The 116,388-nt window shown below is 39.9% G+C and overlaps 12 protein-coding genes across 16 annotated transcripts; 2 read left to right on the top strand and 10 right to left on the bottom strand.

The window, feature by feature from the left end:
- Nucleotides 1–3,004: 3,004 nt before the first annotated feature.
- angptl5 (angiopoietin-like 5) lies at nt 3,005–8,039 on the bottom strand. Its single transcript, XM_029448297.1, has 8 exons — nt 7,839–8,039; nt 6,669–6,837; nt 6,400–6,503; nt 6,221–6,314; nt 5,295–5,398; nt 5,104–5,224; nt 3,785–3,970; nt 3,005–3,663 (listed from the first exon to the last, which is right to left on the bottom strand). The coding sequence occupies exons 1-8, from the start codon at nt 7,893–7,895 to the stop codon at nt 3,344–3,346; spliced, it is 1,155 nt and encodes a 384-aa protein (XP_029304157.1). The 5' UTR covers nt 7,896–8,039; the 3' UTR covers nt 3,005–3,343.
- Nucleotides 8,040–12,993: 4,954 nt separating this feature from the next.
- Nucleotides 12,994–24,543, top strand: LOC115019058 (transcriptional coactivator YAP1-like). Of its 2 annotated transcripts, XM_029448386.1 has the most exons (9): nt 12,994–13,074; nt 13,385–13,617; nt 15,414–15,613; nt 16,389–16,543; nt 18,356–18,457; nt 18,664–18,764; nt 20,308–20,426; nt 20,603–20,703; nt 21,205–24,543. In XM_029448386.1, exons 2-9 carry the CDS (start codon nt 13,414–13,416, stop codon nt 21,384–21,386), a joined length of 1,164 nt encoding a protein of 387 aa, XP_029304246.1. In that variant the 5' UTR covers nt 12,994–13,074; nt 13,385–13,413; the 3' UTR covers nt 21,387–24,543. The 2 variants fall into 2 exon arrangements, with proteins under 2 accessions (XP_029304246.1, XP_029304247.1); XM_029448387.1 differs by lacking the exon at nt 18,356–18,457.
- Nucleotides 24,544–29,577: 5,034 nt separating this feature from the next.
- On the top strand, nt 29,578–36,375 carry birc2 (baculoviral IAP repeat containing 2). The gene is made up of 12 exons (XM_029448447.1): nt 29,578–29,949; nt 30,071–30,351; nt 30,532–30,834; nt 31,594–31,873; nt 32,840–32,939; nt 33,057–33,135; nt 33,239–33,284; nt 33,455–33,697; nt 33,835–33,933; nt 34,484–34,639; nt 34,973–35,014; nt 35,440–36,375. Exons 1-12 carry the CDS (start codon nt 29,856–29,858, stop codon nt 35,631–35,633), a joined length of 1,917 nt encoding a protein of 638 aa, XP_029304307.1. The 5' UTR covers nt 29,578–29,855; the 3' UTR covers nt 35,634–36,375.
- Nucleotides 36,376–37,681: 1,306 nt separating this feature from the next.
- Nucleotides 37,682–40,173, bottom strand: rpl23a (ribosomal protein L23a). Its single transcript, XM_029448165.1, has 5 exons — nt 40,050–40,173; nt 38,825–39,005; nt 38,425–38,601; nt 37,983–38,052; nt 37,682–37,746 (listed from the first exon to the last, which is right to left on the bottom strand). The coding sequence occupies exons 1-5, from the start codon at nt 40,117–40,119 to the stop codon at nt 37,732–37,734; spliced, it is 513 nt and encodes a 170-aa protein (XP_029304025.1). The 5' UTR covers nt 40,120–40,173; the 3' UTR covers nt 37,682–37,731.
- A 715-nt stretch (nt 40,174–40,888) lies between these two features.
- On the bottom strand, nt 40,889–46,784 carry ddx52 (DEAD (Asp-Glu-Ala-Asp) box polypeptide 52). The gene is made up of 15 exons (XM_029448170.1): nt 46,598–46,784; nt 46,095–46,350; nt 44,896–45,035; nt 44,617–44,802; nt 44,339–44,482; nt 43,855–43,966; nt 43,692–43,764; nt 43,135–43,338; nt 42,964–43,054; nt 42,723–42,845; nt 42,475–42,625; nt 42,069–42,144; nt 41,708–41,779; nt 41,269–41,577; nt 40,889–41,092 (listed from the first exon to the last, which is right to left on the bottom strand). Exons 1-15 carry the CDS (start codon nt 46,739–46,741, stop codon nt 41,056–41,058), a joined length of 2,118 nt encoding a protein of 705 aa, XP_029304030.1. The 5' UTR covers nt 46,742–46,784; the 3' UTR covers nt 40,889–41,055.
- Nucleotides 46,785–47,385: 601 nt separating this feature from the next.
- heatr6 (HEAT repeat containing 6) lies at nt 47,386–58,215 on the bottom strand. The gene is made up of 20 exons (XM_029448944.1): nt 57,906–58,215; nt 56,051–56,158; nt 55,791–55,931; nt 55,589–55,704; nt 54,818–54,932; nt 54,445–54,543; nt 54,173–54,337; nt 53,856–54,091; nt 53,073–53,247; nt 52,787–52,993; nt 52,439–52,538; nt 51,926–52,337; nt 51,726–51,849; nt 51,471–51,557; nt 51,121–51,255; nt 50,423–50,545; nt 50,187–50,311; nt 49,778–49,874; nt 49,321–49,525; nt 47,386–48,628 (listed from the first exon to the last, which is right to left on the bottom strand). Exons 1-20 carry the CDS (start codon nt 58,200–58,202, stop codon nt 48,051–48,053), a joined length of 3,645 nt encoding a protein of 1,214 aa, XP_029304804.1. The 5' UTR covers nt 58,203–58,215; the 3' UTR covers nt 47,386–48,050.
- A 4,644-nt stretch (nt 58,216–62,859) lies between these two features.
- dynll2b (dynein, light chain, LC8-type 2b) lies at nt 62,860–64,762 on the bottom strand. 2 transcript variants are annotated; one of them, XM_029447815.1, is made up of 3 exons: nt 64,604–64,762; nt 63,745–63,889; nt 62,860–63,650 (listed from the first exon to the last, which is right to left on the bottom strand). In XM_029447815.1, the coding sequence occupies exons 2-3, from the start codon at nt 63,874–63,876 to the stop codon at nt 63,513–63,515; spliced, it is 270 nt and encodes an 89-aa protein (XP_029303675.1). In that variant the 5' UTR covers nt 63,877–63,889; nt 64,604–64,762; the 3' UTR covers nt 62,860–63,512. The 2 variants fall into 2 exon arrangements, with proteins under 2 accessions (XP_029303675.1, XP_029303676.1); XM_029447816.1 differs by having other exon boundaries at nt 64,526–64,644.
- A 1,357-nt stretch (nt 64,763–66,119) lies between these two features.
- srsf1b (serine and arginine rich splicing factor 1b) lies at nt 66,120–70,913 on the bottom strand. 2 transcript variants are annotated; one of them, XR_003833410.1, is made up of 5 exons: nt 70,433–70,913; nt 68,994–69,205; nt 68,726–68,898; nt 67,052–67,658; nt 66,120–66,706 (listed from the first exon to the last, which is right to left on the bottom strand). XR_003833410.1 is itself a non-coding variant. In XM_029447814.1 (4 exons), exons 1-4 carry the CDS (start codon nt 70,624–70,626, stop codon nt 67,497–67,499), a joined length of 741 nt encoding a protein of 246 aa, XP_029303674.1. In that variant the 5' UTR covers nt 70,627–70,913; the 3' UTR covers nt 66,120–67,496. The 2 variants fall into 2 exon arrangements, 1 of the variants encoding a protein (XP_029303674.1); XM_029447814.1 differs by having other exon boundaries at nt 66,120–67,658.
- A 1,882-nt stretch (nt 70,914–72,795) lies between these two features.
- On the bottom strand, nt 72,796–79,450 carry pigs (phosphatidylinositol glycan anchor biosynthesis, class S). 2 transcript variants are annotated; one of them, XM_029447372.1, is made up of 12 exons: nt 79,150–79,450; nt 76,989–77,128; nt 76,781–76,892; nt 76,601–76,690; nt 76,389–76,480; nt 75,773–76,013; nt 75,515–75,657; nt 75,318–75,432; nt 75,072–75,217; nt 74,804–74,904; nt 74,511–74,721; nt 72,796–73,394 (listed from the first exon to the last, which is right to left on the bottom strand). In XM_029447372.1, the coding sequence occupies exons 1-12, from the start codon at nt 79,166–79,168 to the stop codon at nt 73,116–73,118; spliced, it is 1,689 nt and encodes a 562-aa protein (XP_029303232.1). In that variant the 5' UTR covers nt 79,169–79,450; the 3' UTR covers nt 72,796–73,115. The 2 variants fall into 2 exon arrangements, with proteins under 2 accessions (XP_029303232.1, XP_029303233.1); XM_029447373.1 differs by lacking the exon at nt 79,150–79,450 and adding an exon at nt 78,964–79,005.
- A 1,440-nt stretch (nt 79,451–80,890) lies between these two features.
- On the bottom strand, nt 80,891–90,460 carry aldocb (aldolase C, fructose-bisphosphate, b). The gene is made up of 9 exons (XM_029448102.1): nt 90,322–90,460; nt 84,688–84,804; nt 84,301–84,512; nt 83,547–83,601; nt 83,296–83,456; nt 83,069–83,152; nt 82,803–82,977; nt 82,110–82,309; nt 80,891–82,019 (listed from the first exon to the last, which is right to left on the bottom strand). Exons 2-9 carry the CDS (start codon nt 84,797–84,799, stop codon nt 81,927–81,929), a joined length of 1,092 nt encoding a protein of 363 aa, XP_029303962.1. The 5' UTR covers nt 84,800–84,804; nt 90,322–90,460; the 3' UTR covers nt 80,891–81,926.
- A 1,771-nt stretch (nt 90,461–92,231) lies between these two features.
- rskrb (ribosomal protein S6 kinase related b) lies at nt 92,232–102,204 on the bottom strand. The gene is made up of 13 exons (XM_029447809.1): nt 101,895–102,204; nt 99,719–100,009; nt 99,516–99,599; nt 99,042–99,110; nt 97,342–97,411; nt 96,373–96,480; nt 96,065–96,105; nt 95,123–95,150; nt 94,753–94,842; nt 94,498–94,586; nt 94,114–94,224; nt 93,718–93,831; nt 92,232–93,611 (listed from the first exon to the last, which is right to left on the bottom strand). The coding sequence occupies exons 1-13, from the start codon at nt 101,922–101,924 to the stop codon at nt 93,375–93,377; spliced, it is 1,362 nt and encodes a 453-aa protein (XP_029303669.1). The 5' UTR covers nt 101,925–102,204; the 3' UTR covers nt 92,232–93,374.
- Nucleotides 102,205–102,595: 391 nt separating this feature from the next.
- LOC115018745 (T-complex protein 1 subunit theta-like) lies at nt 102,596–107,386 on the bottom strand. The gene is given in 10 exon segments (XM_029447947.1): nt 102,596–102,883; nt 105,205–105,324; nt 105,459–105,557; nt 105,559–105,624; nt 105,755–105,826; nt 106,169–106,284; nt 106,382–106,469; nt 106,564–106,630; nt 107,094–107,272; nt 107,372–107,386. Coding segments are annotated over 10 exon segments (897 nt in total). The 3' UTR covers nt 102,596–102,808.
- Between the last annotated feature and the right edge of the window lie 9,002 nt (nt 107,387–116,388).

Below are 116,388 nucleotides of genomic sequence, written 5' to 3'. Positions count from 1 at the left end.
ATATTATATTATATATTATATATATTATATATATTTTTATTTGCATTGAGTTATTTTACTTTAGATACTTAAAGTATATTTTAGGAGAGCAAGTGGCCGTCTTCCTCTGCTTCCTCTTCCTCCACCACCGCAGCAATCACTGAAATAGTAAAAATGCTCCCCCCAGCCAGCAAGATATTGTTCAAAAACATGAAGTCAGCGTGGCTTTGGCAAAAAGCGACGTAAAAAGGTTACAAAAGTGTCATGAGGGACAGAAAGAGCAGGACGAGGCTCCAGCTAAGCATCAAAGTTGTTTTGGTGTACAGCTAATATTTGCTGAGCCCCTTGAAGTGAGACCTGCAGAGGCTGACGTCGACCTGGTCATAAATACATATTTACCTGCAGGACCCCCACAAGAAGATGGACATACTTTCATATTTTCCCAGGGGGGAAATGAAGCAGCAGCAGACTGGCAACTAGTCCTAAATTATTCCACAATTTCTGCTATGATAAGAAGATTCCTCCAGAGTCTCAGTGAAGAGCAGGTTAATCCTTCCTACTGAAACCAAACTTATGACATTTGTGTGCATTGTTTCTGTGTGTAACCTTTTGTTTCTGTTCTTTTTTTAGGCAATGGAGGAAAGTAAGTGAAGGTGTTTACAATAAAGATGTGAAGGAGCAGCTGATTGACATGTGCACAGATGTGCTGAAATTCATCTCAGACTCGATCATTAAAATTGCCTTACAGTCAATCCGTCAGTTATCCGCCACATCTGGCACCTTCACCCTGAGCATTGAGTACTTCCACTACAACATCCAGAACAGTTTGAAAAGGATTCGGACAGAGACAGACGTTAAAAAAGGAGACAGCAACCAGAGTTCATAACACCAAGAAGTCACTGTTGAAGAGGTGTGTCAGTGGCAGGCAGAGAAAAAGGATCCAGCCAGTTGTAGTGGTAGATTTGACTGGAGCCGTCAGGTCCGCCTGCACTGACTTGACACACTCAAGAGAAGCTCTCTTGTTCATCTCGAGAGACGTCCTCCACCACCACTTCCAGGTCCGCCCTGAAAACAGACCTGAGGACCACTCCGTTGGAGTTGGTTGACTACATAGAGGTTGAGGACATGACACCAGAAGCGACAGATTATTGATTCATCTCTGTCTTCTATCAACTCAATTCGAGCAGATCATCAGCCCAAACTTCCTCTGGCTGAAGCTACGACTGATGAGCTCCAGGACGAGTTGAGCGCTTCTTCGTGTCTCAGTCGAATGACTCTGGTGACGATGAAGCCTTCAGTCAAATCTCTGCCAGCCTGTGTCACAGTGACGGTGAGGCCGAGGCTAAGAAGAGAAACGACTTCCTTCGCACCATCTTCTCAAGCGTAAGGATGCATTTACATGGAAATTATAATCAGTGAGACCACATTGAAAGAAGAATCCAGCAGATCCAGATGTCACATAGAATAGACCAGCGTAGATACTATGAAGGCTTCATGATGACCTATCCTTGTCATAAGTCTAAGGATGCTGGACTTCTTGTTTGTTCTTGGAGTTGTTTCATCCCTCGACCAAGAGGCCTCAGTTTTAATTTCTCCTGCTTTCTTTCCATCATTTACTTCTTTAACTGATCTGAAAGCATAGTCCAGGTATTTCAAAGTTTGTTCTTCTTCATCCAGAAGCTTTGTGAGTTGTGAAGTGATAAAGCCCCTTCAAGACCAAACAACAAGTCTAGTCTTCAACTATGCATACTGCCGACTGTGTTGCGTTTCTTCTTCAATTAAATAATTACCGTTTATTACAACGTAGATTTGTCCATAGTTTCTATTTTCAAATTGCAATATCACAAATTCCTGCACAGATTATAATGCATAGAGCTGCTGCAGATGAAATAACACCCAGATGTGTGTGCAGTATTATGTAGGTCTCAAATAACACACTATGTTGAGAGACATTCTCAGCACCACCTACTGGAACGGCTTGGTAGTTCAAGAGTGTCACTTTCACCTGCTGCTGCCAGTCAAATCATAACTCCTTAGTACAGATTTACTCGGCTTGAGATGCATTCAAAGTTGCTGCTTTTCATTCTTACCCTTTATGATTTGTATAACAAGAATATGGGGTGGGCCTACACTCGAGGAATAAGCATGTGTTCATCCTTATCTTGCATATTTCTGACACTCATCAGATGCACAAGTCAGCACAGGCCTGACCACCTGTCCTGATCAGTCCTGACAGCAGCACATTATATTGCCTGAGGATATTTACTGTAATTGTTTCTAGGAATATGAGCTGCATACATTTACCAGCTGCTCCTAAAACTCTCAGCTTGGGTTTCTCCTGCTTTGATAAAAGCAGTGGCCTTCCCACTCATCCAGTGGACTTTGTGGACTTATCCTCTATCCTAACCCGCCTTTAACATTTTTGGATGTGGTGGCATCAACAAATGACTTCCTGGTTATTAAATGGGTAACATGGTACCACAGCTTCATCCTAGCAAAATTGAATCTTAAGCATGGTATCTTAAATTATTGCCTAAGGTTCAAAGTAATAGTTGCCATATTGCTATATCCTCATTATTAGGATAGACACAACTACATAAACACTTATATACAGTTTTTGGTACCACTTTCAAATAAACTATTTTTTTACATGTTTTGTAAACTGTAAGTAATGGTAATTTATTAATTAAGGGTTAATAAATTATTCAAGGTGACCTGCGACTTATAAAGCACAACTTGGCAACCCAAAAGTTGCCACGTTGTGTCAATAGAGTAGGGCTGCAACTAATGATTATTTTTGATAATCGTTTTATCTATTATTTTCTAACTTAATCATACAATCCATTCGTCAACTTATCGTTGCAGCTCTACAATAAAGCATCAGTAAATGATTTATCAACCATTAATAAAGCCATTAAATACAATTTACAAACATTTTCTGAAAGGTGCCTTAAAAGAAAATAGTACACTTTTCTTTCTTGTTGTCCTCTACTCCTTCCAGAAGACAACAGAAATGTTTGGTGTATTTGCATTATAAATAAAAAGGTTTTTATTAAAATAGTTTACAATAAGGGGTAAGACTGTGTGAGAGAGATGTTTAATTGACTCAGTGTTCATTTTGTGTGCTACTTTTCTGATAATGTTGGCATTGTTGTAATATATTGCATGATAATTTCAGACATATTAGTCCACATTAGTCCATATTAACCCTAACTCAAAGCAAAATCACCTTAATATTTCCAGAACATGAGGGGAAACAATCCTTTCATACTTCCATCCTGTTTTATTAAAACATCAGGTTGTACAAAAATGCAGTGCAACTTATATAATATGTGCTTTCTCCCTCTGTTTCTTCTCCTCTCTGTCAATTATTAGTTGCAATCCTCCTGATCTTCATTGTGACAGATTTGATGACGTGAAGGACTCCGTTCTGTCTCCAGGTGTCCCACAGGATGTGCGTCCTCTGCTCCCGGTTCTGCTCAGCATCTTCGGGAGAGCCGTTGAGGTTTGCCAGGCCGCACTGGTTGAACCACCATCCTGTCTGGTTGTGCTGAGTGCTGCAGCTCTCCACTGTGCGGTTGTCGATGGAGCAGGAAGGATTACAGCCGTCGTTGTCTACATCTGAGGCGCTGAATGGAGCCGTGTCCTGGTTCTGATCCTGGTCGTAGCCACGCAATGCATCACCTGTACAAAATCACACAGAAATGCAGACGTGTTGAGTGCAAAACAAATAGTGCATTTATCATTATTTTGAATTTGCACAACATTTGTTACTTTTTGTAAGTCTTGAATTATAAAGTCTTACCTGCACTGCCTGCATATCTGCCCAGGTGTATACTGAAGAATTGGGTTTCATTGTCCAGGTGAAAATCATCATATGATGCATAAGAAGTGACGTCATCCTGGGACACCAGAGCAACGTGAAGCTGGAACCGAGTTTCTTTCTGGTTTACTATATGAAATAACTTCTTCAGACCCAACCAGTGTTCTCCTAAACACACACACACACACACACACACACACACACACACACACACACACACACACACACACACACACACACACAAGAGAGAATATGCCGTTACTATTATCATTGGCAAGAGGTTTGTTCAGAGAGAGTGTTAAATCTGAGTCTATATAGGCAGGCCTTTTGTTCAGCTGTCCCCACCCTGCAGTAAACATTTCTCCTGGTATTGTGTCATAATAACACAACACGACTTGGATCTAAACCTAGTCCTTTAGTTTCTGGAGTTAGTGAGGAGTATGTGTAGCTACATAAAGTAGTTTGTTTAACTTGCCCAGTTGAGTGAAACCAACACCACTTTCTTATTTGTGTGTGATTAGCCTGGGGTGGCCCGTGGCGTAAAGTAAGATAATGTAGTAATCCTGCAGATTAATAGGGAACTGGGTGAGTTCTAGTGTTTCTTTACAGTTTTTGTAACCTGTTTGCAAGCGTTGATGTGCTTGGATTTTTGGTTTGGGGGAATTTGGGGTTGATGAAACATGACATTGCATGATCTAGTTGCAGGCTAGTGTTGTAAAGTACATCTTAAAAACACTTAGATTAAAGGTGATTCTAAATCATACAACATTTTTGATTAGGATCCCTTAAACTATTTTGTTATGAATTTATTGTGACCAAGTAAGTGTACTGAGCAGGACACTTTACAGTTGAACAATAAACTTCTAGCACTAAACAAACATTTATCATTGTATTAGAAATTTAAATATGTAATTGGTAATATAAAACTTTCTAAGGAGTTGGACTTAACTTGCAGTAAACTCATTTACATTAGACAATTTTCTCACAATATATAGCAATAGCCATCTGCTATTGGAAAGCGTAATATTACGCATACAGTGTTATTTTAGACGATAATGTGCTTCAAATGTTCTGTGTATACTTCAGCATACTCAGGCGTAATACTTTTGGCAATGTGGTGTATGTGTATACGTGTTATCTTGTCTAGGTCTGCATTACCTAACGTTCTTGAGCAGTCAGCTTGCACACCTGGTATACATTAGCTGTTGTTCCTAACACTTCAACCTCCTCTTTAAGTTGTTTTTATATATCTTAAAACAGGAAACATGCTTCTGTCACAGTCTTTAGTAACTTTATACAACCTGCAAGGTTTCCAAAGCCATCAGCGTAATCAGCCCAGGGTCGTTTGAAGTCCGTTAATCCATCTGTCCTGCGCTGCATCACCGTCCAGCCGCCTCCCATGTAGTCCATCTCACAGAAAACCTGCAGCACATGTTGCGTTATGAGTCGTGACTGACGGACTGTGAATGACTGAAGTATAAGCCACATCTACCTCAAATGAAGAGTCTGTATTCTCAGGGTGGACGATGTAAATACCGCTGGGGATCTTGGGGACGACTGACAAAAGATTGTCCTTGATGTCGCTGCAGTCTCGTCCTAATCAAAGCAAACACACCCTTTTGTCACCAGGAATAAACATTTACATTCACTAAAGAATGCATGCCTAAGGATTTATTTGGTATTTTTGAAACACATTTTACATTATTATCCAGTCAAAACCTTGTATTTGGTGATTTAATCGTTCAGATTTACTGAAAAATGAAATGTGTCTTAAAGGGTCGAGAACTTTCTCTTACTTCTTAGGGCTGTAAAACCCTCAAAACACCTTGTTGTGTTGTCATGAAAAGTTGAAATTTTGGAGAGTTTTAAAGGACAATTTCATGCATTAAGTTCAGTGTACTCATCATGAGGATGTGCTACAAAACTGAAGGTTCATCTAAAAAGCAATTCTATTGAGTTGCATTATGGGACTTGTAGGATCCAGTGTTTTTGGATTCTTTTTTGGACCCACACTCTGGGCTAAAAGTCAGCATATTTCAGCCTCAAATATCTCTTACAATTCCCAAAGCTTTATGGAAGTGAAATACTACATTTCTAGACTGTTAGTTTAGAGGTCCAGGTACCTTAAACAAATTGATCCTACACTTCAGTAATGCAACTTGGTAGTATCTTTTGCTTTCTTTTACCTTCTGCTGTGACAGCCATATCTTTCAAACTCCACGGCCCATGTGTAATGCAGGCTTTTTGTTGTCAATTTCAAGTCTGAAAATAACCCGAATGGGTCATTTTGTCTCACTTTAGAAAGCTCCTCCAGAGTGACTTCTCATGACTATTAATTGATATTCATTCATTACTAAAATTGGTGGAATTTGTATGTATGAATGTTGTGTCCTTGCCTGTGTTTGTGTGTGATTTTACCATGGGATTGCACAGGTTTGATAGAGTACATCTCAGTGTTGCTTCTCTCAACCTCGGAGCTGAGCGTCTGCACTTTGGCCATTAGCTCTGTGACCTGGAAAAGTGACACTACTGTACATGCTGCCAGCCAATCAGACGCTTAGAAACTCTGTTACTAAGAGAGAAAAAGAAGACTTTACCTGACTGCTGAGGATGTCCTGGGCTCTCTGCTGCTCATCCAATACATCCCTGATCAGTTTCCGGGTGCTGCGTCCAAACGCCAACAGAGACTGCTGCAATTGGCCTACACACACACACACACACACACACACACACACACACACACACGCGCACACACACACACACACACACACACACACACACACACACAGAGACACACACTCAGGTTCTGAACAACAAATTATGATGATAGACGAAACAATAACATTAGGAAAGACATTTCTTTCACCACAGATTGAATGTTTTTCATCTCGTAGCAGCTTGACAGTGATTTCACACGGGATGGAGCAGGTGTCCCGACCTTTGACCCCTCCAGGCTTCTGGCCTTTCACAGGAGCATCAGAGAAGTCCTCATTGACTATTTCTGATTCGTTAAAATTAGCGTTGTTTCCTGTGTCCTGGCAATCAAGAGAGAACAGTGAGAGTTTAAACTACAGGAGTAAATCTGTTGTTATATCATGTGTCATGTGTAACTAGCCTGGGATGCTTGACTTCAGGCACAAAGTCCTGACCAGCTTCTGTATCTGATTCTGACCTTGAATATGCATGACAATATTAAATCTCTTCTGGAGATCAACAAAGTTTTAGCACACACACACACACACACACACACACACACACACACACACACACACACTGTAACAACAATATCCTGTCTTTAAATCCAGCAAAAAACATTTGTAACCAGCGGTAGAAGTAAACTGCAGTTTTGAGGTACTTTGCTTTACTTGACAGCTTTCCATTGATGCTACTTTATACTTCTACTCAACTACGTTTAATAGAGTTTTTACTAAACTACATTTATCTGACATCTGTAGTTACTAATTATTATTATTATTATTATTATTATTATTATTATTATTATTATTATTATTATTATTATTTTAACAAAACACATAGGATGAGCTTCTGAAACATGTCAAGTACTTTTTTTATCTGGAATCAAGTTCTCAAAATGTTATATTTATGTAAATGTAATTATTATTATTAAGGTTTTTGCATATCAAACAATCTCTCATATCAAACTATTTTTAAGTGTAGTATAATTAAAATCATCTCCACCTTAACCAACCACAACAAAAAGGCTGCTCACACATTAATGCTTTTACTTGAGTGCAGGACTTTTACTCATAATGCAGTATTTTTACATTGAGGTATTGATCTGAATACTTATTCTAACCCTGTTTACAATCTGTATTTACACAAACACACACATAAACATTACAATAACTAATACAATTAAATAAAGACTCACGATTAATGATCCATCTATGATGCATAACCCTAAACCCTTTGATCTCCTTGATTGTATCAACGCTTCTTAAAGCAGTTTAAAGTCATCTGCAAAGGAAAGTACAATAATTCCTGAAAACATTTATGACACGCATATCATACATACTGTGGAGGAAAGCAGTTGAGGCACAAGCAGCAGGAGGACAGTTGTTGTCCACATCATGTCTGTATCGTCTGACTGTGCTTATTCCCACTTCGTCACCAGCAGCCACTCCTTCATTTATGCTTTAATTTTCCACAGAGTCTGCTCTTTTCCCTCACATGTCCACCCTTCTACCAAGTCGTGTCTGCATCTGCTCCTTCCTCTCAGTTGTCAAACGTCTGCCTCCCTCTCTCCACCTCCATCAGTCACTCCCACTTTTTCTTGTAAATGACAACATCCCCTGTAAAAGCAGGTCATATTTGTAAATAGGTTGGTGATAAAAGACTGGATATGTTTCTGACAAGTAGCTGAATGTGCTGATTCCAGATTTGTGGTAAAGAGTTATTACCTTCCCCCTTAGTGTTGTTATTTTACAGGTTATATATCCTGTCACCAGCATGAGAAACAGATGTGAGGAAATGGAAATGGGCAGCTTGTTTTATTATAGGAACACTTTCTCTCTGCTTGTGTCTTTGCGTGGGAGCTGAAGGTAGGGTGCAGTGACGGCAGGGTGCCTCTTGTGCTCATATTTCCTCCCTCTTCTCTGTGACCACTGACTCATACATCTGAAAACAGCCTCCCAGAGGGTCAGACCAATTACTTCTGTTAACCAGGCAGTTAAGCAGCGAGGAAAGTGAAAAGAGCAACAGCACATTCCAGTCAGAGTCCAGCTGGAGCCGGCCGTCCTGTCGCTTCCCTGGAAATCTTTTCTTTGAGAGCCAAAGAAAAGATTTGCTGTTGTTCTAAACCTGTGTTAGTTTACAGCCATGGTCAGCGAGAGGAATGTGAAAAGCCCGGTGCCGCAGCCTCAGGGCCCCCCACATCTGTCCTATGTTACATACTCTTGTAAAGCTATGCATGTGAATGACGCAGACGAGATAATAAGATCATATACTGTATTTACTCTTCTTGTGTCCTTAGCTATAATGCATTCAAATCATTTGGATAGTTGAAAGAAATAGTTTGACATTCACTTTCTTCTGAGAGTATTGATACAACTGTCATGTCTAAACGTGAAGATGATGTTCGGAGAAAGCTTAGCTTAGCATAAAGACTTGAAGAGGGGGGAAACAGCTAGCCTGTCCTAAACTAACTAAATCTGCCTTCCAGCATCACTAAAGCTTACTAATTAACACGTTATATCTTCTTTTTTAATCAGTACAAAAAACAAAGTATAAAAACGACACATTGTGTGCTATTTCATGGTTATGCGCAGTCCTCGCTGTTCTCCCTGTTTCCAGTCTTTATGCTACGCTAAGATAACCAACCACTGGCTTCATGTTTATCAGACAGACATGAAAGTGTCAATGGAAGCAAATAAGTTTCCCAAAATGTTGAAGGGGGAAACTGCTAATTCAGCTCTGTCTGAAAGGTAACATAATCCACCAACCAGCACCTTCAAAGCTCACTAATCAACACCTTATATATGGTTTGTTCCAACACGTAAATCCCCATAAAACCTTGACGTTTTTATATTTCGGGTTTTTGTAAGTGTTAGGGAGCGGGCAGTAACACACAGGATGCTGGTCTTTTGATATCAAAAAGGTTAGGGTTTTATTTGCCACAAAAAAAGTAGAAAAAACAAAGCAACATTAACTAAATTGGGCCCTAAACGAGGTCAATGAAACAGAACTGAACTCAAAATAAAGCAAACCGAACTGCACTGACTTAACTGACCTCAACCAAGACAAACCTGACCTAACTATTGACACATGAGGGGACCATAGATACTGCCTGGTCAAACCAGACGTCCCCCGGAGCAGCAGCACGGTAACTCAAAAGAAAGAAAAGTATATCAATGCAACTTAAAGCTTTCAGAACTTAAGTGTTGACAAAACAACATTAAATAAATGGGCATGCTTCATCTAGAAAATGTTGCATGTAAAAATGCTTATAAACCTCGATGCAAAATCAAACTATGTTGGTTGTTCAATTATATCAAAGTTGTAATCTGTAACTGAATATAGATATACATATAAACCTTTGTAAAAAGGTCAATTAAGTAGAAGTGAGGTTAAGTGGAAAGTGTTTGTCTGTGTGGATATTGCCATCACAGCGTGGAATAAACCAACGAGGAATAGCGTGTTATTATTAGTGAGTTTTAGAAGTAGTTGCACAGAGCCAGGAGTTGTCTCTCCATGTGTTTTCCAGTATACTGAGCTAAGATAAACACTTGCCAGCTGTACCTGAATTCTTCACGGACATAAGCCAATAAGCGTGTTTCCCAAATTCTCAAATTATTTCTTGCAAATAACAAATGTTATTTTCTTACCTAAAGCTAGCTTCATCACTCTGTGTTTTTGTATTGGTTTTGACAGTACGCTCTTAAACAAAGAGTTCAATCCAGAGCTCCGAAATTAATACTTGAGTATAAATTATTTGTTTGTTAAATGAGACCAATTGTCGCTTCTAGCTGCTTTGTTAGGGGTGTGAATAGACACTTGATAAGTCGCCTGTGCGTCACTGACCTGGTGATGCCCTCTGATTTGGCAGTGAAAGGGCACTGATTAAAAACACAGGGTGGAGAGGATTTTGTTCAGAAATCCTGCAGATGTAAAAATCACATGACCAGAAAAAACAGTTAGATCTCCGCCATTGCAGCTGCATTGTTTTAGTGATTATAAAAAGATATGTTACAGGTGTTAAGGTATGACAGTGCCATCTGCTGCGCTTTGGTTTGTATTACAATGCTTACGTTGACCTTTTGCCTGTAGCCATGGTGCATCTGAATTTTCCACTCACAGCAACAACTGATCATTTAGATACAAATAGTGCATATTGTCACATAGACTGGACCTCACGTATAAAAAACATGTCTTACAGTGTAACATGTTTGCATGTTTAATAAGACAGTCCTCATACATATATTTAGCTAGATTCTATAATATATAGCTAAACCCATGAATAGTACTGTTGTAGTCCAATTGTCCAATGTCATTTCTTATACAGCAAAAAACAAATATCTTGAATGAAAATTAGAGTTCAGACTAAAAAACCCTTTGCTTTTCTCTTGTAAGATAAACAATTTGGAATCTGAATGTAAAGTGCTGCTAGAGACAAAGACTCCAGCTAATACGAAGTTACAATAAGGAAAGGGCTTAAATTACCGCATGCTCACACATGCTGTATACTTGGTTTTAATAGGCCCTTATAGGGAGTAAATGTGGACAGAAAATGTTAAACTAAACAGTGAATACATTCAACACTGTATAAATCTGTTTAATCATCACACAGTTTCAGAAACAATTCCTTTGTTGAATCAAGGCAATATTCAAGGTAATTTATTCCACAGTGTTTAGATTAGATTAGATTTTAAAATCAGTTTATCCAAACTCTGCATTGAAGCTTTATGATGTTTACATTAAGTGAAATATTTAAACCCAATACTTTTTATGACTGCAACAATAATCTAGACATAATGTACATCATTTTATACACATTTTTCCAAAATTCAACCTGACATATTTGTTATCATTGGAAAACTTCCCTCTTCACTCTCAATCTCCACTAGAAGTTAAAGTTAAGTTCTGTGGGTTTGAACAATGTTTGGATGCACAGAGTTAAAAATCATGCATAATGGCAGTTAGCTGTTAAGGGGTTAATTTGTATAGTTTTTGTGAATTCGGCTATTTCCCTTTAAAATGTCAAATTCCAATTATTTAGATTACTTATTTATTCAAAACTCATTTTTGAGTCAATCTCTAGTCAATTGAGTGAAATGTATTGTATGCATTGTATGTAAATATCAATCATTTATGTAACCATTTGTAGGAATCTCCCTGCCCACTATATCGAGGGGTGAGAAATAGAGGGGCATGAGTGACACCGACTTCACAGGCGAGCCAAAAAAAGAAAAGATTACCACAGTTGACTTTGTTTATTAAATTCAGATTTTAATATTAAGATTTCATAAACATGTGGGGGACAAAATATATTTTTGTAGTGTTTTGATTTCGATTTTGAAGAAGGTCACAAGCGCCTTTTTGGAACCAACATTTAACTCATATACAATATGAAAAAAGGGCGTATCTGAATAAAATATGAACAGAAAACTACACATTTATGAGTTGAAAAATAACAGTAATCCTTTGTTATGATACAAAAATATCCTCATATCATATTAGTTAATTGAATGTAATTCATTTTTGTTAAAATATTAATAATAACCTTTTGGCCAAATAACTGTTTTCACCAAATGACCAATTAAAAAAGGCTTCAAAGTCCCTTGTGATTATCTTATTGTAACTCTGGTAGATTATAAAGACTTAATAATTGAATGAGTTATTGGGTAATAACACCAGTCCAGACACACATTTTTTCATGAATTCAATCTGTTGGCCAGCTGAGCTCCGGCTCACTGTGCGCATGTCTTCCACTAGAGGGCGGGACGCTGCGGCTGCATGGACAAACAGGCTCCGGCTGGGTTGGCCTCATCAGGGGCGGATGTTTTCTCAGTGCAACTTCCCAATCACCCCTCCCCAACCCCCCAAATCCAGACCATGCCCAGGCCCGAAAAAGTCAAATTTCTCCTCTCAAGTGTTTCATCTTTGGTTGTCTGTCACCTCTGTCTACACTTGGCCCTCTTTTCTTCATCAGGAGAAACCCGCACTAACTGGAAACTGCACAGAGGGGAATTAAAGCATGGCCAAATATATCAGTTTATTCTAATATCACTGATATCCGTGCATTTTCAAGGCTTAAAGTGAATAGTTTGTTTGCAGTTGGATCTGTAAATAAAACAATAATACATAACTTATTTTCTATGCCTTGTGCTGATGGTTTATGTCTGCTCAGAGTAACATATTTCCCCTGCAACTGCGGCAGCTTTAAACCCTACAACCCCGCCCCTCAGCACTATCACATGAATCTGGACTCAACAGTGGATGTGAAAAAGGTTTGGAGGTCTCGCTGAAATAACTTTCTCCAACTAGTTTCACATATATGTGTTTCACTTGGGGAGACTTTTAAGTAAAAGTTTGCATCGGAAATCAATGTCTGTCTGATTGTTTTCCCGGCTGTGATTTCTCCAATTTATTTTTTCCCTGCAGGAATACGGAGAGAGAGATATATAGAGAGAGAGAGCGAGGTAGAGAGAGAGAGAGAGAGAGAGAGAGCGAGATAGAGAGAGCGAGAGAGAGAGAGAGAGAGAGAGAGAGCGAGCGAGAGAGAGAGAGGGGGGAAACGGTCTGGCTGCTTGAAGGTATGTGGGAGGCATGTAACGTGTTGTACGCTGCTGAGATTGATTTTTGTCAGCGATCACTGTTTTAAATTGCGCTCCTTCGACTTCGTTACCCGATCATTTAGTTTCTTTTCGCAGCTGATTAACTTCCGAGATGTTACAGTTTGAAACAGACAGACAAGGACACAAAAGTTCAAATGGGGTGGGGGTGGGGTGGGGGGGGTTAAAAGTGTAAACAAATCCGATCATAACTCCAGCTCTCAGGCGCATCTAGAATTAACGGGCCTGGCGTTTATTCTCTGTTTGTTTGTGCGATTGAACTTTTCGACAGATTTGTTTCGACACCAAAACTTTGGCGACATGGACGCGCACCGGGGCGCGCCTCCGGCCGGGCAGCAGATCGTGCACGTCCGCGGGGACTCGCAGACGGAGCTGGAGGCCCTCTTCAGCGCCGTGATGAACCCCAGCAAGTCGGTCAGACAGCCGCCCTCTCTGCCCATGAGGATGAGGAAACTTCCGGACTCCTTCTTCAGGCAGCCGGACTCGCGAGGCCACTCCAGACAAGTACTACTAGTTGCTGTTAAATGCACCACGCTGGTTTACACACACTCATGTAAACACTCATCCATCACAAACTACAGTAGCCCTGTAATATACATTGAGTGGCCAGAATAAAATAAATCCAATACTACCTGCTGCATGTCAGTAGTTAGTGTATTTATAAAAATAATAAATACATGGAAATATGTTACTTATTAACATGTTGTCCACCTCCATTCTCATATCTGAGGGTCAAAATATTAGGAACACTCAATCCAGTAAAATCAATCTAAAGATCAGTTAGTTAATCGAGAGTATTAATAGATAATCTTTTAGATTAGGGCTGTAACTAATGATATATAGTATTGCTAAATCTGCAGATTATTTTCTTGATTATTAGATTGTTTGTTTGGTATATAAAATAGTAGCCATTACAATTTCCCACAGGTGAGCTCTTCAAATGCCTTGTTTTATTTGACAAACAGGCCCAAACCCAAATATATTCAATTTACTTTCATGTATGAAAATGAAAAGCATCAGATCCACACTTTTGAGATGCTGGAACCAGCACATTTCTAGTATTATTGCTTGACAAATGACTAAAAGATAATCTGATTATCAGAAATATTTGCAGATGATCTAGATTTAGACCATTTTTGGTCCAGGCTCTCTAAATATAAGTGTTTGCTTCTTTTCTCTGCTTAAATGGTCGACTTAATGTTTTAAGGGTTTTGACTATTGGTCAGACAAATAATCAATAGTTACAGCCCTAATCTGTCTGTCCTCAGTGAACATTACAAGTTCAACAAAGGTAGCATTTACTGCAGGGCCGCTTTACATTTTACTTGTGTTTTACATTTGTTGTGGTCACTGAGTGTGTTAGTTTCCACAAATTCCATTTTTTTGTTGAGACTATGTTGTTGATATTTGAGTGAGGCTTTACCTTTGACCTGTTACTCTATTCTGATAGTTTTCCTGAATTGGGCATGTCATTTTGTATTTCTAAGACTTTCCTTTTGCATCAGTAAACACTTTTGTTGTTTTATGGACTGGCGCACCAGCATTTCTATCCAATATGCTTGATATCAAATACTCAACACCGTTTATTCTAAGCCCTTAAAAGTAAAAGCACTTAGTTGAAACTTTTTTGGGGTTCACCAAATAGGCCTTTACTATAAAGTTATTGTATTTTTAGGTGTTTCTGATGAAAACTCTTTAGAGATTATAATTATGAATTGGCATAACACGGATCTTACTAGATGCAATTAAAGTATAGATGCGATGTTTAGTCCTCAGGGAGAGTAAATTATCGTATTTATCCCAGGTCACTTTTTGGGCTCATCCTATCGAAAACCTGAAAGCAGAGTTTTACTAATAGTCCCAACTGGCTTTCAAACAAAGCTGCCTTTTCAACCACCTAAAGATAGACTGTGACGTTTATTGGTTTCATGACCAGCAAACGGACCGTGAATATATCTCTTACATTTGTAGATGTGGCTCAAACGTCATAATTCCTGAAATTTGTTTAACTCAATCAGCACTAAATATTTCACAGAAAACTACATAAAAGACTTTCAGATAATCTTGCCAACAATATTAAACTAACAGTGACAACTTCTTGGTAGAAGTAATAAAACTTTTAAAAAGTTGAAAGTAAAGCAACCAGTTTAACTGTTCTTCCTCTAAGTGTTTGTTTTTGCACCTTGGCTCTTTGGCTCTCTCTGGTTACCATTCAAACCTTCTTTTCCTGCTGGTTTATGTTTCTAATTGTGATTTGTGACTCGTCGTGGGAGTTGTTGACCCTGCTTGTTTCTCGTCAGGCCAGTTCGGATGGAGGTGTGTGCGGCTCCCTCACTCCTCATCACGTCCGCGCCCATTCCTCCCCTGCCTCCCTTCCAGTGAACTCCCTCTCCACTCAAGCAGCAGATGTAGCGGCGGCAGCGATCATACCTGATGACGTGCCACTCCCCCACGGTTGGGAAATGGCAAAAACGCCTACTGGCCAACGGTACTTCCTCAAGTAAGGTCTTACTTCTGTTTATCAATGTGTTTGATCTGTCACACTTGGATACTTGAAGTGGTTTCTATTTAGAAAGACCCAAAGAGTCAGCTCCACCTTGTTCTAAAGCATTTCTACATTAGCCCTCATTCTGTTCATGGCTTGATGATTATTTTTAGTCTATAATAAATAGTGAAAATACCCCTCACAATTTCGCAAAGCTCAAAGCGATTGCTTCAAATTGCTTGCTGATTGTCCAGAAAACAAATAAAACTGAGAAAAGATGCACATCTCTACATCTGAGAAGCTAAGAGCAGCGATTTTCCTGCATTATTGCTTCATAAATGACACTATTTGAAGGTCGAGATGATTCAAACGATCAACATGTTATCTAGATCATCAAACCATTTTAATAAACCAATCACTAATCCTACTTTAAATGCCCCAGGAGGAGTTTCTTTTGATTTTTAAACATATATATATATATTCAATATATTTAGCTAGAGAAAGAATAGAATTAAAAGTAAAGTGTAACAGAGAAAACAAACTTGCAGCAGTGCAGATATAACCTGGACTCAAACTAATTTGTTGCATGCAAACTGAAAATGTTCCAACTAGTTTTGCAACCTGTGTGGTTTCAGCCAGTTTCATTCATGAGAGCACATGGAGAGCTCACACTCCTGTCAGAAGCTACTGGTAGTACAGGTAAAGCAGGTCCGCGGTTAAAGTGTGCCTCGCGTTTCTTATCCATCAGGTTGCAGATGCAGATATGTTTAGACTTGTTGTGTGTTTGCAGTCACGTGGATAAGACAACCACTTGGCACGACCCTCGACTTTCGCAGCTTCAGTCGGCTGCAGCTCAGCATCCCATCTCTGGGACCCCGATCCACGCCCACTCCCTCAGCAACCCAGCACCCACTACGCAACCACAAAACATCAATCCAGAGACAGGTATCCCTCTGCGTTTTCCTCCCCCCTCTCACCATCTACTTTCTTTTCAAAGCACAGACCTGCTTCTCATAGCTCAACTCCATCAACAGTTGGCCAGGTCTCTGCCGGGTGTGATTTCTTCGGGATTTCCTTTTTGGTCTCTACATCCATGGCTCTGTTGACTTTGGTGGCAATAGTCATATTCGTACTATAGATTGAAGCAGAGGCTGAACTTTAATGACGTCACTCTGATGATGCAAACTATAAAAGATATAAAACGAGAGATGGGACTCTCAGGTTTGATTATATTTACTAAATTGAGAGGACTCATGATGCTCACAAAAATAGTGGTGGAAGCCATTCAAGATGTTTATTGATACGGGTGTTTTGCTTATTTAAATGCAGGTTTTATTGCTTGTTGGGCCATTGTCTTTCCACTCATGTCAAAATCTTAAAGGGTCTGTTCACGCAAATATCCTTTTCTTATTCAAATTGTTTTGAAGATTTTTACTTTTATAAAGCAAAGAAATGTGAGAAGACGAGGGATTACATGAAACAGAGTTCCCGGCCTGTATTGATGTAACCACTTGGTCAGCGTCTTAAATGATTTCTCATTATCTTAAAACAATAGTCAGGTGCCTAAATATGGACATTTAAACAGGTTTTACTTGCTGTAATAATTCCTCCTGTTGCACTTCCAATGTAATGATAAGGGTCAAAATCCACAGTCTTTTTTCAAAGGTTTAAGATGAGGCTTCAGCTGTCCAAATAAGCCAAAACAAGTGGATATCTTCCACAGTTGCAGTTGTTTTTGATACAAATGTCCCCTTTTTTGATACTTTCCATCCACTGCAGCTCAACTAGGAAACAATGTCCAGGAAAAACAAAGAGGGAATAAAAAATGTTCACAGAACGAGGATGGTGGACTTACACTGGAGGCCTGTCAGAAAGAGATCTCATTATGTCCATTATGAAAAGGACGTTCATGGCAATCGAACAACAAAAAGCCACTTGATGAATTTTGAAGCCATTTCCAACATGTGGTGGTGCAACAAGTAGATTGAAAAATACCTACAAAAACCAGGCGCACTGAATTACCCTGGGACCTGCAGGTGACATAGCAACACGCAACATATAGCACACATCAACATTGGCTACAACAGGAGGAATGATTACAGCAAGCAAAAACTGTTGCAATGTACACATGGGCCCCTGACTTATGACTAGAAACATTGTGAACCTGTCCTTAAACCTCTTGGCCACAGGGGCGCCTCAGTTAGCCAAAGTTTTTAAATATCTGTCCTTCTGCTGTCAATCCTGTACTAAGTGAAATTTAATTTATGGCGCTAATGGCTTTGAAAAGTAAAGACAATTGAAGATCATTAAAGCATCAATATCTGAATAAATGTAATCTGTGGATTGTCCAGAATAATGAGGGCAGCGGTTCTGTAAAGAGACGTTGCTGTTTAATTTTTTCTATCGTAATTATGCTGAACAGACACTTTTAAGAGCAAAACATTTTGAATCCCTCTTTTTTTCCCCACCAAGAGCAGTATTGCATACTTTATACTGATTTACTGTAGTGTTTTTACAATCTCCCACCCACTGCATTCAGGCAATATGCACATAGGTTAGCACATTTTTACTCTACAGAACGCACTATACTGTCGCTATTTACCCACTAACCTTCCCTTCTCTTAATAAAACCTCTGCAAACTAGAAGCTACACAGACTTTTAAGGACGTGGGCCACATTTATACATTCCCCCTCTCAACACTCCATGCACTCCATCCACCATTTGCCTTCTCACTGTGTACTTTCACTGCTGTTCAGGTCCACTGCCTGAAGGCTGGGAGAAGGCTGTGACTGCAGATGGAGAGGTGTACTACATCGATCACATAAATACGACCACCGCTTGGGTCGACCCGCGTCTAGGTAGCACACTATCAAACTTGTGTCTCCTGAATTGACAATTCTTGTTTGTCAATGAGAAGCATTTTGTTCCAATGTCCACCATCACAAGTTGCTGTTTGGCAACAAAAATAAGAAAGATCGCAAAGTTTTCCTGAAATGTCTAAACTCGTAGAAATGTTTACCTAATTGTCAAAAATGTTTTTTTTTCTATGACTTTTATGTTCCAGCCCAGAAGATGAACCCTGGCATTCTTGGCTTGGCACTGCAGCAAAGGCAGGAAAAGGAAAGGCTCAGATGCAAACAAGGCCTCCCTCCGCAAATCACACAGGTCAGAAGTGAAATAAAACTGTACTTGGATGTGCCGCACACAATACTATTGCATTCATTTCGAATCTGCGTTACATTGAAGTTATTTATTGTGTAATCTGGTTGTATTAGGGCAGGGGTCGGGAACCTTTTTGGCTGGGAGAGCCATAAAAGCCAAATATTTGTTTATGTATTTCCTTGAGAGCCATATATTTAATCAATTTGAACGCAACTTTATGCGTGCATTTTTTTAAAGAATAACACGTCTCCGAGTACTAATAGCGGTATCAGTGTTGCATTGAACAGGTGCTCTTTTATTAAATAAACTAAACGCTTACGTTATTTATCTCATATTTCAGTGTTTACTGCACAGGTGTCAAACTCAAGGCAATTATGACCTATTTAACCTCTTATGTATGTTGTTGTTGGTGTTGTTTTTGTTGTTGTCCTGCATTTTAGCGCCTTGAGATTGCTTTTAGCTTTGAAAGGCGCTTTACAAATACAATTTATTATTATTATTATTATTATTATTATTATTATTATTATTATTATTATTATATCCCACCCGCGAGAAAATATCATATGTCTGTCATACCTGGCCCGCCGGTTTTGGTAATTAAATCAATGCATGGCACAACCACGGGAAAAGACATTTGAGGAAGTATCTAAATGTGTGAATGAAATGAAAGTTTTTGGAAAGCAAAGGGAAACACACCACAGATCTCTGGGACGAAAGTGGCGATGTGAGCTGGACTGTTTGTGCGACATAACGAAGCATCGCACTGTTAAACCTGCAGCTTCAGGGCCGTGTGATCACGGACATGTATGATGCCAAGCTGCCTGTGGGAGACTCTGATGCAGAAGGAAACTTTGGTCACTACGTGTTTCCAAACCCTGACAAACATCTCCACCTCTGTGTTCCCGACAGCATTCTGCTGATCAACTGAGCTCATTTGCCGACTTTGAAGCTCAGATATTTAAATTGAACTGCTCAGCAATCCGTCTGCAGTTGACTTAAATATGTTCCATATCTTTTCGCACTTTATGTGTACCCTGTTCAATAAATGTGGACCGTGTTTGGCCCTCGACGTAGTCCCAGTTTTTAATGTTGGCCCTCTCTGTGAATGAGTTTGACCCCCCGGTCTACTGCTTGCTTTGCGCAGTTTCTCCTCAGCTGTTTCGCGAAGGGCAGGGCTCCGCCCCCTACACACACACACACACACACTTGTGTAAGTGTGTGAGCTGTGCAGTCAGAGACAGGGCGGAGGAAAGGAGAGGGGAGAACTAAAAACAAATCCTCTGCTAAATGTTTTACTTTAAAATGACACAGTATAATTGTTTATTACTTGTTAATCATGTTAAAAAATGTCAGCTCAGAATTGTCTGCGAGCCATATCGCGTCATCAAAAGAGCCATATATGGCTCGCGAGCCATAGGTTCCCGACCCCTGTATTAGGGTGTGTATTTAGTTCAGATTTAATGGTAATGAAATCATTATTTCATGTAAACACAATTTCAGTTTTACATGCCATTATACAGTACAAATGTGAGTGTTTGTGTTATAGGAGGCAGGAGGAAGGAACCAGATGCCCGGTGGGATGGACCATGACAGGAACGCACAGACACTTGTCCCTTCTCTGGATGTCAGGATCAGAGCTTCAAACCACGAACCCACACTCAATGGGTGCGTTCATGTTTAATTTTATTTTCATGTACTGAATTATTGTATAATTTCCGTAAAGTATACCGTCAGTTTAATGTTTCTCCTAGTCATTCCAGTTATTTTAAGAGATTGTGTGTGTGTGTGTGTGTGTGTGTGTGTGTGTGTGTGTGTGTGTGTGTGTTTGTTTTCTTGTGCAGCGCCCACTCTCGCAACGAGAGCACAGACAGCGGTCTGAGCGTCAGCAGCTTACCCCGCAATTCGGACCACATGTTGAGCTCTGTGGATCACATGGACACCGGTAATGTGCACGCACGCATGCATACACCAAAGTCAGAAAGATGGTACCCAGGTTCCCACAGTGGAAAATCATCCCTCCGAACACCCTTTATAAATATGTAAATATATAAACCGAAGTGATGATGAACACGGTGTCCAGAGGTGACATCTGTTGATTTAAATTTACATTTCAACCAATAAGAAGCAGTTTATTTTTGGATCTTTGAGTAATTTAGCACAAGTTACAAATTTAGCAAATGATATGCCATGATATTGGTTTATTTGGCTGTAATACTTTATATTATTTATCTTAGAACTAAGATTGGTTATAAAATTGGACTTCTGCACTGGCGTTTCAGGTATTACTGGTATACTGGTATACTGGTATAACTCATAGTGATTTGCGACGACACCAACTTTTCCAAAGACATTGTAAAGTAATTTGTGTTCATTTATTTTCCCAATCGGGTCAGTAATAACGCAAAGTTAAATGCAGAAAATCTTCTTCTCTGACTCCTTCCAGGTGACTCCGTCGACACCTCCTCGATGACCTTACAGGAGTCGATGCCTGTGCTGCCGATGTCTGACGGTGAGGAGCTAATGCCTTGCATCCCCGAAGGTCTCAGTTCAGACCTTTTGATGGACATGGAGACTGTTCTCTCTGGGTCGCACATGGACAGAGACAGCCTGCTCACCTGGCTATAGACACACCATCCACCGCCAGAAATCTAGTTCGACAAGAAATCTTCATAACATGACTGATAATTCTGGAGAATCTTTGGCTTCAAAAGTGGTACAGAACAAGCTTACTGAGAGAATATGCTACTGCTGTGTGATGGATCCCTAACACTACTCGCACCCTGAGGAATGAAAAAAACCCGACTCTCGCAGAAGGTGGTAAGCTGCTGGTGTTTTCCTATTTTTGGGCCTGGTTTTACAGAGATGCATGACGGAGCATCCATATTTTTACAACGCTCCTTTCTTTTTAGTCATCGGCCTCAGATGATGCTCCCCTCGTCTCTGGTAAAGTGCGTCACAGCTAATTTTAGAGTGCAGATATCTTTTATTATCCCCACTTGGGTAATAGGGTTTGCAGCAAACTTTTAAAAACACAGTGTCAAGTCAATGAAGTCTGCATGTAGCAGTTACATAAATGCAAAAAAAGACTTGTTTAACTAACATAAAAGTTGCTCAAAGTATATCATATCCACATTGCCCTCGGCTACCTCATTTAGCTTGTGGGATAAAAGAGCAACGTCTAGTTCTACTACCTCCTAAGCAGCCTGTAATTTGGGATTTTAATGCTCACACTTCTAAAGAAACGTCAGGACTAAGAGCAAGAGTTGAATCAAATAATTTTCTGGATTTACACTACATTGGTTTCATAAAAAACTAAAATCCCAGCTCAAAATAATCAAAGCTCACTCTACCACTGCTACACAGAAACATCAGGGCAAGAGGACGCACCCTTGTGGTGAAGATTATGAACACTAACAGAGTTTTTAACTCTCAAACCGTTAAAAGGCTCACAAGCAAAAAACAGTATTAAAACCTTCACCAGAGTGGCATATCTCTGAGGTTATTTCTAATTAAGTTAAGGAGGATAAGCTTTATCTTTGGTCACAGTGGAGACTTCTTTTCTAACAAATCAAAGCCTGTCAAAAGCCATCACATTTAGAGACCTAAAGGCTACAGGATATGGAGTCTTTAACTGTGGGCACTAAAACTACAGCCAAGTGTGTTTTTTAGGACCTTTCTTTACAGAAATTAATGCTGGAATGAGGATGTCTACAATAAATGAACACATTTTCAGTATAATGCAATCCAACACAATACAGGGTTTCCCCCAGGAAACTGTAATCCTGACAAATCTGGTCTGCTAATCAATTTGGTCAGTAGATGAAGGCCTAAACTATAGCCACACTAAATAAATGGCCTTTGCCACGTGAAATAGCATCTCTGCTCTTTTTCCCTAGAGTTTTATTTCATAAGTGTGTTGATTCTTCAGAACATTAGCCCATCTCTGCTCTAAAACACTGCAGAAAACCATGCAACAGCCAAAATCACCTTTTTTTTTTTTTTTAAAGTTACTTATGTTCAGATTTTGTGTTTGTTTTGTGTTGTAATGGATTGCATTTTATTGTCGAAGGTTCCAGTCATTTTGTCCACTCCAGCATTGAATATAAGCTTCACAAAGGTAGTATTTATTGGAGATTTGTTTTATTGGATTGCATGATATTGTACAGTTGTAATATTATTATGTCCACCCCTTGTTAAAGAAATGATGCCACATAGTTGCCATCAGGGCCTGGACGTTATCTCTCCTTAGTCTGCAGCAGATATATCAGCTCTCAGCGGCTCCTACGCCAGCCCTGAAACACAAATCAAAAATATTCAATGAATCCTTTTTCTCACTTTTCCCACTATTGGCTTAATACATTCCTAATAATTTCCCTTTTCACATCTTAAGCATTTATTCATCCAGTGGCATCATTTGTTTGTTTTCTCAGCCAAGTTTTTAACTTTTAAATAATCTTTTTTTTTCATTTATTCTCATAATTAATTAGCAGACTCTTGAAACTTGCGTTATGACTCAATGTGCTTTGTGTACATGGTATCAGAGAATCATCCTCCAATTTACAAAATATGATTATTCTTAGTTGCAAGAGAAATATAAATCATCATAAGTACGGTACAATATTACAATCATCTTTCTCGAGCGAATACAATCTTTCATTTTAACCCATTAATGGGTAGAAATGTTGAATATTACAAAAACGCAGTTGACTCAAATTCCCTACATCTCTTAATATTTATGAATAGCCCTGACTAATTTAAAAGTCAGTCTATTTTAAAGAATTGCACAACAGAAGAGAGTTTCAAGATTCTGCTAATACATTTCCATATTGTATGGACACGTATGGATTAGATGCCTGGAACAGTAAAGCATGCATTCAAGTTTCTAAAACAGAGCAGTATAGTTTGCTAAATACTTGGCAGTGATGTACAATCTATGTGATTTTTTTGTAAATACACTAAAACATGCAAAATCCCTGGTAGAATCTTTTTTAAATAAATGATCCTGTAATCCGTGCCATTTAACATATTAGTTTGCTACCACTGTTCTAAAGTTGTCCGGGGCTCAAGTTTCCCACTCTACACGAGCTGCTTTGTAAGTGGGAACGAATAATGTGCTTTAAAAATGGATTTCATTTGGAGAGTCATAGCATTAGTCAAGGACCCTGTTGTGCCTCCTCAGAAAAGCAACATACTAATGCGGATGCTGTGTTCTTGGTATATTTTGTTCTAACTGCAAGTGCTATCTGGTGCTGTCATACAGAAGGCAATCATCAATAAGGGGAGCTCTTTAATTCTCCTCTTTTAGTTAAACTATATAATAAGTATATAATCTGTTTCTTTATCCGCTGGGTTGTTTCTGCAGTGTGTTTTTATATTTGTATCTGAAATTGAAGCTGTTAATTATTGGTGAGAGCATTTCTTCTAACCAGCTTCCTTTTTGACATTATACAATATTTGGATGTAATTCACAACTCTCCCAAATAAAGAGCCAAGTCACCTAATCTTTTATAAATGAAAGTACCATGGGCCTGGAACGACTTACAGTTCATACACATAATGCAACACACTACCTAGCCTTTTATTTATCTTAGCATGCATGACACTTGCTATGTATGTTACATATAATGAATTTTATTATCCTATTTACAGAGAGTTTGGAGGCAATCAGACTTGTTTTGTACCTTTGTATGCATGTGCTTTATATAAATATATTTCTTCTTACTCTCACTGTAATCATTTTAAAGGAGTTTCTGTTTAATAAACTTTTAAATACACCTGGCAAGTAGTAGTTTCTAGTGTGGATTGTCCATTGCATGGTGGTAAAACTACACCTTGATGTCTTTATTGGATGACTGGCTTCTATTGTTTGTATTTTATTTTACATTCATTAATTTACAGTAACTTCATTGACGTCAGTTGGGTTTGGCAGGAAGTGGCATTTATCTAGTGCAGATTTTATGTTGTACTTTTTAGGCTTGCCACAGTATACAACCTTTCATACTGTAAATGTATGAATCCTAAACATAGCATCCTCCATCCAAGCACAATGTCATCAACAACACTTAACATTTATTTGAATATGCAAATACTTTAATAATAATAAACTTTATTGTAAACTGTACTGTTCACAACAAGCCTTTTGATGATTTGGTCAACTCACCAGGATTATCAACTCAGTGTCTGTATTGCTTTCCAGAGATCCCTGGATTTGGTACATATATTAAAATCAACAATCATCACATAATCAAGTGTCCTGACATACATATGGCATTGAAAGCTTGATTGTTCCCAGCTCTTGAACGCAACATTTTAGGCTAAAGGGATTTTGGGGTAACAATAAAACATTATCTTCATGATGGCCTGAACTCAACCCTAAAAGCTGAGTTTTACACCACTCAATGATGGCAAAGTATCTGAAACTACAGGTACTTTACATAAAGACAGGTAGGCTGAGACAATTTATGCCACCTACTTATGAAAATAGATCATGTGGTATGGTTGCATGCATCAGTACTAAGGTTTGTTGACACATCATAGGGGGTGTGGTTATTGCAGAGGAAGCTAGGGGAATTACAAAACTCTAAACCAACCCCTTTTAAAGGATTCCTTTTGATGACTCAGTGTCCAACCATCTGACTCGTCTTCAACAAGGCCTCTATGTAAGTATCTTATTGTTTTATGAGAGTATTCCTTGTACCATTATTTTAACTTTTAATATTCTTAAATAACCTAAATGACAGGTTTTTACTTTGACAGAGTATTATTGTTGTTGCTATAGTTAAGTCAATTACATATGTAGTTTATATGAAAAGCATCAGCATTGGCTCTGTTTGTAATATATCAAAAATATCTCTTTATATTTTTATTGTACATTTTTATTTGTGTATGTGCCTTTAAATACATAGTAGGTATAAACATATGTACAGTGGTGGAAGTACATTTACTCGAGTACTTTACTACAATACATTTTTGAGATAGTTTAGCCTTACTTGAGTTGTTAAATTGTATGCTACTTTATACTTCTAAATATTGTACTTTTTACCTCACTACAATTACCTGACAGCTGTAGTTACTAGTTACTTTACAGATTAAGATTATACAAACAAAATGATCCGTTTATAAAACATGATACTGTGCTATAATATTATAGAATTTAGCTGTTAATACTTTTGAAATCTTCAATGTAAGACTTTTACTGGTAACAGAGTCATTTTATAGTACGGTATTGCCACCTCACTGAAGTAAAATATATGAGTACTTCTTCCACCACTGCACATGTAGGTATGCTACATTATATGTGTATGAAATTATTATCTGTTCTCATGTAGATATTTTCACACAGGCTATAACCTTTATCCATAATATGAAGATTTATACACAGATAAATCCAGTCATCTTTACATTATATATGGGTTGGTAAATTCAAAAATAAAGTTGTTTCAGAGCAATTGGGACAAAATGAACAGTTTCAGTGTTGGTCTTTATTTTCTACGTACAGCATTTAATTTAATTAATTTATAAGAAAGCTTCCTTGGTGTTTGCGGAATGTCCCAGTTTCGCACTAGGCTAGATGATGTATTTCGGGTACCAATCATGCTGATTTGGACAGTTTGGACTGAGATTACCGGAAGGATTTAATTGAGAAGTTTCTAAAACAAATTATTTATTTTTTGTTCCTATTTGCATTTCAGCTATAACCGGAAGAAGAGGCGGCGCTGTCTGTAACTACGTCGGGAACTGGGACTTTCCATACCGACTGGATAGCGAAACTGTGAGTAGGCTATGCTATACGACTGGAAATTACATGTTACTTAGCTGTTTTATGAATTGTCTCAACCCAGACAGTTTCATTTTCCTTTCTCCGTGCTGCCGCACAGATTATTGAATAACGTTGGACAGTTATTAGCGTTAGCAGACGCTAGCATTAGCATGCTAATGTCCGTTGATCTTGTCAAACTGGTTTCTGTGGGGCGTTAAATGTCACATCATCCAAGAACTGCTAGCTAATTATGTATTTTATTAAATGATTTACTGACGAAACCAATTTAAAATTAAACCAATTCCCTCCTAAATATTAAACGACATAGTGAACGTCAGCTAAAGCAGAATTGGTCCACAACATAACCAGAGCAAAACAGGAAGTGTCTGGTGGCGAGGAAAGTACCTAAGGCCTTTACCATTTCTCAGTTTGTACATTATCGATTCCTTTCCTCGCCTCCTCTCCAAACGTCATAGTCCTGTCCACGGAAGATCCAAGGGGGCGAGGAAGCGAGTCAATGAGAGAGGAGTCAAGGATTTGCACTTGTAAACGTCATGTCACGATTATAGCAGTTGAATTAAAAACATAAGTAATATCCAGGTGAAATGTCAGTGAATGCTGTTACGAGGCGCTACACAAACTGAAGGGCAGGAAGTTTGATCGTACATTTGATCATCTTAAATAACTATAACTTATGAATACAAAAGAAACAGTTACATGTATAGAGTTCTGCTGTGGTTTGACATTATTTCAGCTGTGTGTCACGCCTCTTTTAAACATCAGGTGCCGAAAACGCTTCCGCAAAGGATGCATCAGTGTATCCTTGCTTGTATCTCCTCAGTCAAGCATTGATTATTGGTATTGTCTTCCGGCTGGGTACTGTTACGCTCTGGGCCTTTCTCATTTCTCGATTTTGTGCCTCCTCATCTCCTCCGGCTTCCTAAAATGCATCTTTAAGGATGAGGAGGCACAAAATCGAGAAATGAGAAAGGCCCTGAGCGTAACAGTACCCAGCCGGAAGACAATACCAATAATCAATCAAATATATAAGTTGTCTTTCTCATGAAAGTCTTTAGTTGAACCTTTTTTAATATAACATAAAAGTCAATTTACAGGATTAGGAGTACTACCAATGACGGTTATATATATCTTCCAAATATTCTGACACTAAAATGGCCTTTTTCAGATGGACAAATCTGGAGAAAAAGACTTTGTTCAAGATCAATTTGTCTGATTTGTCTTTATCATAAACACACTCTCGAAAAATCTGACAACACAGAGCGATTACATTTGCAAAACGGTCTCAAACTTTTTAACCAAATGTCAATTTAAGCTTGTGAATGCCCTACCAAACAAATTTCCCTAATGCTAAATATGTCTGTTAGCTGTGTGAATATCTCATGTTAACAAAATAAAATATAAATACATGAGACCGTACTCAGTTAGTAGACAGCATGTGTATACCATTAAATACCATTGGCGCTGCTTGTAATGTGTCATCTCTACTTATAGAGCATCCTTTTTGATACTCAGCCTGTGGAAATGGTTGTTAGCTAATGTCATCTGTGGCTTTGGAAAAGCTTAATAAAGTCTGATAAAATACCCTGACGATGTTATCTGGGTTATCTCGGCTTGGGCTTGGAGACTAAAGGTTTATAACAAAAAGTCTGCATTGCAAACGTGGCAGGAAATTTGAAAGACGTGGGCATTTACCAGGCACAGGAGTCAAACAAAATGATGTCTTTGGTTGCATTATAGGAAATGTAGGATGCGGTAATCAGGACATCTCTGCCTATGTCTCTTCGATTTTGACCATTCTCTTTAAAGTCTGTCTTCTGTGACTTCTACAGCTTTATGGAAATGCAATACAAAATTACGAGTAACTTTGTGTAAAGGAATCATTTAAGTTATTCGTAAAGCAAAAGTCTTAGCAGCTTATGGAATGTGAGAATTTACTGCCTTTCTCTATAACTTGAGTATCAAGTATGAAGCTTTTGGATTGGATGGATTGATTCATTGATAAATATTTGCCAGATTAATTGGTGAAATAATGTTGAAGCCCTTCTTATGTTGTAATTATTCAACAATGAAAGACTGCTCACACTCTTGTGCATCATCCTTCCCAATATTTCACCTTCATTTTTACATAATGTGGCATTGGAGTTAAATGTTTAGAGAAATACTCAAATTCTATAATCTTTACCATTATATGAAAGTGGCCATTAATGGTATTTATGATCCTTTGAAATCTTGCAATTTTGATTAGAAAATAAGGTTATATAGAATTTGACATTGTTAATTGTAATGATGGACCTGGCAAAGGGTCTTTGAGTTTATAAAATATACAGACTTAAAGTGGTTAAAATCCTTGAAGAATTTCTACATAAACACAATTTAACGTTTGCCTAACCCTAATCCTTTTTTTCTGTATTTCTACAGGTCCTGCTATCGTTAAACTAAAGAAGAACGTCCATTATCCTTATCAAAAGGAGGATTAAAACATTTTTATTGGGCTTTTAGTATTCAAATATGGCCGACTAGACGCCTACAAAAGGGATGTCCGAGATGGGGGGAGGGGTTTGAGAGAACATATCCCTTGGTCTGTGTGTGTGTGTGTGTGTGTGCGTGCTTGAGATATTTATTTAATTTCTAATGTTGGTACACATAATCACATTCTACATGTTTAACTATAAATGGTTAGACATGTCTGTGCTAAATATACAAGATAATAAAGTGTATACTGATCCTGGGTGAAGTGACTACAGTGTAATATTATGATTACTTATTTGAGGATGCATTTTAGTTATGCTTTTTAAAATAGTTCCTCTTTTTTTACTCCACGAGATTTGTTTCGTTGGATGTACATGTACTGAGACGGTAACTGAAGGAGAAATGTTGAAGTTTCAGCAGTTAAATACTCAGAGGTAGTACTCTCTACTAGGTACAGGTCAAATGGAGCCAGGTGTAAAGAATATGCTATATATATATATATATATATATATATATATATATATATATATATATATATATATATATATATATATCTATCCCCCATGGCACCTCATGCACTTGGTGTCCAATGATGGTGATTGCTGGGCTGGCAGCTTTGTTTCTTTTTTTAGTAAGTTTCACTCTTAGCCAAGTTCACTTTCTTTTTTGCTGAATTCAATGTTTCTAACTTTTGAATTGAGTAAAACCTGCTCGGCTCCCTGAACTGCTACTTTCTGTTGCAGTGTGAGTGAATGTGTGAAAGTGAGACCTTGGGTTTTCTCAAACCCCTTTCCCTTTTGTAAAGACATCTCTTTTTCTTTATAGTTCTAAACTTAAATACAAAAATGGAAACTCTTGTTCAACTAAAAAGCAACCCGTTTTTGATGGGATTGTGTCGCAACGGGCCTCCACCTGACCTGCAATATGATAACTCCTCAGGTACCAGTCTCTTTAATTGTTGAACTTTATCAGATAACATATTTAAGATTATTTGTGTATCTAACCCTTCTGATATGTTATCGAGGAAATGTGTCAATGTGATGTCGTTTTTATCCCACAGAGCTCTTCCGCATCTCTACCTTTGCTCGATTCCCAGCTTCCGGAGTCACAGAGCGAAGTTTGGCGAGGGCCGGTTGGTTCTACACCGGCGTGGGCGATCGCGTGCAGTGTTTCAGGTGTAACGTGACGGCAGAGGGCTGGCAGGCCGGAGACTGTCCAACAGAGAAACACAGACAGCTCTCTTCTTCCTGCTCCTTCATCCAGAGCCTCCCATCTACAGCCAACCTGCTCTCCTCCTCGCACTCCGCCTTCTCTCCACTCCGCATTGCCCCAGCCATACCAGTAAGTATAGATAGTTGCCCTTATATCATGGATGATCATAACTGAAAAATTGTTAATGAAATAGTTTTGATTTTGAGGACAAAACCTGTTGTTGACATATCAGAGTGCAACGAGTATACTCCTTGGTATATTTTATATAATAGTTTGTTCTTCTTAATATTTTGTGTATTTTTCTTCTAGCTTTCTGGTCCAGCCCCTGCTGCTCCTAACCCGACAGTAAGCCAAGGTGAGGAGCCTGTGGGCTACTTAAATATGGGTTTCTCTGCTCCACCACCCTCCAGCCCCCTCAGCTCTCGTGGTGTAGAGGACATGTCCCACCAGAGACCAACATGCCACAACCCCAGCATGCGCAGAGAGCAGGACCGCCTGGACTCCTTCCACCCCTGGACGCTCTCCATAATAACTCCTGCTGAGCTTGCCAAGGCAGGCTTCTACTACCTGGTCCAGGGCGACCGAGTGGCCTGCTTCAGCTGCGGAGGACAGGTGTGTATCATCCCAGAGACATGAAAACCCAGCTACTCTGTGGAAGAGTGTGTACTGTACATGTAGAAGTACACAGGGTGCAGTGTAAATATCCTTGGGCTGTAACTCAACGTGAGCTCTTACCTGATGCTTGATTCAGAGGTTTTTGAGAGACCAAGCCAACTCAGTGCCCTCTTCTCAGTCACATCAAAAAACATTTTAGAGTACCTATCAATTTTGACTGGGTTTATTTATTTTATTTTCAATACATACATGTTTTTGTTTTTGTGGCCCTGCTCTTCTTGTATGTTGCAGTACTATTTTGTATCACTAGTGTAGTATAACATGAAAACATTTATTAGTATAAAATATCATATTATAGTATGGCATAAAGAAGTTTTATTGTTATTCATATTATGCTATAAAATGTGGTAAAAATGGTAATATAGGACGCCATTAAAGTCATAGTATAGTATGTGATTAAAAATGTCATTTAAAAGTCCTGAAAATTGTCATACTACTTAGTATTTTACTTACACATTTCTATGTTTTGTGTAAGTTTGACCTCTTCTGCCTAAAGCCCCCTGTTTACAGGAGTTTCTAGGAATACACACAGAGGGTTTATTATTATAAAAATAGTTTTTAATTACTGCGTTAACTGATAGAAGTGGGCAGCAGGCTACAGTACGTCCACCACAGTCAGCACCATTCAGGTCAAGTGTGTTTCAGGGTGTTCATGTATTGAACAGTGAACATGACAGAGGTTTTTTGTGTTTGCAGTTGAGTAACTGGGAGCCAGGTGACAGAGCTGTATCCGAGCACCAGAGGCATTATCCAAACTGTCGTTTTGTGCGAGGGGACAGAGCTGACAACGTGTCGCTGGCCGCAGCTGCGTCTGGAGGAGTAACTTCTCAACTGTCTTCAGGAGCCCCCGCTCTCAGTAATGTGTCCAACCCTGCCATGCAGCAGAGCGATGAGAGGCTGCTCACTTTTGTCAACTGGCCATCTCGTATCCCTGTCAGGCCTGAACAGCTGTCTAAAGCTGGTTTCTACTATGTAGGTACGGACAATATTGAAGAGACAAGCTTATCAAAGTTTCTCATATCGGACAGTAACCTGGTAAGGAGCTGCATGTAGCAGCTAGAAGGAGGTTGAATGTTGGACTTGCATTCATCAGGTGGCCAGAACTCAAAATGAAAGCTGATGTGGGTCCATGTCTGCAATATCAACTTTGTATTGTGATAATATGTTAGTGTCAGCTTGTTGCACTCTCCCCAAGTGGCCAACAAAAGTCAGTTATTGGCGGTTTGAGGAGACTGAAACAATATGAAAATCAATTCAGCTTTGACTTTATTAAAAACTAAATAAGTTTTCCACATATATCAATTCAGAAAAACTATTTGCCTCATAAATTGTACAACGTTTTAATGCATTTTTTAGGACCAAAACATTAGCTATGCCCCCCAAAAGTTTAATTTAATTGATGTTATTTTATAGCAAACACTTGAATAGGATCAGGGTGTCTATTTTTCTAAAACAAAAATGCTCCTAAAAAATGTAATCTTAAAGCTGTCATTTAAAAGGTCCGGAAAGTCGTACACAGAACTTCCTGATAATGTGCAGTTCAAAGGTTGGAATAAAAATAAATATTTCCCCTTCCTGGAAACAATTTTAATATCAGTAACAGTGTTTCCCCCCCCTGTTTGGGGGACGTCCACTGCAGACCGGACTTTCCAGCTCAAGTAAAAACGAAACTGGACAACATCTGACAAATACCAAACAGAAATCCTATTAGGGACATCTGGTTATAAACATCTCATGTTAATACTAACTATAGAATTACAGTGTTGTGAGTTTACTACTGAATGTAACTACAAGCGGAAATGAAAGATGAGAAACAAACCTGTATTCAAATTGGTTTCAGTTCAAACATCTTTATCAGGAAAAAACATGTTTGTTTTTCTTTCTTTCTATGGAACCCCCTAAAACCACTCGTCACACTGAAAGCTCTTTGTTTGCCCTAAAGGTCGTAACGATGATGTCAAGTGTTTCTGCTGCGATGGAGGCCTGCGATGCTGGGAGTCCGGAGATGATCCTTGGGTTGAACATGCTAAATGGTTCCCTCGGTAAATGCTGTTTGAAATTTGGTTTTATGGTTGTTTGATTCGGCGTCATAATGTTTTGTCCAGAGCACTTTGTACTGTAGTAAAAATATGAACTTCTTGTTCCTCTGGTAATTGCAGATGTGAATATTTGCTCCAGGAGAAGGGACAAGAGTTTGTTAACCAGATCCAGGCTCGCTTCCCTCGGCTGTTTGAGCAGGTCAGTTGAGAGCATCATAAAAATCTGTTATTGGTTCAAACATTTGGCATAGAACAAGTTGTTAAAAAAATGCTTATTTCCCCCCCCCCCCCCCAAAAAAAAGCTCTTAACAAATGGAGACAGCAGCAGAGAGTTTGTGGATCCACCTGGTGAGTTTGAAATGGTTTGTTGTGTCCTAGTCTAAATGGAGTTTAATGAAATTGAATTATACAATATAAGAGATTTAAAGAGTCACAGACAGACACTTTTCCAAAAAGGATTTTAAAAATGTGGAGGTCCTATCACCCAGCGTGACGTTTCTACTCTCTCTTTCTCTCAGTGATTCACCTCGTGCCAGGAGAGGAGCGGTCCGAGGACGCTGTGATGATGAACACCCCGGTGATTAAGTCTGCTTTAGAGATGGGCTTTGAGCGTAGCCTAGTCAAGCAGACGGTCCAGAGCAAGATCCTGACCAGCGGAGAGAACTACAGGACAGTCCAGGAGCTGGTTTCAGACCTGCTCAGTGCCGAGGACCAGAAAAGGGAGGAGGAGCGAGAGATGGTTGCGGAGGCGATGGCATCAGGTATAGCTGACAGTGAAAAAATATGGATGTCTCTGCAATGTATGGTCCATGAAAATAAACAACTAGGAGCGTTTGTTGTCCCGATCAGCTGCTCTGGACATTTGAATAAATTCTTTTATTGTTTTCTTTTGTTTCAGATGGTTTCACCTTTGTGAAGAGACACCAGGCAGCGTTGATCCAGCGTCTGAAGAGTGTGGAGCCAGTGCTGGAGCATTTAAGAGAGCAAAATGTGTTATGTAAGTTTCTCTTTTTTTCCCATTTTTTAATGTTTTAATAACTGTTGCTACATCTTTTAAATGTTACAAGTAGAAAGGACAGTTAATTAGTTACTTTGAGGTGCATGATTTAGTTTTTTAAGAGCTGAATAACTAAGAGCTAAGAGAACTAAATAAGACAATAACTGAAAATTCCAAGTGTAGGAATATATTGAATAAAGTAGGCAGGTTAAATAAAGACCACTTTTCATAAATGATCTGACAATTTGTCACTACAATGAGATTTATAACTTATTAATGGTAAATAATAATAATAATAACAGAGTTTTCCCACGAGCCTGTTTGGGCTGCACAGTAAAGTGTGTAACTGTCAGTGTAATAATGAGTCAATAAATATACCAGATTTATGTAATTATGTTCCAAATGTACACTCAGTGGTTAAAAATATTAAGATAATATCATGACTGACGAGCAATTGTTCAGCAAAATCAAGTTTGTGATGATTATGCAGCTATAGCATCTAGAGTTCAACCTCTCGATTGTGAGTAACTCTTCCCTTTATAACCTCCAGCTCCAGAGGAGTATGGCGGTCTTAAGGCTCAGACGTCGGCTCAGCAGCAAACTGCCAGGCTGATAGAGCTCGTCCTCACCAAGGGGAACGCTGCAGCCGAGGTCTTCCGCAACTGGATCCAGAAAAACGACGTCCACCTGCTCAGAGATCTCATGGGTACGTCTTTCCCACCATAATACACTTGTCAAAGAAAGAACATGCGTGTGCTCTAACTGAGCATTACAGCTAAACACATTTGATATATTTGGCCACTAAGTGTGTATGCAGATGAACTTGTATCTCAATAACACCATGTTCAAACAGTCGTTTAGTGGTTTATTCAAGTCTAGAGTGCAGCCACAACACAAAACGTCTGTTTGTCTCAAAAGCCCAACAATTAAGCATAAGATAGCTGTTAAGAAGTGTAAAGTATGTTTCTATTTAGAGTTTGTTTCCATTGTGTATTAACCAAAGTCTAAACTAGCTACATGTTGTCTTTCATATTTTCAGCCCAATCAAACGAAGCTGCATCACCAAGCCAAGATCTTTCAGGTATTAAGACAAACATAAGAACTTAATATCCTGCCAATGTAATGTTTTGTGCGTCTTTGAGTTACAAGAAAAGCGCTATACAAGTCTAATGTATTATTATTATCATTAATTGTTTTAACGCTGAAGCACTGTGTAACTTTTATTTTAAAAAGACGTTTATCTTTACTTAATAACGGTGCCATGATGTGAAATGAAAACGTTACATGATTACTATAGGGCATGTGTCCATCTAAAGAATGAGAAACGGTAAATTTGACACTGATATTTCTGAGACTTCTTGTAGCGTTTACACAATGGATAACTTTCCTTTTTCTAAGAGGAACGGACCGAGTAGCATTAAACTCCAAGCAGGAATGTAGACCAACATGTTCGATTTTAAGATGAGAAAGAAGAAAGAAAGAAAGAAAATGTTTCTCTTTTCACAGACCTCCCCATGGAGGAGCAGCTGCGGCGCCTGCAGGAGGAGCGTACCTGCAAGGTGTGTATGGATAAAGAAGTCAACATCGTGTTCATCCCCTGTGGACACTTGGTGGTGTGCAAAGAGTGCGCCCCGTCACTGCGAAAGTGCCCAATCTGCAGAGGCCTGGTTAAGGGCACGGTCCGAACCTTCCTCTCATAACCAGAAGGAAGTGTTCTCTGTCGCACAAAGATGTTTGAATGTAAGCAATATGATAGAAATGTATGTACAGCTGAGACATAACCTTATCTGATAGAGATGTAAGAATACAGTCAGTTGTAATGTTCAGTACACGACTCAGTTTTATAACTAGACTGAGTGATATGTTTGAAACAATCATACTTTTGCTTTTAATTAATAGGCATCATCACAAATTTCAATGACTTATTCTGTGAAATGACTTAAGATTGTATTATACGAATATGATTCCTTTGAAGTTCTATAACAGCGGCCCTGCAGTAAATATCAGTTTGGTAAAGGTTTGAATCTATTTCTTTTCTTAATTGTCAGACTTATCAATAAGATGGTCAGCACTCACTGAATAAATAAAACAATCTCTAAATAATGCAACTTGATGAACTTTGGCAAGTTATATATACTGCAGGGCTTTTGACTTTACTTGTGAAATTATAACCAAATTATAGCTCATAACACATCTTTTAGCAAATTTAACTGACTTTGTAAATTACTGTGTACTTTACATCTCCAATGTAATAGCTTTTGTATTTATTTTAATTAAAACATGAATATATTCTCTGTTCTTTAGTAAAGGTAATCATGTACTGGTCGTCAATGACATCTGGCGATACTAGTCCAGCATTTTCCCTGAGCAAATGGACAACATTCAGTCAAGTGGTCTGCACTTCCTATGTGAATGCAGGAACAATAATAAACCTGGTACCAACATGTGCTTCATACTTACACTAATCTAAGGTACCTATTAGCATTACTTGTACTATAGTTTGATTCCGATTCAGTTTTTCCTTTTTTAATACCATTAGTAGGGCTTGAGTTAAATCAGCAGATAAGATGCAGCAATAACATTTTAATTGTAAGTCTAACTCCAGTACATACACTAATCGAGGTTAGTTATGCATCTGATTCTGAATGGAAGCCATTTGTTTTAGTAAACTTGCACAATGTGGCATTGTTAGAAGATGGATGCTCTGACACGCATCCAAGAGGAAACTACGGAAAAATGCATAGTATACAAGGTCATGAAATAAATCTACCATCATAAAATGACTTAAGTATTAGTATGCCATTGGTCATAAATGCATTAAAAGCCCACTGCATTAATCTATTTCCATTATAAAAATTAAGAATATTTCAAACACTGATGGCAACTGCTCACAATCTGTAAAATTGAAAATAAACTGATGCAATGGAATTTCAAATACTTAATAGAATAGAAAAATTAAAGTATATGCCAATTATTCAGTTCTAAGTGTCTAAAGCAGTGGTTCACAAACTGTGACCAAGGCACACCTGTATTCATATCCGGGCAAAATCTCTATAACACAGTATCAGTTATCACTCTGAAAATGTATTTATCCTAGTCCTTGTAAAATAGCTATTCTCCTTCACGAGCCTTTGATGTGTCACTAATATTTCCCACCAAATCTTATTTAAGTGCATGCTTTACGTATTTACATTCTCTCTACTCTGCTTCGCGAAGGGAGGAGCTCCGCTTCCGTGCGCACACACCTACAGTCAGAGACAGAGCAGAGGAAAGCTAAGGCGAGAACTTAAAAAATCTGCACCACGCCACCTGATCCAGCTTAGTAAACATAGGGGAAACACTGAAGTAAATAAAAAAATCATTCATAACCTTTTGTACAGTTAAATGCAATAGGTTTAATTGTTTCAAAATCCCACGGCACACTGGAACCACTGGTCTGAAGGCGAACCCTAAATGCAGCTTGAAACCTGCAGGGGTGTGTTGGCTGGCATTGTTTTTTAATTTAAGTATCTTTTTTTGCGCTACTGGTTACAGTAAACAGACTACGGCGGAATAAATAAATAACTTGGGAGGTCTTGCACCCTGTAATAAGCTCGCCATACTCATTTAAAAAAAATGAAACAATCAGAATTCAGTTAATAACAAAACTTATTTGTCCTGAAAAATATTGTAATGAACTCAGTGGCAAAAAAAAAGCATGCAAGCATTTAGTGTGAAGACAACTCACAAAACACAGACACTGAATCAGTTGTAGTTTATACAAATATTTATTCTTCCACAAGTCTTTGCGGCCACAGTTTAGATGATGCCAATCTGTAGAGAAGAAAAAGACATGAATTACACAATGTTCTTCAACAGAGAGAATACATCGGTACCTGCACTATCTGGCATCAGTGGTTCCTTTGAATCATCATGAACATTCAGACATGATAAAAGTTAACATCATTTGCACAGAATTGACAACTTCTGAAAGCAAATACAACCATTGTGTTGAATTTAATTAGCTTTCAAAACACCCCGTTTGCCCTGCTGAAGGATCGAGGATTTACCTTGTTTGCAACATCCAGCGCATCGTAATCTGGTGCGAGACGAACATACGCCTTCTTCTCACCGTCAGGCCTGAACAAGGGTCAGAACAAAGCGGACACGTAAGATGAAGCAATGAAAGGGAAGTGGTATATAATGTATGCTACCATGTTTATATTTATAATGATATAAGCAGCTTGAGGACCAATGTAGACCACATTTTAACCAATCTTCTACTCAAATTATTTTCAATTTGTCATAACACACATGTAATGTCAGAAAATCACTCGCCAGCCAAAAAATTAAACGTGTGATTACAGTGGGCCAACCGACTCTACTGTTATGGCTTGAATTATGAACAATATATTATAAAGGAGTGCACAATAGTTTGATCAAACCAGTAATCTAGTTTCCAACCAGACACCATGAAACTGGCATTCAGCTCAGCCTGGTTTAGATTTTTACCTGATGAGTGTGTTGACTTTGGCGACATCAATGTCGTACAGCTTCTTGACCGCGTGTTTAATCTGGTGTTTGTTTGCCTTGACATCCACAATGAACACAAGTGTGTTGTTGTCTTCAATCTTCTTCATTGCGGACTCTGTTGTCAAGGGGAACTTGATGATGGCATAGTGATCCAGCCTGCAGGGAAATATGCATGTCAGCAATCACACTTTACTGGTCCAGTCTACTAATCAGACATGTTAATATCTACAAGTACATTACGTAACATGTACCTTAGTTGGATGCATCAGTAGTTTATAAAGCTAGAATCATGCTTTTTCATACTTTGATCGCATTTACCATCATATGCACCAGGTTTAATCCATGCATTTTCCCACAGCATGCAGTTCCTGTTACTCACTTGTTCCTGCGAGGAGCACTCTTGCGGGGATACTTGGGCTGCCTGCGCAGACGAAGGGTTTTAGGGCGACGGAAGGTGGGAGAAGTCCTGATCTTCTTCTTCCTCTGGCTGTGTACACCCTTGAGCACAGCCTTTTTGGCCTTCAGAGCCTTTGACTTGGCCTCAGTCTTGACAGGGACCGCTTAAAGAGAAATAAAATGTGTTAGACTTGTTTGAAATTTGGTAATATACCACATGACATGGAAGTGTTGCAATCATCAAGTTGATCTCCATTTCATGTATTTGACATGTTGCTCATTGGTTATCTCGACTAAAAGGAGTACTTTTATTCAATTTAGCCAACAGTGATCCATTTGCCATTTTGCTTGAGGAGTGTCATCAGGTAAGGCTACATTTACAATGACAAGCTGAGCCATTAAAAAAAGATTCACTTTTGCATGAAGCTACAGATGACATCCAAGCCACTGAAGCCCACTTCTAGGACAAATTAGTGTTCAAACTTAACTTATGTACAAGTGATAAATACATTAACTCAAGAGACCGCATCTCTTAATGTTATTAGCGCATATTATTTAGAAAACGGCATTTAAGTTACTTTACCAAATATCACTTGGCAGGGAAAAACTAACGTTACTCTTTAATACTGACACACATGACTAGCACGTAAATGCCATACACCCCCCCCAGGATTTTACGTTAATGAACCAATAATGATATTATCGACAAATAACGAAATGGCCACGGTTTTAGACGTTGCACTTAGTTTTCTTGTAGCGTTAATACAACAGCATCTTAAACTGCTAGCTTTCACGTGTAGCTAATGAATCGTTTCAAACAGTGCTAACATCACAAAAACAGCTAATGAACGAACCGGTTATACAATAAGGACTATGGCTACTAAGACATTAACACTAACTAGCCAAGTTATGTCCATAATAGACTGTAGGAACAAATCAGGACGGAATAAGAGTTGTTCATAGAAATCCATTTGGTGAGCAGCGTCAACGCTAACATGCTATTATTAGCTTAGCATCACGTTCTAGGATACATGCCGGAGAAGCAGTCTGCGTTATATAACGTATTTAGACCGTTGACGGCAATATTCTGACATTATTTTAACCACTGTCAGTTCATCCTTACATTTCGGGGGTATCTAATGTACCGAAGACGCGATATAGTGAAGAAATGCACGATTTATTCCTTGAAAATCATTAGATTGACATACCTTCCTTCTTCACCTTCGGTGCCATGTTGAGAAAGGAAGATTGACCGGGGTTTCCTGCTGTATAACGCATGGGCGAGATCACGTAGCAGATATATCGCGATAGTTAGATGAGACCCAATCAGAGTTCATTACCATATGTATTGAAGATATAACGTATAAAGTATTATATGACTGTATATGTGACTATATTATCTGTTAACAATTACATTTGGAGAGATAATCTTTCGTTTTCGGTGGTAGGGTAACATTTGTATTAACTGGGATAATGCATTTTCCTTTGTTTTAAACAAGATTGCTGTGAAAGCTTAAATATCTGTTATTTGTTAAGACATGGCACTGTATGTATATTATTTGTTTGCTTTTTTCATGAAAAACTGCCAAGCTGAAGCAAATTGAGTTACAAGTTGGCTTTCATCGTTTATCAACAATTATTTTCTTGCCGATTTTTTCATTAGGCCAACATATAAAGAATTATTCCTGTCAATAGGGTCTGAATATTACTCTTATCAGGTCTAGCGGGATGTGTGATGGGTAAAATTGTGATGTTAGGTAATTGCTGGGTATTAACATTTTTAGAGAACTTGTTTCTTAAACTCTACTAGAACTGCATTTACTTAGTTTTATTTGTATTACAAAAGACTTTGAAACTTGAAATTGAACACCCTTATCTTGTTCAGTGTCAAGATGAAGGTGAATCTAGTTTGTTAGTTGAACATAATCATTCATCAATCAATAATTAATTAGTCTTCATTTCTCTTTATTAACATTTCTTAAAATGTTCAAACTGCAGATGAGTAAATGTAACCAAAATAGAAAACAATAACACACACATATATATATATATATATATATATATAAACTGTTTATTTTATACTCTGATAATACAAAGCACAAATATGAAAATTAGCAGTAAATCAGTCGGCAAGATGTATTTATAACAACAACAAAAAATAAAAAATAAAGAATCCACGTCCATCTTCCATCAGTCTGCTTGTACCAATCTCCTCTAATCCTCTTGTGGCTTATTTTTATTCCCCTTTTTCCTGGTGGACAGAGTTGAAAAACATATACAATATAAAAAGCATGTCACATGAAGCACACTGTCAGATAAAAAGTCAACTGTTATGGCATAAAACAGATCTAGTTAGACAATTACTTTCTGCATATAAACAATTGGTTGTATCTGGTTTCCAGTATAATCATACAGAGGTTTACTTACTTTTTTAACTTGGCTACAGAGGAATTTGATTCCGTCTTCTGCGACGCCTTCTTGTTCTTTTCTCTTGCCCCTTCTTTCTGGGTTTTATTTCTTCTCTTCAGTTCTATTCCTTTTGTCTTCTTTTTCCCTTTCTGCTGTTGCACTGCTGTTTGAGATACATTTTCTCCTTTCTGCTCTCCACCCGCTTCTGGCTTCTCCACATTCTGTCCTTTATTTTGGGCTTTACCTTTGTTCTTCATTAAGAAGCGAGGAGTTGTGCAAATGGTGCTTCTCTTGGGAGGTCTCTTCTCAAGTCTCCGTTTCACTTTGCTAAACACAGACAAATGCAAATGGTCTATTACAATCCTATTACCAAAATTAATTTAGCAAAAAATAAAAGAGCAAAACCAAAATGTATTGGTTATTGTGAAACTTCATTATCATCATCCATCTCCTTTACCTGTGTATCTTCTTGAAGCCAATCATGTAGTCGGGTACCGGACAGCCAGCTTGCTTGATGACATTAGCGATGCTGTTAGAAAGAGATGCAAAGAGAAATATATTCAGAAAAATGTGTAAATTGTATAACACTTCACATTTTGGGGCCTGAAAGTTGTGGTTGTAGACATACCGTGATGTCATGTTTGACCTGGTGCTAATAACCACCAAACATAACATCTGATGACCCGTCTGCCTCACCTGAAGTTTGCTGTGTTATCACCACAACTGGACTTTGATATAAAGTAATTTTCCAGATTCACACACCCAAAAACAAGCCTTACATGTTTATCTACAGAGGAAGTCGGTTTGCATCCACTTACCTGCGCAGCAGTGGCTTGTCATTTTCTGTGAAGAAGGTGATGGCCTTCCCCTGATGTCCAGCTCTACCAGTCCGACCTGCGGAGCAGCAAACACAATGTTAGAAATAGGTAACTAAAATCAAGCAATCCAATTGGTTCATAGCTGTGGCATATTAACCACATACCACGGCTATGACGTCTAATTCCTTTGTCGAATTCAGTATCCCTTTGTGTCTGATAAAAAAGGCATTTAATTCACAATGATAATTGACAATAAAATAAACAAAACAAAATCATCTTCAGGTTTGTGAAGCTGTGCTCAGAAAATGTTTGGTCTTTTTAAATATGTCTACTAACTAGTCTGTTAATGGTTTCTTCCCTCTACAAGATGATCTTATTGTGAAAGGAAAGATTATACATAACGAACCAATTCGGTGGATATACTCCACAGAGCTGGTGGGGAAGTCGTAGTTCAGCACGAGGTTGACTCCTTTGAAGTCGATTCCTCTGGCGAGCAAAGCCGTGCAGATCAACACCCAAATCTTACCGGACCGGAAACTGTTTACTACGTTGTCCCTCTGAAAGAGAAAAGCCACAGAGGAGGATAAATACAAGCTTGCACTTCAGGGACACAGAGAGGACCCATAATACAGTGTATTAAGTGTCTTTATGTACCTGCTGCTGTGTGCGGTCTGCGTGGATCACGTCTACATTGATGCCTTCGTACACTAACTCGTGGAAAAGCTCCCGTGCTCGGTCGATAGACTGCACAAACACCAGCATGGGCGGCAGGAAACCCTGGAAATGACAAGGAGGACATTTAATCTTAGGCTGTAGAGAAATAGAGCTTGTAAATTAGTTGAACAATCTCAATTATTTACAAGCTTGAAAAGTAACTTCTCTGGAGTGTCCTTACCTTTTTGATGATATCCCTCATGGCCACCAGTTTGCCGTTCTCTGTCCCAACAAACAGCAGCTTCTGTTCCACCGTCTCCACTGCCGCATTTCTGAGAAGATGATAAAGTCATTTATCATCTAATATTATATAAATTCATCAAAGTAAGGAGTTATACATGTAGATTTTTACCTGTGTCCAATGTTGACAGACACCAGGTTGTCGAGGTTCAGACGGCACCACTGCTCTACATCTGGCGTGCAGGTGGCGCTGAAGAAAGCCCTGCGCACCTTTGAACCAGAACAGGCCTGAAAAACTTCGGCGAGCTGCTCCCTGAAGCCCGTCTTACCGCCCTCAAACAGCTTGTCGGACTCATCGACAATCAGCCACTCCACACTGAACAACAACAAGAGACGATAATCAATAAGTGTTATTTGTGGCATTTCTTTACTTTATTTGACAGTTACCGTGGAGACGAAGACAAGAAACAAGAGGACAGAGCGGGGTATGGAATGAAAAAACTATCTCTTAAAGATTCTTTCATTCCTGACAGTGTTGGTTATTTTTACACTCCATACTCAGGTGTTTTTGTGAAAAGTATATACTCTATTGTCTTTTAGGATACGTGTAGTTTCTCTCGTACATGTGCACTGTTGATCCACTGATCAACAGGTGGCGGCATTGCTGTATGTCTGTGCGCCAAAGGCAGTGAAGAAAACAACTTCAGAGAGCAAACAATTCAGTGTTACCTGCTGAGGTCGAGAGCTGGAGGATCCTGATTGAGAAGGAAGACGAGTCTGTTTGGAGTACTGACCAGTATATCTGCACAGAAATGTAGGATATAAACAGTGAGATAAAGACAATTCATATTTCATATTTACATTTGTCTGTGAAAACATTTGCATTTCTTACCGTATTTTTTGTTTGACTGTGGTCCATATTTCTTGGCTGCCAGAGAGGCTTTGTCTATGATGTGAACTCTAAATCCTACTCCCTCTGAAAGGCGGAGCAGCTCTCTGTAGGTCTAAACGCAAAACAGTGTGTGATCATTTGACAAAAGGCAACTTAAGCAGTAGCTGAAACGCCCACTGTATTCAAAGAGAAATATAAGATGATAATAAAGCACCGCAGTGAAGGGAGTCCAAAATTACTCCAAAAAGCTGTCACTATAATAGAGTAGAGTATGAACTAATTAGGTATTAGTATTTAATAGAAAAATCTGTGCAAGAATAATAATTACTATGGATAATATAAAATACAAATTGAAGATAAATATATGAACAATTACAAATGCAGAAAAACTGGACTGGAAAGCTTGATAATGTAAAGTGAAACTGAAATCTTCTAATAAAAACGGGCATAATAGCGAACAGACCAGTGTGCGTGTGTTTTGTACCTGGTTGGCCAGTTCTCTGGTCGGGGCGATGATGACAGCTCTGAAGCCCAGGTTGGTTGGCTGCTGCAGGTGGGCAAGCAGTGGGAGACAGAAAGCCAAAGTCTTTCCGGATCCCGTAGGAGCGCATGCCAGGAGCTCCCGACTCTGACCGAGAAAAAACAGACACAGAAATTCTCACATAACCATGGTATGTTATTTACCAACCACTGTGTGTGTGTGTGTGTGTGTGTGTGTGTGTGTGTGTGTGTGTGTGTGTGTGTGTGTGTGTGTGTACTCACATGCATCATGAGCGGTATCGCCTGCATCTGTACTGGCGTCGGGGAACTCAGCCCCGCGTCTTTGATGTTCAGAAGGACACGCGGGTTGAGGCGATACTCGGACTGCAGTTCCTCAAACGTGCACACGGGGTCGGGTATGTCGCAGCCGTGCACATTTATACGGTGTTGAGAGCGAATACGATTCACCTAAAATTAAATATAGAGAAAACGATTTTACAAATAATGTCATAACATCTCTTCATCCTTTTCTTGTGCTGTGAGTTGGGCCTGTTTGAAGACCTTTTCCTGATGAAGATGCTTCAGCCTCTTCAGCGAGGATTTCTCCTTCACATCACTCGGCAGGTTTTGGATCTTTCTGTCCAGTGAGGATGTCCAAGCGATGCCGCTTCCCTCGGTGTCTTTCAGCGCTCTGCCACCAGCTGTAGTCAGGAAGAAGAGAGCAAACAGCAGTGAGTCTCTGACATCAAGTTCTTTTCAAATGTCATCACATGCCACTGCTGTAATGTGAAATTGCCATTATAAAAACACATTGAAAAGAGCCATTTAGGATTGGTTGAAATGGATAAAATCACAGGTCACTTTGTATTACTATATCAATAAATATTTTTGATCAAGTGCGTTTTCTGAAATTCAATTGAGAAACTGTTTATGGATAAAATAGAAAGATAGAAGAAATCTTGTATCGTTATAAACCAGTCCTGCTCAGTGCAACATTGCGCGCAATGGACAAATACCACAGATATGTTGCAGCTACCTCTGTGTAAACAGTATGGAAAACAATCTGAGAGTTTACAAAATGATGTTATCTAACATTACAACCTGGAATTGCAATATTACAAAGTCGACGTTCACAAAACAAAAAACAAGAGACTTTTATTACATATAAGGCAGGTAATTTCTATCTCTGCAACACTAACTTTGTGTTTTAATATTGCACATTATACTAGGGCCGCAACTAATCATATTTTTTGTTATTGATTCATCAACCAATTTTAATTACTCAATTAATTATTAAGTGTATATTTAAAACATTTTTTAAGTAAATAAAAAATCCTCACACTTGGGCCTAGATAATTGTGGGCATTTTTGCTTACTGACCTACGTAAATTGTTTAATGGTCTAATTTTCAGCCGTACAAATCAGATACATTTCTGCATTTCAACTGTTTTACAGGGCTAACTTTCTGTCTCTATAAGTTGCATAATAAAGACATTACACATAATTAATTATATTCTTGAACTGTTTGTACATGTATCATATAGCTCATGCATATAAAACTATCTGTAAATTCCAAAACATCTGAAAACAGCTGATAATTAATCAGTTGTTAACCCTTAACCCTATCCCACCTCAGCGAATGAAGAAAACAAAATTGATTGTTTACACTTTTTGTACGTCGCTTTGGAGAAAAGCGTCAGCTAAATGAACTGTAATGTAATGTAATAATCTAGTGTTCAGCAAACAGTCACACCCTTTACCTTCCACCTGGTCGCGTTTTGTCTTTTTCTTTTGTGTCCCCACGTCTTTCTCTTCATCCTTTTGCTTCCTTTTGCCTCCTGCACCAGACTCTTCACTTTCACTTCCCCCCTCATATTCCTCTCCATCATCATCATCATCATCATCATCATCCAGTACTACAGCACTGCTCTTGGATCCATTGGCAGGTCCTGTGCCAAAGTAGTCGATCGCAGAGAGAGCATCTGCGGACGCATCACCTCCGTGAGACCTGGCAACCTGTAAAATAAGACACGAGTACAGTCACCATTATTTAATAATACACGTGTGAGACATATTGTTCCACCACTCATCTAATTAAAAGCGACATTAAAGCCCCCCACATCCCTAAAATGTCAAAAAGAAATACCCGAAAAACAAACAGTGCAGCGCACTTTCACACTTTAACATATATTAAACTGTTGTTCGTGCTGTTACCAATCATACTTTTTTAAAGTATATCATCAGCTATTCATGTTTAGTTTACCTTAAACCGAGCGGCGTCTTGACCAAATCTCTTCAAGTCAAATTTAGCTCCAGCTCCGAGTTTCCGAAACAACTCGAAGGCGTCCATTTCTACAGCAGCGTGGTCGTTCCGCATCCAGGCATCACTAGTCAACATCCGGCTCATCGACCTGCAGCTATGAACACTGGTGCCCCCTGTGGGCTGAGGGTAACACTCCCAGTGTTAAAGTGTGAGGAAAATAACATACATGTACCAGTAATAAACAGTGTAGAGTGACAGTTGCAGTCGTTATAACATAGAATCAAACCACCAGCCACACGATTTAAGTGTAAATGTAGATGAAAAGATTTTTTATTGTATAGTATCAGTGGTGGAATGTAACAAAGTACTGAAGTACACATTTGAGGTACTATCAGCTTGAAAATGGATTGTCTCAAAGCTGAAAACATGACAGCGATTCTGCAAACATTATGATCTTATAGAATATGATCACTTTAAAAGACTATTTTCAGTCAATGGTGGCTATTTGAGTGTATATATTATTGTACTTTTTTACTCCTTAACAGATTTCTATTTTTCTATTCACAGGAGACCTGATAAAATAATTGTATCTTATTTTGTGAATTTTATCAAGAGAAATTGGCAACTTTCCAGTTTAGATAGTGACCCGTATGGGTACAAGTTCTTACTTGTACACTTTAGTAATTTAAATCCAATGTCAACTCCAGGAAAACAGCATGTTTGAAAGGCAGAGCAGGTAAAATATTTCTCTAAACATCGACACCTACTGTATATAAATAACCAGACTGTGGGAAGTCACTGTATTTATTGTTCTGAACATCTTACGTGCTGCACAGAAGTCCAGTCAACAATGTAGTGGACTTCATACATTATTGGAATGAAAAAAACTGTACCAAGAATATTTTTCATATATCAAAATATATTTAGGTATGGCAGACGTATGCAAATCACAAATAAAATAATCAAATTAATGTTCAATGGAACCATGTTCCACTGTTATGCATTATATCAGACTAAACTCTCCACTCTTGAAAACAAATATTTCTTTCTCATCTTAATCAACTTGGAAAACAGAATTCTGTTAAACAATATGTTCATCGCAATGATTCAACTGAAATTCAATAAACAATAAATGATTCATCACCCAGCCCTCCATTTGTTTTCAAAATATATATTCACTGCATTGTATGTCACATGTTGCAATTAGATACATAAAAGGATATAAAAGCAACTCCAAAATATCTTGAAATAAGAAGAAAATATTTGTGGTTCTTTGTGATGTTCTCGGATCACATAATGACAAAGCTGGTTATATAATCTTTGTCTTCAGTCACTAGTTAGTTTGTGGTTGGATGCTTCTCCTCCGACTGTCTGCCTAGTCCAACCTGAGAGCAGTCTTTGTGATCTCAGGCAGTTTTCTTAAACCCAGCACTGCAACTGGAAAACAAACTTTTCAAAGCTCTTCACAGGTCTTTAGCAAATCCTCCAGGAAATCAACCACCACCTCCTTACCCCTCTCCTCCTCTCCCTGTCTCTCCCCTTCAGCCTTCATCTCATTTAGTCTGATCAGGGTCTGCTGAAGACCCCCTACTCTCTGCTGAGGGGTGAAACTGTCCCCCACCGCATCTTTCTCCCCCTCTGCCCCCTCTCCTCCTCCTCCTTCCTCAGCTCTCAGATATTTGATCAAATAGTCTTTGATGCCCCTTCCCTCCTCCCTGTTCAGCGATTCCCCAAGGGCGGGCATGTCCTGCGACTGGCTGACGCTGAGCAGGTGTAGGAGAGCTTGGGAGAGGGTGAGTCGCAGGCTGGCACTGTAGCGGTACTCTAAGAAGTCATTTGTGTCTTCGCTGTTTTCGAGCGCTGTGGCCAGAGAACGCCACACACAGCTGAACCGCTCCGAGTCCCCGTAGCAGCCGCGGTTGGCAGGGATTGCCAGGGCAGCCGCAGACTTGATGCGCACCTTGAAGTTCTTACAGGAAGTAACAACATGGCAGAGGGAAGAGAACGCGTCACAAGACCATGGGGCTGAGTCTGAGAGGTAGAAAGAAACATACATTTACTGTTTAGGGTGACATGTGAGCATCATTGAAACTAAAACATAAATTCAGATCAAATCACTGTTGGATACATTTACCCCCCTTCAACAAACAAACCCTGCGTGTCATGCCTAATATTGAGAACATACAGATAACAATTTAGGTAAACATGTTTATTTTATTGCAAAGAGTTAGATAAGAAGATCAATACTAGTCTCAGGTCTGTACAATAAATATGAAGCCAGCAGCCAGTTAGTTTAGCTTAGAATAAAAAAGAAAGAGCTAGCCTGGCACTGTCCAAAGGCAAACCTAGCAGCACCTCTAAAGCTCACTTAACACGTTTTGTGTCTCCAGTTTGGCGTTTAATCCGTACAAAAACCAAAATGTAAAAGCAACAGTCTGTCTTGCTGTCTGAGGTTTGTGCGACACGATATCTAACATAGGATAAGATAAGATAAGATATGATATAGCCTGGCTGTAGCTTCACATTTAAAAAGGAAAAGATATGAGAGCGGTGTTCATTTTCTTCTTCAGCTTTTGGCAAGCAAATAAACATAGTTTCCAAAATATGGAACAAATTGAGTTTGGAAGCATGGTCACAGAACCAGTTGACACGTGTTGACCAGTTCATACCCAGGGGAAACACAGGTAAATGCTCTAAGAACAAGCAAATGAGTAAACACTTACCAAGCGGCAGGGCTGGGTTTCTGAAAGCATTTCCCAAGGCGTAACAGGCATTCCATCTGACCTTCATAGTGGCCTCTGATTGGATAGTTTTAACCAGAGCACGGACTGCGTCTTCAAGCGGGCATTGGAACACAGACCGGGTCAGCTGACTCTGACGCAGGAAATGAAGCAGATTCCCAAGAGCTCGCACTGCATTAGACTTCACCTGGGAGGAAGCAAGTTCAAAGAGATGAGAGCAAATTAAAAAGAAGACAAAAAAATGATGTCTTCACAGGGCAGATATTGAGGAGAATAATATATCAAAACATAACTCAGTCATAGTAATGAGTTTTACTAAGCAAGTTGCCATTAATTGACATGATTATGTTAATAGAGAGCTGCAGGAATGAGTCCTAAAAGTCGGAAATCGGAATGTTTGTGCCTTGTTCTTGTGTGTAAAAGAGGGAGCAGCTCTCACTCGGTCTTTGTCAGCCGATGCTCGGGTGGCTGCCTGCAACATCTTGAGCAGCAGCATGTCCGATAACTCTTCTTGGAAGTCCACACCTACACTCTCCCTGATAAACAGAAAGGAGATGGATAGATTACAAAAAATTCTAACCTCTAATAAACACACTAGATATCTTGAATACGATACGATACTATACTATTTTTATCCAAATCATTTAGCTAAAAAAGTCTTCTTACGCTCCTTTGTTAATAATGTTAATTAATAATATGATGAAAAATAGGCTTTTATTTAGTAAGATAAATAAGTGATCCATGTTTTAATCTTTGTCAAGATGAGACTTCTATATTTTACTTTCATAAAGATGGATTCAGTGTGTTTTAGAGCATTCAATCAGCACTTAGCATCCATATTTACTTACATATTAACAATAAGTGTGTCTGTGAGGTTGCCTAGAGACCAGGCAGCCTTGGCACGGACATTTGGAGATCGATCATCGAGGGCAGTGAGGATAGTGTTCGCTGTATCTGCCACGAACATCACATCCTGAAAAGAGAAGAAGAGAAAAGATATGACAAATTGTATAACAGATCCTTGTGGGTCAGAAACATGTTTCATGATGTGCAGTATGCTCAGTCGCTGGGTCAGTGTCCGTACCTCTCTCAGACAGGGGAACAGTATGTAGACTCCCAAAGCCCTGACGGCTGCGGTCTTCACCAGATAGTTTTCGCTGTAGGTCAGCCCCAGCAGCACGGTGATGCACATCAGCTGCGTCTTGTCCTTTAAAAACAACATCACTCATCACACCTACAGCTCCATGTAGCTCAGTATATCCCTGTGTAGCATCAGTCAAAAGGAGGAATAGAGAGGCAAACAACACACATATCTTTTGGGAATGTCATTAATTATGGGAAATGTGCATGTTAAAATTAAAAGGTATTCTGGGATACGCAATACCTAAGGAATGCAAAGTTATGTAACATGGAAATATAAATGATTATGTCACTGATAAGGATAGATATTTAACCAAGCTACTAGTTATTGATCACAAGTAAGAAGGCAATAACAAGAACTATAGAACAATGGTTAGGAATTATAAGAGATTTATACGATTGAATAAATGAGCTTAGAGTGAGAGAAAACAAATGTTGTGAACGGAAGACAGGGAAGATTAACTGATATATAAATATTAAGATACTGGATTTGTATACACCCTTCTTTGATAATAGACACTTGTAACCGTGGCTGTTTGATGTTTAGTTTGGTTTTAAAAAATGTCACAAGTTAACATACACAACATTATGAGTTGTATGCACAAACAGAAACTTAATAAATATTAAAGTTAAGTAACTCACAGGCAGCTGTGCGAAGGCCTGCGGCAGGATGGAGGAGAGGGTGTCGCAGGCGCTCGTCTGCAGTGTGGGGTGTTGTTCGCTCTGCAGCGCTCCGTTCAGTGGACCACTCAAGACTTCTGACCAAAATAGCACCACCTGCAAAATGCCCACATATATATGAAATGAAAACACTTTGATACATCACAGTTACTTCACTTCAAACTTTTAAAATCACACAGTTGAAATATTGATATTAACCGACACTTTGGGGGTTAGGCTGATTTTCTTTCCTCAGATTCACAAACTTTCAAGGATTTCAAGGACACGTGGGAACCATGTACAGTATATACAGTGTAAAGACAGTTACTTACTTGGCTCATGGGGACCCTCGAGCTCTCAGGCACTTTGTTCTCGGCTCTGTACTGCTGGATTATTCCTGTCCCCAACTCCTCTAGTAACTAATTAAAAGAAAATGACAGATATCAGCGCACCGATCTCATTCTGTTTCGATCAGTCATTTCATATATATTTTCAAAATTCTTATATACACCATCTGTATTGCTGAAGCTAGAACATAGGTGCAGATAACAGCAAAACGCAAGGGACACACAAGTGGAAGTTGTTACCTTTGTTCCATGCAGTTGTATGGAGGGGTCTGTCTCCCCGAGGCAGCGAGCGCTCACCTTCCAAATCTCACACAGACATGCTTGGACTAGAGAGAAATAGCCACGCACCAGGTAGGGACATGGTCTGAAACACACAGGACAACACCGTTAGATTTTAGAAATGTCTGTTGGGAGCTTTATTTTGTCACTCTTCGTCTCACCCATTATCTCTTACCTGTAGAGCTTCTAGTCGGACAGGGGAGGGCTCTAAAGCTGCGCCTCCTCCAGTTCCCGCTCCCTCGCTGTCTGATTGGTCCTCTCTGGGCTGAGTCACCAGAGACACACACAGCTGCAGCAGCCACGGCAAGGCGCGGTCCTCCTCGCACGGGGTGCGAGGAGCGTGGGGGGAGTGTGCGCTTGAGCTCCGCAGTGAGGATTTGACTGGTGTGCGGGAGGGCGAGGGCACTCCGTCTCTTTGTCTCCAGCTGAGAGCAGATTCCTGCGGCGTGATTGAGTCACTGTTGATGCTGCTGGCCTCCGGCAGTCGAAGGAGGAGTTGCACTTCAGGTAGAGGAGCCTGAGTCGTCACCAGAGCCCCATAAAATGTCAGGACTGACACACGAACATTCACATCTAAAGATAGAGAGCAGTTGTATTAAAAGAGGCCTGTGTTACTGACCTGTTTGCTTAAATGCTTGTGTGCAGCTATCTGAGTACACTGACAAAATACAGACCTCTGTGGCGCACATAGGGACGCATCTGCTTCCAGAGCGGGCTGAGCAAACCAGGTCTGAGACGGTGGTAGGGAGCGTTTGCCACCAGGTAGGCCAGACACTAACAGACAGGAAAGGTGAAGATAAGCAGAACCAGGTCCATTTCCAATCCCAGTACTGCCAGATATCGGTCCTAACTACATGAGTGCACATTGTCAAAATATGTTCCATGTTTAACTTGAATTATACAGTAGCTGTATATGTACAGCTCAACGCGTTTAGTTAATCAAGGTTAGAACCGCAAGCACTTGTGAATTCCTTCAATCTACAGAAATAATCACTCTTTTTAAACTGTGCATATTATCATACCTTTATGACCTGTGTGAGAGTCTGAGGGGAGGTCTCGGCCAGCAGAGCCAGACTGAGTGAGCGGTGCAATTCTCTGACGGCTGTGGCCAGTGAGAAGGAGAAAGGGGTGTAAGATGTACGAGGAGACGCCGTATCTTCAGCCACAGCCAGGAACTGACGGGAGCCATCCAGCATGGCGGACAACACCTGAAGCGCACACGCACGCACCTGAAGGAAGAGGAAAGAGACGGATGCTACAGTCATACATGTTGAGAAGAATTGTGACATGAGTGAGGGTGTGTTGTACCTTTGGAGAGGTGTCCTTCAGTATAATTGTGAAGAGAGTAAGAGGCGGCGGCCGCCCGATAGGAGAGTCAGGGATGAAGGAGGACCAGTACCCATACAGAGTCCTCTTCTCTACACCTTTCACCACTGCGAGCAGACAGTGCAGTGCTCCCTGACGCACACGACCCTGGTAGAGCCTGAGAGATAAAAAATACTGCAGGATGATTTCTCACTCGTTCATCCACTTTATAAACATGTAAACATTTAGAATGTAAATTTTCTTCCTCAAATATAACTTGTGCCTCTTGTTTAATGCAATTTTTCAACAAGGAGGTACAACACTGTGTGATATAATAAGCAACATACTACATATACGCAACAGTGTTGAAGAGTTGTAGGCTATCAGATATTTATTGGTGAAATAAGAAAATAAACACCTTGCAGGGTAGATAGAGCTGTATCGAGTGAGCGTGGCTAATTGTGACTTTTTCCCTTTTATGGAACAGCAGGTAATTGGATTTTCTTAGTAATATGGTTAAGAAAGGGATTTCCTATTTAGCTTAGCACAGGACCAATACATATGGGCATGGGTAGCAGAAGATAAATTGCAACGATAAGAGGAAATAACGTCCGGGAAGTATTCTTTGAGAGTGCTTTTTCAAGACGTATTATGCTTGTAGCAATACAATGCAATGCATATTAAAATCACATCAACTTTCAGGAAAAATGGAAGGAAAACAGGCATTCTTATACCAAAAATAAGATAGTGATGACATGGATAGATATGGGCAGTGTCTTTCAGTACCTTAATTTGCACTGTGCACTGCCTTCTGGGTCGGAGAACTCTGAGTCAGAACTGTTTTTTTTCCAGGACGGATAGAGAGATTGGCCAGAGGGTTTAGACAAGGACTGTCCTTCACCTCTGCCTCCCTCTCCTTTCTGAAGTGCAGGCACAGCCTCTCCATCTTCCTCTCCATCATCGCCCTTGCCATCCTCAATGCCCGTCTTCTTCCCCTTTCCTCTAGGTTTCCTCTTTTTATTCTGAGGATACATTACAAACATTTAATAACTGATCTGACTTTAATGTGGTCCCAACAAAAATGAAGGTGCGTCTTGTCTTACTCCTGAGGTTTTGCCTGTCACAGCGGCTTCCTTTGGTGGTTCGGGCGGTTTTGGTGTTTCAGCGGGTTTTGATGCAGAGAGGCCCTCGTACTGAGGAAGAGTTGCTGGGTAAAGCACAGCCGGCCAATCGACACTCACGCCTGGAGTTCCCTGGAACATAATCCTCTGCAGAAAACAAATACAGGTCTCAAAATGATTACTATGGAATTGTCATGTTTGTTTGTTTGTGCAGGAAAAACAAAATAATGATAAGGAATAGAAAAATCTGCAACCTTTAGTGCGGCCAGTACAGACCCAAGCTCCTCTCCAACAAATTTCCACTTCCCTCCTGAGAGACAGCACTGAAGTCCCTTCAGTGCTGCCTGGATCACCTGCACGGAGGACACAAAAGTAGGCAAGGGTCAACTGTGATTAATGTAACTGTGATTAAATGTATTTTTCCCCGATCAACATTTTCATTACAAAAAAACAATTATTATTATTATTATTTAAGATTATTTTTTGGGGCTTTTTTTACTTTAATTGATAGAACAGCTGTAGAGGGAAGGGGTGACTGTATGACTGGTCGCTGCAGTACGGACCCAGCCTTTGTACAAGGGCAGCCCGCTCCACAAGGTGAGCCCGCAACAAACAAATTATCCTTACAATGCAGAAGAAGAGCTCATCAGTGTTGGGAGGTTTGGGTGACTGCAATGTTTGCAGGAAGACTCTAAAAGATACACTTCTGTATTGATCATCCAAAGGAGGCTGACCTGGGATCCTGGAGAGAAACAAACACAGAAACAATTATAACTAACAATTTAAACCTGCAATACCAGATTTATTTGTGCAGTGGAAAGAAGTGAATGCGAATGCAACATTGACATTTCCTTATGTTTTAAATGTATATTGCAAGTGTGTTAGACGGTTTCTTATTTACACGTTCAGTAGATACGGAGCGATATTATCATTCATTTGGAGTAGTGTTTCTGGTCACCTGATGAACGCAAGCCCAATATTCACTCTTTTTATTTAGCTCTGTCTTTGACCTTTAAGGACTCCTGAGGGAAATATCTGTCCCTTTAGGGTTGCTAAATGCTCCATTATGTTCACCAGTGAGTCTCAAATTGGGTCTGTCGGCTGGTGAAAGTGGGTTTTTAAAGAGATTTTTCGCTGAAAAACAGCTGCCTATGAGAGCGGTGAGATTGAACCAAGACACAAGTTGCAGGCCTGACAGCTAAGCAATGAGATGAAATATGCTGCTGAAGTTGAAAGATGCTGTGATAAGTACCAACAAGAGCGAGAATTTAACTAGAAAAAACTACAATACAGATGCCAGTTTGTGACCTAGAATAGTCTACAAACCAGGTGCAGGTATACACAGTCAACAATTCAAAATATGGCTACTGGCTTATGTACAAGTATGCTAATGCATACCTGAGACAGATGTTGGCCATGCAGGTAAGAGCAACACGCCGTAACTCCATATTTGGCTGGGATGGAGAACTATACAGCAGGAGGACTCCATCTTTACTGAGCAGGTCACTGAGGTGCTATGAATGAGAACATTCTCAATGTAAATATTAGGCAACTTTCAGTCACTGCAATACACTTTCACAAAGCTTGTATACATATCTACCTGGGGGCATTGAGGTCCATTCCCATACACTATGGTGGAGAGTGCCAGGAGGATATCCGAGTGTGTCCACGTACTGCACACTTTCAGTGCACTGGCGGTATAGTTCACCAATACATTCAATGTCCGCTCGTCCATTATTACCTTAAGAAACAGTGAGAAGAGAAAATGTGAAAAAAAGTTATATGCAGTCATAATCAGTACACGAGTAGATATGCACAGTTGTAGGATAAGGTTGACTGTTACTAAAGGGTAGTTGTTACCTTTAGCTGATTGAGCAGATGATGTACTAGCTGGCAGAGTTTGATGACTAAATGTTCTTGACTCAGCGGCACAAGACAGCTGACATGTTTCAGCAGAGTGCACACGTCCTAAAATGGAAATTAAGAGGTTCAGCACAACCAGGAATGTCATTCAAAGCAACAAAACAATTAATTCTGGATATCACACATTTTGTTGATTAAAGAACATTTAGATGCCAGAGCAAAGTTTGTTTGTGCTTAGTGCTTTGCTAGGGTGTTGTTGAATGGTTTGTAGGACACTGCAGTACAATACTGCTAGGGTGCTGGATAAGTTGCTAACGAGTCACAAGGTGGCTGCTATTTGCTTATAATGGGGTGGTTGATAGAACAGTACTATGTAGGTCGCTATATGTTGCTAGGGCGTTAGGTGGCTGTTTTGGGCATCCAGACTTTCTATCTATATATCTCTATAGATATACAGATACATCCATACAGATATATAGATACATCCATACAGATATACAAATACATCCATACAGATATACAGATGCATCCATACAGATATACAGATATATCCATACAGATACATCCATACAGATACATCCATACAGATACATCCATACAGATATACAGATACATCCATACAGATACATCCATACAGATACATCCATACAGATACATCCATACAGATATACAGATACATCCATACAGATACATCCATACAGATATACAGATACATCCATACAGATATATCCATACAGATATACAGATACATCCATACAGATATACAAATACATCCATACAGATATACAGATACATCCATACAGATATACAGATACATCCATACAGATACATCCATACAGATACATCCATACAGATACATCCCATCCATAGATATATCTATACAGATATACAGATACATCCATACAGATACATCCATACAGATACATCCATACAGATATACAGATACATCCATACAGATATACAGATACATCCATACAGATATACAGATACATCTATACAGATATACAGATACATCCATACAGATACATCCATACAGATATACAGATACATCCATACAGATATATCCATACAGATATACAGATACATCTATACAGATATACAGATACATCCATACAGATACATCCATACAGATATACAGATACATCCATACAGATATATCCATACAGATACATCCATACAGATACATCCATACAGATATACAGATACATCCATACAGATATACAGATACATCCATACAGATATACAGATACATCTATACAGATATACAGATACATCCATACAGATACATCCATACAGATATACAGATACATCCATACAGATATATCCATACAGATATACAGATACATCTATACAGATATACAGATACATCCATACAGATACATCCATACAGATATACAGATACATCCATACAGATATACAGATACATCTATACAGATATACAGATACATCCATACAGATATATCCATACAGATATACAGATACATCTATACAGATACATCCATACAGATATACAGATACATCTATACAGATATACAGATACATCCATACAGATATACAGATATACAGATACATCTATACAGATACATCCATACAGATATACATCTATATAGATATACAGATACATCTATATAGATATATAGATATACATCTATATAGATATACAGATATATTTATATATATCATATTTTTTGCCGATGGTGTTTTGCATGGCTGCTAGGTGGTTGCTAGGGTGTAAGACGTGACTATGGTGATGCTGGAAATTACTACTGAGTTCTGATCACACAAGTTTTTCAGTTTGACAAGTAAAGTTGAATACAGCCGCTACTACAAGAGCAAAGCGAGTATGAGTTACCTCTGGTCGGATGTTGATATTAGGGTCGTAGGTTTTGTTGTAGTTTTCGGAGAGCAGCTGGTCAAACAGCAGGTTGAGCTCCTCTCTCAGCTGGCCTGAGTCTGCTCTCAGGTCTCGGAGTTTTGCTGCGCAGCGGGAAAACTGTTTCTCTATGTCCGATGGAGAGCCGAGCCGCCAACTGTCCGTCCCGAGCGGAGTGAACGGGGTGGCCTCCGCAGACAGAGCCACCGGGGGGAAATCATGGACATCACTATGGCTCATGAGGGCCGGTGCTAACAACACGGTTGGAGCCTCCATATTTTTGATTGCGGAAGCATTTTACTTGTCTGGTGGTTCTGGCCCCCCATTTCAAGCTTGACATCCAAATGTCAGGCTCATTACTGCCCCCTATAGTGTAAAACAAAAACATCATACACCATTACTAAAGTACAGACATTTAGATTAAGTATCAAAAGATTTAATTATTTTCACAACTGCCCCTTTTACATATCTATGTGATATTAGATTATTTTATACGATATTTTCTTGTTGAGTTTTGTGTATTTGTATAACAGCAAATAGGTGTGGCAATAGCTTATTCCACAGGGACCACCGCGGTTGAAAATTAGCTGTTTCATTGGTCCATACTGTATAATTATCCATCCATCCATCCATCCATCCATCGTCTACCGCTTATCCGGGGTCGGGTCGGGGGCAGCAGCTCCAGCAAGGAACCCCAATCTTCCCTTCTCCGGGCCACATCCGCCAGCTCCGACTGGGGGATCCCGAGGCGTTCCCAGGCCAGTGAGGAGATATAATCTCTCCACCAAGTCCTGGGTCTTCCCCGGGGTCTCCTCCCAGCTGGATGTGCCTGGAACACCTCCCTAGGGAGGTGCCCAGGTGGCATCCTTACTAGATGCCCGAACCACATCAACTGGCTCCTTTCAACGTAAAGGAGCAGCGGCTCCACTCCGAGTCTCTTATGGATGGCTGAGCTTCTCACCCTATCTCTAAGGGAGACGACAGTCTGAGAAAACCTATTTCGGCCACTTGTACCTGTGATCTCGTTCTTTCGGTCATGACCCAAATCAAATCAAATTTATTTGTATAGCCCAATATCACAAATTATACATTTGTCTCAGTGTGCTTTACAGACTGTACAGGTTACGACACCCTCTGTCCTTAGACCCTCGCATCGCACAAGGAAAAACTTCCTAAAAGAAACCCCATAATTAAAGGGGAAAAATGGAAGAAACCTCAGGGAGAGCAACTGAGGAGGGATCCCTCTCCCAGGACGGACAGACGTGCAATAGATGTCGTATGTACAGGATAAACAACATAGTACAAATACAACATTTGACAGAAATTATGTTGAGTTGAAAAAGAGAAAGTATGGATGTCAAAAAGGCTTCCCGGTGTCCAGCAGGACCAGGACAGCAGGCGCAGCCACGATTCCTGATCGTGACGTAAACTTTATCAGTGGCAACCTGCCACATGAGAGACAGAAACTCCAGGGATGATACCCCGGATTATGAGTTAGTAACATACATTTACATAAATGCATACAGATAGAGAGGGAGAAGAAGAGAGGGAGGGGAGGAGAGAGGAAGAGAAGGAAGAGAGCAGGGAGGTGTCCCCCGGCAGTCTGAGCCCATAGCAGCATAACTAGGGGCTGATCCAGGGCAAACCTGAGCCAGCCCTAACTATAAGCTTTATCAAAAAGGAAAGTCTTTAGCCTACTCTTAAATGTGGAGAGTGTGTCTGCCTTCCAAATACAAACTGGAAGCTGGTTCCACTGGAGAGGAGCTTGATAGCTGAAGGCTCTGGCTCCCATTGTACTCTTAGAGACTCTAGGAACCACAAGTAACCCTGCAGTCTGGGAGCGTAATGCTCTAGTTGGTTTATAAGGTACTATGAGATCTTTAAGATATGCTGGAGCCTGACCATTAATTGCTTTGTAAGTCAGGAGAAGGATTTTGAATTCTATTCTGTATTTTACCGGGAGCCAGTGCAGAGCAGCTAATACAGGAGTAATATGATCCCGTTTCCTTGTTCTTGTCAATACACGTGCCACTGCATTTTGGATCAACTGAAGAGACTTAAGCGACTTTTGGGGACAACCTGATAACAATGAGTTGCAGTAATCCAACCTTGAAGTAACACATGCATGGACTAGTTTTTCTGCATCATTTTGAGACAGGATGTGTCTTATTTTTGCAATGTTACGTAGATGAAAGAAGGCAGTCCTTGAGATTTGTTTTATGTGGGAGTTAAACGACAGATCTTGATCAAAGATGACACCAAGATTCCTTACAGTGGTGCTGGAGGCCAAATTAATGCCATCCAGAGCTTCTATGTCATTAGAAAATGCGTTTCAGAGGCGTTTAGGGCCAAGTATAATAACTTCAGTTTTGTCTGTGTTTAACATCAAAAAGTTGCTAGACATTCAAGTTTTTATGTCCTTCCATCCAGCCTTCATGACCGTAGGTGAGGGTAGGAACGAAGATCGACCGGTAGATTGAGAGCTTTGCCTTCTGGCTCAGCTCTCTTTTCGTCACAACGGTGCGGTAAAGAGACTGCAGTACCGCCCCCGCTGCTCCGATTCTCCTGCCAATCTCTCGCTCCATCATCCCCTCACTCGCGAACAAGACCCCAAGGTACTTGAACTCCTTCACTTGGGGTAAGGGCTCATTCCCTACCAGGAGTAGGCAATCCACCGGTTTCCTGCTGAGAGCCATGGCCTCAGATTTTGAGGTGCTGATCCTCATCCCAACCGCTTCACACTCGGCTGCGAACCGATCCAGTGACTGTTGAAGGTCACAGACCGATGATGCCATAAGGACCACATCATCTGCAAAGAGCAGCGATGAGATCCTCAGGCCTCCGAACTGCAACCCCTCTCCTCCACGACTACGCCTCGATATCCTTTCCATGAAAATCACAAACAGGATTTGTGATAAAGCGCAGCCCTGGCGGAGGCCAACATTCACTGTGAACGAGTCCGACTTACTGCCGAGTATCCGGACACAACTCTCGCTTTGGGCGTACAGGGATTGGATGGCCCTCAGAAGTGACCCCCTCACCCCATACTCCCACAGCACCTCCCACAGTATCACCCGGGGGACCCGGTCATATGCCTTCTCCAGATCCACAAAACACATGTAGGCCAGATGGGCGTACTCCCAGGCCCCCTCCAGGATCCTTGCGAGAGTGAAGAGTTGGTCCGTTGTTCCACGACCAGGACGGAATCCGCATTGTTCCTCTTCAATCAGAGGTTCGACTACCGGCCGAACCCTCCTTTCCAGTACCTTGGAGTACTTTACCAGGGAGGCTGAGAAGTGTGATACCCCTGTAGTTGGCACACATTCTCTGGTCCCCCTTTTAAATAGGGGAACTTCCACCCCGGTCTGCACTGTCCCAGACTTCCACGCAATGTTGCCGAGGCGTGTCAACCAAGACAGCCTCTCAACACCCAAAGCCTTCAGCATTTTTGGACAGATCTCATCAACCACTGCGGCTTTGCCACTGTGGAGTTGTTTGACTACCTCAGTGACTTCCGTCAGGGAAATTGACGATGATCCCCCATCAACTTCCAGCTCTACCTCTACCATAGAGGGCGTGTTAGTCGGATTCAGGAGTTCCTCAAAGTGCTCCTTCCACCGCCCGATAACCTTCTCAGTCAAAGTCAGCAGGGTCCCACCCTTGCTGTACACAGCTTGGATGGTTCCCCTCTTCCCCTCCTGAGGTGCCAGGATGGTTTACCAGAAGCACCTTGGTGCCGAACGGAAGCCCTTCTCCATAGCTTCTCCGAACTTCTCCCACGCCCGCTGCTTTGCCTCTGCCACGGCAGAGGCTGCCATCCTTCTAGTCCTTCAGTACCCTGCAAGTGTTTCCGGAGTCCTCCTGAATAACATAACCCGGAAGGACTCCTTCTTCAGTCAGACTTCTTCCCTGACCACCGGGGTCCACCACGGTGTTCGAGGGTTACCGGCCCTTGAGGCACCTAAGACCTTGAGAACACAGCTCATCACCGCAGCTTCAGCAATAGGTTTTCAACATCGTCCACTCAGGTTCAATGCCCCCAACCTCCACAGGAATGTCTGAAAAGCTCCGCCGGAGGTGTGAGTTGAAGATCTCCAGGACAGGGGCTTCCTCCAGACGTTCCCAGTTCACCCGCACTACCCGTTTGGGCTTACCAGGTCTGTCCAGAGTCTTCCCCCACCCCTTGATTCAACTCACCACCAGATGGTGATCAGTTGACAGCTCCGCCCCTCTCTTCACCCGAGTGTCTAAAACATGCGGCCTCAGATAAGATACGATTACGAAATCGATCATTGACCTTTGGCCTAGGTTGCTCTGGAACAACGTACACCCCTTTCTAAAATATTGATTCCAGCACCCCCCAACGTCCTCTGGACGCCCCCGTTGAGAACCCCTGATGTAGATGTAGCATTTTAATGTTGCAGCTGATCATGTTGAAGGTCCTTTTGATTCATTTGTGTAAGGTAGTTAAACCTATAACAGTGCATTGCTGGATGTCAGTTAAGCGTAGGACATACAGGAGAACACTTCCATTAAAATTTAAGGCAGTAGTATTAAGTATCTTGATATTTTAGAGTTAGGTTAATATAATCCCTCTGCTGGACATTCTTAGAGTGTTACCCTTAACACTTTACCTGATGCTTTTTTAATATAAAAAGCCTTCCACCAGTGTTGAATATTTAAATCTCAATTTTATTTTGTGCTGAGGTAGTCTTTTTAAGTACCCACATCTGCCTGTTCTAATAGAGCACTATATCCCCCAGCATTTGGAAACTGTTATTCTGGAGTGTGTGAGAACACATTTAAAAACAAAATGTGACTTGTTTGTAGCTTCCGAGAACACAAGTGTGCCTCAGTTCACAATAATGTGATCAGAATGTCAATACATTTGATCTTAGTACATGCAAGTGAGGCAAAGTCAAGGCACACAATACACATTTTGAACCAATTTACTGTGTCAAATTTGTTTTGTGCTCAACATGAAAATATCACAATACCAAACTGCACACTAAATTACATTCCAGAGATTTACAGCACTAACATTGTAAAGATTCACAACTGAAGTGGAAACAGGAATGTTCAAGCATGTACAAAACTTTAAGTTTCTTGGCATGTAATTTTCTTTATTAAGTAAGCAACAGTCTTGGAATTTATATTCAATCTCAGTCAATACTGAAAATTAAAAAGGCATTTCAACAAAAAACTCTGCTGCTTGTTTAAATTCCATGAAAAATAAGTTATTATACAACATATTCATACGAAACAATGTACAAAGGTCCATGCATCAATGCACAGCAAAAATAATATCCGGAAATTATGAATCATGATTCTGTCAGATGTGAAAATGCTTGACAGAGTGCTGGAATGGGCAGTAGTTTTAAATTGAAATTTTCTATTAGCAGTACATTACCAGTCCGGGCATGACTAAATCGCCATCCACCGATGGTGTTAGTGTTGTAGGTGGCAAACAATAACAGACTGAAGCAAGCAGGAAACCAGGAGGTAGGCATGTCTGCAAATGTACAGCGTGGCACAGAAGTATTAAGGGCTGAATTAAAAGTAGTTTTCGGAGGGCATGTTTGGATATCAGCCTGACTTGAACAGTAGTATGGCCACTTGGCCCAGGTAGAAGTAGATGAAATGCTTAGTCTCGTGCGTCACGTAGCTGCCAAAGTTCCTCCCAACAATGCAATGCCATGTGGGGTTGTACTTCTTGTCAAACTCCTGCAGGGCCGACAATGACAATTAGCATATCATTCACAATAGGTTTCAATAAATGTTATGTTTGTATTACTCATTTGATATTGATCTAATGTACCTTTTTGACATAGGCAGCGATATCCTTCTCAATGTTGTACTTTTCCATAGCCTGCATGGCACAGTCCACTGCATCCTGCTGCATTTCATCAGACATGTCTGCATTCTTGATCACTGCCTTCTTGTCGGACATTTTGGCTTTTTGACTGCAAAGGAGAAAAAGTAAGAGATATTGTGCACATAGTTCCTACTAGTTCCAATGCAAACAGTGAGCCTTGTTCAATTTTCAACCGCCAACAGTCAGTAGTTGTAGTTATGAGTCGAATTGTTTGCATTTTGAATTCATGATTAGAGTTAAATGAGACGGGCAACTATCCAATCCAATTAACTGAATGGGAGGCCTCCTGACGAGAACCAATCATTTGGATAACTTCCGAGGAAAAACCTTGATCCCCTCACATGTACACTGACGAATTCCTCTGGATCATTCTTAGTGCAGTTATATAGACACCTCAGCAATGTGGGTTAGTGAGACAAACAACGGCTCCTGTTTGCACGCATCACAGGAAGCCATAAAAGAAGGTTGCTGACATGACATACATATCTGCACCTGCACTGTACAGCTGAAAGCATTACAACTTTGATGTAATGCTGCTTGTGAAGAAACACTGATTCCCACATATATTCAAATATAAATCTATAATACAACTCAAATTATCAGATTAGCAAACAACAAATTAAAGAAAGTGGCAGGAGCATTCAAATACATCTTCTCAAAATACAAGAGGCTCTAGCGAGATTAGCATGCCAGCAACAGAAGCCTCAGTATTGTTCCCTCTCACCTGCTGACGTACGGGGCACAGGTTGTATCAGCAATACACACAGAAATGCACACTATCACACATACAGTTAAAGCTTACCGTCTTTCAACGAAGTTAAATTGTTTAGAGTTGTACGTTACGGGCAGCTGGACTGTTTTTCGTTAATTTATGATAAGAAAGCGTGCGTCTCTGCTCCGCCCTCCAAATCACATCCGCTATCTGATTGGCTAGACGGAAGCCTCCACCCTGGTGACAGCGTTTTTCACTTGCGGACAGTGCCTGCATCTTATTTCCACCCAGAATGCATTGTTTTCAATCCCCTCCCATCCTCCCCTCAGAGAAAATGATTGATCCAATAGGGTTGATCGATATTGTTCTGCATAATTTGGAGAGTTTGCAACGCTTTAAAATCAGATTAGACCCAAACAGGGAAGGTTATATCCACGACCTGAATATGCATTGTTAAGACTATTGGTCCCAGGCCAGTTGTAAATATACATATAAGAGAATAGCGTTACAAAATATTAAAAACAATGTTATCTATCACACACTGGCATTGTGGCACGTCCCACATCCCTTGATTTAGTTTCCAAATAAGAACCCAATCCCATAATGCCAAAAAAACTACTTAACCACTTTAGATATTGGCAATCTAGCTCTCAAAAGCAACGCATTAATGACAGTACGAACATCAAATTCTGCCTTCCTCCTTTGAAAAACTGATTTATGAAACTGGATTAGTCAAATCTTTCAGGAAAACCTCTAAAAATTTGGAAGAAAAGGAAGGTAACACGATCATAGATATTGTAGCTGTAATGAAAGCTCAGTTGATTTCTGAAAACATGCACAATTTAATTCCAGAATTACATTTAACATTTTATTTTGACTGAAGGTCAAATTAGTTTTATTTTTTCTGGTTTGATGGGAGTTTTGTGGCCAGGGCCAGGGTGTCAGAAAACTGCTTTCAAAATACTATGACTGTTTATATTTATTTCAGCTTCATGTTTAAATGAAAAAATACAGGAGAAACAGTAAAAAAAATAAAAAATGTAACACCTAAGAGGCATTTCAAACAAACTTTACACCAGTGAATTAGATCAAATATGAGTTAATCATATAGTGCTCTGTTTTTATTAGTTTGGTTCAAGCACACATTTCCTGTCAATAATTCCTTCAACAATTTAAAAAAAAGTTGTTAATGTGAATTGTTCTTCTACTTCATAAAGTCAATTTAGAGGCACTTCTACACAAGTTATTAAATTTATATAACTTTACCCTCACCCATTTTCAGAGGCAAATATTGCACTTCTTAATTTTAGTACATTGCGTTAAAGCTGGAGTTACTAGTTGCTTTTCACATACAAAATAAGATCTTATAAAATATGACCCATATAGATTAAATGAGGGACTTTTAAGTCAAATATAACACACCTACTTGACCTTTTACTGGTAGAAAAGTTAAACAAAATTGGCACACTAAAACCATTATCAGGAATCAAGTCCTTTAGAAACTGGTTACTACCCGGAACACAATTGGGCAACATGTGTACATTTTGTGACCAACCTTCTTCTGTGATGTTGGACATACTGGGAAAGAAAAACACAAACACTAAACTTATGTTATTGAAAGTTTTATTAAAAGAGAATAAAGCTTTAGGATACTGGAGATTTATACTTCAGAAAATCAGAAATCATCATCTGCAGCAAAACACTGACCTAAGAAAAAGATACAAACCACATTAAGGTCACATTCCCTTGTCGCGTCCTAGTCCCCCCCTCCCTCCTCCGCTGTTAATGGTCGCCCACTATTTACCACTCTCCTTAAGCGTGTGGTTCCATCCTTCACCTCCCAGCCCTCCTCCTGGTTTTGAGCTGTGCTTTGCTCTTCTTTTTTATAATTTTGAAAAACAAAAATCTGAAAAATAAATCACTCGTCACAGTGCCGTCAGTAATTGTGTCTCTGAGGTCCCCCTCAAAATGGATTTTTTTTTTTTATTATTTGAAAGCCAATTTAGTTCGAATATTTCCCTATTTCCAGTTTGATGGGGTTATGTGGACAGGGCCGGGGGTCAGGATCCTCTCCCGGTAAAATGCTCCCATGCTCCTGATCCATGTATCCATCCTGAAGCCTAATCCTAATCCTGATCTGATCCTGAATCCTGATCCGGCTCCGGAATGGGGGACAATGAGCCCAGTCCAAACCTTCAGAATACCAGCAGAACCAAAGAGAAGGAGGTAAGTTAGAATCACACCTTCAGAAAATACTAAGATAAAATGTCAATAAAAGCATCTACCAGGGAGTTTACTTTGAGAAAAACAGGGAACACCTTCTATGATCAGTCCCAAAAAAAGATTTACTTGGAGGCTATAAGATGAGCAAAAGCAATAAAACACAAGCTTTGGGTCTCCAAATACAAAGTGGTATACAGAACTTGTTACAACTGAAAACATTAGACACTATTGTCAATTGTATGTAAAAAAAAAAAAAAAAAAACTGAACAGCCTTATAATGCAGATTTCACAGTTGACAAGGCACAGCCATCATACCATTGGTGCCATATTTGACTCCTCCTCCTGTTTATCCTAATATGAACTGTTTCCTCTGTTCCCATCCTATCCTGTTCCTCTGAACTCTACAGAGAGACACACAAGAGGGTCAAAGGACAGTAGTATATGCTTAAAAAGAAGTAAAATATTTCCAAAAGGAAACAAAACAAAGTGTACGAGGACAAGTAGAAGAAATATTACAGAGGGTGAGAGATGGTTAGCAGAAAACCGATGCGAAGGGGAAAAGGAAGAACGACAGAGTGAAACGGGCCGTGTACAAAAATGAAAACTAAAAAAAGAAAACTGCAACAAAAAGTGGGGGAATAGGGAACACACGAGAAAACAGTGTATGAGATGATCCGTGGTGAGTATACAGGATTTTTTGAGTGATGTGAAGATTTCCTCTCCGGCTCCGAGGCACACCATTGCTTTAGCTAGGGTGGATCTAGGTGCGGGAGCGGGAGCGGCGAGGGGAGTAACGTGGAGACCCTCTGCTGCGACGTGACCCGCTCCTGCTTCGGCTACGGCTGCGACTACGAGAGCGAGAACGACCATAGCTGGGACTGCGAGGACCGTCCACCTTAACGCGAATGTAGGCCGTCTCTCCCTAAAAAAAACACACATACACACACACACACACATACAATTAAGTATCCGTTACCATGAGTAAGTTGCTACATGAGACTCCGGTAGACAAGGGAAGGAAGTACCTGCCGTCATAATAAATGTTTTGGGGATCATATCAGTGCTCAAAGCTGCATTTGTACATTTAATGTGCTTATAGATGCAGTTGCCGAAGTAACACATGGACCAGTGCCTTGATCCATACTCTTCAGACGTTTATCAGCCACGCCAATAGCCAAAATTGGAGGTTCCGCCTTGTGTAGCTGCTTAACTTACAAAACATCCATTTTGTGGTTCATTAGTAAAGCTTTTACTTGGACCAAAATATATCAATGTATGTTTGGCCAAAACATTCTCATAAATACAGCAATCATTGAAGCTTATTCTTAACATGCTTTAATCACTGTCATCATCACTCCACAAATTAAGTGCCTAGCCAGAATAACGATGGAAAGCTACATTACATAAACATTTTAACTTAACCGTGACTGGGCTATCTGCATATTTTTAAATACAAAATTACTTTTTTTTTTTTTTAAACCTACACTTCAGTATGCACTGTTATTGAATTTGAGTCAGAGAAATATTCAGTGCACAATAGCTAATAAAACCGTGTAGACAACTTAAATGAAAATTCTTCAGGGGGTGAAAGTTATTTATTTTTATTTAAAAAATAATAAATAATAATAAATATAAATATAAATATATATATATATATAAATAAAATCACATCACCATTATAACGGGATTCAGTCAATTTTAGAATAAAAAGTAAAAACTCTAGAATTAATGTAATCTTACTGCTACAAACTTAATAATAAATAATAATAAAAAGGGGGGAAATCAGTTTAGAACACTCAATTTAATGATGCATAACAAACCTCGCAGACCCAAACCCAAACTTAATGTTTCCCCTCCCACAATTCCAGACATTTTAAGACCTTGAATATCAAAATCTAAGTTTAAGGTGTTTTAAGATTTTTTTTAAGGATCCATGGTGTAGTCCAGCCATTTTTTATCAAGTTAACTTTAGGCTAAACCTTTACATACCTCATGAGAGCGAAACTTGGTGTTATCCAAATGACGGACAGCGTAGCTCATGTCTTCTTTGCGTACAAACTCCACTACCCCGGTGCCATCACGGTACACATCAGCATAACATACATCACCTGCCTCTCGCATGTGATCCTTCAGGTCCTGCCAGCTTCCACTGGAAGGAAGACCTGACAGGAAAAGGTGGTGTAAGATTTATACATTCATCTATACACTTCAGTAAAGAGATAAGCACAACCTGCAGAGGGAGGATCACATAACCCACCTGACACAAGAACCCTGTACTCAGAGCGTCGGGAGGGGGGGCCATGCCTTCGACTCTGGGGTCCCATTGGTCCACCATCACCACCACCACGACCACCACCCCCACCCCCTCCTCCTCCTCCTCCCCCCCGTCCACTTCTAGGAAACTCAACACGCAGGCGGTAGCCATCGTAGTCATATCCATCACGCCCGTACACAGCATCCTCAGAATCCCTGTGAAACCCAACAGTTAAGAATAATCAAACTTCAAAATCAGCTAAATAAGCACAAACAGCACTACTCGTTAAAAGAACCCCAGGTATCAGTGAGGCCGATATATTTGTTTGGGTTGCAACAAGCCATCTCACAAACTGGCCTATACTGATGAAACCTAGGAGATAAATGCATCTTGCTGAATTAGTGTACGTCCTGACAAGGGATATCCGAGTCAAGAAATGTTAATCTTATTGTGATTAATTATAATCAATAACTGTCGCTTATCGTTTCCTTTAATGGATTTAATTGCCTTTCCTTCCATAAAACCTTACATTATAGTGACCTTCAGAGTTTCCTAGAGCCCAAGGTACTTTAATGTCATCATGCATCTTGGTCCATCTGATTAAAAGATATTCAATTTACTATGCAAGACTAGAAAAGCAGCAAATGTTCACATTTGAGAATTTGGAAGCCTTGAACCAGAGAATATTTGAATTAAATGTTTTACATTACATGAATGATTAATCCATTCATTTATATTATATTATTAAATAATAATAATAATAATAATAATAATAATAATAATAATAGGAGCTTTACATTATAATATCATTCCATATTTGGTTTTACAAACTAGTTTGTCAGGTTGAAGTTAGAACAGCAAACATATTTTGAGAACATGTTTGCACGTAAGCTGGCTGTGAATCTTCTCGCATGAAACATTTCAATTAAATTGGCTAGTTAGATCAGTCTCATGCAACACAATTTTATTTAACTAAACTAGCTAGATCGATAATTATTTATCTGTAGTAATGTTTCCGTGCTAGATTATATCGAGTGGTAAGGGTTACTGCAACCACATTTGCATTTTTGTATCAAATTTCGTATCGTTGGATAATATAGATCCGGTTTATTAAACACACCCTAACGTTACCCAACTAAAACTAAATAGTCTAAAATAAGTCTAAATAAGGGTAGCGTTAATATTAGAAGCACTTCTCAGTATGGGCCAATACTACGTTATGTCATCAAATAGCACCACAAAAGACTCCCTCCAAATCTCCCAAGTAGTTTGAACATTCACGAAGGTATGATTTATTGCAGGTTGTACCTAATAAACTCTCGACTGAGTGTACGTGGTCATTTAAATGAGTTTATAGGACCAACAGCTTTCAAAACACGTTTGTATGTAAGCTAATTATATTAGGGACATAGCGTCGAACGTGGCGGGAGAATGCAGCTCACCTCGCGTCCTCGAACTGAACGAAGGCAAACGGCGGTCCTCCTCTTCGGTTTTTCAGATCGATATCACGAATGGCTCCATATTTGTAAAACAAGTCTTCAACATCCTTTGAGCGTATGTCAGGGGGGAGATTCCCAACATATATCCGACAGTCGTTGCTTCCTGCCGGTCCTCTAACGAGACCTACGCCAGACATGTTAGCACAAAACTAGCTAACAATAACAGTTAGCTAAGGAAGTTAGCAAGTAGGCTAAACAGGTATCCGTCCGCAGAACAAACGATAAAATGACGCTTTGGTGCTACACTTAATAAAATATACTGTCGGCGAATTACTCATTAGCCTTTTACTTAACGTTACAGCTGAATTCTTCAGTGTGGATGAGAATAAAATCAAATTAACATGAGCTAAAAGTTGTAAGCCACGACTCAAACCTCCTCCAACAAAGCGCTCTTCTTCTGTGGTGAAACGGGTCACAACTAACTAGCTTTAAATGTGCGCACACCGCCGTCTACCGCCCTGGAGTGCGAGTCACATCCTACAATAAATTGAGCTGAAAATCTTATCCTACAGGACGTAAGCAATCAAAGCTTTATTTATTTAGCAGATTGTACATTACATAGCTTAAAATATGTGTGTGTGTGTGTGTGTGTGTGTGTGTGTGTGTGTGTGTGTGTGTGTGTGTGTGTGTGTGTGTGTGTTTGTGAAAAGCTCATTCTTAGCTTTGGAAACAGAATTTGCCAAAACAATTTGAAGAGGTTGAGGAATTCTTTAGTTCCTCAAACTACTAAATCGGTGTTTGGGTTTTATAAATGATCCTTGGTAAAACACTGAATGTAAAAGGGAACAATTAAATTCTTCTCTCTTAAAATCTTGCATTTTTTTGGGTTGCATCTTCATGGTAGAAATGCACTTATTGTAAGACGCTTCAGCAGTGTAATGTTTTACTCTGCATTTACTTGTCGTAATGTCTGATGTTTGTCATACGCATGTATTTATTACTATTGATATTCAGACATTTTAATGCACAGGTGGAATTACATTTCACTGGAGTTGTAATTTATGTGATTACATGTGACAAATACAATTGATTGATTGATAGATAGTAGGGTTTTGTTGTTTGGTAAAATTTTGTTTTTTGTATTAAATGTGAAACATTGTACGTCTTGGGACAAATTTAAAAAAATATTCTGATAATAAAGAAATTGGCATAAATTGCTTTAGAAGTGCAAATGTAATAATGACATAAAATCATCCAGCCATCGTCATCGTCAGGATTGGTGATAAAGCGCAGCCCTGGTGGAGGCCAACATTCACTGTGAACGAGTCCGACTTACTACCGAGTATCCGGACACAACTCTCGCTTTGGGCATACAGGGATTGGATGGCCCTCAGAAGTGACTCCCACAACACCTCCCACAGTATCACCCGGGGGACCCGGTCATACGCCTTCTCCAGATCCACAAAACACATGTAGACCGGATGGGTGTACTCCCAGGCCCCCTCCAGGATCCTTGCGAGAGTGAAGAGTTGGTCCGTTGTTCCACGACCAGGACGGAATCCGCATTGTTCCTCTTCAATCAGATCTGTCCAGAGTCTTCCCCCACACCTTGATCCAACTCACCACTAGATGGTAATCAGTTGACAGCTCCGCCCCTCTCTTCACCCGACTGTCCAAAACATGCGGCCTCAGATCAGATGATACGATCACAAAATTGATCATTGACCTTTGGCCTAGGGTGCTCTGGTACCACGTACACTTGTGAGCATCCTTATGTTCGAACATGGTGTTTGTTATGGCCATTCCATGACTAGCACAGAAGTCCAACAACAAACGACCGTTCAGGTTTAGATCAGGGAGGCCCTTCCTCCCAATCATGCCTTTCCACGTGTCTCCATCGTTTCCCACGTGTGCGTTGAAGTCTCCCAGCAAGACTACAGAGTCCCCTACTACAGGGCTCCATTCAGGGTCTCCAAGAAGGCCGAATACTCCAAACTGTTGTTTGTGCCTATGCCCCAAACCACAGTCAGAGTTTTCCCCCCCATAACCCGAAGGCATAGGGAGGCGACCCTCTCGTCCACCGGGGTGAACTCCAATGTAGCGGCGCTCAGCCGGGGACTTGTGAGTCTCTCCTTTCCTTTCCCTATGTTTCAGGAGGTCGTTTTTGGACCATTCTAAGTCTGGCTCCTCGCCTGAGACCAATTTGCCTTGGGAGACCCTACCAGGAGCACTAGGCTCCAGACAACACAGCTCTCAGGTTCATAGGGACACACAAACCTCTCCACCACGATAAGGTGATGGTTCCCAGAGAGGGACATAAAATCAGATATTCTTAATTTTTGCTAACCAAAGAACAAAAACCAGAGTTACAACTTAAGTCTTTATTTGTTAATAACTTAGAATAGCAAGTGGAATTCAAATATAAAACATTTACAAATGTTCAAGCTTCTCAGTATACAGTGTCACACAAACATGGCATCTATTCATTAAAAACTTACGATAAACACAATTCCTTACATGAAACAATAAAAATCATACATGACATACATGTTTTGTAAATTCCACACCCCAATGCTGAGAGTCTTTCTTCATGCATACCTTTGTAACAAAATGTCAAGGCCATTGACACAATTGTTTGCTCATTACGTGTTTTTGTTCATGTGTTCATCTTGTCTTTGAGTGTTTCTCAGTCCTTCTTGGCTTGCTTCTCTCTGCGTCTCTGTCTAGCCTCAGACACTATTTTGAGCAGGGACAGCAAAATAGGCACACACATGGGCAGGAAGAGTGGTATGTAGATAGCAAATTTCTGGTCATCCGGAAAGTAGAGGAGGTGGAGGAGTGAAGGGTCAAAGAATGCCCGCTCCGATGCCAAGATGGCCTCTTTACTGTACTGCAGAGCAAAGCCGAGGTTGCCGGCCTCCAACTCAGCCACAGCCAGCTGCAGAGACGTGACGGCACTGGACACCTGAGGGACAACAACAACAACAATCATAGGTTGGATCACAACTGATGCAATTAAAGTAAATAGAAAGGTACAATATTTAAAAAAAAATTCAAAATACTAAATTAATCACTTTAATTTGCTCATTAATTAATTCAGCCTGACATTGTGTTCGTATTTGCAGATTTCTTGTTGTGAGGGTAAATGTTTTTGGTTTTCCCTCATCAAACCGAAGCGTGTTTCATATCAGTCACCTTAACGTCTTTTGAAGTTAACACAGAAGCTGCCGTAGTAATTTCTAGTAGCAGTTAAATGAATGTTTTTCACATTGATCAAAGACATATGTTCAATCAATCAATCTTTATTTATATAAGCATATATATAGCACCTTTAAAATTAAATGCACTTGCTTCAAGATGAGCAATGTTAACTATGATAATGACAAATGATAAAACAAAAAGGTGTAAAATAAAAAGTAAATTATGATAATAGAATAATTATAATAATAGAACCAGAAAATTATAAAATACTACATAAAATTCAGACTAAAATAGATGGGTTTTTAGTTTAAGTTAAAATATGAATACTTTCAACTCATCTGAAAGCAGCATGGCCAAATGTTTTGGTTCTGCTATGTGGAGCAGCTAAGAGAAGAAGATGTCAATGACGTCAATGTCCCTCAAATAATCTCTATTAGAAAGAGTCCAAAAAATACTTTACAAAAATGTTGAATTAAGACTTACTCATTAAGTCAACTTACATCATGCACAGATGCATTTATGTCTTCCATGCTTATTGCCTTTTTTGTTGATATTTTTCATGAGGTTAGTAGCTAGCAAGCTATGCAAGTCGATGGGGTCCTTATTCCTACCAGATACTATGCTCGGACTGGTCAATCGTTTCTCTGACTGGGGGATACAGCCGTCAATGAGCACAACACCAGACCTGTTTGAATTGCTCAACTAATCTGAGATGTGAAGGGCTATTCAGAGGTCTGGAACCAGGCTAGTCAAACACTATTTTAGTGATCATATACTCCAGAACGAGGGCTGACATGTCCAGATATGCACACTCACACATGTGCACACAAATAGGCAACATAGAAACCTATTGATTAATGCAGGTGTGTATTCATTTTACCTGTTCAGCAATGTTGTCATTGATAACAATGTTGCCTATCTGGTCCAGCAGCTGGGCCAGTGAGGTGATGGTGGTGGTTGCTGTTGCAACATTTTCCACACTCCGACTCCACATGAGGCGGTCCAGCTCCCAATCAGCTATTCCTGTGCTGCTGCATGGTGCCACCAGGAACCCAGGGGGAGCGGTCGGTGACTGCACACCCAGCAACAGTCTGACAGGACATGATGGTACAGGAAAGTTACCTCATGTCTACAAGAAAAGCAATATCTGTCGTATTGTAGGTGTCCACTTACCGAAGCTGTGCAAGGAAGACTCCCATGACTCTGGTCATGTCGATGTTGATGTCAACAGGGAACACAGCCTCTGGTCCGTAGAAACCATTAACATTATAGACCTATAAAAACACAAATAAGGCATTTTTTGTTTAATCTGTAGCCAATATAACTGATTAGGAGTACAAAGTCACTGCATGGCTGATCAATTATTATTATTACACTTACAATAAGCTATAACAATTCCTAGTATTGTCACTTTCACCCAGTGTTGCCCTTATTATCTTACCATTATTCCACCCCAACGTGGAGAGTGAAATGCATTAGAGGGCACTTCCCGTTTCTTGCGGTCATGAATGTAAAGGGGTGAATGGTGGGCATCCGGGGCGTACAGAAGAAAATTCAACACAGGGTTGGAAGATGCAGCATTTGAGCCTTAAAATCAAATGCAAAAAAAATATATATATTTATTGTATAAATACACCAGAATTCTTCTTTTTTTTGGCAAACATTTGAAGTGAGCATTTTATTTTACCTAGTCTGGCCTCCACAGGATTGATGACATGAGCGAGGCTGTCACAGTTGAGAGTGTAGGCGCTGCGGTTGCTGTCAAAGCGTGGGTTGACACCAAGCATGGCATAGTATAAGGTCTGTAAGAAGAATATGTTCATGAACATACAGCAGCTGGGCAGCATGTCGTTGTGCACATTTACACATTTGCACTCACAGTACCTGAGAGTCAATGCTAAAGTTGGCCACAGGGGCCAGTTTTGTCAGCAAAGGTTGGATGTAGGTCTGCACAGACCCCTCTATGTCCCAGTGTAGCCGGTGTGACTTTGGGTCAGGGTTCAATAGACTGAATGTTATCTCATAACCTAAAGAGAAGAGAAAAATAGGCAGGGAGACAGTGTTCACGTAGTTAAAGTATATACTGACTGGAACAGAAACTGAGATGGTTCACTTTATGGCTGTGCTGAATTAAAGACCAACCTGGGCTGGATTTAAAGGATCTCATACTGTCAGCAATGCTTTCTTTGTTACCAGGGCTGAGACGGACTCTGTCGCTGAGGGCAGCGGTGATGTCGGTGTGGCTAAAAGACATCACCTGCAGCACCTGCTTGAGCCGAGGCTCCAGATGTGCCAACAATTGCTCTATTGTCCTACCCACTCTCATCTGGGCACCATTACGCAGCAGGGCTGTCCGTCTCTGACCGATGTACACGTCGACATCCTAAGAGGCATGAAGGTACAGTTCGGTATTGGGTATTTTATTATATTCTACTTATCCAGAGTGACACAAATGACTCATAATTCAGTTTAAAAGATGTGCAGAGAGTACTGCATTTAGACAGTCAGGAGTTAGACTCGAAGCAGTAATGACAGAATATATTGGATAAATAATAGTGAAGCTACTTGAGCCTGGAAAAAAGCTAATTTTACCATTCATCAAAGCATAAAACTACACACAGACATTAATTTACTCTTTTAACACATACACACTAATGACAAACTGAGGAAATACAGAATAGGAAAGGGCAAACAGTAGCCAAACAGTTCTCTTTAAAACTAAATCAGTAAAAAAAGAAAAGAAAAGTTTAGTTTTAACCTCAGGCAGCAGTGAAGATGACTCTGGGATCACATACACAACCAAAGAGCCACACGGACTCTCACTGAGCGTGTGCAGAGATAGATCTGCCTCTATAGAAGAAGAACAAGAGACACAGAGAAGAATTACAACCTGTGGTTTAGCACAGAGATAACAAAAGGTTAGCATCTGAAGAGCTAAAAGCTGCATTTGACAAACAGACAACATCTCACCTGCAGCAGTGGGCTGGTTCAGGGCGTCTTCCTCCATTATTGTAGCTGTGCGGTACTTTGTCTCATACCTGTACCTCAAAGCTGTGTCCTCTGGAAACAAAATAATTAGAGAAAATAATTACCTGCATTCTTCATATTTTGTAATCACAAGTGCACAGAAAGTATTAATAAATAAATCACCATCCACTGTGTGTTCCTCATCCTGTGTCTGTGTCAGTGGGACCTTCTTCTGCTGCTCTGGCGTCACCGTTCCACGTGCAAACACAACCTCCACATCAGCACTCAACTGTAGCTACAAAAAAACAAAAAGAGATTGTATGTAGGTAGATGTATTACACATAATAAAATATGGAGGACATGTAATTAATAGCAAGAAGCATGAACAAACCTGCATATTAGCCAACTCCTTTATCTGACTGACAGGCAACCAGGCACGGTACGTTTCAGTTGTTCGCCACCACAGAGGGACTCCCACAATGATGACCACCGCTGCTATGGATAGAGCAGCCAGCTGGCCACGTCTACGCTCTGAGAGACATCGAGAGACAGTAAGACAGATAAGCTTAAAGGAATGACTGTATACAGGTGATTCTTCAACTATCGTCATTTTTGTGTCCCTGGCAGAAATAAGAAAAACAAAAACACATTTCCTATTTTTGGGACACTCACTTAACACCAAAAGGAACATACAAAAATTAAATCATAGACCAGTCATTATTTTTATTACATAAAAAGTGGCCTTTTATGTGTTGTTCTTGCTGTATAGCACTTGTCCCTGGGCCTGATTTTGGATATTCAAACCTGCTAAGTTTTTTATTTAATATTGACCTAATATTAATTGTATGTGCAAATGACATATAAATGGCCATTTTAATAAAATGTATCATGTGTTGTAAGATATTAGTATTTCATGTCTTGTTTTATAAAAAGAACACCTGTCCCTTGGGGTCCCTGTCATTTCCATCATACCATGCAAAATGTGAATTTGGTGAGTTTTGAAAAAAATGTTTAAACAGACAGTCATGTGACAGGAGAGCACATGGCTGCAGCACATAGACAGCTCCATGAAGGGAAGTGATACAAGATAAAATCAAGGTCAATATTTGGTAAATCGAAAATGTAATTTCCAAATAGCTCATATATCCTTTAAATGTAGAAATAATAAGAAAAACAACATTTGGTATCGTCTATTTTGTGTTTATATAATGCCATCTGAATTAAGACGTTATCATGCTAATCATGAGATTCTAATAATGTGACAAAACGTAATTTCCACAACAGTCATTTCCATCACTTTGATTATTGTGATGGAAAAGACAATTTGAGTGTTATGGCTTATATCAGTAAAAATGTATATTAAATTAAATGTCAGTGGGGTGAGGTCCAAAAATATATCTGCAATTACTATTCACCGACAAGAAACCACCAAAGAGAATGAATCAGGGACTTTGTTTGTTGTGCGCTAAATAGTAAGTGCAACATTTGCAACTTGCTTGTAGGTTTCAGCAGTTTCCAGCAATCTTCTGCCAAATCATTTTATCTGCTTAAAAGGTTAAAGTTTAGATGATGAAGTTCTTCCCTTAAAAATTGTGTTTTTTTGTGTTGGGACAATAAAACTGAACATTGTTTAAAAATGTTTTTGTGACCTGTCATTTCCAACACAAGCAGTCTTTTCCGTAACACAATGTCACCCCCATCACAACACATATTTGAATTAAAAATGCATACAAATTGACATAATCCCATTAAAAATGTTTTGTAGTATGGAAAATTGTGCAGTTATAAGTACTATTAATTAATATCTTTTTGAAAACACAAGGTATAGTAAATATTTTTTCTTTTAAAACAACTGTTTGTGGTGTGATGGAAATTATGATTTCCTCTGACTGTTTTAATAAAATCACAAAAATGTTATATTATTTAAAGAAATTCAGCATAGCCACTATCAGGAAGTTTTAATACACAGGATGTAGAAATATAAACATATTGAAACATTTCTATAAATACATTTAATTTTTTTATAAAAAGTTCCAGACCAAAATGGGCCATAGTTGAAGAATCACCCATATATAGATATATACATGCAGACCATTGTCTACTGTCATTGAAGTGTTAAGAATCAAACATGAACAACATCATTGGTCAACATAAAAGTTAATAGTCTCAAGACCTGGTTTACTTAAAAAAAATACAAAATAAGGGAAAATAAGGGGTTCAATTCTATACAAAAGGACATTTAGGAATGCTAATGCTGTAGATAATTGTGAAATAAAACATAAATAATTAAGACTAAAGATATAAAGTGGATAGCTTAGGGAGGGCATCATTGCTGCAACTGCTAGGTTAGCTAAGTTAGCTGTTACCTTAAGAGGGTCTTTACATGGAGAAAACAGCCTCGTGTTAGGGTTGTGTGTGTGTGTGTGTGTGTGTGTGTGTGTGTGTGTGTGTGTGTGAAATACGCTCTGACAAACTGCTGTAAACTCGGGTAAATGCTGCATTTATGTAGAAAGGAAATAATTCAAACAAAATTCAGTTGTGAAGCTACTCACCCACTTCCGTGGTAGCCATGTCTGTCAATGAACTGACTGGGGTGCGTTTGTTATTGGACACACCCAGTCAAACGTCATGTGATCAACATTACAATTTAAACAGGCGGTTCACGTGTTCATGTAAAAACAACAGAAAGTCGTGATTCAGAAACCAATCTAAACATTTGATTAGATGTCTATAAATATTTAGATATTGCATTATAAAAATATATGTCTGTCCAACCCAAATACCGAGAAGGCGATCCAATCCAGTAAATTGGTTTGTGACGCAGAGAGGGACAGTAACCGTCGGCACACCCGGTGAGAATATTAAACACACAAGCACAATGTGATAATTTGGTAACCAGCGCCCCATGTGGTGGCTTTAATGTTTCCCGACGAAAATTCACATTTTTTCCAATTAGTTCACATATTGTATTTGACAATGTCAGCAGAGAAAGATAGGCTAACCTTTATGTAACATTACTTTTAATGTTTACTTTTTACCTTATTTTAAATGTTTTTGACGACATACATTTTGAGGTTTAGGCCTACTAAGTATGATATATTGGACAGCATTATATTGAGCAGTGTATTCATTATTGTGTCCCCTTTGTAAAGGAGCAAAAATATTAGATGCACTTTACAATACAATTAAATACAACACTAAAAACTATTACAGGTCTGTTTATTATTCTAGTGTATATAAATGTCAAAATGTATAAATTAAGACATTGATAGATGAATACTATTAAATATAAGTCTATTTTACTAACGTTCACTTACACTATTGATGAAGTGGACCGCATCAAAAAAACATTTAGAACATTAAATCCTTAATTTTTTTATTAAATGTTATTTATCCAGAGAAGTTTTATTGAGAGCAAGGATGTAATCTTCAGAGACGTCATGTGCACTAATGATATCAGATGCTGCCCAGTACAACACAGGGTACAACCACTCGTGTTCTTGACACTGAGCAGCTTCACTGGAGCAGTTGGGAGTCATGGGCATCCTCAGTTGTGGGGATATTAAGGGGCAGGCACTGCTTTCACTTTGCCCATCCAAATTCATTAAGCTGATCTCAGGATCGTACTGGTGTCTTTCTGATCTAACCTTTAAACCACTAACACTAAAGGAATAAGTGTTCCTTTATGGGTTGAGGAACTTCTACTTCTTAAGCTTAAACTATTTAAAAACCCTCTTGGGTTAGTTTGAAAATGCAGTCACAAAGCTGAAAAGAGTCGTTTAGTTTTAAGACATATGTGGTTTTCACAGGAGAGTAGAGCTACAAACATAGCATATAATGCATTGCTGTAGATGAAACTACCCAACAGTGTATAAAGAAGTTACATTTAGCACCTTTAACATCTACAGCAGTAATATGAATCCAATAAACATCAGTGTGTGTGTATATATATCTCTGAGAAGTAATGTCACAACAACAAAGGCGCGTCTTCATTGGGGAACAATCTTCTTAATTTATGCTTATAGATAGATATATATACACACACACACACGTATAACTTAAATACCTTTATATTGGTAAGGTTTTGAATTAAGGCCTTTTACTGGAGTATTTATTTTAGTTAAATATAGGATTGGAATACTTCTTCCAACACTATATTTAACTAACTGATACAAGAAAGCTATTGCATGACTTGTGACAAGACGTCAGGAATGCAAAATAAAAAATTGCAGCCAAAGATAAATTATTGGGATAGACACCAAAAGGAAAGCAGCAATAACATCACACAGATAGATCTCTGCTAGTTTTTAATGTTTATTTTTCTTCACTATTTGACACACCAAGTGCTTCAAGAACAATATTAACACCACAAACATCACAGTAATCCAACACAGCAGTGACTGTTTCCCCCGCTGCTAACACCACGTATTGGTCCACTTTATCTCAATAGAAACCATCTCTTGTTCCCTTGGGGCAGGCTGGGGGAATCAGGAGGGGGAGGGGGGTGACACACAATATTGACGCTTCACATAACTGAATACATTGATTACTGTATGTAATTAAAAGATGTTATACCGAGAATAGACACACAAGATGTTTCTCTGATTAGTGGTGAATAGAAGCGTGAGAACAGAGAGGTTAGGAAGAGTACTGGTGAGGGTCTACTGAACTCTGCTGGAGCTACGGCTTTCTGAAAGTACAACAAGCACTCTGCACTTTTGGACAGTCGCGCAAATGATCAACTCAATCTGGAAAGTCGGCGTCTTCACACTGTTCGCCTTGTCCTCATGTCCCTTAACGGATGTACTGAAGCCACTAATGATTGCTTGGTCCCACTGTCAAGGAGGATGTTAGTATAGCGCTTTACGGATGAGCCAATACAATGTTTGGACAGAAGCGAAACAAGTGAAACACCGACACACACACATACACACACACACACCTGCCTGCTCAAGATTTACCATGTGGTGGAAAAAGGGAGACAGCACCGGGTGTGGAGACAGGAGCAGTTAGGAAGGGGTGTGAATTGAATACTGACTGATTATCTTGATCTACTGTTGATCTCTGACATCACACAAAATAGTTTTCAGTCATAAATTGTCCCAAAGCAGTTTTGATTTGTTTGGTTAAATAGAAGGAAAAAAACAAGCCTGTTCTCTTTAGTATGGTAGTTTCACATTATGCTTTTAAATACACATATCTAATCATATAATTTGAATAACTCGAAAGTACAGTAGACAGGGCAGGCCTGTGATTTATGGAGGAGTGAGGGGGAATAGCAGAGCAGATATAAGACTATAACTAGACCACAGTTGAATGTGGTAGATGTTTAGTAGGCATGATTAGCCACATAGAGGGATTTTCCTGTGGAGGCACCACTTCCAGAAGACTCGTACTTGCCGAGCGCGGCCAGACCGTTTGCCTGAAGAAGAGACAAAAAAAGCACATTAACAATATTGCACAAAGGAACTTTGTTTAATTTTACTCTGCGAGGATGCGCGTGATGTCTGACCTGAGCACGTTTGATGAACTCCTCAGTGGCGGCCTTCTCGTTGCTCAGCTCTCCTCTCCATGCGTTCAGGGCAGAGGCCTGCAGGGCGCGGCCGTAGGAGAAAGTCAGGGACCAGGGCTTGGCGAGCGGACAGGTATTAATGGCGTTAAGGTTCACGCTGGCCTCTTCTTCGGACTGGCCACCTGACAAGAATGTCACTCCTGAGGAAAAACAGAAACAAGCGGATACACACGTTATTTATCTTCTCAAATCGGATTAAACTCAATGAATGGAAATGATCTTGCTTTTAAACAAACAATTAATCTGGCAATATATAACAATACACTCTCTTGCAAAACATTAGGTGGTGATGCGTTATTTTACGGGTCCATAAATCCTTAATAATGTCCAAATAATTTCCTTGTTTCCCCCTAGAAAGTACTTTACCATCAACTGTTACATTTCCAATTAATTAATTCCAATGATATGACTTATACAGAACAATTTCAAGCAATAAGTAATTACAAACACATTAACTTTAATTAAATGGTTTATATGGGATATCCTTTTGAATAAGAACAACTGTTTTTAAATGTATTATTATTGTTGTATTGTATTTCCATCTTGTTGCGAAGCACTGAGACATTGTTAAGAAAATAAAATGCATTATTAACTATAATTAGCTTTTGTTTATTATGTCCATCAGTCTCTGACCTGTGACAGCTGGAGGCACGGTGCGGCGCAGGGCGGTGACGGTAGCCATGGCGATTTCCTCGTTGCTGTACTTGGTGGGGCAGGAGTGTCCAGGTGTTACCATGTTGGGTTTCAGAAGTGTCCCCTCCAGGTACACATGGTGGTCTGACAGAGCCTTGTACACTGCAGCTAGGACCTAGCAGCAGCAGAGAGACACGTGTATGTCAAATGACTGAGCATTGTTACCAACGTGTGGTGAAGTAGTGATAGATAGTCAGTAAATTCACCTTCTCACTGACGTACTGGCAGCGCTTCAGGTCATGTTCTCCATCAGGAAGGATCTCAGGCTCCACAATAGGAACAATACCATTCTAGGAGACATTACAAAGAAAATGTTTAAGGCAAATTCTCATATTTTTACAGATACACTGCAAGTAATGCCCAATTGTGTCCTCAAATATAAATCACAAATCAATCAGATGGAATAATATCTTTAAATTATCTAAATACCAACCTGCTGGCAGATGCTGGCATATCTTGCCAGAACATTAGCATTCTCCATAATGGCCAGCTCGGAAGGCGTGGTGTCGCTGATCTTCAGCACGCTGCGCCACTTGGCGAAGTCTGCGCCGTCCTTCTTGTACTGCGCACAGCGCTCGGACAGCCCGTCCAGACCTACACTCCAACACACACACAGACCCATCCATCAGAAACAAAGCGGGGGTTTTGTAATGTGTGAGAGTGTGTGTTCCTAATGCCTCCTACCCTGAGTGGTGGTCTCTCCATTTGTTCCAGCGAGGGGCACAACACCTTTGTCCACCTGTAGACAAGACAAGTATATTTATTATAGCACAATTTGGTAGCAATTCTGCTAATGCTTTACATAAATCAAAAGCATTGAGACAAACACACCACAAAAGGACTTTTCAATTAAATTAAAAACAGTAATTAAAGAGCCATATTAATAGTAAATTAAAACAAGCTAACTGTAAAGAGGGAAGCAGAAATTGTTTAAAATAATGTTGTACATGTGATATTGCACTAAAGTTTAAGCTAAATTCTCAAGTGCACCCATTGTTGCTTGTATAAAGTGACACTTTATTTTCTGTATCATGTAGAGCATCTGATGCTAAATCTCATTGAATTTCACTCTCTTCACTAAAAAAAAACTTTCCTGAACACACCTTCACCCAGTTTGTCCTCTCAACCTGACCTGCTGTTATGGGTGGGTCTGTATGTGTCCAAACATGCTGACAACGAGTCTGTGTTTTCATATACATTCTAGGAGCCTTTCTAGTTTTACCGGCCAAACGAATGATGAGGCTGCATTATAACATAAACACCATGGCTGTTGGGACTTCCAGAGGCAAAACAGCAACTAAATAAGGCTGAGCTTCCCAGATTCAAGTTCTTGTGTTTTAAGAGACTGAGAGGAAAGCCATTATATCCAAACTAAAGAGGTCTACTCTGGAGGTTTAAATATGACTAAAAGTTGTTAACAACATGGAGCATTGTGTACCTTGATGCCGACAACAATGTTGCGGTCCTTGATGAGCTTGGCGAAGGAGGTGCCATCGTCTGAGTTCTGGTAGAGGGTTTCATGGAAGAAGATGACCCCTCCGATACAGCTGTCGATGCGCTGGTCGGCTGTGAAGAGCAGCTGGCGGTAGCGACGCCTGTTCTCCTCTGTGTTCTCAACACCGATGGGGTTCAAACGTTTCCCCATGCTGCCTGTAGACAACACACACACACACAGTTGTTCAGGCATGACTGAAATGAAGACAAATATGATGAACACCATTGATGATTTTGTGACACTTCTATCCATCTATCATATTGTTTCTCTAGCATGTAGAACTTCACAGGAAAGATATCACTGATATTATAACTTTGCTAACACGCATACCGGTGGATTCATCAGCTGCGAGGATGCCTTTTCCTGGAGCTACTATCCTCTCAGCAATTTCCTGCAGTTCTTTCTTCTGCTCAGGAGTCAGTGCTGGATACTGGTGAGTCATGGTGGCTGAAAGAGAAAGAAAGCCATGAAGAGGTCACATTGTTCCACGGTGTTGACCTGGACGACTGCCAACCACTGGCCTCATTTATTTGTCTACACAGTATAGCTACCTCGCTGCAGAACTAAGCTCTTCTCAGTCAGGAGCAGGAGGATGGGGGAAAGCGACAAAACTACAAGATGGCAATTCAAGTCACACTATCCAAGTACCCTTTGTGCGCGCGTGCGTGCGCGTGCATGTGTGGTGACAAAACCAATGACTGCGAGTAGTCAGATATAGACAGAAATTGACTCACCATCTGGGGTTGAATGTGATTTTTTTCCCTCCCCCCTTTGATATGTAGTCTGTCCTTAATGGTGGCCACAGCAGTGTTGTCACGACGTGCTAACATGCACGTACACGCTTTGTTCAAAGCAGATCAGCCGTAAATAAGCAGTTGCGTAACCCCTCCCCACCCAACTCGAGGCACAGAAGACAGAGAGGGAGCGATTATGTAACACGGCTCCTATATACTCTGCTGCCAGTCCTCATTATAGCTGCAGCAATGGATGCTGCACGGCTCGTTTCCCTCTCCTCAGCAACACAACGCTTTCTGCTGTTTTCGCCTAATGTCCTTATACCGCTCTTTGTGCGTTGCACATATACATACCTTTTATTTCCTTGATTAATGAAGGACTCTTTTACACATTTTTTGTTTCCTTCAAACCTCCTGCTGTGCTCATTGAGGCACGGTATTGCTTTCAGAGTAAAAAATGACATCCACTGGACAAGATGGAACATGCATGGCATGTGTAAATTCCCTTTTTTCTCCCATCCCGAAAATGCATCACTCCCACTAATGCAGGCTGTGGCAGGGAACAAGCTGTGACTTCTCTCTGTTCGACTGCACTAGTTGCCAAGCCACTCCCAGCGTCACTGGTTATAGCTTTGTTTAACATCTCAAGTACTCCAGTATGCATGTGCCATAAAATGTACCAACTAGAGATGAATTTGTTGGATGTGTAGAAGCTACTTCTTTAGTGACAAATAACATGTAAATGATAAAAACGTATTTTATTACCAGAGAGAATATCTCTGTAAGGACACCAGGTTTTACAATATTAAGCACATGAACTGCATCATGTAACAAAAAAATATACCGATAGGTGGGTTTAGCTCAACAATGAGCCGACTACTGGATCCCCAACTGAGGCTACTTTTCTGTGATAGGACATTGCCTGACATTCCCTATATCCTTGGTGTTAATCCTCAGCTTAAAGCTATGAGATAACAACATTGAGAGCACACAAACAGGCCTCTCAGTGAAAACAGTGAGCAGTTAGTGCAACACAACTGTCCAGTACGGCTCACTCACTGCTAATAGTTAAATTCTACATGCAGGTGAAATTAAAGAGGCCAGGCCTGTAGGGGATAATACATCCCCTGAGGGGAACAGTTAGACCAGGAGTATAAAGTGCATGCATACTTCTTCAGTGAAAAAGAAAAAGAAGAGTATTTACACTTGGTAAAGACCAACCCAAGGGCAAAGGCATGAAGTGTGGGACTTCAGTAGGTTTACGTGTACAAAGCCCTGCTCTGCTGTTGGCCAGACAAAACACATGCTCAGCAAATACCTGCTATCTTTTGTGAAGCTCTGTGTGCTTCAACAATACAGTTTCACTGACTTTAGGTCCAGTGTGGTTGAGTTTCTGCTGAGGAAATATTGCAAAATTATTTGCAAGATGTTGTGAAATATATCTTTTAAGCAATGTTCATTTAAAAACACAAAGGAAAGTTACCAAATGCGTTTCAAAACAAAAAAAGTTCTCTTTCAAATTGGAAATATGGCGCTGAACGACACAATGTCGTCTGGAAATGTTTTTGATTACACATCTTTGTATTTCCTGAAGGCATAAATAGAGGACCTTGAAGGACAAAGCCCTGCTGTGTGCATGTGACCCGCCTCTGATATACGATCGGCCTGGAACAGGTTTGGTGGCAACACACCTTTGAACACACTGTTAAAATATATACATTTAGGCACCTTTATACTTCTGATCACATTCTGTCATTTGGTGGGCAAATCAATCCAATGAATAAATATCCTAATGTGACAAAACCAAAATTGGCATTATTAACAAACCAAATTTCAGCAATTTAAAAGATCAACTGTAAATGTCAGGTTTTGTTGACAGTCATAGTTCTCGGAATCAAAAGGACAACAGAACGACACGAAACTCCAGTCTGAGCAGCACGCTCAGTAATTGTCACCTGCTGCAGGCCTTAGCGCTGCAGGTGTGACCAACTAAAATAATGCTCGATTTTCAGAAACAATACAGAAAATCCAATTCAAGTCAAGAGTGAGAGTCTTTGTCGAACGAGTGATTGGTTGGTTTATTTAGGCATCCTGCACTACACTTCATTTTATCAAGTGGTCTCCAAAAAGAAGCTGCATTGAAAAAAACAAACATGAAAAACTGGATCGAGGCATTTAAATCCTGCATGTCCGGAAAATTAAGCTCACCATCACAGTTAGACACTCCAAGCTGATGACAGCTTTGAAGGCCTGGTGTGACCGTTGCAGAGCGAAACGCCATTTTGGTAATAAATTGGAGGAACGCTAACTGTAAAGACATATTGATTTAATGCCAACGTCTATCGACTGTTGCACTGCTGGATGAGTGATGATGAGTTTAGTTTTAAGTCCTTCCACTAACGCTTCCACTGACGTCAAAAGAAATTATTACATTTTATTAAATCTCATATAGGATTATTGAGCTATGGGGACATAAAGCAGTAGTGCTACATTACACAGCAAAGGCCCCGTACTTAATGAGTAACTGCATTGATAACAAGATAAGATGCCTCAGCAACGTGAACCACGTCTGCTAACCAATTTCCTGGGTGGTAAAATACATGTATAGCATTAGGCCAATTTGACATTAGATACACGTTTCAAACCTTTAAATATTCATTGCTGGTGGCCGATTAATCTCTTAAAATAAAAAGGAATGCAAGTTTCCGCTTGCCCAAGAACACTTCAGCAGCACTAACACTGGAATGCTTGTATGAATCATCATCTTCCTAATCAGCAAAAATGCCACTGACATGATTTAAAGTAGCAACCTTCTGATGATATTATGACACTACCACTGGTGACAAGGTTTATCTTCCAAACAGTGATGTACAGTGTGCATGGGTTAGCTTCTGATGAAGGACAACGTCGCATGATTTGACAAATATAGCTTTTATATTTAACGTTACCATGACAGGCAGTATATTCTTCAAGTGGTTATTTAAAAAAATCAATCATTTTAAAAAGAGATTTGAAATCCTTTTCGTTGAAATTTGAGAAATGCGTCAGATGAGCCGAGATTAATATTTAGCTGACTTCTATCGTGTCCCTCTGGGATTTTCCTTCCAGCCTGTTGCACAGTGGTTGGCCTCAACAAGACGAACATCATTTCTGCAGTGCGACATCAAGATACAACAGCCAACTCCCTCTTCTGTGACGTCATGCAGTACCACTCAAAACCACTAAATGTTAAACAATACTAATAAACATCATTCTGCAGACATCATAATGCATTAAAAAGGGTAAAATTACATTAAAATTTACTTTTATGCAACTCAGATTTATCATGGAAAAACAAAACTATTTAACTGGGTTTAACTAGAACCCATTTTCAACTCCGCAAACACATATCTGGTGCTTCCATCCACTTTAAGCTTTCACCTTAGGAAGGACAAGATGATTAGATCATGCTACGACAGTCAATCAATCCTTCTCTGTAAAACTGAGGCTGCAGAGGCTCACTTACCAACCTAGAATGCAGTTCGAGACCACAAATACATAAATTACAAACTCAATCCAATTCTACATCTATAGCATATGCTGCAACAGGTCTTTTTTTAAAGCATTGCTGCAAGCATTAAACTACAATATATTTGAAGCTTGCATATATTGCCTAGTATTTATACAGCTGTAGGCAGGGACTGGCTTATATAAAATTAACTGATAGTTAATATTATGGTATTAGACAAGCCAGTAAGGAGAGGAGGGGGGTGTCGGTATCATTATCACCATCTGGAGGTTTACCCACCTTGGTTTTTTCTCTACATTGCAAGCTGCATGAGCTTAAAAGGGAGGTGAAACAGCTCCAGCAAGGCAGCACTAGTCAAAAGTAAAAAGCCTGCTTGGAGTGCTGCGCTTTGTTACCAGAAGCCGGGCTGGTAGCCTTGGCACTGATGCACGTTCCTGTGTTTGGGCTGTTTCTATCCTCAGGCCTTGATCCAGGAGAGCTAGCAGGGGCACTGTTTCCCATGCAGGTTGACACAATAGCCTATGGAAGACGTCAAGGCTGCTTGTATTGCAGTTCAGAGAAAGATTTACACTGGTGAAAATGTGCAATTACAATAGGAGACATTTCACTCTTAAAAACACAGCTGAACCTTTTTATTTTTTTATCTTCAATTTGCATGACATGTTGAATAGAGAAGGAAAACCGATTCTTTAAGTTTTAATTTGATTTATTTTTATATATAAATAAAGCCTTTCAAAAGTGACTATTTTCTGGGTTTCTTAGCCTTCTTTGATGGTAAACTTTAAATGGCATTTTTATTTCAGACCAAATAAATTGATGATGGAAAATTAGCAATAGTTGCAGCTCTGATACACACACTCCTATTTAAGACTGCAACTAACTATTGTCTTCATTATTGATTATTACGTGGATTTTCTTACAGCATAATCTATTAATTATTTGGTCTATAAAATGTCAGAAAATAGTAAAAAATGTCCCTCAGATCATCTCATAGCACAATGCCACATATTTAAATTGCTTGTTAAGTCTGGCCAACAGTCCAAACCCAAATATATTCGGTTTACCATCATAGAAGACTAAAGCACAACATTCATTTAATCAAAATATGTGATAATCTAGTGTTATATTTATAAGGTGAAGTCTGATCGTACAAAAACATTTATATGTGAGGCTAGATATGTTTTTTAATTTAATTTATCAATGACACATTTAGGCCTACTCTTCCTCCTCCCGCCCCGCCCCCCCATCACATCATAGGATGTGTACGTGCTCAGGAGCAGATCCACACTGACACTGCTGCCATCCGGATTCAAAACCTCAATTTACACAAATTAAACATATAAAATGAAACCGTGTGTGGATTTAAACAGAGAGCAGACGCAACAGGCTCTTATCTGTCCACTTTCATCCTTGAAGGTCATCGTTGTTGCGCCCTTCCTGTTGCGTATTTCGACGATGGGCGGAAATACCTATTTTCTTAACTAAAAGTTCCTATAAGGAAGTTAACTTTAATGGCTCTCTGTCGAAAGAGAAGACGATATACGAGCCACAGGTACTAACAGCTGCTGTTAATTCATAGCTAACTAGCTAAGAAGATAAAGTTAGCTTTAGGTTGTAAAGCAGCATCACATTCCCATCATCATTCATATCATCGATGTATAATCACAAACAGATGAAGAATGTCGGAAACTGTCTCATAGATTAAATCAGGATTATTCTTACCTGTAATGACAGTCTGGACACAGAGAGAGCAGGTGAGCTATGTTCGGAGGATGCGGAGAGTCTCCTGTTTCACTGCTGCAGCGCAACGTGACCCTTTACAAAACCCTGGAGTTAGGGGCGGAGCGGTCGTCACTGCGTCATGTGATGGGACGACGCCGAATACCTAACGCGCATGCGCAGGAGAGCATCATAACTCAGATCAGGGATGCATCGTGATTCTGCATTTTAGTAGAAAACCTGTAGAAAACAGGAAAAGATGCGAAAAGCTTTTAATCTACAGCCTTTTCTCTCAGTTTGAAGTATAATGAAAACAAACAAACAGCTAATTGGTTTCATCCTACAGGCCTTAAATTAAACTGCCTCAAAACGATGTGCTAATGATTTTCATGGATAACAGGTTACCATTTTTAGTTCTTTTTTTGAGACCAAATGTATTGATTTACCGTTTTCCCTATGTTTTCCCCTTTGCATTCATTTACGAGGAGACATTACATATAAAGATCAAGTAACTTAAATATTGTGTTACAGTCACATAGGAACATTTAATGAAATACAGATATAAACTGTGTGAAAAATACATTAAAATAATGTACACCCAGGAGAACCCAACATAAGCACACCTGTGAGCTATGCCCTAGCCCAGGGGTATTCAACTAAAATTCTAAGAGGTCCAGTTAGAGAAAATTTCCTCAAGCAAAGGTCCAGAGCATCATAATGTCTAACTTGCGTTATGAATTAATGTAAGATATATTGAAGTAGCCTAGTAGCTGTATCAACGTCTGCATGTCATCAACTACTGTCAAAATCTAATAAAGAAAGTACAATTTAAAAACATTTAGACAATATTTATTGTCACTCAACATTGAACTATACAGATATATATATAATACTGTAGATATGTATAATGTTCTTCTCGAGCTGCATTTAAAAATAAAATTGAGAAAATAAATAAAATAGCTTTTGAAAAATTGTGCATCTTAAAATAAAGTGCTTAATCTTAGAAAAATAAAATAAAGTGTAGCAGCAGCATGCTAACTACCCAGCTGGCAGCACAGCGGGCAAAACAAGCCGAGAGTTAAAGGCAGCTTTGGGCAGCAGCATCTCTTTTCACGAGGCCGGTCAACAAGTCACAGAAAGCAACGGAAGCTTCATTTAGAGCTGCACATGTTTTTAAATAAAGGACAAGAAAGCCTTTTCGGACGGAGAGGTCTTGAAAGGTGCAATGATGTTATTGAAAACACTGTTCAGAGACGAGAAGAAAGGTTCCGATGTGATCTCCACTCTCTCTGATGTTACACAGTTAGTGTTTGTACAAACAGGATATGATCTGAAGATGTGACAGTTAATGATTTCCTAATTTTTTTACAGAAGTGATGCTTTGTACTAAAATATAACTGGTGATTTTGAACCAAATGCTACAAATGTGCTCATTCATACAAAACTGTCAATAAAGATATTTACAAAAATATCAGAGATGTGATAACTCTGACTTTCAAATGTTGAAATAGATTGAGAACATAAATAAATAATGTTGCATGTTAAAATATATCTGTTTCCTACCATGGCAAATCATTGTTAATAATTATTGTGAGGAATAATTAACATTAACATGTAATCAGACAGTCTCTTCACATATATGAATATTTATTATGATTATTATTAAAGGTGAACCGTACAACTATGTTATTCAGGAAGTTTGTATCAAACAAGTAGCCCTTCATATTGTTCAGTACCCTTGAAGTAGCTCTCAGTATCAAAAAGGTTGGTGACCCCTGACTGTACACAATGTTCTTTCTTAACCAAACGCATGCAATATTTCTGCAGAAAGAATGTGGTGTAACTGATAGGAAAAGTGAAGCAATGACTTTCTTTAAGTCATCTCACACAAACAAAACATCCAAATCAGCAGGTCGCTGTACAATAAAAGTTTAATATTCCATCTGTGCTACATGGTCATTACAAAAATACGTTGTAACATAACATATAACATCAAATGGCATCCAAAATAGTCATATAAACTTTATAAAGAGGAATTTATAAATAAGCATTTTTGGTGACAACAAAAAGCAAGCTCAGGATCACACGTGTGAGGTATTCAGGGTACACTTCAGGGCATACTTTACAAAATCATAATATAATCTGATGATCAGGTAAGTGCATGAAGGTGTGATTGCTGGCTAGGGTTACGGCAGCCTTAGACAATAGAAAAAGCCCTGTATCTATCAAAATGTTAATTGGAGGTAAGTCGGGTGCCATCTTTGAGTCAAAATCAAGGCTGACATGGGAAAACCTGCAGATGCTCCCCTGAGTCGCAGGTTATAAATGATTCAAACTAAAGCAGACCTTGAAGGCGTACAAATCCTCATCTGATGCCTGCATGACTTTGAAGAGTGCAGGAGGAGACACGTTTCTGCTCCTACAGAATTTAGGCAGCAAAGGGAAAGGTTATATTGCAGCAATACTAAAGGTACAGAATAGGTTTTATAGTAAAGATCTTAGAAAATGATGCAAGGAGATTCTACGCCTGCCAAAACGGTTTCATAATAATGCAATGGCAGAAGTTCAGAAATACACTCCTTTTGTTGGGGGGTTTTGGACTACATAGAACTTGCAGTGAAACAAAAATAAGGGAAATTCGGTGCATTGTCTGTAGCATGACTTTTCCAAGTCGGTTGAATTTGATACCAATGTATTAATAGGGCAGCCATACAAGTCACTTGAAAACTGAGTAAAGATTCACAACTGTTGACAGTAGGCTTGAAAAGGTGCTGATTGGAGAAAGGCAAACAAGTTAAAAAATAAACAGCAGTACATCACAAAAAAACCCAACATAAAACTCCAATACAAGCCGGGAAGTGGTGTTCTCAAATGTTATTTTTTCTATACTCTATGTCAAATTCAGCATAATCAGCTATTTTGGCTTTTAATAAAATAGACAATTTACAAGGTGCACCACACCTGTGTGTAAGGGTGAAATAAGTGCAGAGATACATACGTACATGTAGGCCTTTACTTTTAGTGTGTTAGTAACCATACTGTAAACTCAGAGTCTGTCACACAAACACTTCTCTGCGTGGGCCTTTTTCCTGAGCAGGTCGCAATGTGAGTGCCGGGCCGGGGAACGGTGCAGCTGTGTGGGTTTGTGTGTCAGCATCCAGCTGTGTGTCCGGCGTGGTGGGAGGGCTGAGGAAGGAGTCGTAGTCGAAGCCTTTGAGAGGCTGCAGAGACAAAGTGAGGCCTCGTCGAGCTTTGGCAGCTCGGTCGGGTCTCTCTCTCAGCTCCAGAATCACCTGAGAAAATAATCATATTACTTTCTTTCATTATTGAACATTTCTTCAACAATCTGACTCATGTTTAAACAACCAAAGTGGCTACATCCAGACATTCATCAGTTACCTCCACAGGCTGGCGCTGCAGCAGGGCGAGGTCAAACGTTGTTCCACGGAAGAAGGTTTGGCGTTTGAAACGATCAAGGGTCCTCAGGCGGCGCGAGGGAGTTTTGCACAAAAGCTGGACAGAGAAGCATTTGTAGGTCATGATACGACATCAAACTTTCAAGTACAAGTAACTACACACAAAAAAAGGGCAAAAAAGAAATGTTACAATCAATATGCAAATAAGAATGCAGTTGAATTACCAGCAAGTTACTGCAAAATGTAGTTAAACTACTACTTTAATTACATTTTGTTCTCTACTCCCCAACACAGTATACTAGTGCATCTAGTCAAATAGTCTGAAGTGCAGATTTTAATGTTTTAATATGTTTAATATGTTTACACTTTGTGTAATTACCTCCGTTATCAGCAAGGCCACTGGGGAGCTGAGGCTGAGGGGCATTTCATAAGGAAAACTTCTCACTTTCCTCAGCATACTGCAGTGGTCTGGTTCTGGAGGCATGGGGAACTGAGGAGAGTTTGAGGTACATGAAGAGAAATAATTCAGTGTGTATCAATTTTCAGAAGGCCAGATTTTAGACTTTTAAAATCTGGCTTCTAAAAATATAACACATTGAGTCCCTTAAATTTAGATTATTGGATGTAACATTACCTCATGAAGAAAGCATCAAATGTATTCTAAACAATCTTCTTTTACAGCTAAATTCAATCTCTTACGGATTGTGAGTAATATCTGCTCATCATGCAAGACATGCAGAGCCTACCGGCAACAAGATCTCACCTTCCCAGTAACCAATGAGAAAAGCAGAATTCCCAGCGACCACCAATCAGCTGCGTGGTTGTAGGGTCCACCACTGAGCACCTCTGGGGCTGCAGAGCAGACAGAGCATGCTCAAAGCACTGCATGTACTATATATTTATACATTAATATATTTACAGCATAATATAATAAATTAACAATAATACACAAAACGTTAATATGTCTGTTAATATGTCCTCAGCATCTGCAGATCGCTGCTCTGCAGATATTTCTCACCCATATATTGGATGGTTCCACAAATGGTAAAAGCTCTTCCTCCTCTCTCCAGGCGACGGGACAAACCAAAGTCAGCTAAGCGGAGGTGTCCTAGAACAGAACATTTTCTTTACGTCATTATGCGCATGTGACATGAGATTCTTCTTACTGATGCAGTTACAACTGGTGTAAAAAATGTCCTACATATTCCCATCCTAATCTGATCTCATTAGTGAATGTAATTGGATACAAAGGCTGTTCCCTCTCAGTGATTACAGATGTACTATATTGCATTAATGTGATTGACTGACAGATGTGCACAGTCAGGATGTTCTCTGGAAGGTTCCCCTGCATACCAGAGCTTTGCTGCTCTCTGCTGGTGTTTACGTACCGTTGTCTGTCAGCAGGATGTTCTCCATCTACAAAAAACAGTGGCAAAAAAACTAAATTAAACCAATTCACCAATGTACTAAATTAACTACTGTATATTAACAAAATATTATAGCAGATTTGCAAATTAATTCTTATTACACACACACACACACACACACACACACACACACACACACACACACACACACACACACACACACACACACACACACACACACACACACACACACACACACACACACACACACACACACACGGTTTGACCTACTAAAGCCCTGAATAGTAGGGCTGTCACAATATCAGATTTTCACTACACGATTATTGCATCAAAGAAAATCACTATAACTATATTATCACGATATCTATAGAAAAACATTATGATGCTGTCAGTCAAATTCAATGTTAATGTTAATGAGAAGATCTACTCTGAAGATAAATATAAAGCATTCTATCTGTAAAGGTTTTCACTGGGAATCACATTTTGTTGTTTGGTAAGATAAAAACAGAAATAGAATTTTCTTTTTAAACAATGATGATGCACAAAGACTGCTGAGTTGATTGTTTACATATGAAACATGTAAGTAGGGCAGTTACTTGAAGAAAGACAAGGAACATAAATCTCTTTATCAGGATAAACTTTAGGTCTGCAGCATTTCTTTTCTTTCTCTCAAAAGAGGTACGAGCTATTATGTAGATGTGTGAGCATTCTGTTGTTTTGAATTTGGTTTTGTATCCAAGTTACTGGGTAATATATTGTAAGCAGTGTCTTTTAATCTCATGATGGATTGACAAATGTTTGACACAACATGGATAAAAAAACGAACTTTATTACTTGGTAAATAAGGACTGATGTTATCTATTATCTTTGTTAAAAATAAATACACTTGTTTGCATTTTGTACCATTAATCTGAATAACTGGTCTTTTGTTTTGGTATTTACCTTCACATCTCTGTGGATGATCCCAAAGTCGTGCAGAAAGCCTGCGAAAAACCAGCAAAGAAGAACAAAAACATAAAACTCAAGTAGAGAACTAAAATGTTTCAAATCCCAATGGCATATTTAAAACCCGGGGCACTGCTTTGTTGCTGTGGGAGATCCATTGAGAGCTCATTTGAATGAGTTTTTATAATTACTTACAGTTAAATACTGTTAGCTAGGGAAACTCTCCTGTAGTCACCTCTGATCTAATTAGGATATTTGAGGAGAAAAGTGAGGTGTTTAATATGTAAGGATTGTAGCATACTCACCGAGCGCACTTCCCAACTCTGCTGCAAACACTCGCACTGTGTCCTCTGTGAACTGACCAATCATCTGCCAGTAGGTGTACAGGTCTCCTGTGCTGCAGTAGTCACACACTGTGGGAGGAGAGACAGCATTAAAACATGTCTCTGTCCTCTAATGAGAGTAGTGAGGGGTAGTGAAGGTCAGCGGGATGTTGAACACACACTGGACAAAGAAATTAGGGAAAGAGGAGTGCAATCTAGAAGTGAGGAGAGTGTAAAACTATATTCCTTTACAAACCAAACAAAGTGGATTTACTGTCGTCTGACCAAACGCACAGTTTTGAAAAATAAAGATAAAAAGTGGGGTGAATAGTGAAAAGATGTGTGTCTGGAATAATCTCTCTCTATATGAAGATAGTTATCTAGCCTCAAGGAACCACCCTCTTTAATGCAGGAGGATGGCTTTATATAGTCTTGATTTGCTTACAATATGCCCCAGATATGTATGGCTTAGTGATTCAGTGATGATTCACAGTTTAAGCAAACAGGGGCATCCTCTCTTTTCAATGTGACACATGCACATGTGTTGAGATGCAGTAGTGTTCAACATCTGGTCCCCAGGCTAACTTTGCTCTCTTTTCTCACAGGGGGTGGGGTAGCAAACAAACTGGGTCACACTTTCTGAGTCAGTGGCTGATTTGGAAAAAAGGGTAAATGCTCTGGAGCAGAGGAAAGTAGATATAGGATGCACAGGAAGTGGTGGATTGAGGTTGTAGGGGTTGAAGTATCTAAGCAAGACAACCAGAAGAAGAAGAAGAAGAAGAAGAATTCATTAAGAATTAATTGGAATCTCTTTTTCTTTTGGTCATCATGTTCTAGGTGCCAGGTCGGGGATTGTGGGTACATTCTGGACAAGACGACCAGTGTTGAGGTGAGAAAAGGCGGAGTGAGGGTTCTGGGTTGGATTGGGTCATTGGTCTCTGGCTGACTCACTAATGTAGAGGTGGTGCTGAGTCTGCCAGCAGTCCTGGAGGTCATGGACAAATGGGTGGTGAACCTGACGCTGCGGGCAAAGGTCCAAGATCAAAATGAAAAATCTCAATTATGGCCAACGATGAAAGAGACTTCCTTACTTTTCTCTTCACTGGGTCAAATTAGTTTTCTGAGATAGGAATGAACTTATAATTTCAGTCTGGATCTATTCAGCATAAGCTTTAGTCTGACCTACATCTGATTTGTATTGTAATATGAATACAATTGGTGTTAGAAAAGTTAATATATTATCAATGTATCACATCATCTTCATGAAGTTATTTTATGTTCTTTTTCACAGTTTCTATGCAAGTTTCTGTTCAATGTGTAATTCCAAGCCACCTGCTCCGAAGAAGTAGGGGGCAATATTTCACCTTAAACTGGGCCCATACGATCTCTAATGTTTAGCTGTAGTAGTTTGGTTTGATTTATTGTATTCTAATGTATTCTTTATATTGTATATTGCATTTACTCCTGTGTAATGTGAGTCAGTCAGTCAGTCAGTCAGTGGGCAAGAATACCAAAATGCAACCAAACTGCTAAAACTCAGAGAGCCGGTCAATAAACACTGCTGTCTTATAATCTTCATGTGGAGCTCATCCCTCTGTGTTTACTGGGGCACTAATGTTAGCCGGGGCTGTAGTCCGTGTAACGTTATGTTAGTTAGTTTATGGGGCTACATCCAAAGTGGTAGAAACTAGAAAACGACCCACATATTCGTCTCATCATCCCAGGGCGGCGCAGCCAGGAGAGCAGCCCGCCGGGGGAGGAGAGGGAGTTTGCAGTTCCCCGGTGCAGTGGCTGAACCTGAACTAACTGTTAACTGAAGCTACGTCCTTTTCAGGGCTGCCGACAGCTATACACTCGGCAAAACAGCCTCCTGGCAGCTGTGAAGACGAAGCGAGGTGGTGCGGATGGTTTTTTCTCGTTTCTGCCACTTTAAATGTAATCCAATAAACAAACTATAACAGACACAGAACATGGCTGTAATATTTACAAGAGTCAAACTTATATTTCTTCTCCCTCTGTAGAGGGCAGACTGGAGCTACAGTGTCTCACGATCGCCTCTAGAAGAACAAGTGGTATTACAGACTGGACGGAGCGGCACTGTCAGTTAGTCTGCTGATTTCAGTAGATTTCTCTGCAACACAACACATAGATGTCTTTGACATAATGTCAACACTGTTATCTCTTCTCATTCTGTTGATAATGTTAGTTAATTGTTTCAATGTTTCAAGTTTAAATTCTGGCATATCTCACACATTGAACCTTTATATATATTTAAGTTCTTATTTATGCAAACGGTTCGAGACTCATTGCAAAAAGAAAGGCAACCTTGATGTACTTCTCTCCTCAAACTGAAAAGTACTTATTTATATCCATTTGTATTGCCCATGTAATAGGTTGAATATAAAATGTAAGCTTAGAGAGCCTAATTTTGTTTTTGTAAATATCATATAAATATCCATTGCAAGGTTTTCCTAAGTATGCAAATCATTGATTATTGTATAGAAAGTTGACAACTGAGACGACTGCTGTATTTACTGTATTTCCCAAACCAAATCCTTTCAAATGCATATAATAATAACCTTTAAGACACTTTTTTTTAACCTAAATTCTGCAAATTCACAATAATTTCCAAGACCTGTAATTGTACCAACCTGAACAATAACTTCTTCTTTTGACTGCTCCAACACCCCGAGTCTTAGAATCTCTGATTTAGGTATAACCTGTAGGACAATAAAAATACTGAGATGACATAAGTCTATAAAGCACTGCAAGGATTATGATGTGCACAAATATTTATTTCACAATTATAGTTTACTATAACAATTGTGTCGGGATATACTGTTTGTTAAAAGCCTCAATGACTACAGTTAAAATGACGTTAAAATAAACTTTTAATCAGGACATTAATCAGGACTTTTTTGGCCTAAATAAAACATTCTCTCTTTTATTTTCAATTTTACAGGCCTACAAACAGTCCCTTTACCTACTAAGTAAAAATAGTAATAAGTCCAAACCTATTTGCACGCACCATACTATTTTCACAAATTAATAAACCAGCTTTTCCTTTGTGGCTCTGATCAATCAAATAAACGTATTTAAATGTGAGATTCAGGCTGAAGACTCACTTTGACAGCATAGGTTTTCTGTTTAGTCTTGTCCTTCACTTTCAGAATGGGCCCAAACGAACCTTTGGCGATGTAACTCAACACCTGGTGGAGTGAAAAACAGTGAGAGAGGCAGAGAGAGATACAGACACAAAAACAGAGACACTATCCAATATTATTCAGCCTTACACATTATTGGTGTCAATGTTGGAATTGAGATCTACCTGAAAGTTTTCATGCCCAGGCACAGTCCTATGGGGGAATTCGGGCAGGAACATGATAATGAACCCCGGAAGGCTCCACTCTGCTCTCAGCTTTCCTGGGCCGACCCCCGCCAACCTCAGCACATGATCTGGGATGTCGGGGGACTTGCCTTGGAGCATTCGTCGCTGGCCGAGACGCAGGGCAGGTGGGGCCAGGCGACAGAGGCCTGTTGGGATTGACAGACCAATGCTGGAGAGGAAGCCACGCCATCCAGATGAGAAGTCCTCATCCTCTTGCCCTTCAGTGGGCCTCTGTAGGGGAGACAAGGGGAGAGGGATGCACCAAGAAACATTATGGTATAGGTAAGATGGTGTTGCAGGTGTAACACAACAATATAGATCATATCAGTGAACATGCTTTCTGGTAAGACATTTGAAACCCTTTCATATGAATTTCCTCACCAGTATGTTTTAGCCAACTCCAGGGACTGTTCACTGGACAGTGTTGAGGCTGTTTTACGCAATCAAGAATTATCGCTGGCGTGCACTGCTAAAAGCAACTTTTAAAATTTAATTTAGCCTTTATTTATACAGGTAAAATCTCATTGAGACACATGGTGTCATTCTCAAGAAAGACCTGATCAGATGGTAACAGTACCCTACAAAGTTACAGACAGACAGGACACTAAACACAGAGGCAACAGTCAAATAAAACATCATTAAAATAATCGGCAACTTTCTTCTGTTATTGGACATTTTGGAGTTCATAGCCCAGAAACTCATGAGCCGACAGTGCTGGTATAAGCTGTGCAGGACACATGGAGGCCTTTTTAAAAATATATTTAGTTTGTAATGAGGGAAAGTTATCTGCATTGCTTCATATACACACTGGGGAACTACTCAGTGTAAACACATCTCCTCTTCTGTTGGATTACAATATGTTTCTGAAAAGTGAAGTTCTTCTTTGTTCCACAAAGATAAATTAATCTTACTTAAAAACATTTATTCACACTGCAGTGGACATACAGAAGATGTGATAAACATTAGTTTATAGTTTCAAGTTAGAAGTCCAAGTTAAGCATAAATTAAAGTAGTAAAGCAGCCAGGTTCTTGGCTCCAAGCTGTCTAAGTCTTGAATCTATATATGGACATGATTACCAGAAGGTCCCTGGCCAAGGGGATACAGAGATCCGCAATGAGAAATTAATACCTGATATCTAAAGTTGCACATACTCATAAAAAGATAGATTGAAGATTTAAAAGTTAATATGGAATTATTCTAAAAATGTAAAAACATATGACATAAAAGAATGTCTAATATCATGGTACAAAATGTCCTCAGTTTCCAAATCTGTAGCTCCAGTAATTGGACATAGGCCAGGGAGAATTTGTAACCTCTACCTCTTAGAAAAGATTTCCCACTGTATGATTGTTGATTGCATTTGCAGAAATCATCAGTCTAAATCTTAAAGTGACCCAAATCCCCTTAAATGCATGAATGGAACTGCAGTGGCCAACATATTATCTTCACTTAACCATTCCTGCTCTCATTTGTGATGTGACAATAGAGGAAAAAAACACTTCTACATGCAATCTGCAGTCACCGGGTCACACAACCCTTCTCCCCGCCTCCCTGTCCCTCTGGGCTGCACAACAGATCGGATGCTCTGTGGTGCAAGATGTGTGCAATCAACCATGCATGAGGTTATTATCACCAGAGCCAAATGAAGCGACACACATATAGAGTCACACAGCAGGAATAACAGCTATCAATGAGGCATCCCCCACAATGAACGCTGACAAGAGACTGGGCAATGTTAGAATTTAAATTGGACATTTTGTTATTTTAAATCGTTCAATTCTCAATAGATTTCAGAAGTCAATACCGGAAGCGTGAAGATTTCGCCTTCAAAGTAAAAGCGTGAAGATTACAGTCACTTTTGAAGAAAACAAAAACATTTTGAAGTGATAGCATCAATTATAATACAAATATAATACAAACTACAAATGATGATGATTAACTAAGCAATTTGAATACACGTTATTTCAATTTACTGCTAAAAAAACCCACGTTCAAATAAAACCATTCAGGATTGGCACCGTCGTTGCTGCCTGGTGATTTCGGGAACCAACTCATCGTCATGGAAACAGGGAATCCCCCACGTGCGTCACACCTGAGCAATTTCTACCAACTCACCTTCTTGTCCTTACTGCCGTCGGCCCCCATCTGTGTGACAGGACATCGGCACTGTAAACTCAGTGCGACGTCTGCTCCGCATCGAGGCACCTCACATCGTACTGCGCGCCTTCATGGTAGCCCATCAACAGTTTTCTGCACAACACACAGACTAATGTAAGGGTTGAAGACGCTAACGGATCCTCTTTATTAACTACCTGCAGGTGAGCTGGCTATCCGGTAGAAATGTGATAGATATGGCGACATAGAAACAAGTTAATCCCGAGTATGGGCAACGTCAGCGCAAATCCGCCCACATCTTCGCCATCCAATGAGACTGCATACGGGTGGAGTTCAGCTCCCCCTGCTGCTCTCTAATCAGAGCCGCAGAAATTAATTCTACACATAAGTGACAATTTCTATCATCGTGGATTGCATCACTTGCATGGCAGACCAGTTTTATTTTGAAGTACACAGGAAACAAATAAATGCATCCATTACCAACACTATGAATGTCTTGTATTGTTGACCTCTCTTCAATTCACTCGTTCTAAAAATAAACCAGCGCATGCATAATTTCGTCCTGCCTCAACATGTTAAAAGTAACCCCACAGGGCAACATCTAAAAGGTAAATGCATGCATGTTTGTTGCCCAAGCAAGGAGCAGATTGCAAACAACATGGCTGAGTGACACAATCAAGTAAAAAATATCCTGACCAAGATGATAGCCCAAGTGCCTTTTATTTGGGACCTAGAAAAATAAAGCAAACAGTGCCATCCATACATCTTACTTTCACATATTTGTTAACCAATGTGTGGTCATTTCTACAAAATAAACCGAACTGTTAAGCTTCAAATAAACAAGTAGAAAAGGTTTTGTCAATCCAAGTGGGAGCGTTCAGGGTTAAAGAAGCATCAGCTGGATGGCATCAGATTTAGTCATCCTCATCAAAGTCCTTCTTGCCCTGGGGAGGAGGTTTGGGTCCTCCTGCTGGTTTAGCCATGATGATCTGAAAGGAGAAAAGAAGCAGTCAGTCAGTCAGTCCTCTCTGGTTGGAAATCAAGAGCACGGAGATCCACGCAGCAGGCTATAGGCTCTGAGGCAGGCAGGTTTGCAGTTTTTTAAACATACATGTTAGCATGGGGAAAAAGCTTAAAATAATACAAATTCATATGCTCAAATAATGACTTGGGCTATATTATCAAAATAAGAGATTAAATTCCTATGGATACAGAGGAGGGCCATTTATAGTGATGAAATATTCATGATCTCATATGGGCAGATGTATGCTGTAAGGGAAACCGTGATACAATGGAAAATTGCCATTGATGCTTTTAGGACTAAAGAAGGACAAAATACTATTAATACTAAATATAATACTTAATACCAAAGTTAACAAATTAAAGCTTAAACCCCAAACCAGTTAGCGTCAATGCTGGGATTTATCATAGCGCTAAGGACTCTGTACCGGGGCTCAATAAATCACCTGGGCTTTTCTTGAAGGAGACATAATCTCAGACCCTGCTGGTGAATTGAGTAAATTGGCTGAGCTCCAGACTTTTGTATTCTGATGCAGTAGAATGGCTTCACAGTGATTGGAGGAAAATGCCCACCAGACAACAAAGCCACTTCACCCTCTGGATCCCCTCATCTCATTTACATGTTCCCTTTTTTTAAATTAAATGATGTTATATGCAACATTTTTCAATTCCGCACTTGCCTGAGGGCGTCCACTTCAAGGGAAAGAGTTCATGAGTGCATGCAGCATGCTATCAAACCACACTGTTTTGTGCAAGTTTAGACTTGAAGTGATTTAGTCCGCTGTCAGTGACACACTTGGTAGTATTGAAAAACCCCCTGAAGTAGATGAATGCTGCAGCGTCACAACATTTCTCTGAAGTGAGTTCTGCATCACACTTGGTGTTAGTTGTGACAGGCAAAAGAACATTTCACAAATTCAGTGTCCAGTGAGTGAGCGAGTAAATCTCAAAAACACACACACACACATTCCAGGACCTACTGACGGAGGGTGTGTGTGCGCGCCCTCTAATGGTGAGTTTCAAAATTATCAGGTGCGTCATCCCATTCGTCCTTGTCCCAATGGCCTCTCTGCTTGGGAGCCTTGGGTCCCCCCTGCAGCCTTAGCCATGATGATCTGCATCGCACATATACACACACTCTAACATCAACTACCTGGTGGAGACAAATAATTCACATAGGCCTCTCCAACAACACCTGTTGAGTTTAGGAACACCTAAAAAATAAAGCTGATTAGAAACAAGTTATGGGATACACGTCATCTGCCTTGTGTCTATAAACCTGATGAGATGATGTTCAATCTGGATTCTTTGTGAGGAAACACTAAATAAATATAGAAGACTCCTGAATGTAAAGACACACCTCACCAATGTGGTGTGCATCTGCTATACACCACATATAAAGATGAGGCTTTGTTTGGGTGGCGATAGCCTAGTGTACTGGTGGTACACCTTCCAAACCAGAAGGTCGTGAGTTCAATACCAGAGCTGCCACCATTGAGCCCCTGAGCAAGGTACTTAAACATAAGTTGCTCCAGGGAGACTGTCCCTGTAGTCAGTTCACTGTAAGTCGCTCTGGATAAGAGCGTCTGCTAAATGACCTGTAAGGTTTGACAGTTCAAATCCTTGTTGTTAAAAACCTGTTTAATTAAAATCTTCAATATGTTAGATTAAATGACTCAATTTAACAATAGCAATAAGGCAAAAGGCTCCTGATCATAGTTACTGTCTGGAGATTGATCAAAAAGGATGAGGCAATACTCTGCATTTTTCTTATCATCAACAAATCCCATGAAAACACCAAAAACAATTGACCCAGGTATCCCAGGTTTGTCTGTGTAGTCAATACCTGATGTAGGCGATTTCTGACCATTAAAAACATGTGGATATTGTTTAACTGGGTGACACGTTTGTAGTTATAATGAAGTTGTACATTGTAGTTCATTTAATAAACCCCACATACACCGGCCAGCTGCTGTAAAACTCAGTAATAGAAATACACTAGATAAGTATTTATCTGTGGATGAAAATAGTCCCCCACAAATAAACTATTGTTGCCCAGCTGTTTATGGAAATTATTTGGCCTTGTTGTAAAATGAAAGTAAAATGTGTGACTCTTTCATGAACAGGGTAGGGAAGTATTATTGAGAGACTGACATTTTGTCTTTTCATGCAATTTGTTGACAATAAGAAAAACATAAAATGACGCATCAAAAAACATTATACATTTCATTCTTTGTGGCGGCTCTTGATCATCAGTGTGTCACGAGTATTTCTGAGTTTTTGTACACACCTGGTCAACTCTCAGTACTGTGATGGCAGCGTTGGTGGCCAGTTTGACACCCCAGTATTTGACCAGGTAAGGCTCCAGAATGCCAGCTTCAAGCATGTCCTTCACAGCGGGGCCTTCTCCCTAAAGACAACATCACACATCAGTCATCAGAACCAAACACAAAAATAAATTGCTTTAATTCAGGAAAACTAAGAGATAGTACGATTTTATGTACTTGCATTCTTTTTTCTTCCGTCTCATATACAAATACACACCTCAATGTCAAAACCAATGTTTTTGTTTCCCTCATGATGCGCAGAGTACATTTTAGAGAGGAGCTCGCTTCCCTTCACACCAGAGTTCTCAGCCAACGACCAGTGGCACAGCCTCGAAGGCTTCAGCAAACTTCTTAATGGCATACTGCTCCAGACCCGGGCAGGACTACAGAGAGAGGGGAAAAAGGTCATGTTTCTGCAATTCATCAGCAGTAAAGACAAAAAGGGTAAAACCAAGAGTAGAGGCATTAGTTGGCACATGGTCCACTTCTATTTATGTACTCAAATCTGCATACCTCTCCGTATGCGGTGATCCGTTTGGCCAGCTCAATCTCAATGGCTCCTGCTCCAGGTACCAGTCGCTTGTCCTAGAGACGGTGAATGACAGAGAAACTGTAGCAATTGTGCAGGCCAAGAAGTAACTATAAAGAAATTAAGGGTTTACCTTACCTCAAGACATAAAAGTTAAGTGAATACACATTTACTTTGAATGTTGAGATTTGTTATTATTTCTTGTCAAACAATTTGTGTGTGGAAATGTTTTAAATAATTACTCTTTGAGAGAAATATGAAGAGATACTCTTAAATGTGGCATATTCATCTTTTTTTCCCCCAAAAAAAAAAGTATAATATGAATTCTTGCGATTTTATTTATATTTCTTATTACTAAAGTTGCAAACTTCTTACAGAGGTTTATCGTGCCGACTTACCCTGACCAGAACCTTGTAGCTGTTGACGCCATCATCAATAGCCCTCTCAATGTCATCCATCAGGTTGTCAGTGGAGCCTCTGATCACCACCGTTGAGATGACACCGTCCTCTTTCTCTGTTTAACACAAGATGGCCCAAACAACATGTTCAGCCTAAAACTCATATGGAGTAAAGATCAGGTTTAAAATGAAGACTCCTGAAGAATGATTTACCATGTTTGAAGATCACCACCTGAGTGTCCCCCACCTCTGACAGGTACACGTTGTCACAGTGACCCATCTCATCTGGAGTTGGAGCCGTCTAAGAAAGCAGGAGAGCATCATTATACATGATGTAATGGTGCACTTTTTCATGGTTCATAAATCTGATCTGAACGAAACATGATGACACTCACCATCCTGGGCAGTGCTACAGCTCCCACAGTCTTGCACAACCTCCTGAGGTCCCACTTGGAGTTCAGCCTGATGGGGAAAGGAGGAGGAATTAGGACTGGAAGTACACTGTGTACTAAAAATATACTACCATAAAAGGTTTTCAATAGCACTTAATTAATACAGGCATCTCTCATCTGCCCCAATGAGGTGGAAGACATTCTTATGACAGGTTTAATCAGAAATCCTTTAGTCCCACGACGGGGAAATGTACCGTGTTACAGCAAAAGAACAAGAAAGTAAAGTGGCGAGTACACAATTAAATAGAATAAAATACAGTAACAACAGTATAAGTACAGAGTCGTTGATAAAAAAGTTGTGAGTGAATATTGCACATGACAGTGATAATTGCAGAAGTTATAAAAAAGGGCACATGGTATTGATAATTGACAATAGTGATTAATTTTGAAACAGGAAACTCTTGTCGTACTATCACACCGATCACTTGATAATTAACGCTTATTTGGATTGTCAGAAGTCATCTGGGTCTTACCTGACAACCATGAGCTTGTACTTGTTGGCGTAGTGCAGCGCTATGTCAGCCACCTTTCCCCCAGTTACCACCAGGTTGGCACCAGCGTCCTTGATGGCCTTCACCTGAGCCTCCATCATCTCCTCCTCTCCTTTACTGAAGTCCATGAGCTCCTTTGCATTATTTATCAGCACGGTTCCCTATGAGACAAATAAGACTATTCTTAGCACCCAAGTTCAGAACCTTCATAGGGCCATAGGGACTTTATAAACCCAACAGGCCTTTTCTCCGCAGCAGACCTTTTCACTTGTCATGGTAGGAAAAGCAGAGGTGTTACTAATAACATTAAAGATGGCTTTGAAGTGAGCCAGCATGCACAATATCAGGACCCTGAGACTGAAGCTGCTAAATGGCATTTAATGGTATTATGACATCATTCATTTTGATTATTTACCCCTTTCTAGCTGTGATATAGCTTTTGTGAAATAATAATCATTCATTTACTTCTCTTCCCTTTGGAGGTGCGACTTAAAAACTTTTTTTTTTATTATTGTTTGGTCACTATTAATGTAAAGCTGCATTTTGTCTATGAAAAGGGGCTATATTATTATTATTACTGCAAAATTAGAAAATGAAAGCAATTTTTCTGATTGGTTAATCTAGAAACACGATTTTTAAAGTATTATTATTATTATTATTATTATTATTATTATTTATGTCTATGTTAAATCCATTCATGAACTTTTTACAGATTTTTACTTGTATGTAGGAGAAAGGATGTCAAAGCTGAGCTGATAAGGTGACAGAGAACGAGTCAATATGTAAAGCAAAGGGTAGTAAAAGAGGAAGGAAGGCTGTGTGAGTCTGATAGATAAGAAGAGCATCCTTTGCTTGGACAATGTAGGTTATTCATAAGTCATAAAAGAGAAGCTATTCATTGCAACAGGTCAGAGACTTTCACAATTTCTTACGTACAAGTAGTTTACACAAGCTGAAGCATAATGTTTTGATGTTTGGATTTACCTTCTTCCCTACTCCACAATTTGTGAATATTCGAACTTCCTGTTGTCGGAAGAAAACAAACTTGCGTTTACATTTCAAAAGGAAGAGCCTTTCATTTCAGTGAGAAAAGTTGTATGCAATGCACATATAATAACTGACACGTTTCACGGTCCATGTGATTTCTGATTTTCACAGTGCATCTCACTCTTTATGGGCCGGTCCAGAGCACACTTCAACATTTTGAATGTCAACACAGGAAGTGATGTAAATATACTCCAAGCTCTCTCAAGCACATTTTTTTCATTTCATCTGGCCCCAATTCCCACACCCTCTCCCCTGCTGTCGTCCCCTCACTCCCTCCAAAATACCAGAAACACAGTTACAGTTTGAAATCTAGTCGGGAAGAATGTGTGTGGGGGGAGGGGAAGGAAGTCTGGGGGACCCGCAAGCTGTGCTGGGATTCTTTGGGAGGGGGGAGAAGAGGGTCATCGTCCTTCTCTGTGCTTTCCTCTATGCAGAATATGTTTGAACAGAAAATTAACCGATGAGCTCCTCAAATACACACAACACTCTCATTCACCGACAACACACACATGCTTTCATTCATACATACAGAAATTGCATTTCACCCACCTTCAACCAACTATTTATTACTCCCAACAAGAAAAATCTTACAAAACACTCAAAATGAAAAGAAATACTTTGGACTAATAGTAAAGTGAAAAGAACAAAGACATCACAATTCACCACACTTAGTGTTCAATACGCTAAATACTCAAAATGAAGATGATTTACCCGTTGTCTCTGCCAATGATGTTGTCAAAGGCCTTCGACAGATGTTTGAGCCTCCTGATCCCACTGGACACTGAATCCAAATCTCGGTCAAACTTTCTGTTACAACAGAGAGAAAAAAACCCTCAGAGTAGAGAAAACCTAAGAAATGACAGGAGCAAACAAAGACTAAAATATAGAAAAACATGGTCTGAATAAAAGAAGACTCACAGCCTCTGGTTCTCTGTGTTGGGGGAGGCAAAGGGACTTCGTAATGCAGCCATGCGGACCAGCTGCCTCCTGCCTCCACCTGTTTTCACCCCTCGTACACCAGCCTCAGGGGTCCTTTTTCCTCTAGAGCCTGGGGTACGACTGGGTGTGGCTGATGATCTGGGGGTGCGTCTGGGTGTTGCAGCTCGGACAGGTGTACGCCTTGGGGTGCGAGAAGTTGATGCACCAGCTTCTTCCTCATCACATGTCTGACCCGGGGTTGCTACCAAACACTCCTCACGTGCAAAGTCTCTGGTTCTCTGCAACCTCTGTGTAAGGGAGAAAAGGACCCGAGAGATATGTGCAGGGAATAAAGTTTGCTTGATTATTGTATATTTATATCAGGGTGCATGATATTAGGAAAATATGTGATAACGTTGTTGAATATCGTGATAACGATTAATAAAACAGTCTCAGTTCTCCCTTCCAGTATACTGCTAGAGATACAACAAAATGCTTGTTGAATTAAAACAAGGAAAGGAAACTGAACACAAAAGGCACCAATAAAAATAAAGATAGTTACATTTTTAAAAGTGCAGAATTATACTGATATTCTTTAAACTAAAAAAACATGGTCAGAGTGCAATATCACAGTCTTTAACGATGCGTTTATCGCGAAAGTTGCAAAGCAGCACTGATTTATATCATAAACTGAACAACATGGGATGTATATATGTTTTGGACTGAAAATCATACCAGTCAATCTACCTGATATACTCCAGTGATGGAGTTCTGAGCACTGCGAGTCATTTTGCGGACTGTGTTGGGCTTTGGCTGCTCCTTCTGGGTCTCCCAAGTTGGATTCTCTGGGAGAGAGGTGGTCTGGACAGAACGTAGTGGGAGACGTTTACGCAAGGACATTCGCAAAGAGTTAAGTGACGAAGAAGAGCGAAGCTTGCGGAAACGGTCGGGGGCTTCTGGGGAACTCTCTGCGCCATCGGACTCATCCAGGACTGTATGTGCCCGCCACACTCCCACCACAGCTTTACCTAGTCCATCCATTATTGAAGACGTCATGCTGACTGAATTAACCTGCAACAGGGGAGTGGAGTTATAACAAAACATCAGAGTGTGTATCATAATATAACAAAACATATTGTTGAAAGTGACAAACTGCTACTGTTACAGCAGATAAGCAGTCTGTACATACTTTGATAATCAATGAATGATTTATCAAGCAAAAATTACTCGGTTTTTAGCTTTCCAAATGATTTTTAGCTTCTTTCCATTTAAATGTTATTATGTTATTTGCATGTAAATGAAATGACTGAGTTTTGGTTGACCAAACTAATAACGTCACATAAGGCATCATACAAGTAAATAGATATTTCCATATATAAAGACAGAGGTAAACAAGTTTAACTCTTTACAGTATTGAGCTAACGTTAATAAATGTACGATATGACTGCACGATTATCGGTTCATGGGGACATGACCCGTAACAACCCGTACAATGCGGCAGCAGTTAATCGTTTTAGTGAAAGTTTGTGGCTTTTGTTTGATCAGGATTTCTTGCTTTGCAGGCTGCCTGCCCCGTGTAACTTTTAAGCCAATACGGAGCTAATAACAGTGATTTAGCACGTATGCGTCAAATGGGAACGACAATGAAGTTACAAGTTTCACACTATTAACAATGAACCGTCTTCAAGTAGTACCATTACCAATAAAAGGCCAGTGATTATCATTCACAAACAACACAAAGAGGGATGTTCGTCAGTTAGCTTATCGGCAGTTGAAAGCGTTAGCTAACATTAAAATACCTCAGTTTACACGAAACATATTATACGTTAAATACCTTACATTAAATACTAGCTATGCAACCGTCTACCGTGCCGCTAGCTTACCTTATGTTTACTTTATCATTATTATTATTATTATTATTATTATTATTATTATTATTATTATTATTATTATTATTATTATTATTAATGTAATTGTTTAACTTACCCATCAACATTATTACCAATATTAATTGCATTATTGACATTATTTTTTGAGTTACAGTTTTTAGCTACAATCGAATGCAATCCAATCCAGCAGACCAGCAATAATCTCTGCATGAGATGTTGATTTCTTATCAAAATTTACCATAGGTTGATTCAACTTGGTAAGTTTTTAGGCCAGTTAGAGTTGTTTTTGTTGTTGTTGTATTTCATTATTGTAGATTGGGAAGTGTTTATAATATTTTGTTCACCTCATTTACATAGCCAACATAAGTAAGATAGAAAAAGTTAAATACATCTAAATTTAAAGGAGTTCAATATAACAGCATCTTCATGTCATGCTATCAATATTTTATTGAATTATATGATGATGTGTGGGATTAAATATAGGTTCAAAATCTCAAAAAAATGACCTGGTTAAAGGTTTAATTAAATAAATACCTATGATAAATAGTCTACAAAATCTGTCCTGTTGGATAGTGCAGTCTTGACACAGACAGAACAAGGACAACGTTAAATACTAATGTTCATTTGCCACTTGTCCTACACTGTGAGGCATGTCTTTTTCTCATGTTAATATTTCATTTGGTGTGTCTATTTGCACATTTACACAACAATCTCATTATGGATAGGAAGGGTTGAAAGTAAAGTGACCAGCAGATGTCACTACAGACCTGCATGTGAAACACTTTCAACCACCAGTGCCTGGAGATCTTTGTCACTTCCACCACGTCTGTGGTGATTTCATAAAGGCATCGACCAGCCTGTGTTTCCACTTTTCTTTAACTTTTGATCTATTATTTCTTGTAATTCCATTTGGGATGAACCTGTGTTTTGCAAAAACTATTTTTGACGTATTAATAAGTAAGCAAACATTCACATTTTTGCATGTAATTAGATCGAGACCTTTGAGAATTTCCCAAAAGGGATCAATTAGACCAAAGGACTTGTGGCGACAGGGCATAGGCGAGAGACGTGGAAGGTGGGATTGACCCGCATGGACCGGGGAAGTTGGAGACGGTAAGCCACTGGGTTGATCCTCCTCAAGATCTTGAAGGGCCCCACGAACCGTGGCGCCAGCTTGCGGGACTCCACCCGTAGAGGAAGATCCCGTGTCGACAGATAGACCCTCTGCCCCGGACGTAGCGGTGGTGTAGGTCTGCGGCGGCGGTTGGCATGGCGCTGGTACTGGCGTGCGGACCGCTGCAGGGTAGACCGGGCCTTGCGCCAGACCCGCCTGCACCGTCGGACAAAGCTCTGGGCCGAGGGAACACCCACCCCAGTCTCTTGGTCAGGGAAGAGTGGAGGCTGAAAACCAAACTGGCACACGAAGGGACTGATACCTGTAGCAGAAGAACACAAGGTATTATGTGCATATTCAGCCCATATCACAAACCTGCTCCATGATGATGGATTGGAGGAGGCCAGGCATCGGAGGGTGGTTTCCAGGTCCTGATTTAGCCTCTCAGTCTGACCATTGGACTCAGGATGGAACCCTGAAGAGAGACTGACCGTAGCCCCAATCAGCTTGCAGAAGGCCCTCCAAAACTGCGCGGTAAACTGGGGCCCACGATCCGAGACCACATCCAGGGGGAGACCAAAGAACCTGAAGACATTCTGGCACACAGCCTCGGCGGTCTCTAGTGCCTGTGCCGGTGGCTGGTAAGCCGTGAAGAGTGCCCCCACTGCAGAACTTGGGATCGCACCACAGTTGGGACAAATACCCGGTTGGAGGGTCCATTCCCGGGGTCTGGCTCCCTCTTCTGGGCCTAGCGAACCAGTGACTCGACTCCCCATCGGACAGGAGCCACAATCCTCGAGCTCGGGAGGATGGGCACTAGAACTCTCTCACCATCTGACCCGTGAAACAGTCTAGAGAGTGCATCAGGCTTCTGGTTCTTCGAACCGGGGCGGAAGGACAAAACAAACTCAAATCTATTAAAAAAAAGAGCCCATCTTGCCTGCCTGGGGTTGAGACGTTTGGCCCTCTGAATGTATTCCAGGTTTTTGTGGTCGGTCCAAACAGCAAAAGGGTGTTGGGCCCCCTCCAGTCAGTGGCGCCACTCCTCCAAGGCCATCTTGATAGCCAGGAGCTCACGATCTCCAACATCATAGTTCCTCTCAGCAGGCGAAAGGCGAGCAGAGAAGCAGGCACACGGACGGAGTTTGCCATCTCCTTGACCGAAGAGGGTTGGGGCCAATCCCGGATAACTTGAGTCTTCTTGGGGTCCGTGATGAGACTCCCTTTGGACAGGATGAAGCCCAAAAAGGACACCTCGGAGACATGGAATTCACACTTCTCAGGTTTGACAAAGAGGTGGCTTTCCAACAGGCGCTGGAGGACGACTCTGACATGATGGACATGTTCATGGAGGGACTTGGAGAAAATCAAAATGTCATCCAAATAAACAAAGACAAAACGGTTCAACGTCTCTCTCAATACCTCGTTGATGAGTGCCTGGAACACTGCCGGGGCGTTGGTTAAGCCAAACGGCATCACTAAGTACTAAGGCAAGGGGTAATGGTTCCTCACCGTGATCTTGTTTAACCCCCTGTAATCTATGCATGGCCTGAGGCCGCCGTCTTTCTTCCCAACAAAAAAGAATCCGGCACCAGCAGGGGAGGACGAGGGGCGAATGATCCCAGCAGTCAGGGAGTCCTTGATATAATCCTCCATAGCTTGTGTCTCGGCGGGTGACAGGGAGAAGATCCTACCTCGTGTAGGGAAAGAGCCTGGAAGGAGATCAATGGCACAGTCAAAGGGCCTATGAGGGGGCAGGGAAGTGGCCCTCCTCTTGCTAAATACCTCAGCTAGGTTGTGGTACTCTGAGGGGACTCGGGACAACTCGAGAGAGCTAGGAAGCTTAGGGGCTGGAGGCACAGCTCTAGTGAGGAGACAGGAGGACTTGCAATTGGGACCCCACTCAACCACAGTTCTTGAAGACCAATTGATGTGAGGGCTGTGGTGAGATAACCAGGGGAACCCTAGCACAACAGGGAACTCGGGACAATGAATAAGATTAAACTGAATCTTTTCGTGATGATTGCCAAAAATAGACAAGACAACAGGAGAGGAAACATGAGTCACAGTACCTTGTCCCAAGGGCCTACCATCCAAGGCGGTCACTGAGAGTGCCTGGGACAGGCGAGTACCGCCAAGCTGCATCGGCTCCTCAGGACAAGGTGGGTTACTCTGAGGTTCCCGAGGCCACTGAAGCGGAGCGGAGGTTGAAGCTGTGACTCCGGAACTGGGGCGACTGTCCATTTGTTGTTCGCGACGCCTCTCCCACAGACGGTTATCGAGACGGATAGTCTGGTCAATTAGGGACTCCAGGTCTGACACCGGATCTTTAGCTGCCAGCTCATCCTTGATTCCGCCACAGAGGCCATGCCGGAACGCTGTCATCAGGGCCCCCTCATTCCACCCACTCACAGGAGCCAGGGTTCGGAAGAGCACAGCATACTCTGCCACACTAGAGGTCAGTCTGTTACCAGCGTCTTTACCTCCTACTGGATGGTCGAAAACCCGGTGCATCTCATCGGTAAAGGCCCTGTAGTCATTACAGGAAGGGCCCTGCTGTTCCCAGACGGCTGTAGCCCATGACCGGGCCTTTCCAGTCAGGAGAGTGATGATGCAGGCGATACGAGAGCGCTCTGAAGGGAAGTAGGAAGGTTGAAGCTCAAAGGTGAGAGAGCATTGGGCTCGGAAAGCCTGGCAGTCCTTGTGGTTACCCTCATAGAATTTAGATTGTATGCATGACTGATGAATCCAGATGAAAATTGATTGTTTTTTTAGCATCGGTTTATGCTGCGGGCAAGAAATGTTTTTTAAAACATAAAGAAACCTGTCATCTCAAAGATTTTTCTCATAAAGTTGAGATAATGTGTGCTTTTAAATACACATTTAGGCAATTTGTTACATTTCTACTCCTTAAAGTTTTATGTCAAACCCGTTTAGAATATCTGTAATATCATAATATGAAATCTTTAAGCATTACAGAAAATGTAACCAGAATATTGTGTCCAATATAGAAAACAAATGTGTTGTTCCATTGTTTTCTATCCAGTGCTTGTATTACAAGTTTCTGAACACAACATTTTGAAAAGCCTGCCTGTTAGATCTGCTGTGAAATCATCCCTTTGGATAAAAGTGTTATATAAATGTTTTTCTTAAAAGGGACAGTTTTTTCTTGCTGGCACATATTAATCAAAGTTAATAGCAAAGCAATAGCAGTTTGCTTAAAATCGTTACCATTTCTTCTTTGGAAACAAGTCATACCAGCAACAAAGTACCAATGCTCCCAGGCTGTATATCCATAAAATAAACTAAAACATGAATAAAAGTATGACGCATAAAGTTGCCCCTTACCTGACAATGATTACTTCTTCTAAAATGATTCCCGTGTGTGAATGTGAGAATGTGGAGTGTTCAGATCTTCAGTAGCTCTTATATTCTTCACTTGCAAATGAGGACACTTTTATAACTTTCTTTACTGTTTTCTCATCATTCTACTTTCCTGTTCCTCCCAACACCCTTTCAATCCACCCACCCATGATTTTTACTTTTTTATTGTTGCAAACTTATATTGGGCAAACACAAGGACAGTTTCTTTTAATGGCTATTGGCATTACGATGGCACTAAAACTTCTAGGGTGTAGATTTAAGTATTAAAATACACGTTTTACTGTTTCTTTTCATATTTGTTATCAATAGTTAAGGGTTTTTAAAGCCCAAAAGACATTGATAATACAATTATTCATTAACGATGAAGCATGTCACTGTCAAATTCACATTATCTGATTTTTCCTAATGTCTAAATGCGAAAAGAGAAATGGTGTTCAAGCTATTTTGATGTCCCTGAAATAAAAGATAAAGAAAGTTTGAGGGATTATTTCCTTGTGATGTATGTACCGTGATTGACAGAAAGTAGTACTGTTGTCATAAGCTGATAACAAAGCTGCTAAGTACTTTTACATTTGCACTTTAAACAGCAGCGAGCATGTCTGTCTCTCTTCTGACAAATGATTTACTAAGACACTGTTATACATTTATAAAGTAACCAAATAAACATACTCAAAAAAAAATTCAGATACTCCTAAAAATACTTCCATTTTATTAAACTTTATACTTTTACTCCACAACATTTCAGGGGGATATTTTGTACGTTTTACTGTAGTTCCTTTTCATATTAGGCCTTTACAGAAAGATAATATTAGAAAACATGATTGATTGTTATAGATTAAAACTACAAAAAAGCCAGCCAATCCTTTTCTTAAGTAAAAGTAGAAATACTATGACTTAAAATTACAATACTCCACTCAAAAAACAA

Source organism: Cottoperca gobio, chromosome 14 (assembly GCF_900634415.1).
Source record: "Cottoperca gobio chromosome 14, fCotGob3.1, whole genome shotgun sequence".
NCBI classification, from domain to species: Eukaryota; Metazoa; Chordata; class Actinopteri; order Perciformes; family Bovichtidae; genus Cottoperca; species Cottoperca gobio.
The sequence above is the reverse complement of the archived record's forward strand: the minus strand, read 5'-3'. Positions and strand labels throughout refer to the sequence as shown.

Coding starts and splice junctions, on each gene's coding strand:
- rskrb (XM_029447809.1), bottom strand. CDS start 101,924: ATGGGGGCCGACGGCAGTAAGGACAAGAAG. Junction 96,106..96,372: donor AGAGTTGGGAAGTGCGCTCG/GTGAGTATGCTA, acceptor GGTTTTTCGCAG/GCTTTCTGCACGACTTTGGG. Junction 93,832..94,113: donor TGGCCTTGCTGATAACGGAG/GTAATTACACAA, acceptor TTCTCTGTCCAG/CTTTTGTGCAAAACTCCCTC.
- aldocb (XM_029448102.1), bottom strand. CDS start 84,799: ATGACTCACCAGTATCCAGCACTGACTCCTGAGCAGAAGAAAGAACTG. Junction 83,153..83,295: donor ATGCCAGCATCTGCCAGCAG/GTTGGTATTTAG, acceptor AATGTCTCCTAG/AATGGTATTGTTCCTATTGT. Junction 82,978..83,068: donor GCCAGTACGTCAGTGAGAAG/GTGAATTTACTG, acceptor TGCTGCTGCTAG/GTCCTAGCTGCAGTGTACAA.
- pigs (XM_029447372.1), bottom strand. Junction 75,218..75,317: donor TCCTGTGGAGGCCAGACTAG/GTAAAATAAAAT, acceptor TTTGATTTTAAG/GCTCAAATGCTGCATCTTCC. Junction 73,395..74,510: donor ATGACAACATTGCTGAACAG/GTAAAATGAATA, acceptor GTTGTCCCTCAG/GTGTCCAGTGCCGTCACGTC.
- srsf1b (XM_029447814.1), bottom strand. CDS start 70,626: ATGTCTGGCGTAGGTCTCGTTAGAGGACCGGCAGGAAGCAACGACTGT. Junction 69,206..70,432: donor GTTCAGTTCGAGGACGCGAG/GTGAGCTGCATT, acceptor TGGGTTTCACAG/GGATTCTGAGGATGCTGTGT. Junction 68,899..68,993: donor GTACAGGGTTCTTGTGTCAG/GTGGGTTATGTG, acceptor TTTTCCTGTCAG/GTCTTCCTTCCAGTGGAAGC.
- angptl5 (XM_029448297.1), bottom strand. CDS start 7,895: ATGATGTGGACAACAACTGTCCTCCTGCTGCTTGTGCCTCAACTGCTT. Junction 6,315..6,399: donor AGGACATCCTCAGCAGTCAG/GTAAAGTCTTCT, acceptor TCACTTTTCCAG/GTCACAGAGCTAATGGCCAA. Junction 5,225..5,294: donor ATACAGACTCTTCATTTGAG/GTAGATGTGGCT, acceptor CATGTGCTGCAG/GTTTTCTGTGAGATGGACTA.
- LOC115019058 (XM_029448386.1), top strand. CDS start 13,414: ATGGACGCGCACCGGGGCGCGCCTCCGGCCGGGCAGCAGATCGTGCAC. Junction 15,614..16,388: donor GGCCAACGGTACTTCCTCAA/GTAAGGTCTTAC, acceptor GTGTGTTTGCAG/TCACGTGGATAAGACAACCA. Junction 16,544..18,355: donor AAACATCAATCCAGAGACAG/GTATCCCTCTGC, acceptor ACTGCTGTTCAG/GTCCACTGCCTGAAGGCTGG.
- rpl23a (XM_029448165.1), bottom strand. CDS start 40,119: ATGCGTTATACAGCAGGAAACCCCGGTCAATCTTCCTTTCTCAACATG. Junction 39,006..40,049: donor ACCGAAGGTGAAGAAGGAAG/GTATGTCAATCT, acceptor TTTCTCTTTAAG/CGGTCCCTGTCAAGACTGAG. Junction 38,053..38,424: donor AAAGTCAACACACTCATCAG/GTAAAAATCTAA, acceptor ACCCTTGTTCAG/GCCTGACGGTGAGAAGAAGG.
- birc2 (XM_029448447.1), top strand. CDS start 29,856: ATGGAAACTCTTGTTCAACTAAAAAGCAACCCGTTTTTGATGGGATTG. Junction 29,950..30,070: donor GCAATATGATAACTCCTCAG/GTACCAGTCTCT, acceptor TTTATCCCACAG/AGCTCTTCCGCATCTCTACC. Junction 34,640..34,972: donor CCTGCTCAGAGATCTCATGG/GTACGTCTTTCC, acceptor TCATATTTTCAG/CCCAATCAAACGAAGCTGCA.
- heatr6 (XM_029448944.1), bottom strand. CDS start 58,202: ATGGAGGCTCCAACCGTGTTGTTAGCACCGGCCCTCATGAGCCATAGT. Junction 54,338..54,444: donor CTGTACTGGCCGCACTAAAG/GTTGCAGATTTT, acceptor TGTTTTCTGCAG/AGGATTATGTTCCAGGGAAC. Junction 50,312..50,422: donor TGTTCCCCTGTCTGAGAGAG/GTACGGACACTG, acceptor TTCTCTTTTCAG/GATGTGATGTTCGTGGCAGA.
- ddx52 (XM_029448170.1), bottom strand. CDS start 46,741: ATGAGCCGGATGTTGACTAGTGATGCCTGGATGCGGAACGACCACGCT. Junction 45,036..46,094: donor AAAACGCGACCAGGTGGAAG/GTAAAGGGTGTG, acceptor TCCTGACTACAG/CTGGTGGCAGAGCGCTGAAA. Junction 43,967..44,338: donor CCAGAGAACTGGCCAACCAG/GTACAAAACACA, acceptor TTTTGCGTTTAG/ACCTACAGAGAGCTGCTCCG.
- dynll2b (XM_029447815.1), bottom strand. CDS start 63,876: ATGTCCGACAAGAAGGCAGTGATCAAGAATGCAGACATGTCTGATGAA. Junction 63,651..63,744: donor TCGCTGCCTATGTCAAAAAG/GTACATTAGATC, acceptor TCGGCCCTGCAG/GAGTTTGACAAGAAGTACAA.